General features: G+C 51.9%; 2 protein-coding genes across 3 annotated transcripts; one reads left to right on the top strand and one right to left on the bottom strand.

Annotated features, from left to right (window-relative positions):
• Window positions 1-30610: 30610 nt before the first annotated feature.
• RALY (RALY heterogeneous nuclear ribonucleoprotein) lies at window positions 30611-116860 on the top strand. 2 transcript variants are annotated; one of them, XM_038158688.1, is made up of 9 exons: window positions 30611-30753; window positions 93225-93489; window positions 101395-101467; window positions 108534-108581; window positions 109083-109240; window positions 109987-110100; window positions 111123-111271; window positions 114932-114980; window positions 115205-116860. In XM_038158688.1, exons 2-8 carry the CDS (start codon window positions 93234-93236, stop codon window positions 114974-114976), a joined length of 843 nt encoding a protein of 280 aa, XP_038014616.1. In that variant the 5' UTR covers window positions 30611-30753; window positions 93225-93233; the 3' UTR covers window positions 114977-114980; window positions 115205-116860. The 2 variants fall into 2 exon arrangements, with proteins under 2 accessions (XP_038014616.1, XP_038014615.1); XM_038158687.1 differs by lacking the exons at window positions 30611-30753; window positions 111123-111271; window positions 114932-114980; window positions 115205-116860 and adding an exon at window positions 78743-78872 and having other exon boundaries at window positions 109987-110246.
• Window positions 116861-122866: 6006 nt separating this feature from the next.
• On the bottom strand, window positions 122867-134473 carry EIF2S2 (eukaryotic translation initiation factor 2 subunit beta). The gene is made up of 9 exons (XM_038159257.1): window positions 134319-134473; window positions 130001-130184; window positions 128994-129097; window positions 127876-128011; window positions 127490-127590; window positions 126942-127090; window positions 126049-126105; window positions 125547-125632; window positions 122867-124435 (listed from the first exon to the last, which is right to left on the bottom strand). Exons 1-9 carry the CDS (start codon window positions 134331-134333, stop codon window positions 124260-124262), a joined length of 1008 nt encoding a protein of 335 aa, XP_038015185.1. The 5' UTR covers window positions 134334-134473; the 3' UTR covers window positions 122867-124259.
• Between the last annotated feature and the right edge of the window lie 5807 nt (window positions 134474-140280).

The following is a 140280-nucleotide window of genomic DNA, read 5'->3' as shown; positions in this document are numbered from 1 at the left end:
GTAGGGAGGACTTTGCATTCACCAGGACCTCCATCCATGGAGAAGTGGCCTTGTGAAGGACTGGCTCTTCAGCTGTTGGGGCTGCCTTTCTCCTGGCAAAGAGCGTGAAGGTCTCAGTAGCCAAATAGAGCAAAGCTCAGGTGTTTGGAAGGCACAGACACTTTGGGGCCATCTCTCCTTGGCTCTGGAGTCTCCTGGGCCCTTCTCTGGCTCCAGTGCTCCAGAGGAGCACATGCAGCCAGTTCCATACTGGTCCCAGTGCTGTGGTGATGGTGGTCACCATCCTGCCCTGAGGATCCCAAGAGCCAGGGAGCCTGTGTGCCAGGGGGCACAGCTGCTCCCGTGGTGACAGGGAAGTGATGTTCGCGTGGCAGCTGGAGGCAGCAGCTCTGCATTCTTGGAATTTTGGGATGGGTTTGCTTCCAGAACCAGGCTGCTTCTCCCAGCAGCCTGCTTGCTCTGCCCCTCCTCACAACTGGAATGAAATCAGTCCTCTGCCTGAGCTGCTGGAAGGATTTTTGTGACAGCCAAGTGCGACAACTCAGGAGGAACAACGAGGGCCACAGAGGTCCTGAGATTGTCAAAAGTCTGCCAAGCTCTGACCCTGCCACCACCCTGTGTACCTCCAGTCCTTTTCTAAAAGGAGTTTATTAACCTTCTGCAGTGATTTTCAGTCTGGCTGCTCCTTGCCTGAGGCTGGGGGGGAATTGAGGTGGAAGTGCCCCCTTTGGGCTGGGTTCCACACCTGCCTGCCTAGAGAGCTGTTCTGTAGGGAGCCTCTCCACATGGAGCCTTGGCCATCCCTGTTGCTGATTATGCAGCAAACCACCCTGGTCAGAGTCCAGGAGGCACTTCAGGGTCTCCAGCACTCCACTGAGGCTGTCTCCATTAACCTGGAGTGTTAAAAAGGAGTTGGAATCTCTGGTGCTCAGCTGGGAAGTGCTGCGTGTCCCTCTGCTGCCACCCCAGGGTGCCACCAAGGCTGTGCTTTGATTTGCCTCCATGGATTATTCTGATCATAAATCACCTGGGAATGCCACAGGAGCTGGGAATCCTGTGTGCCCTGCTGGCTCCAGTTTATTAAAATCCCCCATCCATAAACAATAACTCTTCAAAGCTGTGTGCTGCAGAAGCTGCAGTGCTGGGTCATGTATAAAACATGACCCTGCCAGAAACCAGCCTGCTCCTCTGGGGGCAGCTCAGATCTGGCCATCCTTGAAATAATGCTCAAAACAAGGTGTCTCCTGCTTGTTCAGCAGAGCCTGAGACTCCTTTAAATAAAAATGTGACACTGGATTTTGTCAATAGGATCTAGTTTGTCCCTTGGAATGGGAATTATTCCTGACTGATGTCAGCAGTGCCTCTGGGATGGTGGGATTTAGCTGCAGATTAGCATGAGTTACTTGGTTTAAAGGAAGGCAGAAAACATGCCAGCCCAAGCAATTTGACCAAACTTTACATTTATGTGGGTTGCAGGGACACTGGGGAGCTCCTGCAGCCCTGGAGCTGTCAGTCAGTGCTGGTGGCCATCTCTGGCACCGTCTCCCCCTTGGAAAGGGGCTCAGGAGATGGGAGAAGTCACTTTTTGTGCCCCTTTTGGGGAAGAAATGTGCTGGTTTCACGGTGACTGAGTGGTGGGAGCTGGGGAGGGCTCAGGAGTCAGGTGTGAGTCACTGTCTGTCTTGGTTTGCAAAGACAGGTGTGTGCTAAGGAAGGCAGGAGCCTCCCCTGAAATGGAAAATGCAAACCCCTTCCCTCTGAATTGTTATAATTTTGAAATTAAAAAGCTCTCAGGCAAAGATATAGGAGCAGGAATAACAGTTCTTCACTAGGAAAACTAAAAATACAAATGCAATAGTACAAACAAAAAACCCAAACCACTGCCAGAGTCAGAGCAGGAGCTGGCCCCCTGTGGGTCAGGGTGGTGGCAGCAGTGCCATTCCATGGTGGCTCAGCCCTCCTGCAGGGCCAGCTGTGCTTCTGCTGGAGCAGGGATCCTGCACAAGGCTGGAGTTTTCCTCTGCAGCTCCAGGGCTGCTGGAGATGGGCCTGCTCTCCCTCTGGCAATGCAGGGCAGAAGAAAGCTGCTCCTCTGGCAATGCAGGGGGCAAAGGCTGCTGTGCTGCTGCCAGGCTCAGATTGGATCCAGGTAGGAATGCTTGGCTCCTGCCCTGGGCGCAGCATCTCCCCATGGGATGATGGAATTGGATCAGCCATGCAGGGACACTCAGTAGCCATGGACAGCAGAGATCTCCTGGAGGGAGGATTGGCTGTGGCAGAGAGAAAGAAACCTGCCCCATGAACAGCAGAGAACTGCCCCAGCTCTGACAGATGGGGACAGAACACACACATCTCCTGCAACCCAGGACACTGCCCCTGGATGTGTTTAAAGAAACTGCACGTGGCACTCAATGCCGTGGTTCACTGGATGAGGAGCTGTTGGGTTGGAGGTTGGACTTGATGATCTCAAAGGTCTTTTCCAGCCTGGCTCATTGTGTGATTCTGTGAGACTCAAGCAGGAGCCCTGCACATCTGGACTGTCCCATCACTCCTGCATATTTCCCTTGGGTGGAATTGTTGCTATTTTGAGATAATAATCTGGCACAAGCAGCTAAAGTGTTGAACCAAACCCCACTTCTATTTGTGATATTTACTGAGTAAAATATCTTTCAGTAAATTTTTGCTGTCCATATATACATCTTCCATTTTTGGTGGGGTTTTGTTACCCTTTTCTGTCCCAAGATAAATATCCTGGAATGAGTGGTCTCATGATTTCAGATTCTGTATTATTTTTTGAGTGTTGCACTTTTCTTTCCTCTCTACCTTTTGGTGTTTGGCCTCCTCCTGGCATGTTGTTTTCAAGATTTATTCTTGCAGCTGTTTCAGCAGGGTGGCCAGCAGCAGGCATAGGGAAAAAAAAATAAAAACCCTCAGGATTTTCATGTTGCTTGACCTCAGGAGCCCCAAGTGTCAGGAAGCCAATAATAAACACTGCCAAACCTTGGAAGATGGTGGGAGCAGGTGACCTTGTAGTGCATGTTTGGAGAGTCTTGTGCTGCAGTTTCAGTTCCTGATGGTCTCTTTCAAATGCTGTACTGGATCCTTGCATCTGATGAAGGTATGGGAGTTTTTAATTTTTTTTTCAATTATATTCTGATTTAGGCCCCAAAAGCCAATGAAATCCTTGAGGTTCCTTAAGGCTCCCCTGTTGTGAGTGGTTTTAATTTCTGTGTGCACATCCACCATTGCAACAATGAACTTGGAAAGGCAGCACAGGGAAGTACTTATGGTAGATACTAAAGAAAATCATAATACATAAAAAAATCATGGAGTTTGAGGAGCTTTATGGTGTTGTGGGGGATACATCCTCAGCCTTGGTCTCTGTAGGAGCAGCCTGTGTCTGTGCTTCCATGTGAAGTCTTTTCACACTTTATGGGCACTCTCATATCCCTGCTTCCAGTTTAATTCTACTGTGTGCTGTCAGTGAGAGAATCCCAGGATGATTTGGGCCCTAAAGCCCATCCTGTCCCACCAGTGGAAGGCAGGGACACCTTCCACTCTCCCAGGCTGCTCCCAGCCACGTCCAGCCTGGCCTTGGGCACTGCCAGGGATCCAGGGGCAGCCACAGCTGCTCTGGGCACCCTGTGCCAGGGCCTGCCCACCCTCACAGGGAACAATTCCCTCCCAGTATCCCATCTAACCCTGCCCTCTGGCAGTGGGAAGCCATTCCCTGTGTCCTGTCCCTCCACCCTTTGTCCAAAGTCCCACCTGAGCTCTCTTGGAGCCCCTTTAGGCCCTGGCAAGGGCTCTGAGGTGCTCATTTTTGAAGATGTGCTGAGTTACCACCTCTGTCTCTCTGTGGTTGCAGTTTATCTTCAGCTTGCCAGGTTCTTATCTTTATGGTGACATCTCTTGGGAGATGCCGGGGTGTTCCACAGAGTGGGGTATTTCCTGGTACCAGGAAGATTTTCTTCACTGTGCAGCTTTTCCATGCCAGAACACTTTTGCAGCTGATGAGCTGAGCTTGGCTTGTTGATATTCTGGTCTGAGCTGGGAGTAATTCTGGTTTCACTGCAGCTGTTTTGATGCACAATAATAGAAGAATGGAGCTCTGTGATAAATGGGGCTGTGACAGGGCAGGAGTCCTGGCAGATGGCACACCTGGACCACATGGCTCAAAAGAAACCTTACTGACCTCATGAAGTAATTGTAGACTTTAGTATTCCTTAAAAAAAAAAAACAGGTTTCTCCTATTCTTTGTGTTCTGCAGGCTTGTCCAAAAGTTTCCCTGCAGGGATTTATTCAGGCTGTGTGTTTCAGGGATTGGCACACAGACCTTGGAGTGTTCTCTGTGCCCTCAGCCTGGGGGTGTCGTCACTGCAGTGGGCTGTGGGAGGCTGACCCAGCTCAGTGGTGGCACAGGGGGGATGTGCCCAGGGGATGCCCAGGCTGTGGGTTAGTTCCTCCCAGGGCAGTGTGCAGGCAGGCTTAGTCCTGCTGCTCCAGGAGCTCTGTCTGTCACTCTGGTGCTCCCTGGTCTCTGCTCTGACAGGCTCATCCCACTGGTGTTGGGGCAGCAGAGCCAAAGGCACTTCCTGTTTATTTATTAATAATGATACATTATTATTTATTTCCAGGATTATGCAATTCCTTGTTTTGTGTGCACTGCCAGTGTGTGTGAGTCCCTCTGCTCCAAAGCTAAGGAAGCTTTTGCAGAGCCTCTCCCTAGTTTATAAGTTCTTGGATGGGATTCCAGCTGCTCATGGAATGTCTGAGCATCTTCTGCCAAGCCAGGGCATACAGGGCACAGGCACGGGCACGTTCTGCATTCCCCCTGGGAAGCCTCATCCCTAGAATTCCTGGGATAGGCAGCACAAACTCAAGCTGCACCAAGGGAAACACAGGTTGGATATCAGGAAAAAGTTTCTCACAGGAAGGGTGATAAAGTTCTGGCATGGCTGCCCGGGGAGGTGGTGGAGTCACCATCCCTGGGTGTGTTTAACAAAGCCTGGATGTGGCACTGGGTGCCAGGGTTTAGCTGAGGGGTTGGGGCTGGGTTGGACTCCATGACCTTGAAGGTCTCTTCCAACCCAGTGATTCTGTGAATTCTATGAAACCAAACTGGTTGGCTTTGACATAATCTGTGTTTTCCAGGAGCTTCCTCTTCCCTTGGGCATCTTTTGGATGTTTTCCATAGTGAAGAGGTCCCACCCCCAGAGCCAGCAGCTCTCTGACCAGCAGAGTCCCTGGAATGTGAAATCCAAGAATGAAATCCCCCCACACTCAGACACTTCTGCTGCCCATGCAGGGCAGCTCTGCTCACAGCCCTGTCCCTTCTGCTCCTGCTCATATGTAATGCTGAAGATCCAGAGCTATTTTTGCATCTTCAATTAATTAAGGAAGGAGGGTTGATTATTTTCTAAATGCCATCTTTAGGAAGAAGAGACTTGAGTGAAACTTCATTCCCCTGGCTGCCTTTGTCCTCTGGTTGATAATTATTTTTAAACTGCCTGTCATGTGAGCAGGGTTGTTGTAGAGTTTCTTTGCAGTTGTCAAAATGTCAATTCTAATGAAAATCTCCACAGACACGCCATACCTAAGTGATTTAAGCCTTTAGGCTAAACAGGCTGCTGGTAAAATGCTGCTCATTTTCAGATGAGTCAGAAAGGTTTGTGTGTGTATTTTTTTTAAAAAAATATAATTTTGTTTGGTTGGAATGTCTTCATCAGAATTGGTTGTTGAAGGGGTTTTTTTTCCCCTTTTTAAAGGCTAAGCAGCTGCCTGTCAGCTCACGCCAGAGCTGCTTGGAATTCAGCATCTTACATAGCAGTCACATTTGGGAAAAGGGAAGTTCCTGTGTAATAACAATAATTGAAAATTAATAGTAGATTAAATTAATACATAATTAGAAAACACTAATGCTCCCTGTGAACAAAGGCTGATTCCTACAGGAGCCTTATGAACTGAAGAGGGAAAGTGGATGATGCTTTCCCTGGGCCCTGTCTATTCCAGCCTGCAGATCATTAAAGCAATTATAATTTCACAGAGGTTTGATCTGGAATTGATTTCTTTGTGATAATTCAATTTGGAGCCTTGCTTCCTCCGGGGGAGCAAATGACAGAAGATGAAGTGTGAAATTCCTGAGCTGTGTTCTCAGGCCTGGGGAGGCTGGAACCCACCCAGGGAGGGACCTGGCTGGAGCCTGGCACCTCCCAGAGCTCCATTGGGAGGTCATCAGTGGCAGCTGCTTGGGCTGGGAGGTGGGGCTTGGGTCCCTACATCCTTTACCTGTGTCAGGGGGTTTAGGTTGGGTGTCAGGGAAAGGTTCTTGCCCAGAGGGTGCTGGCACTGCCCAGGCTCCCCAGGGAATGGGCACGGCCCTGAGGCTGCCAGAGCTCCAGGAGCGTTGGGACAGCGCTGCCAGGGATGCCCAGGGTGGGGCTGCTGGGGGGTCTGGGCAGGGCTGGGGCTGGGCTGGGTGATCCTGTGGGTCCCTCCCTTCTTGGGGACATTCCCTGGTTCTCTGATCCTTGCTGAGAGTGTGTCCTTGCAATCTTTGCCTGTGGTGAAAGCTTCTTGAGGCTGTTCCACCACAGGATCCTGACCTGCTCTTTCCAGCCTGTGAGCTGCTTTGGATTCATCCTGATCTCCACAGAGCCTCCACAGCCCTGGCTGTAGCTGCTATAGGCAGGGCCTTGGTCCTGATGATCACAGAATCCTGGAATGGTTTGGGTTGGAAGGGACCCTAAAGCCCATCCAGTGCCACCCCTGCCATGGCAGGGACACCTTCCACTGTCCCAGGCTGTTCCCAGCCCTGTCCAGCCTGGCCTTGGGCACTGCCAGGGATCCAGGGGCAGCCACAGCTGCTCTGGGCACCCTGTGCCAGGGAAGAATTCCCTGCTAATATCCCATCTACCCCTGCCCTGGGCCACCTGCTGGCCCTGGGGATGCAGCAGTGTGCTGTCCTGCAGGCTCGGGGGGCTCGTGAAGGCTCTCTCAGTAGCCAGCCCTGGGGGTTATGATCCAGCAGAGAGAGATGAGGAGGAGGAGGAAGACAGGAAAGAAAACGAAGCAGAGGACAGGAAAATATGCAGAGGCAAAGCAAATCCAAGGCAGCAGGGAAAATTGGGACCTCATGAAAAATAATGATAAAGTTTGCTAAGCAGCTGCTGAGCTCCATCCCTCCCCTCCCAATTAGGCTGCATTAGTGGCTTGTGGGAAGCACCACAGCCTGCTGAAACTAATAGAGGCAGAAAGAGCTATTCCTTGGTGAATTTGCTTTCTTCTTGGCCCAACACAGCATTTAACTTTTATTTTCATTGCTTTGTGCACAAACCCCTCTTTTCCCCTAATCTCTGAGGCTGTGTGTTTGGGAATCCTGGAGGAACAGCTACTCAGGCTGGGGTTTTGTTCCTAATTCTGTTTGTGTGAGTTGTGACTTTAGCTGCTCCTCTGTTCCAGGGCTTCAGAAAAAACCAATAAATGGAACCTGTTCAGAAAGGAATGGAATGGAGAGACTTCTAGCTTTAATTGCATTCATTAGGCTTGGTTATGATAATAAGGGGATATTAGGGAAAGATGAATTTTATAAATCCATTATTTCAATCAAAGGTAGGCAGGAAGGGTTCATGGCTGATTCCATAACACTTCTCAGGAGTGGGTGCTTATTCAATGAGTGCATTTATTTTGATCTATCTTATCTCTGTATTTAGTGAGGGGGGCAAAAAAAACCATCTTAGCCCTGCAGTTGTACCTTGGGCTGGTTTGGGTTAGAGGGAGCTTAGAGCTCATCCCATTCCACTCCTGCCATGGGCAGGGACACCCATCAGTAGCCCAGGCTGTCCAAGCCCTGTCCAGCCTGGCCTGGGTGCTGCCAGAGCTCTCTCCTCGCTGCAGTGGGCACACAGAGGGCTGACCCCAATGATTTTTCATGGGGTTCCTGCTGTTGGTGTGAGGAGCTGGAGTTTCCCCACTGCAGCTGCTGGGGGGACACAAGAAGTTTCCATGGTGGAAACTTGTGGGAAGTTTCCTAAGAGGGGATGTGGGAAGCCCTAGGAGGGGATCTGAAGCCCCAAGCCCTGGGATTAGGGGTTCTCTCTGCTCCCAGGTGCCTGAGGAGGGGCTGTGCCACCTCCTGGGGCTCTGTGGCTCTCACAGCTCCCTAAGGGTGCAGCCAGGCTGGGATCAGGCTCGGCTCCCAGGGGATGAGTGACAGGACAAGAGGAGACACCCTCAGGCTGTACCAGGGAAGATTTAGATTGGATATGAGGGAAAATGTCTTCCCTGAGAGGATTGTCAAGCAGTGGAACGGCTGCCCAGGGCAGTGGTGGGGTCACCATCCTTGGGGGGATTTAAAATCCACATGGATGTGGCACTGGGGGACACGGGTTAGTGTGGCCTTGGCAGTGCTGGGGAGTGGTTGAAGCTGCTGAGCTTGGAGGGGTTTTCCAACCTGAATCACTCCGTGATCCTTCGGCTGTGACACCTCCTCACTGTGATCCTGCTTGCGGTGTCCCAGTCATGATCAGCCCAAACTGGCTGGACCTGCAGCCAGGAATTTGGGGCTGAGGGGCCCCTAATACACAGGGGAACCTTTTAATTCTCCTCTCCTGGATTCCTCTGAAGGCCTCTCCCACAGAGCAGTGCCCTGAGCTGCTGCTGTGCCAGGTGTGATGAGCAGCCCCCAGTGCTGCCTGTGGAGAGCTTCTGGAGCTGGGGATTTGTCTGTAAGAAATTCTGAATGCTTCAGTGTGTGACATCTTGACAAGAACATCTGACAGACTCTAAGTAGTGCTCACAGAATAAAAACAAATTTGGAGAATTTGGTGGTTTCCGCTTCACTGAGGGGGTTTGCAGTGCCATTCACATAGCTGGGGATGTCAGTAAAGTGACACATAAAATGGGCTTATTTTGCTGCTTATTTTGTTGCTTTGAAATATTGATTCAATAATTTTTTTTTTTTTGCTTTCTCATTAGAAAAGAGTCCCTCAAACTGTACATTTTCTTTCAGGAAAAGGGAAAGTTTTGTTGAGGTTTCTGTCATTTTTGTAAAACCCCAGGTGCTGAGTTTGCTGCTCATGTGGGTGCTGTGGCTTGGGCTTTCTCTGATCTGCATTTTTCATTCTTAAAGTGAAAAGGGACAGAGCAGGATTATTTCTTTCACAGAATCTCAGACTGGTTTGAGTTGGAAGGGACTTAAAGCTCCTGCAGTGCCACCCCTGCCATGGCAGGGACACCTTCCACTATCCCAGCTTGCTCCAAGCCCCGTCCAGCCTGGCCTTTCTCTCTGCAGATTCAAAGTGTCCAGAACAGGAATTTTGGTTGACTGCAGGTCCTCTGCTGGAGTTCATGTGGTACCTGGGCAGTGGTGGCTCTGTGGCTGCCCCTGCTTGGGCACAAAGTCATTAAACATTAAGTTTAATAAGTTACTAATAACACAACGTTACTGAACTTTGTGTCCTGGGCAGGTTCCATGTGGAGCAGGTGGGTTGGCAGGGGGAAAGGGGTGTCTGGACATCTTTTTCCTCAACCAGAGGTGGACACACAGAGGCTGTTCCTGGCCAGAGCAGCTCTCAGTGCTGGGCTGTAGCACCAGGCTGCTCTCTCCTGTTGTCACCCCCAGAAAGGATGAAAATGCATCCCAAAGGGTCACACCTGCTCTGACAGCTCATTTTTCACCTGGCACCAAATTGAATCTGTGTGATAACAAGCTCCAATGCACTAGAAAAATGTTGCTTAAAGCAGCTGGGTCAAATTGAGCTAATTGGCTCTGACCTCACTAATTCAAGACCCCAATTTGGTGTGTTTTGAGGGCTGGGCTTTGCTGTTCTCCAGGGCACAGTCCAGCTCTGGGTTGTGTAAAAGCAGCTGGATGCTGGGCAAGGACTTTGGGACCAGAATGAGTGATGGTTTTGTACCTAGAGCTGCCTGTGGCTGAGGAGTGACTCCATCAAACCTGCTCCTTCATCAAAAGCAAAGTGTTGGTGATACCTGAAATGAAAATTTTGGGAGGCTGCTTGCTGTTTGGGATCCTGGCACTCTCAGCAGACATTAACTGGGACTGGACCCTCCCCAGCTTGGCAGTGGGATGAGCACAAGGCTGCCCCAAACACTGCCTTGAGCTGTTCCACGAAGAGAAGCCATTGTTGATTTGAGGTTCTGATTCTGCAGAGGGCTTCCCATCTGCAAGGAGCAGTCCTTGTGGGTGGAATCCCCAGGCTCCTCGTGGAATTTCATGCTTGGAGGCGCCACAGCTGTAATATTCCAGCAGCTGCAGCTGATTCTCACCTGAGCCATGTGCACACAGGTTCCTTCCACTGCTTCCTTCAAGCCCTCTTGGCGCATGGCTCCAAACCCTTCCCTCCAGTGCTGCCCCCAGCACACACAGTCAGCTGTTAGGAGTTTGTCCTTCGCTGCTGGAGCCACAGGCTTTGTTCCTTGCCTGCTTTGGGTGCAGGGGTGGATTGAAACAAGACATTGTGCTGCTGGAGGTAAGGCTTGAATTGGATTCCTTCACCATGTGGTGAAATGAGAGGTCAGTGTGTCTTGGGAGAGATCCCCAGGTGATGCCCCGTGCCAGCATCCTGGGGAGGAGGGGTGAAGCTCCTGCCTGTGTGTGCCTGTGCCCCACCCTTGCCTTGCTCTGACCCCCTGATAAGGCACAGTGTGGTTGCATTTAGGGGATCCAAAGTGCTGAGCTGCTTTTAAAACTGTTTAAAGATGAAGAGAATTGGGAGATTTTAGGTTTAGTAGCTGGATCCTGGCTGACTGGGGGGAGGCACCTGAGCTTATGGAATTTGTGGCAGGTAAGGGCAGCAGCTCCAGGATGTCCCAGGAACACTCTGCTTGGCACCAGCAGTGAGCTGGGAGAGGTTGAAGGAGCCTGCAGTTTTGGGAGCTGGGATCTCAGCCTGTGCTGCAATAATCACAGAATTATGGAGCATCCTGAGCTGGGAGGGACCCCCAGGATCATCCAGTCCAACCCCAGCCCTGCCCAGACCCCCCAACAGCCCCACCCTGGGCATCCCTGGCAGCGCTGTCCCAACGCTCCTGGAGCTCTGGCAGCCTCGGGGCCGTGCCCATTCCCTGGGGAGCCTGGGCAGTGCCAGCACCCTCTGGGGGAGAACCTTTCCCTGCTCTCCAGCCTGAGCCTCCCTGGCACAGCTCCAGCCATTCCCTGGCTCCTGTCCCAGAGCAGAGAAGAAATGGGTGCCTGCCCCTCCCCTGCCCTTAGGGAGGATGGTGAAGAAGGAGAAAGGGAAAGTCTCTCTCACTTCCCTTCTGCCCACAGAGCTGCCCTCTTGGACCAGTCTGGATCAGTGGGACCAAACCTCTCAGCACAGCCCTGTGTCCTTGGGAAGGGGTTGCTTTAGAGGCTGCTCAGAGCAGCAGTGGCCCTGTGGGATGCTGCAGTGAGCCAGTGCCTCTGCTTCTGCTGCCCCTACATGCTCAGCTCCCTCCTTTCCCCCTGCCAGGCTCCTCTGTCCCCCAGACCTGTTTATATCCTTGCTTCCCAGTGGGCAGCTCCATCTGCAGCCAGGGAGGTGGCATTGCCCATCCCAGGATCTCTGACTCGGTGGGTACCGGTCCCTCCGTGGTCCAGCGTTGCCTTGGTACCTGGGGGTGATCAGCCCGAGTCCTACTGGAGCCTTTTCCTGGTGTCCCAGGGGACCTGCAGGCTCCTGGTGGGAGGGAATTGCTCATCTGCACAGCCTGAGCCCTGGCCTGGTGGAGAAATGCCCGCTGGAGCCTGCTGAGCTGGAGTGAGGAGGGCACAGATGCCCTGGGCACCGCTGCAGCCTCCCTGCATCTCTGATGAGACAGGCCAGGATCACAGGGAGTTTGAGCTGCACTGGGAAAAAATCCCCAGGAATCCTCTGCTCTGCTGCAGATCTTAAGGAGACATTACAGCCCCAGTCTGGGTGAGAAGGAAGTGGAATATGGGATGATCTCTAGGGCTCAGGGCAAATTGAGCAGCATTTTCCTATGAGAGGAGTGAGGTGGCAAGCATCATTCCTACAAATGGGAAGAAATAAGGGGAATTTCCAGGTTTTGGGAAGCTGGGGGGGCAATCTCTGTGAACCTCTCTGTGAGGAGAGGAGATGTGGTGCAGCAGGCAGAGAAGATGTGAAGCCTCTGTCTGCTCTTCCCTGCTCCTGTGAGCTCTGCGCTCCAGGACTCTCTGGCTGCTTTTCCAGGCACAGCAGTGCCACCAATTCATTGTCCCTGCTCTCTGAGCTGGTTAATTTATGGAGCAGCCCAGCATGGAAGAAGGGCTGATGCATTTTGATTGTCGTCCAGTTTTGAACTGGTGCTGTATTTTATAAAAACAAAAGTTTATTTTGTAGAATGAGAAAGAAATCTTCCATGTCCACATGCCAGGGTGGGTACTGGTACCAAACAGCTCCAAACCACATTTGGAATCCTATGACTTAAACGTGGCCAGGAACAGGAATCTAAACGAGAAAACAGGGGAGCAGTTGTGTGGATTGTAGTATTTTTATTGTCCCGGTGCTTCCTCTTTAAACTCAATGAAATATACCCCCATAAAAGCACTGTGGGGTTTGGATTTCATTTTGTTTGGGGTTTGTAAGAGTAGGGAATCGCTGTATGTCCGTGATTGTTACTCCTCCTTGCCCATACATCCCAGGAAGGCAGCCAGGCTTGAACTGCAGGGTTGGGTTTCTGCAGAAGGGTCCTCGTGCCCCATGGCACAGCTCGGCTGGGCATAAAATACCTCATGGAAACTTGTTCTTGTTGAAAGATGATGATGGCTTTATTTGAGAGCAGAGACCACAGAGACAGCAGGACACAGGTGGGTGAGGGATTCTGTCCTGGTGCCACCTCCTCTGGGATTCTGGGGAGGTTGTTGAGTGGGATGTGACGTTCTCAGTGCAGATGTGGCTCTGCAGGTGGAGCCAGGGCAGCTGGAACAGTGGTTTGGGCTCCCTGGAAGTGAGAGGTGCAGTAATGGAGGTAAGACTGTACTTACTAAACCATGTTTAACATGGTTTCAGTGTTAACATTTAAATGTTGAACAGGCAGACTTTGAGTGGAGCCCAAGTCTCTTCCTGACTTGTGTCCCATTTGCAATCCTAATGATTTCCAGGGGTGCTGGATCACCAACATTCCCCAGGTGGTTTTGAAAAGCCAGGTCCAACAGCAGGGAGGGATCAGGGAATCACAGGCTGGTTTGGGTTGGAAGGGACCTCAACACTCATCCTGTTCTACCCCCTGCCATGGGCAGGGACACCTTCCACTGTCCCAGGCTGCTCCCAGCCCCATCCAGCCTGGCCTTGGACACTGCCATTGACCCAGGGGCAGCCACAGCTGCTCTGGGCACCCTGTGCCAGGGCCTGCCCACCCTCCCAGGGAACAATTCCTGCCTAATATCCCATCTAACTCTGCCCTCTGGCAGTGGGAGCCATTCCCTGTGTCCTGTCCCTCCATCCCTTGTCCCCAGCTCCTCTCCAGCTCTCCTGGAGCCCCTTTACCCCTGGCAGGGGCTCTCAGCTCTACCCAGGCCTTCTCTCCTCTCAGCTGAACAACCCCAGCTCTCTCAGCCTTTCCTCGGAGCAGAGGGGTTCCAGCCCCTGCAGCACCTCCAGGGGATCCAGGGGGAATCTCCTCCTCTGCATCCCTCCCACAGTTCCAGGTTCTGCCAGTGCCCAGGGAAGAGCTTCCCAGAGCTGGGGCAGCACTGGAGAGGAAAGTCTCCTCTCCACACACAGAGCCAGGAATCCCAAGCTGATATTCCTGCCCCAATAAGACCTTTACATTTTCTAACCAGCACCGATGTGCTCTGCTGCAGGAATCAGAAATACTCTTCCAAGCTGTTTTGCTCTTCCCTTAAGCCAATGGGAATGGGAAATCAATTTAGGACAAATTGGGCTAAATAAGTCCAGGGAGGATGCTCTTTGAAATCAGGGAATGTTTTGGTTTGAACAGACAGGTGTCTGCTAAGGAAGGCAGGAGGCTCCCTTGGAATGGAAAATGCAAACCCCCTCCCTCTGAATTGTTATAATTTTTTAAATTAAGGGGCTCTCAGGCAAAGATATGGGAGTAGGAATAACAGCTCTTTACTAGGAAAATTAAAAATACAAATGCAATAATACAAACCAACCCTGCCAGAGTCAGAACAGGCCCTGGCCCCCTGTGGGTCAGGGTGGTGGCAGCAGTGCCATTCCATGGTGGCTCAGCCCTCCTGCAGGGCCAGCTGTGCTTCTGCTGGAGCAGGGATCCTGCACAAGGCTGGAGTTTTCCTCTGCAGCTCCAGGGCTGCTGGAGATGGGCCTGCTCTTCCTCTGGCAATGCAGGGCAGGAGAAAGCTGCTCCTCTGGCAATGCAGGGGGCAAAGGCTGCTGTGCTGCTGCCAGGCTCAGATTGGATCCAGGTAGGAATGCTTGGCTCCTGCCCTGGGCGCAGCATCTCCCCATGGGATGATGGAATTGGATCAGCCCTGCAGGGACACTCAGTGGCCATGGACAGCAGAGATCTCCTGGAGGGAGGATTGGCTGTGGCAGAGAGAAAGAAACCTGCCCCATGAACAGCAGAGAACTGCCCCAGCTCTGACAGATGGGGACAGAACACACACATCTCCTGCAACCCAGGACAGGGCAGTTCTTGTATCTCCCCCTCGGGCACCTTGGCACTGAGCTGCTCATGAGGATGGTGGCTGGGGACTGGTCAGGATGTGCTGAGCCCTTTGTGGAGGTATCACAAACCCCACGGGTGTGTGGGGAGGTGAAGGCATTGCTGCTGCTCTGGGAGGGTGGCACAGTCCTTTGGAGGAGCTGTGGCAGGTGTCCCTCCTGGGCCAGCCCTGCCAGGAGCAGCTGTGGCTGTGTGCGAGGGGCACAGGTGTTTCACCTTCACTGTCAGGGTAATGCCAGAGGGGGTTTCAGCTGGCAGTGTCCATGACCAGAGGCAGACATGGCTGCAGCCCTGTAAGGCACCTCTGCCCTGTAATTACTTTGAAGGCAATTACCTTTCTCCTGTAATTACCACCTTAGCCCATCTCCCTCTGGCTCTTCCCTCCCACCACTCTGACACAGGCTTAGCATCCCTTTCACTGCCAGGAGACCAAACAGTGATGGATGGACAGTCATTCTCCTTGGGAGGGCTGGGCAGCAGGAGGGATTTGTGTCAGGACCCCCTTGGATCAGGGTTCCATATCTGCTGGCTGCAGGAGCAGAGCCCTGCAGGTTCCTGTTCGTCCACAGCAGCTGCACCTCTGCCAGGGCACAGCTGGGGTGTCACTGCAGGGGTGGCAGAGGGGAGGGGGGACTGGGCTGTCCCTTCTCACTCCCAGATCCTGCTTCCAGGACCCAAGCTCTCTGTGCATGGCTCACACAGCCCTGTGCGAAGCACCACGCTGAGCAGAGATGCCCTGCTCTGTGCTGAGGAGGAGTCTGCAAAGCAGGAGTGCCCAGAAAGGGGGTTTGGGGGGAACTGGGGTGTGGGCAGAGCCAGGAGAGGGTGCTGGGGCTGGTCCAAGCTGCTTTGGCAAAGGAAGATGCTCAGGAGCTTAGAGCTCCAACACTGGTGGTGGGTACTGGGAGCAGGGGTGAAGCCCATGTTGGGGTGCTGCCTGGGGGCACCCTCTCCAAATCCTCTGGGGGTGTGCTCAGGCCATCCCCTCCGTGTCCCCACCTGCCTCCATCTGTCTGGGCCAGCAGCAGCCACGTGTGTCCAGCAGTAACTGAGCCAGGAGGGCCCTGCAGAGCTGCTGAGCCAGCAGGGGACAGCTCCAGCTGCCTCGTGGCTTTGCTGACCCTGGCTGACCTGTCAGGTCCCCCTGTGCTGGGGACATGGGGTAAGAAGGGACCTCCAAAGAGCTGCTCCTTTGTGGAGGTCAGGACTGAGTTGGGAGGCAGGTGCAGAGCTGGATTTGGAGCCACTCTGTGAGCAAGGGTTCACATCCCATCCCTGAATCCCAGCCATCCGCATGATCAGCCACGGAGCTGAGGGGCTGGGTGAGCAGCTCCTGGGGTTTTTGTGCAAGGTTTGAGTTGCAGAAGCTGGTGGGGAGCTGCAGGGGGGCCCACAGTAGATGTTACAGTTAGCACACCTGCTATTCTGGTTTAGTGAGTAGCTTTGGACTAAAACTGGAGGATTTCTGCTTTTAAGTGAAGTGAAAATGAACTTCTGCCCTAAGTCCATCTGTTCTACCCCTGTTCTTGGAGCATTACAGGACCATCATCCTCAGAAACTTCCTGTGCATAAAGGGGCTCCAAGAGAGCTGGAGGGGGACTTTGGACAAGGGATGGAGGGACAGGACAGGACAGGACACAGAGAATGGCTTCTCACTGAGAGAGGAGGTTTAAATTGGGTGTTAGAAAAAAGTTCCTCACTCTGAGGGTGGGCAGGCCCTGGCACAGGGTGCCCAGAGCAGCTGGGGCTGCCCCTGGATCCCTGGCAGTGCCCAAGGCCAGGCTGGACAGGGCTAGGAACACCCTGGGACAGTGGAAAGTGTCCCTGCCCATGGCAGGGCGTGGAATGGGATGGGCTTTAGGTCCCTCCAACCCAAACCATGCTGGGATGATGCACTGGGAGCAGCTCTCTGGGATCTCAGAGGTTCTTGTGGGACACAGGTTTCTCTGCACCAGCCTCTGCTCCAGACAGGAGGTTTCTCCCAAGCTTGTTCATCAAGTGGTTTTGGTGAAGAGCTCTCAGAGCTGCTCAGCTTCAAGCAATGTTTGAAATTCCAGCTTTGCTGTTTGTTTGTGATTGGCCTGAGAAGCTGGAGGTCCCTGAGAGTCACTCAGGGCTGTGATTGCAGTCACTGAGCACTGGGAGCCTGACAGCTGGAAGGGGAGCAGGAAAAGTGTTACTCCCACAAACAGGACTGGGAGAAATTTGAGTAGCAGGGACCATGAACCTAAGGGAAAGCTGTGGAAGAAAACCAGATTTTCCTATATAATTTAACTCCTACCTGGTTGTGCAATTAAACATTTTGTTTAAATTAGCTCCAAACATGACTGCAAACATGTATTAGAGTCCTTCAGATGTTTGTAAAGAACCTCCTTTGAAGTGCCCCTTAATCAAATGCTCTTATCCTGACGAGTTACTTGTTTGTGTAACTGCTTCCCCTTTTCCCCACCTGCCAGATGATGCAGTTTCATGGAAAATGCAGTTTCATGGAAAAAAACCCTCCAGGAGAAGCCAGGACGTTTGGTGCATTGGTAGTTCCACTTTTAGACCTGCTGTTTTCTGTCTCTCCAGGTTTTTCAAATCCTGCCATGACTTTTCCCATCTGGATGTGAGCCAGTGGAGGTGTCACAGAGCCAGTGTGGGTGTTACAGGTGTTCCCTTCTCAGAGGCTCTTTGGTGGCCCTTTGGCCACCCCTGACACAGCCAGGGGAAGGTGTGGAGCATGCCTTTGGTCATCCCTGAGCACAGCCCTGCCTGGCTGGGAGGAGTTCTTGAGGTGCAGCTGCTGCTCAGGGTAGCAGTGCAGCCCTGTGTACATCTGATAGCAGAGCTGGCTGTTCACTTACCAGTAAATAACTCTGTGGCTGGGGGCCATTTCTGCCTTCTTGCTTCATTTCCCCATCTGTAAAAATAGTCTAATGGAAAAAAAACCAGGCTCAGGTCTCTCAGGAGAGCATTTTCTTGCTGCTTCCCTGAATGTTTTGTGCTGTTGCTGTTTTCCTGTGGGTGCAGGGAGCTCTGAGCCCATCACAGGTGCCTGGTGCAGAGCTGTGCCAACAGCCATCCCAGGAGGAAATGCTCAGGAGCTTTTCAAAGCTGCAGGGCCACAGGGTGAGTCCAGATCAGCTCCTCACTGTGCCACAAGATGTTCTTCTGCCCTGGGGTGAATTAAAATGACTTGGGCTTCAGTGTTCCCCCCAGCTGGAGTGTAAAAGCATCTGGTTGCAACCTGGTCAGGCCAGGTTGGAGGGGGCTCAAAGCAACCTGCTGGGGTGGGTGCAGTCCCTGCCCAGGCAGGGGAGCTGGAATGCCATGGTCTTTAAATTCCCTTCCACTCCAAAGCATTCTCTGATTTCTCTGTGTAGCAGTTTCTCTTGTAGCCCAGGTGATTTTCTGTCTGACCTGACTCTTGCCTCTGTGGAAAGCAGCCTGGATCACCTCTCAGCTGGTGAATTTTCTAGGATAAGCAACCCAAGAAGGGCAAGCAACTTGCATGGTCCTGGTGCTCCCCAGCTGCTGCAGCAGTGGGCTGGATCTGAGTCCTGTGGTCAGCTCTCCCATCTGCCTGCCTGGCCTGCTGCAGAAGCCTTTTGATCCATCAGCATTTCCCCCAGTGACTCTCTGTGTTCTGTACATGAATATCTCATTCCTGTGTCCAAGCCACAGTGGTGGCTTGGGGACATCCCAACTCCTGGTCCCAGCTGGGTGTCTGGGACTCCAGTGCAGCACCAGGGGCCGCAGCATCAGCCTCCTGACTGTGCTGCTTGAATATCTCTGCAGGAGAAGGAAATACTGGTAGGAACTGTCATGGTGTTTTCCATGTGCTTTTGCCTGATTTCTGCCTTTCAGCCATGCAAAATCAGCCTGATGTTGAGCATTATGCACACCTTGTGGAGGTCCCAGAACTGGAGATGTCATTTGTTCCAGGTTATCAGTCAGCTCTGGAAGCTCCAGAGGAATCTGTGGCTGTCTCATGTAACCCCACCCAGGCAGGACTTTTTCCACTGTGTGCAATAACTCAGTGAATTTCTAATTAGACAAATCTAATTAAGGGCTGGATGTGAGGACTGTGCCTAATCGTGGTGATACACCCACCCATTCCATTACAGAAAAGAATTGCTGGTGTACAACAAACCACCCAGCTGGATGCATGATGAACATCCCCCTCTCCAGCTGGAGCTGTGTGGATGGTGGGGACATCCCTGGAGGTCCCCTGGCCATGGGGAGTCTCCTGTGGCTGCCCTGAGATCCCTGGCTCCTTTGGGAGAAGGCTCTCAAGAGGTGCTTATGATGATGAGGGTGAGAAACTGGTCAGAGCTCTGAGGCACCATGGACTGTGCACCATGGCCAAGGGTGCAGGGGCTGCTGGGCTGGGATTTACTGCGTTTTGTGTCAAAGCTCAGCCATGGCAGAGCAGCAGTAGCACCTTCCCTTCAGTTTCAAACCAGCTGTGCCTCATCTGATGTGCTCTCAGAGGCCAAAGTAGCACAAAAAATTAATTCTCCCACACTGGAGAGCTTCTGTTCTGTGGCCCTCAGGGCTGCACCAGCACGTGGAGCCAGCAGCGTCTGCTGGTGGGTAAAATTTCTTGGGTGCTCTTTTCCCATGAGGTACCTCTGCCATCAGCCTGGAAAATCAAGTGTCTGCTTATCCCAGAGCTCCAGCAGCATTCCCATCATTGGGATGTGGTTCCTTAGAGCAGGACGCAGACCTCAGTCCATGCCCTGGAGTGCAAGGTGCAGAGGGATCAGCAGCACTTACAAGTCTGGCGTGTTCTGTTCATATTTCTGCAGTAGTTAGTGCTGAAGTCACTCTTGCAGAAGAAACTGGGATGTTATCCTTTCTTTACCTTGGAAGTTTGTCCTGCAGTGTGAAGAGCATGCCAAACTTCTGTCAGCCCTGCAAGAATTTGGATATCAGAGGGGAGCCAAACATGGGACAGAGGGAATGATAACGTGGCAGTGAGGTTTAATAGAGAGATAATTGATTGTTTTCAGCTCTGGTTGGGATGTGAATCCATTGTGGTTAATGAAGGAAGGCAAATTGAATTGAAGAGCCCTGTGTGGGAAGCTCAGCCTGGCACACAGCCAGTGCCAGAGGCTCCTTGTGGTGTTCCAAGGGCTCCACCCTGGTGTCACGGGGGTTTTTTATGCCAGGTGAGGGGAGCTGAGCTCTGGCAGCTCCAATCGTGGCACAGGGTGCCCAGAGCAGCTGGGGCTGCCCCTGGATCCCTGAAGTGTCCAAGGCCAGGTTGGATGGGGCTGGGAGCAGCCTGGGATAGGGGAAGATGTCCCTGCCCATGGCAGGGGGTGGACAGAGATTGTCTTAAATGTCCCTCCCAACCCAGAGCATTCTGGGGTTCTCTGATGTTTCTGTTTGGAGCGGGATCAGGGGACATCCCTGTCCTTGGGGCTGCCACTGCCAGCCCAGTGGAGCTGCATCCCACTGCTTGTGGTGGGGGAAGCTTTCCATGGAGCTCTGGCCCTGGGGCTGAGGGGGGGCCAGGCCCCACCTGTGGCAGGTGTGTCCAGGTGTGGTGGGGGCACTGTGGGCAGCAGGGGCAGCCCAGTCCTGCTCAGGGTGTGGGACATCTCCCACTGCCAAAGCCTGGTACAGGGGTTTCCATCTTGGATCCCACTCTGGATGAGTTCGTTCGCAAACCTTGATGAACCTGGACCCCTGTGGTGGTGGCAAGGCAAGATCCTTCACCAGGGTGGTGCTTTCCATGCTTTATCCTGTCCTCTGCTCCTGCACAGCACCCTGCTTTGTGCAGCAGCTAAAAATAAAGGCAGGCAAGGTGTGAGAGGGGACAGGGGACAGGGACAGCCCTGTGTGTGCAGGAAACCTGAGCCCTCCAGCTGCAGCAGCCTGTCCGTCAGGCGGGCAGCAAGTGCCCAGGCTCTCTCTGGATGCTCCCTGGCTACAGGAATAAACAGCCTCTGCTAATGCCTCTTGCTAGCCTTGACTTTTTGGTTTGTCTCTGTATTTTTAGCCTCAGGACACTGTGTCCCCAGGGCTGGAGAGGACCTGTGTTGCCTCATACCTTTCCCAACCCAGCTCTCTCCCTCCCCTGCTCCCAGTTTAGCAGAGGGGAGCGGGCAGTGCTGCTGCTTCCCACTGGCTCTGCTGCAGGGGGGACCTGGGGTGGCACTATCCCTCTGTCCAGGACTTTATTGGTGGTTCTGGTGAATGAGGTGTTGTTTAGTGCGGAGAAAAGGAGGCTCAGGGGGGACCTTCTGGCTCTCTCCAGCTCCCTGACGGGAGGGTGCAGCCAGGCTGGGCTCTGCTGCCAGGTGAAAAGGGACAGGGTGAGAGGAGACAGCCTCAGGTTGTGCAAGGGGAGCTTTAGGTTGGAGATTAGGAAGATGTTTTCCCAGAAAGAGTGGTGAAGCCCTGGAACACGCTGCCCAGGGCAGTGGTGGAGTCAGCATTCCTGAAGTGTTTAAGAAACATGTGGCCATGGGGCTTAGGGACATGGGCTTGGCATTGTTGGACTCAGTTGCCTTAGAGGTCCTTTTCAGCTTCAATGGTTCTGTGATTCCAAGTGAAGGGAAAAAACCCCACAGTTGATAACATTCAGCACATTGCACTATTTCTTTGTGTCGCACTGAGTAAGGGAAAAGTTTGGGAGTTTATTCTCTTTTATTTAGAAATACAGAATTATTTAGCACAATGCAAAATTAAATGCCCCTTTGAATAAAGGTTCAAATGTTCTTCCGTTTGCCAAGTGCTGGGCTGAGCACATGATTCATCATGTGCTGCTTCAGTCATGCCAAATCCACCTTTGCAGAACCCACCTTTCCAGGCAGCTGAGCCCTTGGATCGTCCTGTTCTTGGGTTTGGAGCCTCCTGAGCATCTTCACCCTGGCCCTTGTCACTGAATTGGTTGGCCTGAGGGCTTAGCTCCTCTCCATGTCCTGTGCTCCCCGTGTGTGCTCTGCAGGGCTCTCTCAGCCTCCCTTAGCCTGGACTCTGGGGTGTGACCAGGCTGGCTCTGGGTTATGGCTGTGCTGGAGGTGAAGAAGGACCAGCCTCTGTCCTAAAACTTCCATCTTGCTTTATATATGTTACTGTATTCTAAACCCTCAAACTCTGAGTTTCCACCCTGTGATATCACACACTTCTATTCAAACTCCACACCCACATTCCCAGTTCTGTCATTCAATTTTGGAAGTCTTCTCCACAGCCTCAGGTCAATGCAGTGTTCTCTTGGGGGTCAGTGCCTTTCAACACAGAAAGTCTGAAATTCTCTGCACCCAGGGTTCCAGCAGCTTTGGATGGAGCACAGGAGCCCACGAGGTGCAGCTGGGCAGAGTACAGGTCAGCTCAGCACTGGGCTCCAGCCCTGCTCCCTGCAGTGGGAGCTGAGCTGGGGCTGTCCCTGCTGCCAGCTGTGCCAGCCTGGCTGTGCCCTGCTGCCATGTGTCCCTGCAGGACTGGGGAACCTGGCCCCAGGGACAGCCATGTGAGGGCTGCTGGAAGCTCTCAGCGCTGTGGAGACCCAATTTTGGGCTCTTCCAGGGGTCCCAAGGCATGCAGGGACCAGGGGTGCTGGAGTGAGTCCTGGCAGGGCTGTCCCTGCACTGCAGTCACCACCTTGCAGGTGACGTGGTGGGGAGTGACACCTCAGGGTGGCAGAGGGGAATTACTTGGGCAGAAGGATCAAAAGCAAGAAAAGGAGAGGCTGGTGCATGTTTCAGTGGCCATGAGCAGGCCCAGGTGTTCCTCAGGTCTCTGGGAGAGGGGTCACTGCTGGTGGTGCTTCTGTTCTGGGACATTGTGGCAGCTTGAGCTTGCCCTTGTCCTCTGATAAGAGAGGGTGGTGTGGGCATAGCAGAGAATCATAAACCCCAGGATGGCTTGGGTTGGAAAGGGCCTTAAAGCCCATCCAGTGCCACCCAGTCCGTGGGCAGGGACACCTTCCACTGTCTCAGGCTGCTCCAAGCCCCATCTGACCTGACCTTGGGCATTTCCAGGGATCCAGGGGCAGCCACAGCTGCTCTGGGCACTCTGTGCCAGGGCCTCTGGATTGTGCTGTTATCCCATCTCACCAGGCTGGGAGATGGCACCACATGCTGCACAAGGCTTAGCTGGTCTTAAAGCAGAACTGTGCACAGGTTTTTGGGGGGCAGCCATACAGTTCCTTAAAAGAGGCTGCTGCTGGATTTTCCTGGGCATTATTCCCTGCCCTGCCTGTGCAACTGGTGCTCCTCAGCCTCATAATTCCCTGTCCAAGTTCTGAGCTGAACAGCTGAGAGATTTTGCATTTTTTAATGGCTCTCTACTGTGCCTGAATTAATGGAAAAATGAACTGAGACCAAGATGAAGGTATTGAAGGGAGAGGATGACAAATTGGCTTTGGAGCATGGCAGCAACGAGCACTGTCAGGGGTTCACGCACTGACCTTTATCTAAACAGAACTGTGTGTAACAGATAAGAATATTTAACAATAATTAATGTCACATCAGTGCCGAGAACAAAATGACTACATCAAACGGGCAAGAAATCCACTGCAAATTACTCAAAAGAGAAATGTCAGCTCCTCCATATCTGCAACCTGCCTCGTGCTGATGGGGCTGGAAGGAGCTGGGAGGGCAGGCGAGGAGAGGAGCTATTAGAAATGATTTAGGGACTGGGTGATGTGTGCAGGAATGGAAACAGCAGCAGCTCTGCTGGACCACAGTGGTGTGCAGTCAACCACCAAACCGAGCTGGTAATTGGGTGGGGAGAAATGTGTACAAACCAATTATCCCCACTACTGTCATTGTGACAGGCTGCTCAGGGCTTCTCTTTCCTCTCTCCTGTCTCCGGGGTGTCCCGGGGTGCTGGGATTCAGCAGACACTGCCCTGCTCCCTGAGCCCCCCTTCGTGTTATATAGGCAGGAAAAACCATCTGCCTGGGGATGTTGAGATGTTTTTCATTCCCTTTCTGAGCTGGGGTTATCCCAACTCCCCAGGAGCTGGGGGTGTCTGGAGGCTGGCATGGTGCCCCACAGGCAGGGGCAGTGCTGGGGAGGGATGCAGGGAAAGCAGCTGGAGCACATCCAGAGGGGGCAACGAGGCTGGAGAGGGGCTGGGAACACAAACCCTGAGAGGAGCCACTGAGGGAGCTGGGGGTGCTCAGCCTGGAGAAAAGGAGACTCAGGGCTGCCCTCATCACTCTCCCAGCTCCTGAAAGGTGCCTGTGCTCAGTGGGGCTGGGCTCTGTCTCCAGGCAGCACTGACAGAAGCAGAGCACACAGCCTCCAGCTGCACCAAGGGAAACACAGGCTGGATAGCAGGAAAAGTTTTTCACAGGAAGGGTGATAAAGTTCTGGCATGGCTGTCCGGGGAGGTGGTGGAGTCACCATCCCTGGGTGTGTTTAACAAAGCCTGGATGTGGCACTGGGTGCCAGGGTTTAGCTGAGGGGTTGGGGCTGGGTTGGACTCCGTGACCTTGAAGGTCTCTTCCAACCCTGTGATTCTGTGATTCAGCTGGGCTCCAGGGGATGCCTGTGCTGTGCCTGGGACAGAGAGGGCACTCTGCCAGCCCTGATCTGATTGCAGAATGGGTGGTGGTCCATGGACCATTCTGCAGTGGTAGATTTCATCAGTGTCATGACACCACCAGCTGAGTGAGGAGGAATTAACCCCTCCTGACCTGCCTCCTGCTGCAGAGCATCCCCTGGCCCTGGATGTTTCAGAGAGTCAGTGTGACAGATGAGTTAAGCCATGGTTGACTCACAATTAACAGGCCAATATCCTGTATATATGTTATGAGGAGTTTTATAGATTTCTAGCAATGTTCTACCCCCTTGTGTTGCTGTCGGGGGGGGCTGGGTTTGGGACATTTGGGAGGGTCAGTTTGTCACTGTGGCAGCAGTGACACAGTCAGGATTTAAGCTCCAGTCAGGATTTAAGGCAGTGATCACCACTGGACAGCGAAGGAGTCGATGGACAGAACTTTGGGAGGGGTTAAAGGGTTAAAAGGTGAAACCTCCATGGTGTGGGTGAGCACATGGTGGGGAAAATCCTCTGCTCCCGGTGCTGTAATGTTTGCTCTATTCAGTCTTCTGTTGTATTTTTGATAAGGTTTTAATGAACCTTTTAAATTTTGGAAGTGAGTATCATTTCTCACAGTCAGGGAGTGGTTTGGGTTGGAAGAGACCTCAAAGCACTTCCCATCCCACCCCTGCCATGGGCAGGGACACTTTCCACTCACCCAGGGTGCTCCAAGCCCCATCCAACCTGGCCTTGGACATTTCCAAGAATGGGGCAGCCACAGCTGCTCTGGGCAACCTGTTCCACTCAGTCTGCTCAGGCAGACATTGTGAGAATATTGGGAATATTCAGCTAATGCACAAATCTGGTGAAAAGCTTAACCAAATTACAGTTTTATTCTGAACAGACCTTTGTGCCCATCTCAATGAATTATTTCCTTACCATAAATTAATTTACCTGCATGGCCAGGTCTGGGAAGTGTTACCAGCCTCAGTGGGTGGAGCACAGCGCTGGAGCCCAGGGTCACAAAAGGAGGCTGGGGAAGAGCCAGGAGCTGCTCCTGAATCCCTTGAATTTTTGGCTGGTAGTAAAGGCCAGTGCTGTCACCCAGCCATGGTCCTGCTGCCCACTAATTAGTTTTGTTGTCAGCATTTTGCCAGTGGAAGGGGGCAGCCAGGTGCCTCTGGATTAGCCAGGGTGTGAAAAATGGCTTTCCAGCTGGCCTGGTGACCTTCTGACAGCAGGAGGGAATTCACAGGCAGAAGATGGAGATGTCAAGATACAAAATTAGGGACGATGGGGAGCTGTGTCTGCCCCTTGAAGAGAAACAGGAAAACCTCTCCTGGTCTGGGACCTGGTTTAGGGTTTCCTGTCTCTGATACAGGAGATTCCCCTGTTTGCCTCCTGCAAGGCACATCCTGCTCCCAGGAGAGAGGTGGGAGCAGAGGCAGCTCCCAGCACACCCCTGAGCAGCATCCTGGCCCAGAAGCTGGGTCAGGAAAAGTGGCTGATGTGCTCATCAAAAAGTGGCTAAAGAAACCCAGCCCAGGGTGGGATGAGCAGAGTGATAATTGAAGGATCTGAGCAGCCTGCCCAGGGCAGGGAATTGGAACAAGATGATCTTCAAGGTCCCTTCCAACCCAAACCACACTGGGATTCTGTCCAGGAAAACAGGACATTCAAAGATCAGTTAAGACTGAAGCCAAACTGAGGTATTGTTTACAATGAAAAGCTGGGAATTTGCATCAGAATACAGGAGCAGGGCTTTGACAAAACAGGCAGTTAATTAAAGTGCATCAATTAAACCGGGTTCCTCCCTATTATGTCTCCTGTGAGAGGAGGTACAAAAGAGGTACTTGTTAGGAAAACAGATTTAAATAAATCCAGGGTGTTACAGGTAACATCTGGAGAAGCGCAGAGGGCAGAGACCTCTGCTCTGGTGCTTCAGGCTCTCTTTTCCAGGAGGAGCACTCACACTTCCAGCTGAGCCTTGACTCTGCCTGTGACATGAAGTCAAATGATTTGGTTATTCCAGGATTCCTGCCAGTCTCTCCCAGTGTCTCCCAGTGCCCAGGGGTCTCTCTCATCCTCTGGTTTTATGCCCAGGAGAGGCTGGGGCACAGTCAGCTCCAAGCTCTCAGTTCCCATGGAAAGCGGGAGAAGTTCTCAGTGTGGGGGCACACGTGAGGATTCTGATGTGGGGCTGCTTCACAAGGAAAAGCCACGGCTGTGGGAGCTGTTCTGGGCAGGCTTGAGCCAACTGAGCTGCCTTGAATGGCGTGGAGACTCCCCAGCAGCTCAAAAGAGGAAACTCCAGGATTCCCTTTCCTTAGGACAAGGAGCATAACACATCCATAAGCTCTCCTTGCTCTTGGACTCTGCTCCCTGCAGGTCCTCTGAAACCCTGAGCATGAAAGGGATTTATCACATCTCTCTTCTAGGGATGGGGCATGGAGAGAGGGGCTGGGAGACCTGGGGGAAAGCAGAACCCCCCTCCCACCTGCCTCAGCTCCCAAGGCACACATCAGCACCCTGATGGCACTTGGTCAGGGACAGGCCCCCACGGAATGGCTGGAGCTGTGTCAGGGGAGGCTTAGGCTGGATATCAGGACAGCTCTGGTCTCCTTAACCTTGGCTGTGCTGATGATTTTCCCCTCTCCATCCCCAACACCTTCACCAGCCCTGCCCCACAGTTTCAGGGACCGTTGCTGGGACCATTCCCTTCCTTTCAAACCCCTTGGCTTCCCTGAGATGCCATTTCTTTTCACCCATTTCAAAAGTCAGTTTTGCAGAGAAGTTTGAGGGGAGAGAGCAAGAGAGAACCCAAATGGAGCAGGAGTTTTGAAGTTGCACCACCTGATTCTCTCTGAGACATGCTGCTCTGTCAACCCTTTTTATGCACATCCAGAGCGGGTGCCATCTCACACCTGCTCCACACTTGTTTTTAAATGACACATCATTATGATAGGCACTGCAAAGATGGATCTTTATGCCCAATTAAATGGCATTTTCTGTCCTTTCGTTTCCTGCCCCAGTTGAGGAGCAAATCCCTGGAGAACAAGCTCTTTAACCCAGTAGGAGGTGCCTGTGAAATTAAAGGTGATCTTCTTTGCTAGAAGAAAATCAGTGCTGATTCCTGGTGTTTCCAGAGCACTGGGGTTGTGTGTGATGCCCGGGGAGGGTTCCAGGTGAGTGGAAGTGCTGCTGTCAGGATCCCAGTCAGATGTGGGAGCATTCCATGTGGGACAGCTCCTGCTCAGAGCTGTTGGGATCCCGCTCCAGCACTGGGCTCCACTGTGACTTTTCCCTTTTCCTAGAGCCCCCAGTTGATCCCAGTGTCAGCCCGGGGAAGGCAGAGGCCCTGGCCCCATGTGTCCATCCCACAGGGCCTTTTGGCTGAGCAGGAAGGGCACTTTTTGGAAATGCCCACAAACTCCATCTGTTTGCAGGTCCCCTGCCCTCAGCAGCCAGCAGTGGGGACAGAAATTTGGCTTTTGAGAAGTGAGGAGGTGTTTTGGTCAGGGGCTCATCCCCAGGTGAGGAGGGGTGGCCACAGCTCTCTTCACAGAGAGCACAACTTTGCAGGGATTTCTCCTCGGGAAAGGCAGTGAGAACCTCAGAGAAGAAAAAACAATTCTCATCTCCATTTGCTGTGCCTGTTGTTTGGTGCATGTGGAATGTGTTACGGAGATTGTTTACCCAAAGTGATTTGTTAATTGGACACCAGTGATGGTTGTTTGGATTAATTGGCCTGTTAGGTCAAAGCTGTGTCCTGGCTGTCTCAGGCAGTCACAGGTTTTTCTTTAGTATCTCATAAGTATTGTCTCTCTTTAACATAGTACAGTATTAGTGTAATATATAGTTTGGCTTAATAAAGCAATTGTTCAGCCTTCTGGAATCATGGAGTCAGAGCACATTGTTCCCTGCTTGGTTTGGTCTTGGTTTGGAAAGCCAGGTGTCTGCTGAGGAAGGCTGGAGCCTCCCCTGAAATGGAAAATGCAAACCCCCTCCCTCTGAGTTGCTATACATTTTAAATTAGGGGCTCGCAGGCAAAAATATGGGAGCAGGAATAACAATTCTTTATTAGGGAAGAGAATAAACATATAAAATAAACAATGCAGTAAACTAAAACAGCACTGACAGAGCCAGAACACAGCCTGACACCCTGTGGGTCAGGGTGCTGGCAGCAGTGCCACTGGAATTGTGGCTGCAGCCCTCCTGCAGTGTCAGGGGTGGTTCTGCTGGAGCAGGGATCCTGGAGAAAGGTGCCGTCTTCCTCTGAAGATCCAGTGGAAGAGGCAGCTGCTGTTCCTCTGGGAAATCCAGTGGAGAAGCTGTGCTGGTGTTCCAGAATTTCCAGATTATATCCAGGTAGGAATGCTTGGCTCCTCCCTCTGGGCTCACATCTCCCAGTGGGATGCTGCAGTTCCAATCAGCCCTGCAGTGACATTCAATGGCCTGTTATCAGCAGGTGTCTCCCCTGAGGGAGGATTGGGTGAGGAAGAGATAAGGAAAACTGCCCACTGAACAGAAGAGAACTGCACACAGATGGCAAACAGAATACAAGTTGCTTGGCAATCCAGGACACCTACGTTGGGGTTGGCCTGCATTGATCAGGAGGGGTGCAGGTGTGCTGCTGGGGTGGCACTGGCTGGGTCTGAGCCTGCTGGAACCATGGACACCACATTCCAGCCATGGTGGGACCATGGACACCACATTCCAGCCCCACAGCTGGGCTGGGCACACTCCCTTTGCTGCTCCATCCTCATTTAGCCCGGTGTGTGGAGTCCCTGCCCCAGGACTAGTCCTGGCTTTTGAAGGATTATAGACAAAAGATGAGAGATTAGGAAGGAATTGTTCCCTGTGAGGGTGGGCAGGCCCTGGCACAGGGTACCCAGCTGTGGCTGCCCCTGGATCCCTGGCAGTGCCCAAGGCCAGGCTGGATGGGGCTGGAGCAGCCCCTGGGACAGGGGAAGGTGGCCTTTTTTCAGCTCCATCCATTTTTCTCTTGGTGAGGTTTCTTGGTCAGAATGAGATGTATCTTGGTCAGAATCTGCAGTGTTCCATCCCTCTCCCCTCCCCCTGCTCCCTCAGGATGCCATCAGCCCTGTGATTTATTGCCCTTCTGTGCATTTCCTTGGCTCTTGGAGAGCTTCTGGTTAATTTTTATGCCCCTTATCATTCAGTGAGAGAAGGGAAAGGCTTGGGGAGCCCAGAGTGGAAATAAACCAGCACATTTTAGTGCAGTTTCTTTGTTCAAAAGATGTTGTGTTTTGGCAGAGCACTTGCTTCCATTCTCCTTCACTTCTGTGTTGTGGGTTGAAGTGATTCTACAAAAATCCTGGGGTGGGGCCATCGACGGATCAGCTCCAGCCTTGCAAGGGCTGGGCTCAGCTGCTTTTGCTGCCTGAATCCCATAGGACTCACTAAAGGGGAACCCAGTGACAGAGCAGGGAACGGCCTTAAACTGAAGGAGGGTAGATTTAGATTAGAGATTAGGATGGAATTGTTCCCTGGGAGGGTGGGCAGGCCCTGGCACAGGGTGCCCAGAGCAGCTGGGGCTGCCCCTGGGTCCCTGGCAGTGCCCAAGGCCAGGCTGGATGGGGCTGGAGCAGCCTGGGACAGTGCAAGGTGGCCTTTTTTCAGCTCTCTTCATTTTGCTCTTGGTGAGGATTTTCTAGCACCTCTTTTCTGCTTCCACTCCAGGTTATCAATCAACTTCTGAGACCTCACCCAGGTCTAATTTAACATCCGTTGGGGCACAAAGAGCTGAGCATCCATGCTCTGCACCCTTCCCTGTGAGGAGCATCCCTGGACACCCTGTCTGGACCAACCCCACTGCACCAGGAGATTCTGCCAGTGGGTGCTGAGGGTGACAGCCAAAAAATACCTGTAAAAGTCCTGCAGTTTCCACTTCTGAATCCTGGTTATGTCCCCAGCTGGCACATCTCTCATGCTGGGCAGGTCAGACAGGTATCTCAGCCGTGGCAGGGAAAGGAAAGCACCTCAATATAAAGTTTCAGGAAGATCTCGGGACACAGAGGAACTGACTTAACAGCAGAATGTTATAATTGCATCAAGGAATAGTTTCAATTTGGCATAACCCAAAGTAAAATCTTCAGTTTCAAAAGCACATTTTCCAAATATTAAATAAATAAATGAACAAAACTATGAAAAAGTTTTACTGTGGGATATTTCACTTTGAAGAAACTCTGTTTTTTCCCTGAGCCATCATGACCAAAAATTCCTGCCTGCCGCTATCCTTGTCCTCTGCTAGCATAAACCTGATGGAGCAGTTTTTGTGGGATTTTTGGTGCATGAGCCAGCCTGAAACAACCCCCCCAGTGCTCAGCCCTGGGAACACAACCACCTCTGTCTGCTCTGCTTCCAGCTCCCTGCTAAGCAGCTCAGAGTCTTAGCTCAGAAAGTCCCGGCTCTGATCCTTGCAGACAGCAGCAGCTTTGCTTCCAGCCCTGCACAGCCTCCCAGAAAGTCGTGGATTATCTGCTCACCCTCCTCCCTGTGCTGCTTCCTGCAGGGTGAAGAGCCACAGAGGAGCTGCGCCTGCTCCCGCTGCGGGCACGGGGACAGTGACAGAGCCCAAGTGCCCAGCCTGCCCTGGTGAGTGACTCTGGGTGTGCTCCTGGGTGTGCGGGGTGGGACACAGCCTGGGATTGCCAGCTGAGGGACACTGCACTGGGATTTGGGGCAGCACCCACCTGGCAGGAGAGGAGCTGTACAGAGCCTTGGTTCTGGGGCACTCTGAGGATTCCTCCCTTGGAGCCTGCTGGGAGAGGCTGATTTCCCTCTCCCTGGCCTCAGTGAGTGTTCAGGGAGTCAGAGGTTGGTGGGTTTGCTGAGAACCTGCCCCTGTCCCCAGTGCTGCTGGGGGTGGAGTTGGGTCACTTGAACCCCAGGCAGGTGGTGCAGTCACCATCCCTGGAGGGGCTCAGGGCAGGTGTGGATGTGGCACTCAGTGCTGTGGTGTGGGGTCAGAGGTTGGACTCCAGAATCTCAAAGGTCTTTCCCAGCCTAATTCTGTGGTCCTTTGAGTCTGTGACTACACCCTGTGAGGTGTCCTGGACACAGGTTTGGGTGTGTCTGCATGTCAGATTCATTGCTGTGTTGCTGCTGGAAGTTCTGTTTGCAGTTTGTCATGGGGAGGTGAAAACGAGTGTGGCTTGGGATAACCTGGAGGTGAACCCTGCTCCTGGCTCTGCTGGGCTCATCCCAGAGCAAGGGCATGCAGGGAGAGGCAGGTGGAGATGCCTTGAGAGGCTGATCTGGAGCAGAGACTAGACAGAGCTAAATGGACAAAGTAGGTATTTATTGCAAGGCCTTGAAAGGACACACCTTGGGCAGCACAAGAGCCCGGCCAGGGCTGCACCCAGGCTGAATTTAAGATGCATCCTGGTCAGGAGTTTTTACACTTTTATCCGTTTTGGATCATCTACATGTTGGGTTCACTTGTCCAATTGCAGTTCCAGGTCATGCAGTCTCAGCCCTTCCTTGCCCCCTTCTCTTTGCATTGTTTGTGCTTTTTGGGTAAAGGTTGTCCTCGATTCTCCAGCTGGGGAGGGATTGCTTTGTCTGACTACCCTGTGAAGAGAACCTGCAAACACCTAATGGGAGGTTTCAGAGTTACATACCAGGCAGCAGAGAATCTGAAAAACATCAGAGCTAAAACCATCATTGGAAGTGCTGTGCTTGGGGCAGGCAAGGTGCAGAGCTGCCGTGTGGGGCTGGGGCCAGGGCTGGGTCAGAGCTCTGCTGCTGGCTCTGGCAGGGGCAGCAGAGCAGCCTCTGGCACTTGGGCTGGGAGGAAACATTCCCATGGTATTTCCTTGCTGGGGCTGTGTTTGTCAGTGCTTAGGGCAGGACAGAGGAGTTCCCATCCCCAAAGGGTGCAGGGGTGTCCTCAGGCCACAATTTAGGAAGTTCAACATCCCCCACACCTAGCTTGGCCAGGGTGCTGAGCTGAAATCACCTCTGTGAAGCAGAGGCTTTATGGAGGGATGGGAAAGGATTTAGGGATCAGGTGCAGTGGTGGCGTGACCTAAGGGTTGGGAAATGCTGCCTGGGAATGGCTGTGCCTGTTGGAAACTTGCTGTGCTTCCTGAGCCACGAGGTCAGGGAGGGCTCTGCCTGCTCTGCTGGGAGTTTCCTTGTGGTAGGGATGGCTTAGCAGGACTTCAGGGGAGTAAAAGCTGGAGTTTGCTTCTGCAGAGGATGAACATTTCAGGGTGTCCTCGTTCTGTGCTCAACCTGTGGCAGGAAGATGCAGCAGTGTGGTTTTCAGCAGTGGATTTCTCTTCCAGCTCCTGGGCAGATAAAAGCAGAAATTACAGATTAACAGAGTGAGTTGGAAAGGGACCTTAAAAACCATCCAGTGCCATGGGCAGGGACACCTTCCACCTTCCCAGGCTGCTCCAGCCTGGCTGTGGGCTCTTCCAGGGGTGGGGTCCTCCGTTTGCAGTTCAGCAGCGTTTGCAGAACTTGGGTTTTAATTGGTATCACAGCTGGAGTGTTCCTTTGGATATTGCATAGAAGAGAGGAAAAACAAATGTGATCAGATAAAACTTCTTATCACAGAGGCAGGAGCTGTGCTGCTGTGGGATGGACCCCTGGAGATACCACACCAGTAAATAAGGATCTTATCTGGAAATCTAATCCGGGAAACTCCAAGTAACAGCGGGGAAAGATTTACCTGAACTTCTTCAAATCAAAATGAGGCAGATGAGGTAGAAAAGGAACTTGGGTTTGATCAGGTTTGTCTATAACCATTTTCCGTTCCAGCTTAGTGTACCCGTCTGTGGTGGTAGTGAGGATATTTTGACACAAAATATTCTGGCACACAGGTTGAACAAAGGACCAGACAAAAAACCCTGTTCTGCATGGCAAAGACAGCTACTGTACCCTAATTCCACAGACCAGGATTTAACTCAGCAAATGAAATTGTGGGATTCAGCAGCATTGAAGAAATCCATGGATTTTTACTGTTGAAGACATTTTTACAAAGAACACTGCCAGAAATTTTTCCTAGTTTGGTTTTGGCTGTTGGCATATTCAGTAGAGTTTTGAAGTGTGGACCCTTCTTTTTGTACAAGGTATTTACTGTAAGTGGAGGGAATTGTCTTTTGTCCAGCAAGTTCCTCCCTTCCTCAGGACTCCTGAGCCCCTGAACACTGCTGGCTGATGATTTGCTCTTTCATTTTTCACTTCTCCCTGCACCTAACTGGTGGCACACAGAATAAAGGTAGATTCCAGAAGGAGCTGCAGAGCTCCCTGTTCCTTGGGAGATATTTCAGCGGGGAAATATCTGTCATGAGGCAGTTAGAGAAGAACATAGAGAGTGACTGGAGAACAAGGAAGGCTGATGAAAATGCCCATTATTGGAGGACTGCAGGGAAAGTGTTGGAAATGGCTGTTACTGAGTCCATCCTTACAGGGCTGGGAGTGCCCTAAATGAGAGGACACAGAGGAGCATCCTTAGGTGCCTCAGCAAAGAAGGGATGGCTGAAATGTTCTGTGTGGGTGGAGGGGCCATCGGGGCTCTGAGCACAGATATTCCAGGCTCTAATCACCTGCTCAGGTCCTTACCAGGGCAGTTCTGCCTGGCCAGGATTAGGGGGGCCCTGGCAGCCCTTTAAGCCACCATCTGTGGTGACTTTCTTAGCACCCCGTGGGCCAAGGAAGGAAGGGATCTAACAGCTTCTTAATTTAGAGAACGAACACCAGGTCAGGAGGAGGTTGCAGGTCCTGGAACCTGGTGGGGGCAGGAGCTGGGAAAGGCTGCAGTGTCCAGGGCAGAGGAGCCTGTGGGATGGGACCCTCACAGGGCTCGTGGTTAAGCCTAAAAAATCCAAACTTTAGGACTGAGTTCCCCTCTGTGCCGAAGGTGCCTCTGTCAGGGAATGGGGTGGTTGGATCACTCAGGTGGGAACTCGCTCCAGAGGCTCCACAGGAGCTGTGACCCATCAGGCTGAGGAAGGCACAAGCAGAAATTCCCCCCAAAATGCTCTCTCCCCAGTCTTTATCTGCTGTAAAAAAAAATTCAGAGACACAAAATTTTGAAGTTAAAACTCATGTTCTGAGTAGGCTCCCAGGAAGGATTGCCCTTGTCCGTGCTGGGAATGGTCTCATGGCACGTGCAGTTCTTGGGAGTGGCTGGCTGGAGCATGGGGGATTTCTGGGATGGTGGAGGGTGGCCCAGTTCCCCAGGGTCTGGAGGAGGTTTTGGCTGGAGCAGGCTCACTCCTGTCCCATGGCAGTGGGTTGTGGAGCCACCTGGAAAGGCAGGCTGGGAGGAGAGCTCTCCTCACACAGAGACCCCAGTCCCTGACCACTGCAGGGAAACAGCAGTTTTGGGATGCTCTTGGCACACAGTCTGTACTGAAAGCAAAGCACAGAATCCCAGAAAGCCTTGCTTTGGAAAGGACCTTAAAGGCCATCCAGTGCCACCCCTGCCATGGGCAGGGACACCTTCCACCATCCCAGGCTGCTCCAAGCCCCATCCAGCCTGGCCTGGGACACTTGCAGCATGAGGGGTTGTTTTGGTTGAGGATGATCAAGGGTCATTTCGTGTTTGCACACAGCAGGAGTGGGGTCTGCAGGCTCAGCCCCTGGGGGTGTCCAGCTCTGAAGTTCTCAGGGATGGAGCCATCCCCTCCCTGAGCCCCCAGTGCCTGTGGGAGCTGGGCTGGCTGGAAGTGGGGACCCAGGCAGGCCCAGCAAGGATCAGGTTTTCCAGGACACACTGGGCTCCCCGTCTTGATGCTGGAGCCTTCAGAGAGGGACACTGGGTGACTGAGGGAAGAGGAGCTGCTAATTAACCCTTGATAAACACCCTCATGGCTCTGTCCCTAGGCTTACCTGGGCTTTTAAATAACCAAATTAACTGCCTGAAGCTCTCAGCTCTGCCCGGGCACTGGAGGGGTGCCAGGTGATGCAGGACAGGACCCTCTGCTCAGGACCTCTGGTGCAGTCCAAGGGTGGAAGGTTGTGTGGCTGGAATCTGGAAAGAGCAGAGTATTGGATGTTATTTAAGGGCTTTTGAACAGAAAATGAGCAGAATCATGTTTGATCCCCGAAACACGAGTTCCCACACAAACAGGACCCAGTGCATTGCACCATTCCTGCTTTGGGATGTAAAACCTGGAGAAGGCACAGAAACTGGAGCACATGGGGAATTGTTAACCTGTACATTCAGGCAAAACTCCCACGCCCCAAGAAAGCCATGGGTTAAAAAGCACCTTCTTAAGCCAGTGATTCATCTCTAGAGCTGAGCTGGTGTTCTGTGATCAACCCAAATGTTTGATTCTTTCAAGAGCTGAGCAAGTGATTCTTAATGAATACTCAGTTTTCTGCAAATCTTGATCTTACTGAAATACAATGTCAATTTAAATTATCTGACTGGGGGATTTTTGTTTTTTCATTCCTGGATTTCCTTTTGGAAATAATCTGTTTCTCAGAACCTCTCAAGACTTGGAGGTTAATTCAGATTAAGGTAGTGCGTGAGTGGAAAATGTAAAATCTTTTCCCAAGTAACTGCTTGTGCAAACACCAGACAGATCATGGCACGAGTCCCTCCTGCTGTGGCTGTGCTCAAACTTTGGGTGAAAATATTGGCAGAACGTCCTCTCCTGACTGGTGCAGCTTTGTGGCTGCATTCCTCAGTTCTGGAGCTGGAATGTGAGTCAGAAAGGAGGGAGTCAAGGGGGTGCCTTAAAATGAAAGTACAGAAATAGATCTCCCTGCACATCGTTTCTCAGCTTCCCCTCCCAAGGCTGCACTGACGTGTGCTGGATGGGATATGATGGCTCTGGCCTTGGCAGATGCATCAAATGTGACATGTGAGCATGGGTTTTAGGGGTTTTTTAAGGAGACAAATAAGGGTTAGCAAGAAATGCAGAAAAGCAGTGAGGTGGCCACAGTCCTTCATCTATAGGAATTCAGGCCTGAGATTTGCTTCCAGCTCGGCCTGAACTGGAGATTTCAGCAAACAAAAAGTTGCTTATTTTGCCATTTCATCATCAAATGTGCTGCTTCCCTGAGGCACTGACCTTTCCCAAAGATGTGGTGAAACATCAGGGAGCCTGTGCTGCCTGAGAGGCTGGGCTGGGCTGTGCCATCCAGAGCGTGGGAGACGGTGCCAGACCCCCTGTGCTTGGATGAGCCTCTGACATAGGGTGTTGGGGTTTTCTTCTGCTAAAATCCTTTCAGTTTGGTTTCTTCCTGAGGGTGAGTATCACCGTAGTGGTATCAGGGACAGCCCAAGGTGATACAGAGACTCCCATCATCAGAAGGCATGAAAAGACACTTCATTATTAGAAATCTACAGTTCTTATAGAAACAGTGGTGGACCTAAGACCTGATTGGCCTTTAGGAATCTTCTCTCACCTCTTGGTGAACTGTAAATAGCACTCTGGAGCACCATAGCTAAAAACAATGGTTACAGAAAGAGACAGAATAATTGTTTGAATTATTTTCTCTAAGTTTCCCACAGCTTCTACACAGCTTCCCAGGATTTTCCTGGGAGAACCATGTCTCTCTGTTCAGAAGATACTTAATTACTACAGGCAGAGGTTCCACTGGAAAGACAGGGTCAGTGGGTCAGTGAGGCTGACCTTGGGATGTGCTGGGCAGGCTTGGAGGGCTGATGTGAGTCCTCAGCTTTCCTCTGGTGGGTGAACTCTGTAGAGATTCCCCAGGGAATGGGCATGGCCCTGAGGGGACAGCGCTGCCAGGGATGCTCAGAGTGGGGTTGTTGGGGGGTCTGGGCAGGGCTTGGGATGGGCTGGATGATCCTCTGGGTCCCTCCAGCTCAGGACATTCCCTGATTGTGTGGGACAAACACTTGATTGTGGGCTGTTCCTACCCCCTTCCCAGGAGAGAGACACAAAGGGACCATGGCACCCTTGGTCTCCTGCCTGTTTTTGCTGTGGTAGTGGGGAAAAACCTTGTAATCAAACCCTGTTTCATCCCCCCACACCTTTCCCTGGGTTTGCTGTGCTGTGGGGAACCAGGACACCCTGTTCACCTCCCATGGGGCATCTCCTCAGAGAATCCTGGAGCCATTACAGTTGGAAAGGACCTCCAAGATCATGAAGTCCAACCCTTAACCCACGATTGTATTTGCTGGGATGCCCCAATGAAGGCAGGAATGATGAATCTGACTCCATGTTCTCAGAAGGCTAATTTATTACTTTATGATACTATATTATATTAAAGAATACTATACTAAACTATACTAAAGAATGCAGAAAGGATACTTACTGAATGCTATAAAGACAATAATGAAAACTCGTGACTCTCTCCAGAGCCCTGACACAGCTTGGCCCTGAGTGGCCAAAGAGTGAAAACAACTCCCAGCAGAATGCAATGAAACAATCACCTGTGGGTAACAATCCCCAAACACATTGCACATGAGCACAGCACAGGAGAAGCAAATGAGATGAGAATTGTTTTCCTTTTCTCTGAGGCTTCTCAGCTTCCCAGGAGAAAAATCCTGGGCAAAGGGATTTTTCCAGAGAATGTGAATGCCACAACCCAGCACTGCCAAGATCATCACTAACCATGTCCCAAGTGCCACATCTGCATGGTTTTTGGATACTTCCCATGGATGGTGACTCCACCACTGCCCTGAGCATCTTCTTCCAATGCCTGACTATTGAATCAGGACAACCCCATAACAGGGAATGATGTGCTCTGGCTCCATGATTGAGAAGGCTGAACAAATGCTTTATTAAGCTGTGTTATATTACAGTAATACTATATTAAAACTATACTAAAAAGATACTATACTAAAAAGGTACTACAGAAAAACCCATGACTGTCTGGAGACAGGACACAGCTTTGAGCCAATGGTCCAAGGAATCAAAACAACCTTCATTGGTGTCCAGTTAACAAATCACTTTGGGTAAACAGTCTCCATAACACATTCCCCATGTGCCAAACAACAGGAGCAGCAAGTAGATTTTTCCCAGGAAAAATCCTGGGAAGGGAATTGTGTCTCTCTCTGTTCAGAGAATGTGAATACCACACCTGACCACCCTTTTAATGAAGACATTTCCCCAATATGCAGTCTGAATCCCCCCTGACACAACTTGAGGTTGTTTCCTCTTGTCCTTGTTCCCTGGGAGCAGAGCCCAGAGTTGTGGAGAGCCAGAGGAAATCCCCTTTCCCCCTCTCTTCAAATCTCAGCTTCCCTGAGCCTGTAGGGTGGGGTGCAGTGGACCATCCCTTGGCTTCCCACAGCTCTGGTCCCAAGCCAAGGAGAAGGTTGTCAGGGCAGGGCGAGGTCTGTGGGCCACTGAGCTTTCTCTGGTGTTGTTAATTATCCATCATTTCTTGCCCTACTTTCCCTGCAAGCCTTCTCTGCCTGCTCAGTGTCTGCTGGGACTCGGGGAAGTCCTTGTGCTTCTGGGCTGGGTGGCTCAGCCCCACAGAGATATTCTGAATCTGTTCCTTGTCCAACTTTGCCTGTCACTGTCTGTGCCTTGATCTTCCTTGTACCCCTCCTGCTAGATCCAAACAGTCTGCTGCATTCTTTTTTTTTCCCATTTTCTTGTCATAGCTTTGAATGCCTTTATTATTCCTTCTTCCCTCCTCTGGCAGAGGTGTCTCTGCTTATAATCTCCTTAGCAGTGAGGCAGCCTGTTCATTTCAAAGAAAGCTGCTTTAAAGGCAGGTGTGAGCCAGACTTGGCCGATTCTCTCTTTTCCCCTGTGGCTTGAAGGGCCTGAAAATATTCCTGTAATCATTTCACAGAGTCCCAGAATGGTTTAGCTTGGAAGGGAGCTTAAAGCTCCTCTCATGGGCAGGGACACCTTCCACTGTCCCAGGTGATGCAGGGAATGACTGCAGGGCTTTGGGCTGGCCCCATGCAGCCCTTGGGTGATGGGCATGGCACACAAATGGGACTTGAGGCAAGTTCTGCTCCCCCCAAGCTCCAGTGAGGTGCCTGAGCTGTTCTCTCCCCACCCAGCCCGTCTCCAGCTCATGGCACCGCTGCGTTCAGAGCAGAGCAGCTCGTGTCCAGGGGCTCAGGCCTGGGGGAAGCAGGGTGTCCCCCTGTGCCCCAGCCCTGCCCCAGCAGGATGTGCTGTGAGGCTGTGCCTGTGCTGCAGCCTCACCCACACCCCGCCTGCAGAAGGGATGCATCCACCCCAGGATGGGCTGAACTGGGCTGCAGCAGCCAGGGCTGCTCAGGAGCTGGGGGATGCCTGCAGGGAGCCTGGGGGTGCATTTGGGGGAGTCCTGGGGGCAGCCTGCTCCAGCCTGGCCTGCTCACTTCTTCCCTGTGTCTGTGCAGACAGCCCTGGGACACACCCAGGGCAGTGTCCCCTGCCAGTGCCTCGCCCTGTCCCTCCGTGAGGCAGAGGGACAGGGGACAGCAGCAGGCAGGGGGAGGACTCACCACCCTGCTGTACTTTGGCTACAAAAGCCAAGGAGTGAAGTTTGCTATACCAGCACCTCCTTCTGCAGGAGACTTTTTTTTTTCCCTGATGCTGTCCTGCTTCTCCGAGTCTGGAAATGTGTCTGTGTTGTTTACCTGAGCCTCCCGTGTGGTCACAGCCTCTGCCTTGGCTCCTCTTACACTTCCCAAAGCCTCTTCATTGCCTGGCTCCTCTAATCCTTCCAGGAGCACCCATGTTTTATGCCTTGGTTATGCCTCCCTACCTTTTAATTAATTTTTCACAGTGCCTTGCTCGTCCCTGTTGCCCTTTTTGATTTAATTTATTGCTCACTAGCCATCACAACACCTGGGCAAGCCTTTAATTTATCTTTTCCTGTGTCCCTTTCACCCCCTCTGCCCTCTCCCATTATTGATTACTCCAGTTTGATTTCACCCTGTGCTTGTCAGCATCATCTCCCACCCTTCCCTCCCACTCAGAATTGCTTGGATGAGTTTTCCCCCCATTCTTGACCTTGCTGCTTTGTAATTCCTGGCCCAACAAGGCTGGGATTGCTGCTTGCTGGATCCCCTCCCTTGCTTGGGCTTGGCTTCCACCCTGAACGTCTCAAAAATCCCTCTGGGCAATTCCCATCCCGTTGCTGTGATAAGGAAACAGCTCCTTTCCCGGGGAGTCTCATCCAGGTGGGAGGGGTTGCTGGTCATCCCCTGGTGCAGCCTCTGTGCTGAGCTTCCTGCAGGCAGGGAGGTGTTCCAGGGACAGGGCTGGGCTGGGTTTGCTTGGTTCCAGCTCTGAGCAGGGAGGGAGGTGTGTCCCCAGCAGCTCTGCATCCCTGCCCTTGTCCTGGAGGTGAGGATGTGCAGCTGAAGCTGCCCTGGGAGCCCTGGCTGCTCTGAAGCTTTCTCCTGGTCTGCATTTAAACACTGGGGAAATTGTGGAAGGAAAGAGGAAATAAATGACTTTTCTTCTGTCTTTTAGCTGCCCTGTGGCTGCCACAGCCCAGCTCCCAGAACTCAGACAAAGAGGGAACCCCTGCTTTGCTCCATGGCTGTGAGGAATTGAGGGCTTTTATTTGCCACCATAAATGGTCCATTTACTTACAGAGCAGTCCCTGCCATTACCACAATGGCTTTGGAAAGCACATTACTGCAGATATTCAGGTTATTTTGTCATCTGTGGCCATGTGATTTGCAAGCTGAGCCCAAAAGTGGGAAAGGGGTCAGAGGGATGGGAACCATATGTTTGTTAAAAACACACAGCAAGGCAAGATCATGAGCTATTACCTGCTCCCCTGTAGAACAGGCACAAAACACAGCAGGCTGAGGCTCAACAGCATGGCTGTCTACATAGTTCCCTGTTCCTGCTAAAAATTACTTTGTTTAGAGCTGGGCTCATAGGTGGGATTTCCATTTTCATGGGATCTTGTGCAGCTGAGCAGGTTCTGTCTGATGGAGGAGCAGGCTGTCTGAAGAGTGGGGCTGAAACTGGCTCTGGCAGTGGATGTCGTTGGATATATCATGTCCTTTGGAGAGCAGGGAAAGGTTCTTGCCCAGAGGGTGCTGGCACTGCCCAGGCTCCCCAGGGAATGGGCACGGCCCCGAGGCTGCCAGAGCTCCAGGAGCGTTGGGACAGCGCTGCCAGGGATGCCCAGGGTGGGGCTGTTGGGGGGTCTGGGCAGGGCTGGGGCTGGGCTGGGTGATCCTGGGGGTCCCTCCCAGCTCAGGATATTCCATGATTCTGTCATTCATTCCACCTGCTGACTCTCAGGGCATCAAACTGGTAATCCCTTAGTGTAACAGCCCTGGGATGTTGTCACCATACGGAAAATGAGGTGGTACAATGGGCACTGCATGGGTCATGTGGAGCTTAAAGATCTCAGGGGAACCAAAGCAGCATCGCTGGTTTAATTGGTGGTTGGTAATAAATACCTGTAGTTCCACAGTGAGATGTTGGCATGGCTAGAATTGATTAGGGAATGAAATGTGGGAACTTTAGGATTGTAGTTGCCCATGGTGGGGAGGAGGTGGCTGCTGCCCTCAGCAGAGGTGGGTGGGGATCATGGGAACTTGTTCATTCCATTGGTTTTATTCTGTTCTCTCTCTCTTATTATTTTCTCTTCCTCATTCTCCCCATTTCCCATTCTTCCCTCTTTAGCTGAGTTAGGCACTGCAGGTAGGATCACCCTGTAACTCCTGAAGGTAGGTCAGTTCCCTGATGCTGTCAGGGAAATCTGTGGGTGTCTGTGAGGTGCTGACCCTTTTTCCAAATTAAGAAGCTCTCCTTGTCCATCTTTGACAATTTTTATCAATGCACGAGCAAAGGAGACTGGCTCTCTTGTCCCTCTGTCTCCAGGTACAGAAATATCCTTTTTTTATGTGGGAACAGCCCCCTATTCTACCCATCCTTACTTTACCCTGCTTTTTACCAAGGTGTGGGGTGACAGGAGAGTAGGGAAAGGCTTTAAGCCTAAGGAGGGCAGAGTTGGATGGGATATTGGGAAGGTACTGTTCCTGTGAGGGTGCTGAGGCCCTGGCACAGGGTGCCCAGAGCAGCTGGGGCTGCCCCTGGATCCCTGGCAGTGCCCAAGGCCAGGCTGGACATTGGGGCTGGGAGCAGCCTGGGACAGTGGAGCGTGTCCCTGCCCATGGCAGGGGTGGACAGGATGAGTTTGAAGGCCCTTCCAATGCAAACCCTTCAAGCAGTCCATGGCAGAGCAGTGTGCAGCACTTCGGGAGGATTGGTTTCCCAGCTGTCAAAGAAACCTTTAAAGAAGCTGGAGACCATTTGGGGGTGAGCTAGGGACACAGTTTGTGATTCAAAGTGAGAATCCAACTTGAGCAAACTCAAGATGTGGAGAGGAAAGCTGTACTTTACTGATGGACTGCAGGGAGGGGATCCTGCTCTGTAAGACTGCATGGAGACAGTAACTGGCAGAGCAGGATGTGTTTGGATCTGTTTGGATAATTTCTCCTCTGTTGTGAGTTGTGGTTCTTTTGTGAAACACCCCAGGCCTCTCTGTGTGCTGATGGATTCAATCCATCTGCCTTCCCCTGGGAATGACACCTCTTCCCTGCTCCATGGGCTCTCTGCAAACAAGGGGCTATAAATAAACACCAATATCTCTCTTTGCAGGGGGTTAAAGCTGCACTGGAGCTTTGCCTTTGTACTTGCAAATAAAAACGGGCAGGTAAGGGGTGCTCCAAGCCAAAGGCAGGCAGAAATTGGGAACACACATAGGTGCTGCTTTGTGGCACGTGAAATCTGCAGAGCTGTAAAATCAGGTGATATTATTTTGTATTTTGAGGAAAAAGTAGGAAATGGATGGAAACTTTTTGATCTGGACCTATCCAAGTCTTCCAGCGAACTTTTTCTTTCTCATGCTCACAAGCAGAGGATAAATGCTGGAGTTGATAGTGCTGGAGGGTTTGATGGACTGGGAGGGGTGGAGGAAGCTGCACTTGCCTTTCCTGGCTGTGCAAAGCCTGCCGAGACCCATCTGCAAGGGGATTTGGGGAAAAACCTCCTCCTTGTGGGGCCCTGGTGCCTGGGTGGTGCCTCCTGTGTGATGCAGGGAGGAGTTCAGGGCAGGACAGGGGGTAGCAGGGTTCGTGGGAGCAGCTGCAGGGTTGATGGGCAGTGTGAAACCTGGCTGAACTTTGGCTCCAGGAGCCTGGGGTGAAGGAATTCCCATAGGTACAGGTACAGCTCAGGGGCACACTCAGCCTGGGAGGCGTGTCCAGGGAAGTATTTGTAGGGATGCCTGGGTGTCTGGAGGGTGATTTGGGCTGCTAACTACACCACTGGTGTTTTACTACCAAAACCCAGTACTTTAGTATTGGTATTATACTATTCTGTAGCATAATAGTGTAATATATAATACTACTACACATATAATATAATATAATATAATATAATATAACATAACATAACATAACATAATATAATATAATATAAAATTATTATAATATTTAATGTCAATTCGTTATTGATATGCTAAAATATTAATATACTGTGATGTTATATGATATATTAATAATATTGATATAATGCTAAATTTATAATATATAATACTATTGTACTAGTATTGTAGTATACTGTTTTAGTACACTAGTATACTATAGCTATACTGGTATTTTAGTACCAAACTACTAGTCTTTTAATACTATTGGTACCAAAGTACTACTGGTATGGAGCTGGGGAAGGGCTGGAGAGTTTCTTGGGGAGCTCAGCCTGGAGCAAAGGAGGCTCAGGGGAGACCTTGTGGCTCTGCACAGCTCCTGACAGGAGGGGACAGCCAGGGGGGTTGGACTCTGCTCCCAGGGCAAGAGGAAATGGCCTCAGTTGCATCAGAGGAGGTTTGGATCGGATATTGGGAAAACTTCTTCCCTGAAAGGGTGGTCTGGCATTGGAACAGGGCAGTGGTGGAGTCCCCTTCCCTGGAGGTGTTCAAGAAGTGTCCTTGGGGACTTGGGTTGGTGCTGGGTTAATGGTCAGGCTCAGGGATCTTACAGGGCTTTTCCAGTGGTTCTGTGGTTCCACGAGCCTGGAGGATGGGTCCATCATCCTGCTCAGAGCCAGCTGCAGAGCTCCTGGTGCTCAGTTAGGAGCTGCTCTGTCCCTCTCAGGGCAGTTTCTCTAGGAGCTCTGACCCCAAGAATGGTTCCCTGAGCTTTTCTCTACAGCACTGCCATTTCTTCCTCCTGAGCACTTTTCCTCAGAGCTGTCTCCTTGGTGAGCTGTGATCCATGGAGCAGGAGCTCCATCCCAGAGCCACATGTGGCAGGAAAATCCTTCACCATCTCTTAGCAGCACCCATGGAATCGCAGAGCAAACCCAGCTCAGGAGGGCTCTGCCAGCTGCTCACTGCTGCCCTTCCCATCTCCAGACTCGCAGTGGTGCAGCCAGGGAGGGATGTCCCAGCTCTGACAGGGACCCAGCTGGCCTCAGCTGCTCCTGCACACTGAAGTGTCCCTGCACAGCCCTGCCCTGGGGCCAGCACAGCCCTCACATGCCAGGAGAAGTGTCCTGAGTCAGGATGTCTGCACTGGAAACCATTCCTGAAGGGACATGAAGCTCCTGCCTCTGGCCCTTCCTGGGAGCCCCTCCAGAGCCTGGGGGGAGCAGGGAGTGTCCTGAGGGCTGATCCCAAAGTCCCTCCTGAAAGTCTCTGCTGGGACTGGTGCTGCAGCAGCTCCAGGGGTTTGGAAGGGACCTTAAAGCTCATCCTGTCCCACCCCTGCCATGGCAGGGACACCTTCCACTGTCCCAGGCTGCTCCAAGCCCTGTCCAGCCTGGCCTTGGGCACTGCCAGGGACCCAGGGGCAGCCCCAGCTTCTCTGGGCACCCTGTGCCAGGGCCTCACCTCCCTCACAGTCAGGAATTCCCTCCCAATATCCCATCCATCCCTGCCCTCTGGCAGTGGGAGCCATTCCCTGTGTCCTGTCCCTCCATCCCTTGTCCCCAGTCCTTCTCCAGTTCTCCTGGAGCCCCTTTGGGCCCTGGAAGGGGCTCTAAGGTCTCTCTGGAACCTTCTCCTCTCCAGGTGAGCACCCCCAGCATTCCCAGCCTGTCCCAGAGGAGAGGGGCTCCAGCTCTTGGAGCATCTCCGTGGCTTCCTTGCCACTTGTTCTATCAAGTCTCAATCGTTTTTGCTCGATCAAAAACCAATTTTGTACAATCAAAATCAAATTTTTCATTCAATCATTGTTTCTTTCAAGTTTCAATCACTGCCTTCTTGCCCCCGGGGCTGGGGCAGCTCTGCAGGTGGGGTCTCACCTGAGCGGAGCAGAGGAGAATCCCCTCCCTTGAGGTGATGCTGAGCTGCCATTGCCTATGCTGCAGGAGCAGGGCACTGCTGCACCTCAGACCACTTCTGGTGGGCTCGGTGAGACCTCCTCACGTGTGAACTTCCCCTGTCCCTCACTCTGCCTCACTTCACTTGCAGCACTATTTCCAGTGCCTGCAATAGTCCTGCAGTCCCTTGGGATGTTTGTGCCTCTGTGCCTTCATCCCCTGCATCCTCTGTGTGCACTCAGTGCCAGGGCGCCGTGCTGGTGCAGAGGAGCTGTTCCCAAACGGGGATAACATCCCCCTGCATTCAGCTGACTTGCATTTCCTCCTTATCCTTGGTATTAGTCCCAAACTTGCAGAATCACCAGGTATTAGGATTTGATAGGGACGCTGCTCTTTGTGTGCCGAGCCAGCTGATGGAAGTCTTAATACTGCAGGTGGTGAGCTGCCAATCCACCCAAAGCCAGGCTGCATTAGCACTCTGATACCAGAAATATCCTCCTGATAGGGGAAGATCCCTGCAGGGGGGAGCTGCGGAAGGCAGAGTGCATCTCCTGTGTGCCTGGGCTCGTGTGGCAGCGCTGGCTGGGGCTGGGCTGCCCAGTCTGGCACATCCAGAGTGCCTCCTGTGGCCTGGATATTGCTGGGAAAGGGAAAGAGGGAACAGCAGCCTGCTTCCAAAAACATCAGGCTGCGAGGGAGGAGGGACAGGGCTGGGGGAGCTGTGGCTGCAGGACTGGGGACACTCAGGAGATGCTCACCTGGAGAGGAGGAACCTCCAGAGAGACTTTAGAGCCCCTTGCAGGGCCTGAAGGGGCTCCAGGAGAGCTGAAGAGGGACTGGGGACAAGGGATTGAGGGACAGGACAAGGGGAATGGCTTCCCACTGACCCCCAGCCAGCAGAGCTGCTCACTGCCTGTTCCTCCTTCATCTTCCAGAGCCATCCTCTCCCTCCCCTGGTGGGAGACAAGGCCACAGCCCCGTGGTCACTGTGGGGTCCTGAGCCTGCCCTGAGTTTGGGGACCCAAACTGGATCCTGAGCCTGCCTCAGGGATCCCATCTCCACTCTCCCAGGGCAGGGAAAGGGATGCCTGGGTGTCTGAAATGTGATTTTAGTATTGGTATTCCACTATTCTATAGTATAATATAATACTACTATACTAATAGTATAATACATATAATCTAATACATCTAATATAATACAATATATACAATATTTATTAATATCGACACAATAATTTATATTAATTAATAATTGGTGTTATAATATTAATACACTATAATGTATTGTGAATATAATATTAATAATATTGATATAATACCGATCATATAACATATAATGCTATTATACTAGTATTACAGTATACTAGGATAGTATTTTAGTACACTAGTATACTAGATGAATACTGGTATTTTGGTACTAAAACCACTAGTACTTTAATTCTAGTAGTACTAAAGTACTTCTGGTACTGGTATTTTAGTACCAAAAACCTGCTTTCTGTTGGGCCACTTCTATTTTCCAGTTGTAGGAATAACCTACAGTCAGCAGGAAACAAAATGTGTCATTTATAAAATGGAACTGTTGTGGTCATGGTGGACAATAACGTTCTCAGAAAATCCTTTTCCTCTTTCCTCACTGTAATTCTCCACAGTGACCAGGCTGGTTTTCCCCACCTGCTCCCAAAACGCAGGCAGAGCTCAGTTCAAGGTAAATCCTGCTCATCCCTCCAGGATTCATCATTCCCTTGCCCTGTAGCAGATCCATCACTTGTCTGGTGTTTCCAGCCAGGAGCCCAGCTGGGAGGAAGGGCTGGGAGGAGGGATGGGCTGCTCTGAGAGCCCCAGCTGTGGGGATGGAGCAGCATTCCTTGAGGTAGGAGCAGTCTGGGCAGAGCAGGCAGCTCTGGAACAAACAAATAAATAAATAAATACGGAATATATTCTATGAAGTAATTTGGTGATTCCCAATTAATACCCTAATTGCCCCCTTTTTTTAATTATTGATTCCAAAATTACCAAGCTGAGTTGCAAATGCTGTGGAATATAAAACAGAAGGAAGGGCTTTTTAGGGACATTTTGGAATTACAAATTACGTTTGTTGTGAAAAAATGAGAGACCGTCTGTTTAATTGGTCGTAGGATGCAATTTGTGAGCACTTAGGTAAGAAAAATACAGCTATCTAGGGGATCATTAAAGACCCCTTTCCTCTGAGTCAGCAAAGCTCAGAGCTGGGGAGAAAGCAGATCTATATTCCATAAAATTCAGAGTACCAAGGAGCTCTGTCCCAGGGATTGCTCTTGGCAGGGAGAGAGGTGCTGGCTCAGGTGGGATGGACAGAGAGAAACAGAAGGTTTGGGGGCTCACAGAGAAAAAGCAGAGGGTCTGCTGGCCAGAGGGGCTTGATCCTCTTTCACATTCCCTTCTGGAAGGTGGGGCGAGCCCCCTGGGTCACAGGAAGTTTCTGGCTGCAAACAGAAAATAAAATTTGGGCTTCTTCTAATGGTTTTTGGCTTACTGAGGGTAGATTTAGATGGGATATTGGGAGAGAATTCTTCCCTGTGAGGGTGGGCAGGCCCTGGCACAGGGTTCCCAGAGCAGCTGGGGCTGCCCCTGGATCCCTGGCAGTGCCCAAGGCCAGGCTGGACGGGGCTGGGAGGGAATGGGATGCCAGTGTCATTCTCACACAGCCCTTGGAAAAACACCCTGGGAGCTTGCTACTGCAGGCAGATTAGTTAGCAGCAGAAGTTAATTAGAAGTGAAGCCTGTTCTCTAGGTGGCAGAAGCCCCTGGAGATTCAAGATCACTGTTTGGACTGAGAAGGGCTCTGCTCTTACTCGCTGCATGAATCAGGATTTGGCACAGATCTTTAGTGGAGAAGGAAATTGGGGCTGCCTGGTGCCATTATTTCCATCAGAGAGAGGGAGGAGGGGGGTGCTGAAGGGAGGGATGGCAGGGCAGGACAGGGGAGGGATGGCACTGAGCTGAGGGCATGTGTGGAAGCAGGCAGGGACAGCTGTGGGGTGCATGGACGGAGATCTGGATCTCGTGGCTGCTGTCCCCTCTGCAGGCTCTCCCCCCACTGAGAGCCTCCTGTGTGCCCTGTGGGTCTGGCAGCTCCTGCCTGCACCTCCTGCCTGCAGTGCTTCCCACCCTAAAGCATCCCTGGGGCTGGCAGATGTGGTGGGAGCTCAGGTGTGTGCCACCCCTGTCCCCAGCTCATCACTGTCTGCTGTCCTGGTGGCCGTGAGCTGATGCTGGCTTGGGCACCCTCATGCTCACCTGGTGTAGGTCTTGCAGCACCAGGACAGACCCACCCCACCCCCAGCTCTGTGGTGGCCCCTGGGCTCTGAGCCTGCTGTGCTTTTAAGGGCTTGGGGCTGCAGAAGGAGCTGTAGTGTTGGAGAAACCACCTGCAAAATGACAGAATCTGGAATGGGTTGGGTTGGAAGGGATCTGAATGATCACCCAGTGCCACCCCTGCCATGGGCAGGGACACCTTCCACTGTCCCAGGCTATCCAAGCCCTGTCCAGCCTGGCCTGGGACACTGCCAGGGATCCAGGGGCAGCCCCAGGTGCCGTGGGCACCCTGTAGGTTGCTCAGCCTGGAGGAAAGGTCCAAGTTCCAGTCCTCCCTGTGTTCCTGCACCATGGCCAGTGTGGGAGAGGCCACCAGGCACTCTGCAAAGTGTGATGGAAGGAGAGGTTGCTCCTGGTCTGCACCAGGATGCTGCTCTTGCAGTGCTTTTCCTCTCTGGAAAAGCTTTTGCAGCTCGTGGACCCATTTCCCTCAGTGGATTCCCCATTTTCCTGCTCCTTCAGGTTGTTCCTGCCTCTGGCTGGGGGCAGAGCAGCTCAGGAGCTCTGCCCCCCGAGCCTGCAGCCCCCCTCAGCCAGGGCTGTGCCATCCCCTCCAGTTTGCTTTGGACCCACAGCTGGGTTCACTCTTCACCCACTGCAGCACAATTATCAGCAGCTCCTCCCCAGGGCTGAGATGGAGTTGAGGAGCAACTGTAAATCCCTCCTGTGATTATATTTTTTCCTTTTCTGTTTGTTTTACCCAGATGTAATCAATGCTCTAAAGGGCAAAGCAGCAGTTTTATTTATTTATCACGGGGAGCAGCACAGCAAATAGTCCAGCACTTGGCAGTTTGCTGACCAGTGCTCTCGATAATCAGAATTTTTCAGGTTCTTTGCAGGGAAGCCCTGTGGAGTGGGGATACATCAATAATGCCACGATCACAGGATTTGATGGGAAGGCCACCTTTTATAGATTTCATAGCTCTCCATAGCAATAACACTGGTGATTTTGTTCTACAGATGAAAAATTAAAAGGATGAGTTTTAATTCAAGATTTTTAGGTTAAAAATTATTTTTTTCAATGCAAATTGACATAGAATCATAGAATCACAGCGTGGTTTGGGTTGTGAGAGGCCTCAAAGATCATGGAATATTTGGGTTGGAAGGGACCTTAAATCCCATCCAGTGCCACCCTCTGCCATGGGCAGGGACACCTTCCACTGTCCCAGGGTGCTCCAAGCTGGCTTGGGACACTTGCAGGGATTGGGCAATGGTCATAGAAAGTTTTTCATTTTGCAGTTGTCATGCTTCTAATAGGAAGAATGAAAGCTGTAAGCTTTACTGAGAAACAGTACATTTTAACTTGGAGTTTTAATCTAAGAAAAGGGGGCCACAGTTGATACATTTTCCTTTAAGCTTTGTGATTTCATGGCAAACCCCTTTCCTTCCCTTTCCAGCTGCTCTCCAGCACTGTCAGGGGGTATTTTCTGACAGGAGAGAGAGGATTCCTCAGCAGAGCCCCACTCCCTCCTCTGTCCCTCTCCCAGAGACCTGAGAATTCCATTCCTGAGAATTCCATTCCAGGGAAGCCTCGTGCATCTCATTTGCCTGGGTCTCTTTTCCCAGCACTTCCTCAAGGGCAGCATTTGCTTCCAAGCCCTGCCAGACCAGTATGGGCTACTGGAGATAAGGGTGACAAATTGGCACACAAGGAATAAAATAAACTTGGATCCCTAAATACATCTGGGTCCTTGAATGCCACATCCAGCCTCTCCTGGGATGAATGACAACCAGGGCTCAGCACCTGGGCAGGTCACAGCTGACCAATGTCCTCCTGGGGATGCTGAAAACGTTTGCCTTGGTTCCTTCACAAGGATGCTTCACCCTGTCCCCTCCATCCTCAGTGCCAGTCCCTGTCCCAAAAGCCTTTCTGCTCAGCCATTCCCGATTTTCACCTCCTAATTAGCAGTAATTGCTTGATCTCTGGGGTGGCTGAGCTGGAGTTTTCCCTGGACACCAAAAATAAGTTTTCATGCCTCTGTGACAGGGCAGGAGCCTGATGTGGCCCTGTCATGCTCAAATCCAGCAGCTGTGGCAGCTCCAACCCCAGGCAGGGATCAGCAGGAGTGGGCAGGAGCATTCCCAGGCACAGGAAAAATTGTGGACCCATTTCCCTCTTTGGACTCCCCATTTTCCTGCTCCTTCAGGCTATTCCTGCCTCTGGTGGGTGCTGGGGAACAGAGCAGCTCAGGAGCTCTGCCCCCCTGACCCTGCTGCCCATTGCAGTGCCCTCTGGAAAGGCTGGACCTCCCCAAAACCTGCTGTCTCCTGGGTCAAGGAGCCAAACAAAGCCTTGCCCGGGAGGTTTCATGGATCATATCCATAGAAAGATTTCTTAAGCCTCTCACTTTGAGCTGGGCTTTTCCAGCAGGGAGTTATGGATGTTAGCTGTGTCCTCTCCGCTCAGGGCTGGATTTGGGGTTATCCCAGCAGGATTCAGGACCAGCCCTGTGGCAGAAGAGAGCAGGGGAAATTATGCCTCAGGTTTTAGCTTTTATATCTTTCAGATTCTGAGCTGCTTTAGTGTGTGGGTCTGAGCTTCATATGAGGGGATGGTGAGCTCTCTGCACAGAGCAGGGAGACAAAACAATTCCCTCTCCAGCTGGGCACCAAGGACAAATGATCCAAATCTCAGCCCAGGAGCACAAACACCGTGGGCTGGAGAGAGAAAAACAAGCAGGATGGGACTGCATGGGCTAAAGCTGGAATGGGACAATGAACTGCAAGGTGCAAATGGAGCAGAACTGATCCAAGGGAGAGACCCCGGGAGCGCTCGTGCATTTTGGGACCATTTTGGTTCATCTTGGGTGCAGCCCTGGCTGGGCTCCTGTGCTGCCCAAGGTGGATCCATGGAAGCCTTCTAATAAATCCCTGCTTTATTCTTTAGCTCTGTCCAGCCTCTGTTCTAGGGCAGCCTGCACAAGGCATCATCTCAGTCTCCCCCAGGCAGGCCTGAGGTGTCCCTGGGCACGTCCCCTTGTCACACCCGTGGCAGAGGAGCTGCTGGCCTTTGCTGGGGCTGGGGCTGTGGAGGAGCAGCCTCAGCCATGCAGCTCCCCATTGATCCATGTCCCAAGGATGCTGTTCCCAGCCAGGGGGGCTGTCAGGGTGCAGCACACAAATATTTGCTCAGCTGAGAAGCACTTGGCAGCTTGCAGGTAAATATTGCCAGAGCAGTGACTCTGTTAAGGCATTCCCAGGGATGGGGACACATCTGCCACCAGCACAGAGTCCTGGGCTGGAGGAGCAGCTTGTGTCCCACCAGCTCAGGGCTGGGCTCCCAGTTCCACCCAGAGCCACGTGCAGTCACTTAGGGGGTCTCGGTGTCCTTGGGGATCAGGGAAAATGCATCCTGGGAAAATACATCCTGCTCCTCCTTCAGCCTCTGAGAAATGACCTGCATGTCACCCCTGGAATGGTCTGCAGAGGGGAGAACCCCAGGATACCAAATTGTTTTATCTGGGGCTCCCTGGGAGTGCAGAGCCACTCACTGTGCCAGTCCCTGGTGCTGCCAGGACACCGCTGGGTGCAGGGTGGCACCCACGTGCAGTGTCCCAGCCAGGGCTGCTGCTTGGATTGGATAGCAAGGAAAATTCCTTCTTGGAAAGGCTTGCCAAGCTCTGGGAGGCTGCCCAGAGCAGTGATGGAGTCCCCAGTCTGTGCCAAGGGAAATATATTCCCCTTGGAAATAGGGAACCTAGAGGTTGGATATTAGGAAAAAGTTTTTCACAGGAAGGGTGATAAAGTTCTGGAATGGCTGCCCGGGGAGGTGGTGGAGTCACCATCCCTGGGTGTGTTTGACAAAGCCTGGATGTGGCACTGGGTGCCAGGGTTTAGCTGAGGGGTTGGGGCTGGGTTGATCCATGATCTTGAAGGATTCCTCCAGCCCGGTGATTCTGTGGATTCTGTGAATTCCTGGAGGGATTAAAGAGGGAGTGAGTGGCTGTGGCGCTTGGGAGCATGAATTATGTCGCGGTGGTGGTGCTGGGGGATGGTTGGAGCTGATGGTCTCAGGTTCCTTTTCCACAACAATTCCACGGTTCAGTGCCGGACAGGGAGAGCCCAGAGCCGGTGGTGGCCGTGCCCTGACCTCAGTGGAAGGTGGTGCCTGCTCAGAGCTCCAGCTGGGCACCCCCAGGAGCTGCTGGGGAGAGGAGAAGCCCCGGGCAGGGCTCCCACCCAGGGAGGACCCTGATTCCAGGGGAGAGTTGCAGCCTGCAGCTCCTGGATCCGTGCAGGGGTTTGTGCAGCAGCTGCTGGCAGTGAAGTGTGTGGATGAGCCTCATTAACGCTGCCTTACCAGTGCAGTTGAGTGTAATTGTTCACTGTGCTTAAAGCCAGAGCCAGGGAATTGCCAGGATATATTCTCCGGGTGTGAAATGCAGGGAATAATGGAGCTGGGGGCTGGAGCTGGTGTTTGGAACAGTGTAAAAAAAAGCAGAGCTGTGATTTAAGGGAGCAAATAAAACATTTCACCTGGTGCTGCTGTTTTACACAGACAGGCAGGGTCTGAGCAGCTGCTTCTGCAGAATGTGAGGTAGAGCCCAGGGGCAGAGGGAGTGGGCTGGGCATGGATTCCCAAATCTGTGCTCCCCAGCAGCACCCCATGGCAGGCTGGCATCTCCCACGAGGGCACTGTTGACCTGCTCTGAGCAGTGGGAGGGATCCCTGGGGATGGATTTCCATAAGGACAAGGCTGGAGGCTCTGGGAGGTGTTGGGATCAGCCCATCACTGTTGTTCCACCATTGTTTGTGTTCACTCCCAGTCCAGCCCAGCACTGAGCCTGGAACCTGAGTGTGATTAAAGTGTTTCTTTCAGACAGAAATGCAGTTAAGATGTCAACAGTCAGACTCCCCTGCCCCCTTGTCACTCGTGCCAGTGGTTAATCATTTCCCTGCTATAATTTGTGCCCTTTATCTCATTTGAATTGGTTGAGCTTCAGCTTGCAGCCATTTATTCCTGTTCTGTCCTTACCCTTTTGATTAAAGAGCCCTTTGGTATCTGGTATTGTCTGCAGATGAAGGTTCTTACACACAGTAATCACATCACCTTCCCATATCCCTTTTGATAAGCTAAACAGAACAAAGCCTTTCATTTCCTTTTGTCAAGCATTTTCTCCAGCCCTGAATCACCTTTGGGGCCATTTGCTGTAATTTATAATTTTTTTTTTTTTAATCTGTAGAATGTTGATCTTGAATTGAGCATCTCAGGTTTCAAATTGGAAGTGCCCAATCCTGCCAAGCCCTGAGTTTAGAGTCTGACCCATGCCCTGGACCCCACCCTCCACAGAGCCCCCTGTGGTGCTTGTCCTGCAGGAAGCCCCAAAGCCTGGATTTAGGATCCCTGCTCTGGAGCCAGCCTGGGAGAGCTGGGGGTGCTCACCTGGAGAGGAGAAGGCTCCAGGGAGAGCTCAGAGCTCCTGCCAGGGCCCAAAGGGGCTCCAGGAGAGCTGGAGAGGGACTGGGGACAAGGGATGGAGGGACAGGACACAGGGAATGGCTCCCACTGCCAGAGGGCAGGGATGGGTGGGATACTGGGAATTAGGAATTGTTCCCTGTGAGGGTGGGCAGGCCCTGGCACAGGGTGCCCAGAGCAGCTGGGGCTGCCCCTGGATCCCTGGCAGTGCCCAAGGCCAGGCTGGACAGGGCTTGGAGCAGCCTGGGACAGTGGAAGGTGTCCCTGCCATGGCAGGGGGGAGGGACAGGATGAGCTTTAAGGTTCCTCCAACTCAAGCCACTCTGGGATTTCTTCTGTGGTTCACCACAGCCATCAGAGCAGGACTGTGGCACTGCCCAGAGGCATTCTCAGCAAGGTGTCGGATCTGGTGCCTCCCCAGACTCTCCAGATGTGTCCCTTTGACCCCTTCTGGCCAGGCCAGCTCAGGGTCAGGGCAAAGGCACGTGCACACAGGGTCCACGTGGATCTGAAGTTCTTTTCTCCAAGCCTTGTCCTGGTGCCTTCCTGACAGGACTCCCTTCACTGAGGGCACCTCCAGCTCAGCTTGGGCATTTTGCTTTCTGATCCTCCTGTCAGAACATGCAGAGGAGAAAAAGAGGCACCTAAAGGGGCTCAGTTTTGTGAAACTTTGCTGGAATTCCAACCACAGCTGTTGGCCACTTCCAGGCTCTCCCAGGTTGGTCCATACAGGTGAATAACCCAGGGGAGGGAGCTGCACGAGTGTCTTGGTTTGAAAAGACAGGTGTCTGCTAAGGAGCCTCTCTTGAAATGGAAAATGTAAACCCCCTGTCTCCAAATTATTATAATTTTGAAATTAAGGGGCTCTCAGGAAAAGATATAGGAATAGGAATAACAGTTCTTTATTAGAGAAGAAAATAAAAATAAAATAAAAATGCAGTAATACAAAACAACCCTGCCAGAGTCAGAACAGGCCCTGGCCCCTGTGGGTCAGGGTGGTGGCAGCAGTGCCATTCCATGGTGGCTCAGCCCTCCTGCAGGGCCAGCTGTGCTTCTGCTGGAGCAGGGATCCTGCACAAGGCTGGAGTTTTCCTCTGCAGCTCCAGGGCTGCTGGAGATGGGCCTGCTCTCCCTCTGGCAATGCAGGGCAGAAGAAAGCTGCTCCTCTGGCAATGCAGGGGCCAAAGGCTGCTGTGCTGCTGCCAGGCTCAGATTGGATCCAGGTAGGAATGCTTGGCTCCTGCCCTGGGCGCAGCATCTCCCCATGGGATGATGGAATTGGATCAGCCATGCAGGGACACTCAGTGGCCATGGACAGCAGAGATCTCCTGGAGGGAGGATTGGCTGTGGCAGAGAGAAAGAAACCTGCCCCATGAACAGCAGAGAACTGCCCCAGCTCTGACAGATGGGGACAGAATGCACAGCCCCAGCCACATTTGCATTTCCAACCCAAGACAAGGAGGCAGCTCTCCCTGTCTCAGATGGAAATCTGGGATATCCTCTTGAACTCAGAGGAGCTGAAGCCAGTGAGGATCAAGCCCCTTAATCAAGATTCCTGTCACCGTCTCAGAGCCATTCCAGTGTTGGTGCATCCTCATTCCTTTGCAGCAACCCTTGCAGTCGACCCAAAGAGGGGTTATATTTGCATAGTCTTCACTTTCTTTTATCTCTCTCTCATGTTTTTTGAAAGCTTGGATATCTGAAGCACTTAGCTCTGCGTTGAGTGTCTCATTAAATTGCAGAACCCTGCTTTTCTGGGCTCTGTTAATTAAGCACTTGATTGAAAGTCTAAATCTGAAGGCTTGGGTATTGACTCCAGCTTTGCTAACCTGAGGTGATCTGCTCGGTGTAGTTACAGCTTGCCCAGCCAATTTCTGCATGTCCTTCCCCCTGCTCTCCCCAGGCATCTCAGATTGCTGCAAACCCTGGTGTTTCCACTGCCTCGGCTGGCAACTCTCTGAGATTTATTTCAGCTCCTGAGCTCTGCTGTCACTGGAGTTTGCTGCTGTTTGTTGGTTAATAAAGACTGCCTGGCCATTTAGCAGGCAGCAGTTAATGAGCAGCACGGATTTTGTCTTGGGTGCTCGAGTGGCCTGTTGGTTTTGTTCTTTTATTTTTTAATTTTATAGATATTTCATGTATTTGCGTAACAAGGAGCCTCCCTCCAGAGGCCAACATGTTTTTCATGCCAGCAATTTAAACTTCATTATTTTCATCTGTCTGGCACGGAGGCGTTCAGGGCCAGTCTCCCCAGGGACACCCAGGTTTCCAGGTGGGAGTCTCCTGGTGAACCTGAACCTGTGGGTCCCACATGGGCAGTTCTGGGGTGTGGAGAAGGACACTGCAGCCAAAATGCAGCAGCCTGGCTGTCCCCCACCCCATGCTGCTTTTCCATCAGCTCCTGAGGGAAACCAGCAGGGCAGGAGAGCAAAGGACAGGAGGTCTGAGGGGTCCCTGAGCCTGCCCTGTGGGATGGAGGCAAAGCAGTGTTCCCAAAATGAGCTGTCCCAGGAGCTGGATTAGCAGAGGATGGCACAGAGCTCCCAGTCTGGGCAGTGGGAGCCTCCAAGGCAGGGAGTCAGGGAGGTCTTTGCAGCTGGGTCACTCCCTTGGGTTTGTGGCCCATTTCTTTCAGGGCCAGGCCAGCAGCACACGAGGTGGCCCCAGTGCCACTGCATTGGCTCTGCAGCCCTCTGCTCCCCAGTGCTGCTCACATCCAGGGGCATTTGTGGCTCGCCCTGCTGGACACCGCTTGCTGCTGACTCTGCCTCCCTCTCTCTTTGGAAAGGAATCCATTTCTGGGGTTTGTTTTTCTAGGTTCACCGTGCCTGTCTCATAATTCCTTACTTTAAATTGCCTCCCACACTGGTTTGTTCCAGCTGCTCCAGTATCTGCCCTGGGTCCTGCATCTCCTGCCTCCCATCCCTGGACCCTTTTCCTTGCTGCTCTTCTTCCCTCCCCAGGTCATAGCAGAGTGGCCCCTCCTTGGTGTGCCCACTGCATCCTGCAAAGGGGCACTCAGGGTAGCTGTCATTTAATTGAATTTTCTTCTGAAGCTGTAAGTGGAATAATCCTAAAGCTTAGCTTTGCCTTGGAGTCACAGCCTCTGTGATCTGGGAAAGGTTTTCTTTATTAGTTTCTTCATCTAATCAGTGTCTGTGGTTGCTGTCTTTGCTCCTGAGGAATGTTTCTGACTTGTCTGGAGGTGGAGGATTGCTGAGACCACACAGCTGCTCTCAGAGCTCCCTGTCCGTGGGCGTGCATTGGCAGGGAGGCTCAAGAGTTGATTTGGGGGGAACAAAGTTCCTGCTCTGTACAAAAGTGGCCTTTTTATTTTGTGAAGGAAGCACACTCTCTGTCCTTCTCCACCCAGTCCCAGAATTTAGAACTCATTTAAAGGCCAAGTGTGTTACAAGGTACAAATCTGCCCAGGAGTGTGGCCAGAATAAAACAGGAAGCCCTGAGCAGCCCCTGCTGTGGGTTTGCTGTTCACTTGCTGACCTGTGTACAAACCTTTCCTGCCCAGGCTGTGCTCTCCCTGCTCAGGGTGGCAGTGCCCTGCATCACAGGCAGTTCATGGACTAGCAGGGGCTGGGGCACGGCCTGGGCTCCATTTATGGCCCTGCAGGGGTTAAAAACCTGCCTGGGCCACCTGGAGCTGGGTGCAGATCCCACTGGGGTTGGTTTGGGATGGCACTGGCTTGATTTTCCTCCCAGGAGCTGGTTTGGATTTGTGCTGGGAGCAGAGCAGCTATCCCAGGGATGCTGTAGCCACACCTGAGCAGGGCTGGCACAGGGGTGAGATCTGTGCTGCTCCTGGCATGAGGAGTTGGAAGGGGACAGGTGAGCCCAGCTGTCCCCAGGGATGTTCCAGGCCGTGTGGGCTCGTGCTGAGCACGGAGAGCTGGGGAAGAAGGAAGGAGGTGATGTTTGGAGTGATGGTGTTTGTCTGCCTGAGTCACTGCTGGGGTGAAGGAGCCCTGAGATGTTCTGGAAGTGTCCAAGGCCAGGTTGGACAGGGCTTGGAGAATCCTGGTCTGGTGGAGGTGTCCCTGCCTATGGCAGGGGTGGAACAAGATGAGCTCGAAGGTCCTTTTCAACCCAAAACATTCATTCCATGAACCTGTAATGATTCTGAAACCTGCCTGCCCATGGGAGGTGGGGGGATGGATTCCTTGTTTTGCTTTGCTTGCATGCACAGCTTTGGCTTTCCCTGTTAAACTGCCTTTATCCCAACCTGCTTTCCTCGTTTTTACCCTTCCAGTTCCAACATCCCACCCAGGGGAAGCAAGGGGGCAGCTCTGTGGGGCTGAGCTGCCAGCTGGGGTTAAACCACAACGAGGTGAAATTCTGAAGAAAGCGGCTTGGGATGAGCAGAGAGGTGGGACAGAGGTGAATTCAGAGCAGCCAGCTCTGGAGAACCTTGGTTTTACTGATGTGCAGAGCTTGGTCAGTGCTGACCTCCCACAGCCAGTGTGTTCAGACTGGCAGCAGCCAAACCCCCTCCAAACCAGCTGCTGGTAAAAAACCCTCTGGAAATCCTGCTGGAAACATGCAGGGGGAAGTTGCCATCTTGTGGAAGCTGGGACTTTCAGTGCTGCTGGTTTGGGATTTTTTTGCTTTTCCATGGTTTGATTTCCAAGACCATGTTGGACAAGGCTTGGAGCTACCTGGTCTGGTGGAAGCTGGCTCTGCCCATGACAGCAAGGTTAAAACAAAATGGTCTTCAAGGTCCCTCCCAACCCGAGCTATTCAATGATTTTTTGGGGAAATCTGGGGATTTTTTGGCACGTGTTAGTAGAAGCTCTCAGCAAAGCCTGTGTTTTTGGGGCAGTCCTGGCAGGGCTGGCAGCAGTGCTGATGGTGGGTCATTAGCAGGTCACCACCACAGCTGGAATCTCTGAAGCTCTGCGGGCGGAGGGAGAAATGAATCGTCATTCTGGCCATTACAGGCACCTAGCTGTGCAGCCAGGCCTGGCTGAGGAGGATTTCAGGGGCTTGATTCAGGGAGGAAGAGATCTGGGGGTTGTTGATAGATTGGGATAATCCCCGTTTGCCATCCTGACTGCTGAGCGAGTTCAGCACCTCCAAACTGGGGGGAGGGGGGAACCCCATTGTTCCAGAGGCAGAGTCTTCCCTTTGTCCTTTGCATGGCTCCAGGTGAGCTTTGCTTGGATCTGGAGGTGCTTCTGCCCAGCTGCACCTGCTCCTGGGAGGCAGCAGCTCAGCTCTCTCTCTGCAGGTGTGTGCTGATCCTTTGGGGGCATCCAAAATTAGTAGGAAAGCCTGAGTCACACAGCCTTGTCCCTCCTTCGAGGAAGCACTATCATTCCATTTTTCTCTTTGTGACTGAAAAGATAAGATAAGGTTGGTTCCTCTTTAGGTTCCATGTCAGCACAGCGTGCTGGGCTCTCTGCAGGCCATGCTGATCTCCTCCTCCCTGCCTTAAGACCACAGCACTCGGCTTTTCAGAATATAAATTGTAAACTGAGGAGGGCATTCAATAAAGGCTGTGTTTCTCCCTCCTGCCTTCCCCATCATAAGAATTTAATCAAAATCCCTCTGTATTCTGCACAGAGCCCCTGGCTTTATATTTTATACCACGGAGCTGGTCCAGCAAAACACTTAAGCTGGAGGGGTGTCCTGTTGCATCTAATTAGGCTGCTCTTGGGCTCAGGTTTCAACAAATAATTAACTGAGTGCCTGGACCAGCACCAGGGTACTGAGCACTTCCACAAGTGCCCCTTCTTCTTGTGGAGCAGAGGATTTCACATGGATGGACCCTGGTGACCAGGGACAGAACCCAGGGAACAGCTGTGCCAGGGAGGGTCAGGCTGGATTTCAGGGAAAGGTTCTTGCCCAGAGGGTGCTGGCACTGCCCAGGCTCCCCAGGGAATGGGCACGGCCCCGAGGCTGCCAGAGCTCCAGGAGCGTTGGGACAGCGCTGCCAGGGATGCCCAGGGTGGGGCTGTTGGGGGGTCTGGGCAGGGCTGGGGCTGCCCTGGGTGATCCTGGGGGTCCCTGCCAGCCCAGGACATTCCATGGTTTTTCCTGTGATTCCCTTCTGCAGCTATGTTGGCTCACAGAGAATTCCTTGAGACCCCTTGTACTTCATGGCCTTCAAGCTTCACCTGAGGGCAAACCTGTCCTGTTGGGTGCAAAGATAAAGCTGCCTTGAGTGGAAAATCAAGAAAATCAGAAATCTGGGAATTCACTTTGCCAAGGAGAGGTTTGAACCAAGCATCATTGAGCCCATGTCCTATTTTCCTGTTGAGTCCAGGGCTATGTTTTATTGTGGAAGTTGCAGGAGCTGACATGCTGGGAAGTTCTGAAGAATGGATTTCCCATTTTTAGTGCATCCTGCTGGGCAAGGAATGAATTTAGCAGAGCTGATGCTGTGGTGCTTTGGATCAGATGTGTTGTGTGCCAGGGCAGCACCTGGACTTGTAGATGGTTAAATCAAAGACCACATCTGTGGTCTAGAAACTGCAGTCTGGAGCCCAAGACCCTCCAAAGGCTTGGTGCCAGCAGTTCCCAGGCTTTTCAGGCCTCTCTGGATGCCAGTCCAGGGAGGAGCAACAGGAAGGAGAGGGCAGGGTGTGGCTGAGGGCAGCGTGAGGAGGGCAGCAGGCACCTCTGCCAGCATCCCTGCCGTGTTCCATGGAATCCCAGGATGGTCTGGGTTGGAAGGACATTAAAGCCCATCTCACTCCACCCCCCTGCCATGGACAGGGACACGTTTCACTCTTCCAGGTTGCTCCGAGCCCTATCAAGCCTGTCCTTAAGCACTTCCAGGGATGGGAATGTTTCTCCACTATGTTTCTTCACTTCTGCTATGGAATTACTGGATGTATTCAGTATTGCCCTGCACACACTGTCCCCTATCCACAGAGACAGGGATGGGTCTTTGGTTTGCCCTGGGCCAGCAGTTGCGATGTTCCTGTGCTTGGTGGTGCCAGCATCACTTGTCACATTTCTCTAAGAGGTTTGGGAGATGACTTCCACCTGGAATTTTGGGGAGCTGGCAGCTGTGTCACAGCAGCCACCTAAGAGCAGCTTGGATCCTGCCCATGGTCACCTTCTCCAAATGTTCTTAATGGGATTATTTGGCTTACACAGGGTCTGAAATCATGGGCACATTCTCTGTGCTTTGGTCCAGTGCTGTCCCATGACCCACTGCAAAATGCATTTGGTGACCTGTGTGGGTGTTCCAGGCAGGATCCCATATAAAGAGGAATCCTTTATCCAGGTTATACTGAACATCTCTGCCTGCAAAAACCCCCCATAGTTCGATGAGTCGTGGGGAAGTGTTGTCTTGGTTTGGACAGGTGTCTGCTAAGGGAGGCAGGAGCCTCCCCTGAAGTGGAAAATGCAAACACCCTCCCTCTGAGTTATTGTAATTTTGAAATTAAGGGGCTCTCAGGAAAAGGTATGGGAGCAGGAATAACAGCTCTTTACTAGGAAAATTAAAAATACAAATGCAATAGTACAAACAAAAAACCCAAACCACTGCCAGAGTCAGAGCAGGAGCTGAGCCCCTGTGGGTCAGGCTGGTGGCAGCAGTGCCATTCCATGGTGGCTCAGCCCTCCTGCAGGGCCAGCTGTGCTTCTGCTGGAGCAGGGATCCTGCACAAGGCTGGAGTTTTCCTCTGCAGCTCCAGGGCTGCTGGAGATGGGCCTGCTCTCCCTCTGGCAATGCAGGGCAGAAGAAAGCTGCTCCTCTGGCAATGCAGGGGGCAAAGGCTGCTGTGCTGTTCCAGGCTCAGATTGGATCCAGGCAGGAATGCTTGGCTCCTGCCCTGGGCGCAGCATCTCCCCATGGGATGATGGAATTGGATCAGCCCTGCAGGGACACTCAGTGGCCATGGACAGCAGAGATCTCCTGGAGGGAGGATTGGCTGTGGCAGAGAGAAAGAAACCTGCCCCATGAACAGCAGAGAACTGCCCCAGCTCTGACAGATGGGGTCAGAACACACAGCCCCATTTCCAACCTCAGACAGTGTTCACTGTGTAGGACATTTCTCTTTTTTTCTTTAGTCAGTAACAGCACCAAAATCTGTGTTATCAGGCAGAAAGGAAAAGCTGCTCCCCAGAGCTCTCAGCTGGGACATTCAGCTCCTTATCTGAGTAAGCAAAATCTCAGATATCCAAACACAAGGCAGCCTATGGAGTGTCTGGGAAATGCAGAACAAAAGCCTCTTTGCACTCCCAATAAATTGGTCCCATAGGAATTTTGCTTTGAAATTCTAATTGACCCAGGGAAGAAAATTATTTCATGGACTTTGAACTCATTAAAAAACCCCATCATTCATCCACAGTTTATTCCTGACACTTAATCAAAAGCAATGTAATGATCTTTCTAACGAACATAATGTGATGTTGTTGGGAATGTGTCTACTCCCCAGTACACAGCACATTGTAGGAGTGCAAGGTGTTTATTAGCTTTTTTATTACAGTTACCAAGTGCCTCTCAGGAGTTTCAGAAGTTTCCAGAATTCGGAGCGATTGTTTTGTCATCTTTGAATCACAGATGTTTGTGGATTTGGGGAATTCCATCTCTTGTGGAATTTCATGTCTTTAAAACCTTCTTTTATACAAATGAAAAATAAAATGTCAAACCCCTGATTAAGAAGATCTAGAAAATATTTTTAAAACTCAAACTGTTGAGTGACCATTTGAAATCAAATTTGAGCGCACAGATGTTAAATTACAGGACATTCACAGCACACCAGAGGTGTCAGAAAGCACCTGCAAGTTCAAGGAAGCGTTTTCTCTTGTAGCACTCTGAACCCTCACCGTCTTCAGAGAAAGAAAAGATGTTTTCACTCAGGAGCATTCTCAGTGGGATAGAAATTGGGGGGGAAATATCACATTTCCTACTCAAACTTGGCAGACTTACCTTGTTTTTAGGGGCCTTCTAAGTGGGAGGTTCTCTTCTGGAACAAGTAATGTCAGACTTGTCATGGCTGTGCAGTTGTGCAGTACCTTGGGTTTTGGAGAACCCTAGTTCCTCCAGTCAAACTCCCAGGACATGTTTCACCCCAAATCATGATAATCTGCTAACCCTGAGAGCACAGGGTGTTCTGGAGAAGGTGCTTAAAATACAGACCTGTGGCTTTCACTCATCCTGAAAATCAAAGGCTCTATAAATCATTTGGAAGTTTGTAAATCCCACCATTTCCATAGAAATTTCTTACTGAGCATTGTCACCTGGCAGTGTTCCCCACGGGGTGAATAAAACCCAGTAAAGTCATCTTGGTGTTTCCTTAGGGACCAATCCTGCTGTGCTGAAGTTAATTATTAATTATAGTTAATTATCTTCTGTAAAAGCAGGGCAGAACCTGGAGCTCCACGAGCAGCTGGTGCTGCTGGAGCTCACTTAGGGCAGCTGCTGGTCTGAGCTCCTGAGCTTCCTCACAGAATTGTGCCCATGTTCAGCCCAAGCTGAGCTCTTTCTGGCTGTGGGTGGATGTACATGAGTGTGGAACATGGTGGGGAGAGGCTGAGACCTGGATTTTCTCATGTGCTGGGCTGGAAGGTTTCCTGCAGCTGCATTGTTCAGGAGCTCCCACTCCTTGTCCCTTCTCTGATGTCTAAAAAGGGTCGTGTTCCTGGTAGAGTCTTACCCAAGAGGCTCTTTGAGGCCTTCCTAGAGGTGTTCTCAGCCACTCATTTTTATGGAACTTGGTGTCATTTACACCTGAGGTGCAGTAGCATGAGCAGCTCTGGTTTGCCCGGAGCAGGTTTGGAATTCACACTCTGTCCCAGTCTCATCCTTCTGTCCTGGGATGATGTCCTTGGCCAGGGATGCCAAGGACAACAAGAAGGGCTTTTTCAAATATGTTACAAACAGAAGGAAGAGTAGAGATGGGAAAAAAATAGGTGGTTCCTGGAAACCCACCCAGACCCCAGAGAGACTCGCAGCACCTGGTGACAGCCCAGTGCTGGTGTGGGGTCACGGCCACACCTTCCTGGGCATGGCAGAAGGTCTCCTCTCCATTCCCTCAGCTATGCCAGGACTCACCCAGCAGCATCTGGCACAGCAGTGAGAGACAGCCCCAGTCCCCCCCCCAGCCTGGGTCATCGTGGCTGTGGAGGTGGAGGAGAATCCCAGAGGGTCGCAGTGTCCAAAGGAGGGACACGAGGATGGGGAAGGGCCTGGAGGGAGAGCCCTGTGAGGAGGGCACTTGGTCTGTTCAGCTGGAGGAGACTGAGGGGAGACGTGTCACAATCTGCAGCTTCCATGTGAGGAAGAGGAGGGGAAGACTGATCTCTGCTCTCTGTGACAGGAGCCAGGGAACAGCTGGAGCTGTGCCAGGGAGGGTCAGGCTGGAGATCAGGGAAAGGTTCTTCCCCAGAGGGTGCTGGCACTGCCCAGGCTCCCCAGGGAATGGGCACGGCCCCGAGGCTGCCAGAGCTCCAGGAGCATTGGGACAGCGCTGCCAGGGATGCCCAGGCTGGGGCTGTTGGGGGGTCTGGGCAGAGCCACTCCATGATCCTTGTGTGTCCCTCCCAGCTGAGGACATTCTGGGGTTCTGTCATTCCGTGTGTTTGCTTTGCCCATCTGTTGGATTCCCCCCGCGTGCCAGCTCTGGACCTCCACTGGCACTGCCCTGGCGTGGAGGAGCTCTCAGGTGATGTGCCTGTCCCTGGGGGCTGTGGGGTCCCTGATGGACAGATTCCACTGGGGAGCTCAGGAGAGACATCTGGCTTTATTCCTGACACCTTTAAAATCAAATAAAGGCATTAAAGGCAGTGCTTGCCTCTAATCCTCAAGCCGGGTTCCTGCGAGAGCACGTGCAGATGTGAGCCTGGAAACCAGGTCAGGAAATAAAAAATAGCACTTTTTAAAGAAAAGAAAGTGTGTAAATCTCCTAAAGTTTCCTTCCCCTACCCCTGCCTGTAAATCCTGCCAGTGCTGGGAAGCAGCAGGGCTCCCTTCCAGGGTCTAAGCTTCTCAAAATGATGAAAATCCCTCAGTGGCAAATCCTAAAATGACTGGGGCAGGGGGAGTGCAGATCCCCGCTGTCATGTGTGGGGTCTGGAGGCACCAGGGGCTTATCCTGCCTGGCAAGGGGGTGTTGGACAGATGGATGTGCCCTGAGCACCCCTGAGGGGAGGACAAACCCACCATTGGCCCTGGGCTATAAATGCAGAGCTGCCCCTTGCCACCCCAGCCTTGGGAAGGTATTTCCTGCTGGGCGTGGACACAAAGAGCAGGCTGACCTGGGAATGTGGTTTGCTGTCCCTTGGAACACTGCTGCTTGGCTCTGTGCTGTATTTCTTGTCTGGATGTCTTTACCCAGACAAATAAATTCATTTTGGGCTTTGTGAGAGTGTGGCTGTTGAGCAGTGGAGCTGTGGAAGGTAACGGGGCACAGATGAGCACTGGATCAGACTCAGGCTGGTGTTGGCTGTTCCCAGCAGCAGATCCCCATCTGAGCCCTGCCAGCTTTCACCCAGAGGAAGATTGTCCCCACAAAACCAGCTGGGTCCCTTTCAAAACTCCCTTTTGTCTGATCACATTCATCCTGGATAAAACCCCATACCAGTTACATTTCCTCTAAATGGAGGCATTTCTCATACACACTCATCCCACTGCAAAGCAGCATCATTATCCATGTGTAGCTGGGCACAAAACCCTCAGATATATTTTGAACATCTGACATTTTTCCAAGAATAAACAGTAGGAGAGTTGGAAAATGTTTGCAAACTTTTCCTTCCCACTTCCTAACCTCCAGGGAGCAAGCAGAAGATATTCGGTCCTTTCAGATGTTAATTAAATTTTGTATTTTGAATGAAAAAACTAACAAACAGAAACATTTCGCTCCCCAGCTGATGCTGTGGCTTTGTCCCTTCATTTTGCCATAGCAGTCACTTTGTTCCTTTCATCTTGTTGAGGAGTTTGTCCTTTTGTCACACTGGGTGGGTGGAGTGGCTGAACTGCTTTCAACAGAAGGTGATAAAGTTTATTCTGATCGTTCCAGGACCAAGTGAGTCCATAGTGGAAGTGCCCAAGAGAGAAGTGGTGTGAGAAGCACAGCTCTGGGGACACTGACACAGGACTTGTCCTCTCTTTATGCCTCATTTGCATCTTGGCCTCATGTCCCTTATTCTGGCTCCCAAAATCACCGTAATCAATGACAAACAATAAACTGGAGTGTGAAAATTTTTAATTCAAACTGTGAAGAGGAGGCATTGCTGGACATGTTCATCTGCCTCCTCAGTGGTGGGCAGAAAGGAAATGGGATTTATCATCATTTTATCATCATTTCCATGTGGGTGTGGCTCTTGGGGACACAGTGGGCTCGGCAGTGCCAGGGAAGCATTTGGACTCAATGACCTTGATGCCTTGAGCAGCTGGAACAGAGGCTAGACAGAGCTAAGGGGACTAAAAAGGATATTAACTGAAGAGCCTTCACAGGCCACACCCTGGCAGTACCAGAGCCACAGCTTTGGCTCTGCCCAGATGGCTCCAAATGGAAGCAAAAGAGGGCTTGGTCACAAGATCTCACATTTTTGTAAGTGCTCCTTCATTTGCACCTTGCAGTTCATTGTCCAATTACAGCTTCAGCCCATGCAGCCCCATCCTGCTTGTTTGTCTCTCTCAGCCCACGCTGTTTGTGCTCCTGGGCTGAGATTTGGATCATTTGTCCTTGGTGCCCAGCTGGAGCAGGAATTGTTTTGTCTCCCTGCTCTGTGCAGAGAGCTCACCATCCCCTCAGATGAAGCTCAGACCCACACACTAAAGCAGCACAAAATTAAAAAAATGAAAAAAAAAAAACCAAAAAAACAAAACTAAAACCCAAGCTATCAGTCTTAGAGGGTTTTCCAAGCCAAATGATTCCACAGTGAGGTTGGATCCAGGCAGGTGCAGCTGCTGGTGGCTGTGCATTCCCAAGTGGAGCAGCTGGGCTGTCCCATGGTGTCACCACTTTGGGATCAGGTTGCAGGAGTCAAAGCAAACCCTTGGAGAAATAAATCAGGGCTTCTTTGGGAAGGGATTATTAAGCATTATTTTGTTATTATTGCTGCTGCTTGTCTGGTTCCTGTAGCTGCTGCAGGGTGGGAATGAGCAGCAGCCCAGGGCAGGTTGGGTGTGCTCCCCCTGGAACCACCCATGAAAAGAGCCACAGGCTCTGTGCCAAAATCCCAGCCATGATCCCACTCCTTTTCCAGCCCCTAAAGGATGTCTGTGTGCAGGTGTCACCCCACTGGAGGACAATGACCTCAGCCTGTGGTACTGGAGGGAAAACCAGAGCACAGAGCTCCTCAGGGACAACCCCAGACCCCCAGGGGGGCAGAGGCAGAAGCTGAGTCAAGGTTGTGTCTCACGGGTCTCAAGTTAGTCCTTTATTCATTTCATTCCACCGGGCATGGAATCATACCATGGAATCCCAGAGTGGGTTGGGTTGGAAGGGACCTTTAAGCCCATCCCAAACCCCCCCCTGCCATGGCAGGGACACCTTCCACTGTCCCAGGCTGCTCTCAGCCCTGTCCAGCCTGGCCTTGGACACTGCCAGGGATCCAGGAGCAGCCCCAGCTGCTTTGGGCACCCTGTGCCAGGGCCTGCCCACCCTCACAGGGACATCAAACACTTCACCTAAACCTGTGCTTTCAGTTCAGAGCTGTTCCCCTGTGCCCTGTCACTCTCTGCCTGGGTAAAAAGTTGTTGCTCACTGGAAGGGCTCTGAGGTCTCCCTGGATCCTTCTCTTCTCCAGGTGAGCACCCCCAGCTCTCCCAGCCTGGCTCAGAGCAGAGGGGCTCCAGCCCCTGGAGCATCTCTGTGGCCTCCTCTGGACTCTCTCCAGCAGCTCCATGTCCTTGTCCCTGGAGCTGCACACGGTGGGGTCTCAAAAAGGGCAGAGGAGGCTCAGCCACAGCCCTTGGGTGTAACTCAAGGCTTTAGGCTGTTTTGGCCTTGGAAGAGTTTTGTCCAAGATTCTGGCTGGGATCTTGGGGAGATCTGAGCCAGTTTTTGGAAGCAGGATTCTTTAATCCAGCAGTGAACAGTGCATGCCTGCTGCAGGTGGTGTCTAACCCATTAGAGAGAGATCCCCTCACTGCTTATTTACCTCTGTCAGAGCTTATGAAAGAAAAATAAATGCTGTGGGATTAGTCCCCTAATGAATAGACCCGTGTGTGCATGCATGTAGTGCAGCATCTTACAAGTCCATCTCAGTAGTTTTTAGGCCTGAGAATGAAAGTTGTAATGAGGAAAATATTGATTTCCCATAAAAGGGCTTTAATCAAATGCCCTGACACCCCAAGGGGGACAGAGCTCTGCTACAACACCAAATTGCACTTCATACACCATCTATTTCTCAAACCCTGTATAAATGAGCCTGCCCAGTGGATATATGAGAGTTCCCAGGTGTCGTACATCACAGAGCAGGGAGAGCTGTGAGGAGAGCCAGTGCTGCCTGCCTTGGGAGGGAATGTCTGCCAAACCTGCTGGGCAGCTGTGGGCACAGCAGAGGCTTCCTGTTCCCCTGGGCAGGACCTGCAGCCAGATGAGGTCTAATAGAGGGGTGCTTGCTCAGGATTTCAGGGTCCTGATGGCCCTGTTTGTCCCTAAGTGAGGGTATTTGTTTTTTCCTTGGGGCTCTGTGGTCTCCCTGGAGCCTTCTCCCCTCTGGGTGAACACCCCCAGCTCTCCCAGCTGAGGGGCTCCAGCCCTCAGAGCATGTCTGTGGTCTCCTCTGGACTCTCTCCAGCAACTCCACATCCCTCTGATGGTGAGGACCCCAGAAGTTAGAATTAAAAAACCTCTCAGGGTCTGGGCTTTGCTCTGTGCCAGCCCAGGGGCAAAAGGAAGTTCATTACTGCTCAGATCAGCAAACTTGCAAGGAGCTTCAAGGTGTTGACCCTGAGGTTCACACTTCTCTTGAGGAAAATAACAGAGCAGTGGAGACCCAGATGAAAGCTCTGCCTTCAGGAGCGAGTTCAGACATTTCTGGGAGCCAGTCAGTCTCAGCAACTTGCATGATTAGCTTTAGCTTTCATTGCTTCCATATTTCCTCCTCACCATCCTCCTCTGCCTCACCTCACCCTGCAGTTGGGAAGTTCTTTATTTATGTTTTGGCTTAAATCAAATCGCCTTGGCTGTGTAGCAGGGAGCTAGGAAATATTAGCACCAGGGAATCTGTATTCTGGAGGTGCATTGCATTGCTTCCTGAGTGCTTATTTATCCATCCTGGAGGAGGGGAGGCTGTGCAGTGTCTGTGCCTCGTCGTCCTGCCAGGAGCATCCTCCCGGCCCAGTATCTCCCTCCAAATGGAGCTGGGTGCCAGGGTTCTTCCAGGAGTTATCTGAGCCACTGTTGATTTGATTAGAGCAGTTTGTCCTTCCCTGCCACACATAATTCCTGTGCTGATGGCTCATTTTTCTTGGCTGTAAGTGGAATTGCAGCAAACAGATCAGTTGTCTGCCTCTCCCCCGCTAATGGATCGCGCTGCTCGCTCGCGGTGCCCGCGTCCGCCGCCTTCACTGCTCTGCTCCTCGAGCAATCCCCCCTGCACCCCGGGCTCTGGAAATCCCCCCGAGCCCGGCAAGTTTGGGAAGAGCTCTGTCAAGTCTCAGTGTCCTGGTTGCTGGAGCCTCCTCTCTGAATCACCAGCTTTTGTGTCTCAGGCTGGGGGAGGCTGAGCCCTGCAGGCTGCAGGCAGGATCCGTGGGCACACAGAGGGCAGAGAGGCACAAAAGCCACCAAAGCCACCCCCATGGGCCCCAGGGCCACCAGCAGCTCCTCTGAGGCAGCCAGAGGCTGCTTGGAAAGCCAGAGAATCACAGAACTGTTTAGTTAGGAAAAGCCCTCAGAGAGCAGGGAGTCCAGCCATGCCCCAGCACTGCCAAGGCCTCCACGGACCCACGTCCCCAAGTGCCACATCCACAGGGCTTCTGAGCACCTCCAGCGATGGGGACTCCACCACAGCCCCGGGCAGCCTGTCCAGTGCTTGACCACCCCTTCAGTGATGAAATTTTCCCTGATCTCAAACCAAAATTTTCCCTGGCCCAGCCTGAGGCCATTCCCTCTCCTCCTGTCCCTGGAGTCCCCCCAGCTGTCCCCTCCTGTCAGGAGTTGTGCAGAGCCACAAGGTCCCCCCTGAGCCTCCTTTTCTCCAGGCTGAGCCCCTTTCCAGCTCCCTCAGCCCCTCCTGGTGCTCCAGCCCTTTCCCCAGCTCCATTCCCTGCCCTGGATGTGCTCCAGCCCCTCAGTGTCTTTGTCATGAGGGGCCCAAAACTGACCCCAGGATTGAGCAAAGAGAGGTGACCAGTGCCCTGGTCCTGCTGGCCACACTGTGGCTGATGAATTGGTGACAGCCCCAGAAATAAATCAGGAGCAAATTATAGAAAGCAGCAAGGTCCACCTCCAAAATTAGGGAATGAAGGAGAACCGTATCAGGAGCACTCTGGGCTGTGCTTACAGTGATCATTGATTTTTCTGCAGGAGTGAACCACGGAGCAGATCAGGAAATACAGCCCCTGTCTGGAAGGCACAGAGCAGGTGATCTGAGGGACAAACTGGCTCCACAGACCTTGTGATCATTATCAGACCATTGAGACTTGGAAACCCCAGTGGGGCATCCTTGCTCCCCCCCTGCTCAACTTTATGGGTGGGATTTTGGGATTTAATTGAGGCACCGGAAATTACTGAATTCCATTAGGAGTCCTGATCTGCCTTAATTTGACTTTGCACAGGGGTTTTGAAGTATAAGTAGGTTAACAGATTTAATACTACAGTTCATACCCTCTGGCATGGCCCTGGTTTTGTTACGGTTTATGCATGGCAGGGGAGGCTGAACTACATAAAAATGTGTGTCAGAATTTACACTCTCAGACTGTCAGCCAGTCACAAGTGTCACAGGGTTAATTATAGAGACCCAAACCCTTCTCACTTTCTCCTTCCCTTCAGATGTCATGTTCACTCCCTGCTCTGCACTCAAGTGTCTGGACTTGGGGTGGATTTTATGAGCAGAAATAATGTGTGACTCCAGAATAATGTGTGCCTCCTGCTCTGCTCTGTTCTCTGAGAGATAAGATACATCAAAAATCATCCAAAATGGCTTTTTGTGTGGCCATTACACACCATCCCTCCTCCTACTTGACCTTTGAGATCCTGGGCAGAGGAGCCCCAGGCATACGTGACCACCTGTGAGGGTGGGCAGGCCCTGGCACAGGGTGCCCAGAGCAGCTGGGGCTGCCCCTGGATCCCCGGCAGTGCCCAAGGCCAGGCTGGACAGGGCTTGGAGCACCCTGCCATAGTGAAGGTGTCCCTGCCCATGGCAGGGGGTGGCACTGGGTGAGCTCTAGGGTCCCTTCCAGCCCAAACCACTCTGGAATGCTGTGGTAAGGGAAGTGCAAGCAGAGCAGAAGCCTCCAGAGGCAGGGGCCTCTCCAAACTGTCCCAGCAGAGATGCACGCAGAGGTGGGTCTCACTGCGAGTCCTTTCCATGCTGGCCTCTCAGAGGGTTTCTGGATGTGGTGCAGCTGTGCACAGTCATGGTGGGCATGTGGAGATGGTCTCTACAAAGCCACAAAGATTGTCAAAGGCCTGGAAGGGCAAAGGAGGAGTGGCTGAGGGCACTCGGTTTGTGCAGCCTGGAGCAGCAGAGGCTGAGGGGCTGCAGCTCCTCCCGAGGGGCAGCTCCAACCTCTGATCTCTGTGATGGTGACAGTGACAGGCAACAGCTGGAGCTGTGTCAGGGGGGTTCAGGTTGGGTGTCAGGGAAAGGTTCTTGCCCAGAGGGTGCTGGCACTGCCCAGGCTCCCCAGGGAATGGGCACGGCCCCGAGGCTGCCAGAGCTCCAGGAGCGTTGGGACAGCGCTGCCAGGGATGCCCAGGGTGGGGCTGTTGGGGGGTCTGGGCAGGGCTGGGGCTGGGCTGGGTGATCCTGGGGGTCCCTCCCAGCCCTGGATATTCTGTATTCTGTGAGAATGAGGCTTTCACTGCAGGCACACACTGCCTGCATTCCTGGTGTTACAGAATTACCTGGGATACACAAGTGAGCACAGACTGAGGATGGAGGAAACCACTCTTGAAAGGGCCAGCACAGAAAGGAACCTGTCCTGGGAATTACTTCTGCAGGAATTGCATTCATGGCCAAGGAGAAACCTGCAGAAACAGGCCTGGGGAGCTTTTAGCCAAGTATCTGGGAGCTGTTAGCCCAAGCCAGGACCCTGCAGCCTCTGCAGCACACCCACCCTGCCCTGCTCTTCTCTGCCTCAGGCTAATGGAGAGGGAAGAACATACTCTGCAAACCCCTCTTTGGAAAGCCTCCAAAGAGCTTTTTCCACCCCTTCCTTCTTACAGGCTCAGTCAAGTTTTGGTTAAACCAGGGCTGCCCAAGCTGCCAGTCAGTGTGGGAATAGCACAGCCCTCCCAGGGCAGGGATGGAGGTGAAAACAGTGAGGGAGCCCAGCAGGTGCTGCCAGTGCTGAACTAAAACACTGCCCACATGTCTGTGAAAATAAAATACAAAATACCTGCACTTAACTGCTCCTTCAAGTGCTCCACCAGGACATTTTGGGAGTAGTGCTCAGCCTCCCCCAAAATACAGCTTTTAGTCAATGAACTACTCATGTGGAAAAGTGCTTCCCAACTCTGCTCTAGCAGTGCTTTATTCAGTGTGTTCATGAGCCCATGTCCTCTGCCCTCCTGCCACCCCTTCACTCTGCTCACCTCACTTGTAAAGAAGAGATGCTTTTTGTCTGTACTGTATAAAATATACATTGGGACTTCCACGTGGGATGGGCCAACCATTTTACTGGTCAAATAACCTTCCCTCACAATAAAATCTCCCTGTGGGAGAAAATCCTCCCTCCATTCATTTTTAAACATTCCTTGTAAATTAAGATCTTGGTATTTCCTAAAGCCCCTCACTTCCCTGCCTCATCATTTATAAGCTTCTAATCCCTTTAATCTCTCTAGTCAGGAGGCGTCCAGGCAGCAGGGAGCTTTGTAAAGGTGTGGAAATCTCCCCAAATTCCAGTGTAATGCCCTCCTGCTCTGCCTGGCACCTTCCCGACTGGGGGGGGGGGGGGCAGGGAAGGGCACTGCCCAAAGGGGGGGTGATGATTTCATAAGCTGAAGGCTGATTAAGAAGAAAGGGGTCTCTTTCTAAACCCTTTCTTCTCCCACCTTCTGGAAGTTTTACCCCTCTCTACCACGGTCTGGATGGACCATGTCCCTCTTCGGCTGTCTGGCACCAGCCCAGGGCCAGGACACTGCTACTGAGCTGTCCTTGGCACAGCACAAACTCCTCGTGAGGAGCTCGGGGCACAACCTGTGCAGAGCTTCAAGGTGGCCACATTTGGGCTTGGCTGAGGTTTTTCCACCTGTACTTATTCAATGCTTGTATTTTCCCATCTCCTCCTCACTGAGCTCCACTGCATTTCCCAGAGGCTGTAGCTGATGATTTAAATAGAGTGAATGGTGCAATTTCCAGAGAAGTACTTTTTCTGAAGAGTGGAAATGAAATGTGATGATGGCATGAATTGTGTCATCCGTGGCTCATCCATGGAGCTTCTGCAGAAGTCAACTCAGTCCTTTGCTTTGACAGCATTAGACTCATAGAATCATGGAATGGTTTGGGTTGGAAGGGACCTTCAAGCCCATCTCATTCCACCCCCTGCCATGGGCAGGGACACCTTGCACTGTCCCAGAGTGCACCATGCCCTGTCCAGCCTGGCCTTGGACACTTCCAGGGGTCCAGGGAGTTTCTCTGGGCACCCTTTCAAAGAGAATGAAAGTAGGTCCTGAACATCCTTTAGAGAGGGAACCTTTAACAGCCAAAGGCTCATTCTTAGATATTTTTGATGAAGAGTTCGAACTACCTCAAGCTTCAGCAAAACAGCTGGAGCCCCTGCTTCTGCCAGGATGGCCTGGTGCTCACAAAGGGAGAACTCCTCTGGATGTGAAACTGGAGAGAGACAGCACCATGTGCATGAGCTGACATGTGTATGATAAATTGCTGAATAAATTTATTAACTCACATTATCTCTTAATCTGACCACCTGTCCAGTCAGGCCCCGGGACTGCCCTGAATTGCATATTAAAGGAGCACCTAAGAGGTAGCAGGTTTTTTAGGAAGATTATCTGCCTTGCTTTAAAAGCAACAGAGGATCTGTGAGAGCAAGGAGCCTCTCAGGCTGATTGTCCCCAGCGTTAAGTGTTTGTACCTGGTTTATAATCTGACTTTGGGCTCATCCAGCTGCTGGGTGTCACCATGGCTCCATTACAGCACCTGCAGCCCTCAGCCAGGTCTCAGAGTAAATATTGAGATCTCTGAGTGAAAACGCATGTCCCAAGTCAAACATCTTAAAGAAGTCTCAGTTTATCAATACCTCTTTATCTCTATAAACCCAGCTTGGGATCTTGCAGTAAACTGTTCCTCTGCACTGGCCAAGATGTGTATTGGATGTGTGGGGGGTGATTGGCACTAATGACCCTACAGACCTTATCTGTAGCAGATATCAGTGCCATCACTGGCATTTCCAGGCTGCTTTTCAGGTGATTCACAGCTGTGAACAAACCTTCAGGGCGTCCTCTTGAACCCAAAAAGCAGTTCAGTGACTATGGCATGGGGGCGTTAAAGATCGAAGTGAAAGGAAGAGAATTTTTCCCATGTAAGGTGTTGCCATGGGTGCTCCAAAGAGGGAGGTTTTCATCTTCTTGGATGAATGCTCTTCCTGCAGAGCCCTCCCAGTTTGAAATGTCCTCCTGAACTGGCAGCCAGGCTCTGTGTGAGCAAAAACACAAGGAATTAAATAATTCTGGAGGAGGTGACTGCAGGGATATTTCCTCCTCTTTGCTCAGGAGTGAGGGGTCCTCTGGGCAGGGAGACAAACACAGCATTTAGGAGTTCTTCTCTCGCCCTCTTAAGTAGTTTTGGTTTTTAACAACAACAACAAAGAGCATTTTTAAAATAAAACTCTTTTCTCTTTATTCCTGCCGTGTCTGAGGGACATGGCTTAGGGGTGAGTTTGGTAGTGCTGGGATAACAGCTGGACTCTATGATCTTAGGGGATATTCCAACCCAAATAACGCTGAGATTCTGTAGTGTTTGGGGTACATTTGCTGTTCTCCACTGCAGAGGCATCGTGGGAGTTGTGGCTGACAAAATCAAAGTGAGTTTCACAAAACCCCCTGGTACCAGGAGAAAGTGCTGGTCACCCATGGGTTCCCAGTGCAGCCATGAAATGGGTGCCAGGTGCTGCCATTACAGACCCCACCTGCCAAGAGCCACACAGCTGTCACTGATTTAACAAAACTAAAGCTATGTGGATGGAGGGGGGGGTTAGGAAAACCCTTCAAAATGGAATTTTCTTCCTTTTTTTGTTTCTAGTGCTGGCAGTGTGCAGTAGTGGGATCCTAAGCATGTGTGGCACAGAGGTGTTGGCATGGCTCAGACTCTTGTATAAAATAGAAATTCATAAATTATAAATTTTAAAACCTCCTGCCTTTGCCAGGACCAGAGCATGACCAGGAGTGTCACAGGATTCGTGGCTGTCCTGGCTGTGGGTGCACCAGGGGGTGACTCCATGCACAGCAGCACCCTGGCTAAGTGGGGGATGAGGGAAAGGCTGAAATCCCACTGCAGTGAACCACAAAATTCCATGAACCAGTTTGAATTCCCCATTCAACTTCATCAGCTCCAGCTCATCGGGGCTGGGCCCTGGTGTTTGTGTGCAGAACAGGGGCACAGTTCACAGCAGCTCATTTAGCACTTGCAGATGAGCACTCAGCAGAGCAGATGAGTTTGGGTTGGCTGCTCAGGGTTTATCCAGGAGGGTCAATCACACATTCCCTGGGGGTTCATCATCCATCACACAGGAACAAGCCCTGGGTGTCTGAGAGCTGAGGCTGAGCCTTCAGCACAGGAGGAAAACGCTCTGGAGCAGGAGCAGTGTGGGGTCTGCGTCCCTGGGGGATGGAAATAACACAGGCAGACTCATCCAAGCAGGGCAGGGGGCACTCAAGGTTATGAAAATGAAATCATTCTTCTGCTGCTGCTTTCCCAGCGACTGCTACTGTTAAAATGAGTAATTGTGGAGCAGCCGTGTCCAGACAAATCTGTTTCTGCTCACAGCTCTTGGTGACAGCCAAAGATCCCTGCACAGCCAGGAAAGCAAACAGAGCTGGGAGTCAGGCTGGCTTGGGTGAGCCCCAAGGGCTCTGGGCATCAGGGGTGGAAGGCACAGCCCCAGGCAGCCAGGTTTGCTGATAAAAGGTCAGTTTTGCCTGGGTTAAATAGGAGAACATAGGCTAACAGGATGAATTCCTGCCTGCTTCCCTGTGAGGGTGAAGGAAGGGTGATGAGCTTTTGGGCATGAGGATGTCAGGCACACACAGGGCAGTCAAGGGCTGTTCTTTGTCATCTCTGCTCTGCCACAGCCAGGGCTGGGTGCTGGCCACTGCCAGATGCAAGCCAGAGCTCCTGGCACTGGTGTGGTGCAGCCCCACAACTGCAGTGCCACATCCCTGCTCTGCTGTGGCTTCCCCGGGACACCTCAGAGGCCTCAGGCAGAGGAGATTCTGGAGAGAAGCTTGTCTCAGAGGTTTTAGTGGCAGGTTTTTGTGCCTGGAAAAGCAAGGCTTGCCATAGTGAGCACTCCCTCCTCCAGGCCTAACACATGAAAGCCAAACAGGAGATGTCCAGGGGCCTTACCCCAGAGGATGATGAGAGGATCTGAGTGTGATGAGGACCAAGTTGCCATTTAATGCGATCTAATTGATTTAATAAGCTGTTATGTTAACAAGAAGCTCTCCAGTGTCCCCTGGCATCACCCAGGCAGTTTGAGATGTGATGTGTGCCCTGCCCCAGTGGCACTGGGAGAGGCTGGGAGGCTCCAGCTTCGTGTGGAACTGGGGCTGGTTAGAGAAAGGATCTGCAGAGACCTGGAGAACTTTTGCCTTCCTGCCAGGACTCAGGGGCCAGCAGCCCCTGCTGTTGGGGGCCTGGTGTGAGCGGGAGCAGGAGGGGGGCCTGCCTGGTGTGGGGAAGGTTTGAGCATCCCGTGTGGGTGAGGGGTGTCAGGCTCCCCACAGAGCCTGCCCTGCCCTGCCATGGGATTCTGCTTCACAGGCTGATCATGGGGAGCCAGCAGGGTCCTGCAGCCCCAGCAGTGTTGCAGCACCAGCTGCTCTCCCAGCCAGCTCTCCACACTCCTCCTCAGCATCGTCACCATCGGGAGCACTTCCCTGCAGGGGGGATGTTCCAGTGCCCCAGCCCTGAGCTCCTGCAGCCCTCCAGCCACATCTCCTGCCTGGGACAGGCTCCATCGCCTCCCCAGGCTGGGCCCGGGGCTTGGCTAGCCCTGATAAAGCCACATGGGCCTGGTCCCCGAGCCTGGGGCTGTGGCAGGGCCCTGCCAGCTTTGAGGAATGGTCCCAGCAGCTGTGAGGACATTTCTGTAACTCTTTGTTTATGGATTCCAGGGGTCCCTGGTAATTGGAACGTGGCAACTCCTCACACATAACAGATGAGGTGCTGGTGGAGGGGATTTGTCACTGCTTCACTCCCCTACAGCAGGGAGGGCTCATAAGTCACAGCTGACAAATCTGTTGATGACTTTTAAACTTCATTTACAGAAAAGAATGGCCATAATCGACACACAATGATGGGCTACTAATCTTGTTGTTTTATTAAAAGGGGGTCTGTGTGTTCAGCCCCTTCCATGGGAGCTGAATGCTGTCCCCAGGAAGGGCTGGCAGGGAGTGAAGGGGTGAAAGCAGCATCAGCAGAGAGTCCCAAGAGCCCTCCCAGCCTGACCCATCACCCTGGCATGCATGGCTGGCACTGATGGGGCAGGAGAGCAGCAGATGATGGGCTTTGATCTCAGCTTTGGCCCAGAGCCCGCTGAGTAGGAGGGAAACCCCCCAGGGGAGCACAGCACCCTCTGCAAAGCCAGGCCTGGCTTTAGTCCTGGCATCCATGGACAGCTGGAGAGGCCAAGGCCAGTGGATGGGGAGCAGGATTTGTTATTTTTCACAAGGAGACCACAGGCCTTGCTACAGTTGGCCCCCTGAGCAGCCCAGCTCTCCCTGTCCCACCTGAGATGCTTTCCCTGGAGAGAAGGTGCCTCCCCAATCTCTGTGGAGCCGCAGAGGTGGCATTTAGACTACCTAACCTCACCAAATCCAACCAGAAATGAAGTGGGAGCCACATCCCAGCCACTCCACAGAGGTTTGTGTCTTAATTGTTCATGTCATTCTGCATATTGGAAGTGTCTGAAATAATTGTGAAAGGCAATCAGCTAGTAATTAACTCAGAAGAAAGGAGCGTGGCAAAACCCTCAGCTGGTAAAGGTTCTCAGGGAGGCTCCCTGAGGCTCTTCATCCCCTGTCCTGTGTTTGTGTGCAGAACAGGGGCACAGTTCACAGCAGCTCATTTAGCACTTGCAGATGAGCACTCAGCAGAGCAGATGAGTTAGGGTTGGCTGCTCAGGGTTTATCCAGGAGGGTCAATCACACATTCCCTGGGGGTTCATCATCCATCACACAGGAACAAGCCCTGGGCATTTTGTCTTTACCAGGATGGCCTGTGGCGAGCCACCTCCATCCCAGAGCAGAGCCAACAGGGTCCTGCAGCCCCAGCACTGCGTGCAGCACCAGCTGCTCTCCCAGCAAGCTCTCCACACTCCTCCTCATCATCATCATCAGCAGGAGCAGTTCCCTGCATGGGGGACACCACAAGCCCTATCTCTGGGAGCAGCTGTGTGACTTTGGTGGTGCCTGGGACAGGAGGTCCTTCAGCAGGTGGGAGGAAAACCTTTTTTTTAATGGCTTTCCCTGCAGAAGAACATGGACAGGCATTTTGAAGGCTCAGTCTGCTCTGGGTCTCTGGGACCCCTTTGATCTGGCTGGGGACTGTCCTGCTATGCTCAGCTCAGGATTTTGCCAGGTCTGCTGATGGGTGGGGCTCTGCTGAAATCCCCAGGGGCAGGAAATCCCTGATTTCTGCTCAGTCAGTCAGAAGGAGCAGCCCTAGCCCTCCTGGCTTGGCAGAGGTGACCTGGAGGATGAGCAGGACCAGTTTGGCTGGGGTGCTGAAGCAGCTCTGGCAGCACAGTGCAGCACCTCTGCTTAAGAGATGAGGTTAATGGTTGGACTTGGATCATCTTGGAGGTCTTTTTCAACCATAATGATTTCAGACACCAGTGGAGCTCAAAAAGGGGATTCCATCAGTGAAGCTCCACCTCCAGCAGCTCCTTTTGGCAGCTGGGTGGCCCTGGAGGGGGTTAAATTTAATTAATTGGCAGCACGAAATGGGGGCTTTCCTGGAGCCCAGATTTTCCCTGTAGTTGAGCATTTCCCTGTGGTGAGAGATCCACGTGTCCTTCCCACAGGAACATGGGACATGTTCCTGTCATGGCCTGGGAATAGGGAATGTGGCCCAGCCCTGGAGCCTGGTAGAGCTCCTGGCCATGGCCAGAGGGGTTTGTGTGAGGAGGAGAGCCCTGGGCTCATGGATGGGGGCAGGGGATGCTGAAAGCAGCAGCAGCAATGCCAGTTCATTACCAGTTAAGAAACTTCCCAAAAACTTGGTTTTCCATATGAATAAATCAATAATTTGCTGTTGAAACAACAATTGGGCTGGTGGGGGGTGTTCATTAAGGAACATTATCAGAACCCGTGTGAGTGGGGGGGGGGATGGAAACATTGTGTTTTTCTGTTAGGCTGGGAATGATAAAGAATTAAAGAATAATTCTCAAGAAATTAGTCATGGCCAGCCATTAATGAGCATCTCAGTAACACACTAATGAGCTGGCTGCAGCTGCCTGTAAAAAAGGCCTTTAATTAGATTAGTGCATGTAGCATTGTCCAGTGCCTGGTAGGTAATCATCAGGTTTTGCACTGGTGGGATTATGGATGACATTCTATTTAATTGCTGTTTCCTTTTCATTTTCTTCCTCTTTTTGGTTTGTTTTTTTTTTTTTTTTTCTTTTGAAGATTCTTTCCTCCAAAGAATTTTGTTTCTGTTCTTGAACAGAACCTAAACATTGTCCATGGAATTCTGCATCTGAAAGGGCTGCCAGACTGGGCTTATCTGATTCAATTGACCTTTAAAATTTATTTTGCTGCTGTCAAAAAGAATGTTGGTCTGTTCACAAGAGATTTCTGAGATGACTGGAAGCAGAGACTCCTGAAAACTCCACTTGTTGCATATTCTGCAATCAACGGATGCTCCTATTTGGGATGGGAGGGCTTCCAGGAGAAAAGTGCCTTAATTTAAAATGTATTTTCATGGAGAAAATGCTTTCAAAGACAAAATTTTAACCTTCTCAAGCAGATGGAGATGGTGGCTGCCCCATCCCTGGGAATATTCAAAGCTGGGTTGGACAGGGCTTGGAGCAGCCTGGGACAGTGGAAGGTGTCCCTGCCATAGCTTGGGGTGGAACAGCTCCATCTTTGAAGGTCCCTTCCAACCCAAACTATTCCATGATTCTTTGGGGTAAAACTGTCTCCAAAAGGGGTGCAGAGGAGCAGCTCAAGGGTGACCCCAGCCCCGGGAGGTGAGGCTGCACCTCCAGTGCTGTGCCCAGCTCTGGCCCCTCAGTTTGGGAAGGACGCTGAGGGGCTGGAGCACATCCAGAGGGGGCAGCGAGGCTGGAGAGGGGCTGGGAACACAAACCCTGAGAGGAGCCACTGAGGGAGCTGGGGGTGCTCAGCCTGGAGAAAAGGAGACTCAGGGCTGCCCTCATCACTCTCCCAGCTCCTGGAAGGTGCCTGTGCTCAGTGGGGCTGGGCTCTGTCTCCAGGCAGCACTGACAGAAGCAGAGCACACAGCCTCCAGCTGCACCAAGGGAAACACAGGCTGGAGATCAGGAAAAAGTTTTTCACAGGAAGGGTGATAAAGTTGTGGCATGGCTGCCCGGGGAGGTGGTGCAGTCACCATCCCTGGGTGTGTTTAACAAAGCCTGGATGTGGCACTGGGTGCCAGGGTTTAGCTGAGGGGTTGGGGCTGGGTTGGACTCCGTGACCTTGAAGGTCTCTTCCAACCTGGTCATTCTGGGAATTCTGTGAGTTCTGTGCAACATTTGGGGGAGCCCCAGATGTGTGGAGACAAGGCAGGGTGAGGAGCAGGGGCTGCTTGGACAACTCCCACTGTCCAGCTCTAGGTCATCCTTTATCACACTTATTAGGAAGGATGTAATGCCCTAATGAATAGATTTTTAAGCTTCTATAGGCATAAATAATATATAGGACAGGTGGTAATAAGCCACAGCTATAAAGTGAGTGCTGACCTGATAGACTTTGTTACTGTTGTACCTTTAACAGCTGATTAAATACTTATTTAAACAGCTATTGATTATTTATGGCTCTGTTACAGAGGATTTCAGAAATTTAAACCAGAGCCAGCTTTTCAAAGGATTGGCAGGATTTCTGCAGTTTGAAAGGACTTGTTTTAATTAAAAATTAAAAAAGAAGGCTCTTTGCACAGCGGGATGGAGAGCTGAAGGAGAACTGGGAGAGTCACTTCTGTCCCCAGTGTTTGGGCAGAGCTCTGCATCAGCCAGGGCTGACCGGCTTCTTTCTTTAATTTTTATTTTTAATTTTAATTTTTATGGGGTTATAATTATTTCAATATTTTTATTTTAGTATAGAGGTTTTTGTTTAATATTAATTTGAATTTTATTATTTGTTTCTAGTTTTACGTGTTATACGGAAATAGAGGGTTTTTTTAATAGTTTATAAGAGGATTTTAGTTTTAAAATTAAGGGCCTGTTTGTTTGGGATTTAATTTTCTTTTTTGTTGATTATGATGTTTTTATGGGTTTTTTTGTTTGTGGGGTTTATTTTTGGTTGGTTTTTGTTTTTGGAAAGGGTTTGGTTTTATGGTATTTTTTTTTGTATGGTAGTTGATGGGGGGCCAGCAAGGACTTTAGAAAGGGAGTTTGGGGTTTTTTTGTAGGGTTGTTTGGTTTGGTTGAGATAGGAGTTGCGTTTGGTTGTGTTATTTGTTTTGTTAGTTGGAAGAGAGAGGGTTTTTTGGGGATTTTTGTGTTAATATGTGTTTTTTATAGAGGTATGTTTAGTCTTTTAGTGGTTTTATAGCTTGTTAGTTACATAAAAAGCTTTTGTATTATTTATTTTAATTTTTTTATGTTAAATTATGCTATTTTATTTTTTGGTTTTGTGAAATATATATATATATTTGGTTTTGTGAAATAGAAGTATTTCTTTGTTTTGTGAAACATATATATTGGTTTTGTGGAATACATTTATTTTTTGGTTTTGTGAAATGTATTTTTTTGTTTTATGGAACATATATATATTGGTTCTGTGAAAAATATATTTTTTTTGGTTTGTGATTTTTTTTGTGGAATATGTATATATTTTGGTTTTGTGAAATACATTTTTTTTTGGTTTTGTGAAATATATACTTATATATATACTTTATACTTATATATATATACTTATAATATATAATATATTATAATATAATATATAATATACTTATATACATATATAAGTATTATATATCATAATATAATATATAATATACTTATATATACATATATAAGTATATATATCTTTATATATATATATATATATATACACTTTTATATATGTGTGTGTAATATATATATATATATATAATATATCTGCGGACTGGTGACATCCCTGCAGAGAAGAGGGGTAAAGGGAGCAGCTCCTGCGGTTGGCACAGCGGCAGCAGCACAGGTGGCACAGCCCAGGTGCCAGCCCAGGCTGCTCGCGGTGCAGTCCCCGTGCGTCAGCATCAGGGGCCGGAGCCACCCCCCTGCAGAGCCACATCTGCCAGGGCGGGCTGGATTAGTGCTGCCACCCTGCAGGACACGTGCCCTGCTGAGCCAGAGCTGCCTCTGCTCTGCCCTGGTGCTGTCAGAGCCAGGGGGGCTGGGGAGGGGCAGCAGGGTGGCAGCAGCTCCCCCGCTGAAGCACAGACAGAGGACTCGCCACTTAATTCAAGGTGAAAAGAGAGTTTGTTTATTTATTACAGCTCTGGACACATGGGGAGTAACCTGCCAAAGCCACCTGTGAAAGGTCACAAACTTCTGCTCTCTGTTTATCCCAAAGGGTTTACATACTCACATGGTTTCCAGGATGGTTTCTGTGACACCTCTTATATAAACATTAGTCTTCACCTCATGTTATAATTAGCTGAATGTCCATTATGGCTGTGCAATTGTCCCCTGTAATTGGGTCGGTGGGCTTCTGGGGAGGAAGTAAGACCTCTTCCTCATGGTAAAGCCCCTTCCAGGGGCTCCTTGGCCTGCTGGCCACAGTCCAAACCTCTTCTCACTCTTAGGATCCAGTGGTATTTATGGTTTCTGCACTCCTAAAATACTTTGTGTATCACGTGTCATTCCCAGCCTTGTTTCAGTTATCCCCACCTGATAGCAATTTGTTTCCTTGTTAAGCTCTAATCACAGTCTGTGACCTTTGCTGAGGACATTTCTAACCTAAGCCCCCGACCCACCATCACCCAGCCCATGAAGTGAGAGGAGCAGGCAGCAGGGTCAGCTTGGACACAGGGATGGGAGCCCCCGTTCCCTGGGGTACCCAGGTGCCTGCAGAGGCAGCAATGTCTGGGGGCTCTGCCATCGCTGGGGTGCAGAGTCGTCACAGCCATTGTCCCCGAGGCTGTCCCCAGCCTGAGGAGTGACAGCTGACCCTGCAGGTCAGGCGGGAGCAGCATTTCATTCTCCAGGGTGGCAGCTGGGCTGAACCTGAGCCTGGCGTGTCCTCGGGCGGGACATGGGCCCTGCATATCCGGGAGGTACCTGGGTGGTCAGTGGGCAGGCACAGGGGCTGCAGGGCTGCATTGGTGCCTTCTGCACCTCTGCTCTGGCCACACAGCCCTGGTGGGGTGGGCTGGCCATGGGGAGAGGGTAGGGGACAGCCAGGGGTCCCCAGGAGGGGCTTGGTGCCACCTCCACAGGACCAGGAGGTCAGGGACTGCCACTGGCAGAGTCTGAGCCTGGAGGGGTGGGATGCTGATGGCCTCAAGTAGTGCCACAGGAGGTTTAGATTGGATGTTAGGAAAAATTTCCTCATGGAAAGGGTTGTTGAGCATTGGCACAGGCTGCCCAGGGCAGGCATAGGATCACCATCCCTGGAAGGGATCAAAAAACCTGGAGCTGTGGCACTTGGGGATAGGATTTAGGTGGTGCTGAGTGGATGCTTGGACCTGATGACCTCAGAGGTATTTTCCAACCTTAATGATACCATGATGTGCAAGGTGGAGCCCTGGGAAGTGCTGGGAGAAATTCACAGGCCCTGTAGAAGGAGCCCCTTGTTGGACAGGAGAGGGGACAGCCCAGAATGGCACTCGAGGCACCCCAGGACCTGCTCTGCCTGCAGTGAAAGGATCCTCCCCGACTGGGATGTGCTTGGTTGCACTTACAGGGGAAACAGGGTTTGCAAAGGGACCCCACAGCTTCAGTCTGGCTCCTGCTGAGCTCATCTCCAGCTTTCCAGCTCTCCCAGCTCTTAGCACAGCAAACATTCCCCTAAAGTACAGCCCCAGGCCTGCAGAACCAGTCTAATAATTGTGCCATCTTTGTCTACCCCTTTTTTAATAACTTCCCAGTCCTTTAACTCTCATGTTTGGGAGGATTGAAGCTGTTTTCCCCAGAAAAGCCAAGCACTGGTTTTCTCCCAGTTGATTCTGTTTATTGGAGCACACAGCAGTGAGCAGGATCTTCCTGCTCTCTGTGGGAAGGGCTGAGCCCTCCAGGTTTGTGTGCAGGACTTGCTGGGGACTCAGGAGTTATTGAAAAGAGTGCAGGGTTTGTGTTGGTTATTAAACCAGCACTTCTGAGTTGGGCTCTCATGTTTGGGGACTCGCTAGGAAATGGCTCCAGGCTCCCCAGGGAGGAGTGGCTGGCACTGGGGGTGGCAGGGGAGCTGGGCAGGGCAATCCCCGCTCTCAAAACTGCCTTTTTTCAGCTTAAAGGAAAAAACCCCAACAGGAGCAGGGTGCCCAGAGCAGCTGGGGCTGCCCCTGGATCCCTGGCAGTGCCCAAGGCCAGGCTGGGCAGGGCTGGGAGCAGCCTGGGACAGTGGAAGGTGTCCCTGCCCACGGCAGGGGGTGGAACAGGGTAATTTTTCAGGTCCCTTCCAACCCAAACATTCTGTGATTCAGTGATTCTCCTAAAGCCCTCAGAGCCAAGGGGAAGCCTGAAGGCTGCTCAAAGTGAGATCCTGTCTGTGGGACAGCCAGGACAATCTCTCTGTGCTGGGCAATGTTAACTGCCCAGGCCTTCCCTAGAACTCGTCCTTCTGGCTGCTTGCAAGAAAGTGCAGATCACTTCTGTGGTGGGTTTTTGTCTTCCCATGTAATGCTGCTGATTCAGCCTTCAAGTTCATAGAAACAGAATGGTTTGGGTTGGAAGGGACCTGGAAAATCATCGCATTCCCACCCCCTGCTGTGGGCAGGGACCCCTTCCACTGTCCCAGGCTGCTCCAGCCCCATCCAGCCTGGCCTTGGGCACTGCCAGGGATCCAGGGGCAGCCACAGCTGCTCTGGGCACCCTGTGCCAGGGCCTGCCCACCCTCACAGGGAACAATTTCTTCCCAATATCTAACCAAAATTGGCCCTTTTTCAGTTCAAAACCATTCCCCTCTGTCCTTTCAGAACAGACTCTAGTCAGAGTTTTGTCCCCATCAGCTTCCAAAACTTTTTGTGCTGCTCCCTTGCAAGTGGCAATAAAGATGTTTGGGCATGAAAGGTTTGGGATGAAAGCAGCAAGGGCAACCTCCAAAAAGCAGTGATGCCAGGGCTGGGGTTTGCCCTACACAGGAGTATCTGAGATGGTTAAAAACACCAAGGTGCACCCCACTCACACTGGAGCTCCACATGCTGGACCATCCATCCATGCTGGCATCCATCCAGGTTGCTGGTGCTTTTTCCAATTCCCCAAATGCCAAATTTGCCCCAAACCTGGCAGGGACCAGGTTTGTCCCTGTGCCCTGTGCTGGAGGTCCCTGCAGGATGTCTGCATGTGTCAAACCTCCAAGCTGGAAGCACGTGTGATGGTGTTCCTGGGTGGAGATGTGGGCAGGGTAGAAAACCCCAGGATAGAAATCCCCATCTCCCCTCCTGTGAGCAAACGTGATGAGAGGGACGGAGGAGCCAGGCTGCTGCTGTCACAGTGACACGAAGAGCCTCTGCGGGACCCTGGAGGGCTGGGTTTGCTTTTTGCTCTCCCTTCTCCTGCCGTGACAGTTCCTCTCTCCCCCGGGGCTCCTGGGGTTTGCAGCCACCTGGCTCTCAATGACCGGCTAATCTGGGAAACAAGGCACTGAGAGCAGGGAGGGGACAGCTGAGCAGCACTCCAGTGCCAGCCTCGGGCTGTCCCTGCGTGGATAGCAGGATTTTTAAGGGATTCCTGCACGTTGGCAGCAGAGGGACAGTGTGTGACATTGCTGTCATGGGAAGAGAGGAGAAGCAGAGGCAGGGAGAGGAGTTTGCTGGTATCCATCCCTCTCCCAGCATGGAACAGGGGCGTGTGCAGGTGGGCATGGCCTGTCCTGGGATGTGGGAGCTCACTGGGACCCTGGAGCGGTCCTCACCACCCCTAGAAATGGCACAGGGAATCCTTTAATTTCTGGGGTGCAAAGCTCAGTTAATCCCTGCTGTGTTTTCTTCTCACCTGGCAGGGGCACGCTGGTGCCCTTGTGCCCAGGGGGATGAACTCCTGGAGAATCTTGGGCAGATCCCAGGCTCCAGGGCTGTGTGGAGGCTCGGGTTGCAGGGCTGGTGATCAGAGGGTGCTGGAGAGGCCAGCCTGGGTGCAGGTGGATGTCCCCAGCTGCTCCTGGGGTCACCGTGGTGTGGCCTCAGTGCTGTCCCCTGGGGACTCACAGGGTCTCTCACTGTGCAGAGGGGATGGCACAGGCGGGAGGGAGGGAAGGCAGCAAGCAAGGGAAGGGGGAAGGGAGTAGGTTTAGACTGGATATTTGGAAGAAATTCTGCCTTGTGAGGGTGGGCAGGCCCTGGCTCAGGTTACCCAGAGCAGCTGGGGCTGCCCCTGATCCCTGGCAGTGTCCAAGGCCAGGTTGGACAGGGCTGGGAGTAACCTGGGACAGTGGAAGGTGTCCCTGCCCATGGCAGGGGGTGGCACTGGATGGGCTTTAAGGTCCCTTCCACCTCAAGTGATTCTGTGATTTTAGGAACGGGAGGAAGGAGAGGAGAGAGAGAGAGAGAGAGATCTTACTCCTCCTGGCAATCTCATCCTTAAGTCTCCTTGTGTCTTTGGGGGCATTTGGGACTGGAGTGCCACTGCAATATCTCTGGAGGCTTTGGTGAGGCTGGGGGCACATCTCCCTCCACCCTAGACCTCTCCTGTCTGGAGCTCAAGTTTCCCTTGCAGAAAACAGGGATCATCCTAATACTCTGTCCTTGATGTTCTCTGGGTGCTGGAGGTGAAGAACCCCTTTACACTCTTGTTTATTTATGTCCAAGTATTATTCCTTGTTGCCTTTTCTCTCTTCCAGTTCTAGTTCACCTTGTGGCAGTTGTGGGATGGGGGATGAAAGGTGAAATCAGAGCCGTGGAAATGCCCCTGCTGATGCCAGCAGCGGTTACTGGAATGTCCTGGAGTTACCAGGAATATGTGTGTGTGCTGTGTGGGTGTTTCTGAGCAGACACATCTGCTCTGATTCAGCCCTGCTGGATGTTCCAGGGTGGCTGGAGAGGCCACTCTGCCCCCCAGCTGATGGCTCTGCTGGATCTCACCTGGACACCCATTCCCTGCTGGAATGCAGGGATAGAGTATGAAATATTAACAGCCATGGTTAAAATGCCCTTTTCCAGCTGTTACAGTAAGGAGGCCAGTAAGTGGTGCTCAGTGACTGCTGTGTTTAAGAAGAAATCCCAGCTGAGTGGGACAGAGGAGAAAGGGAGGCTGATTTCTCCAGGGAATGGCTGGCTCCTGTGTGGCATGGCAGAGCACCGTGTACAGGCTGCAGGGCCCAGGGGGTTGTGAGACACCAGTGATGGGGCCCAAACCTTCTCTGAGCATTCCCCAGCCTTGGCCTTGCCTTTTCCCTGCTGCCAAATCCCTGCTGCCTGCCCGGGCAGGGCCAGCAGAGCGTGGGCAGATGGCCCTGGAGAGCTCCCACCTGCAGAGATGGCAGGGTCCCACTGCCCAGCCCTGCCAGCAGCGTAACCATCACCCTGCCTGACCTTGGCTTGGCCATCTGGTGGCCCTGTCCCATCTCCCATCAGCCCAGGCACGTCCCTGCACAGAGCTGCTGTGTCCTGAGGTGGCCCCGGGGCCACTGGGAATTCCAAGGGATGAGCTCCTGCTCTGTCACTGCTCCCTGCCATGCAGGGTGTGCTACCCTTAGGCAAGGCTTTATAAAGTGAGTGAATTCCTAAGTGAATGACCTGAGTGGGAGTTGCTCATCCCATGTCCAGCTTTATGGGATTGCTGGGATCCAGCCTCCCAGCTGGGCAGGAGAGGACGTGGCACGGGGAACAAGCACAGCACAGCTGCAGGCAGCGTGGGGAAGGTCACAGCAGCCAGACAAGGAGGGTGTGAGGTGGGGATGGGCAGCAGGGACCCAGGAGAGGCACAGATTCCTCTTTTCCAACCCTCCCACCAACTCCATGGCAGCCAAAGTCTTCATCTTGGGAGATGCCCTAGGAGATTTTCTTCTCCAAGTGAAGATCCATCTGGTACCTTCCTGCCCACACCTCACCTTCATCCAGGTCTTTTTTTAATAGCAAACCCACATGGGGAAGGGTCCATTGACAGCTGCAGAGCTGGCTCACGTGGCACCTGCTGAGAGCCCTGGAAATTTGGGGGAAAACAAGTTTTATACCCCCACCCTCCCTACATCCCACCTGAATCCTGCAGCCACCCTGTTCCAGCCCAGGCACAGAGGCAGCTTAACCCAGATCCCTCCTACACAGGCTTAAGGAGCTCAGCCCCTGATGGAATTGGGGTTTGCAGCTGCAAACAGCTGGGCAGAGCTTCAGGCTCATGCAAATAATAACTGCCTGGGCTGATTAGTCCCTGGGGAGGCTTTGGGCTTTGCCCGCTTTGGGGCTGGGGGGAGCAGCAGTGGAGCTCTGCAGTGCTGGGGTGTAAAAGCAGAGCCAGGGTGTATTTGATGTGAGTGCTGTGTCTGATTCTGAGGGAGGGAACATTCCTCACCTGGAAATGGTGTGGCCAAATTTGACCAAGCTACTTTTCTCCTGTGCCAACGTGACTGGTTGGTGTCTGGCCTAACTTCAGGAAGGCTTTGGACACAGTCCTGCAGTATCCTGGCATCCAGGTGGGCACTGCAGGCTGGATGGTGGGTTCCAAGGATGGGGAGAGGGGCTCAGACTCTGCCCAGGGGAATTTCTTGGAGGTCTGCAGGAAAGGAGGCCCATGAGTGGGTAGAAAATGGGTTGGAGACTTGCCCAGACTCCAGCAGATTAGGATGGAAAAGTGGGAGGGCATCCTGCAGAGGGGAAGCAGCTTAGAGGGACCAAGGGTGTCCCTGTGGCATGGCATGGGGTGGGGGAAAGAGGCGCCAGGGCAGGCTGGCTCTGAAACAAGGAAATACAGGCTTCAGGAGCTGGAGACTCCAGGAGTCACCACATGTGGAGTCACTGCTGTGACAGTGCTGAATCCCCAGGGAAAGGAGGGCTCACAGCAGGTCTGGTGTGTCCTCAGGGCAGCAAGGCCACCCAGGGCCACCTGGCTGCAGATAGCCCACAGTGTGCAGGCTCTCTGAAGGTCCTGCACAGCCTCAGCCACTGCCAGCATGTTCAGGATGGAGATTCCCTGGGCACTGGCCACGTTCAGGATGGAGATTCCAGAGGGCACAGGCCATGTTCAGGATGGAGATTCCAGAGGGCACTGGCCACGTTCAGGATGGAGATCCCCTGGGCACTGGCCACGTTCAGGATGGAGATTCCAGAGGGCACAGGCCATGTTCAGGATGGAGATTCCCTGGGCACTGGCCACGTTCAGGATGGAGATTCCCTGGGCACTGGCCTCCCTGGAGCAGCCTCCAGCTGGGCTTAGTGCAGATACTCAGGATTTCTGTGAAATGAGTCGTTGAGGTTTAAACTGGGTACCCAGAGTGACCAAAGAGCTGGGAAAAGCCTCCATTTCTCCCCATCTGCACCAGTTTCCTTTGGGAACCTCTTGCAGGTGGCACTGCAAAAATGAGTTCAAATAGGGAGCATTAAACAAGGGCTGATACAGGGGTGGAAGATGGAGCACCTCTTGCAAAGGTTTAGAGTTGAATTCACCTAGGTTCCTTTGAAAGTCCTGTCCTTTGGCTATTTTTCCCAGTGGTTTTAGGAAAGCTCTGCCTGCCAGGAATTGGTTTTAAAGCAATAAAACAAAAGTATCTGGCTCTTTTAATCTATAAGTGTGAAAGGGAAAATACAACGAGCCAGACTCAGACCAAGTCTAACTTTTTGATTGGATTTAGCAGGCAGATTATTTCCAGCCTCAGTGGCAGGTTAATGGAGTGGCAGGGGTTGGAGCCAGAGGAGATTTATTGTGGAGCCACATCCTCACAGAGAGGCTCAGACTTGCCAGTGTCTGCAGTGCTCTGTGTGGCCTGGCTTTCAGTGGTGACAGGGATGGAGTGTCCAGCTCGTTGTGCTCCCCTGGGAAGGTGGAGCTGTGCCCTGGCAGCTGGGCACAGAGCCCATGGCTGGGGGCTTGCTCCAGCAGCCTGTGGCTCCTGCTCAGGCTGCAACCCCCCTCTGCCTGTGGCCATGGGGCAGTCTGCTCCCATGTCCCTGCCCTGGGCTGGAATTTCAGCTGCTGGCATTTGGAGTGGTGCTGGGGAGCCCTGACACTGATGCTTGTCTGTGTGGGCACCCTGGGGCAGGGTGGCACTGTGGCAGGAGCAGACCCCGAGGGGCTGGGAGCTCAGAAGGGAGAACATTTGTTGGATTATGCCCTTTTCTGACCTAGAGATGGAGCAACTGAGAGGCATTTTTAAAACTTTGATTTTATTTTTGGTCCCATGAGAAGAGTGATATAATTTATGTCATTACAATCAGAAGTTAACTATTTTTAATTACAATACACTATAAGGGTTTCTTGGCCTATCACTTTAGCTACTTCTGTCAAGTGTTAAGAATTTTCTACAAATCCATTTCCCACAAACATCCAGACATCCCTGAGGAGCCAAAACGGGGCTGCCCTGTTGAAGGGTGAGGTGGGTGTGATGGTGTTCTCCCCTCTAACAGAGGAGAGGGAAGCAACCAGAGATTTTGTGTCCTGTGGGGAATTTCTGTGCAGGAGAGCACAAGGAAGAAGCAGGACTGGGGTTTTGGAAAATCTTGGAGGCAACCCCAAATATTGTGGCTTTTTGGCAGGCTCAGCCTGCCAGAGCAGGAGTGGAAGAAAGGGAACTCCATGGCTTAGGGCTCAGCAAAGCTGGAACATCCCACCCTGCCCTGTCAGTGCCTGGGGCAGGCTGGGCTGGGGACAGCAGAGCCTGCCAGGGCTTGGGGACCAGGGGGACAGGGTCCACAGGGGCGGCAGCCGTGCTGGCAGGCACTCATGATTAGCAGTACCAGGCAGTAATTAAAGCACAGATGCTCAAATGCACATTTGCTCTTCAGGTCCAGGCTCAGAAGTGGCCCCACAAATGTGTGGAGAGGCAGCACATGCAAACAGTCACCCCTCACGTATGAACAGTTGCATTTTGAACCTGAGGCAGTAGAAATGTTGGATTGCTGAAGGCCAGCAAAGCAGAGGCAATGCATCAGGAGGTGGAAGCAGGGTGTTCCTTGAAGCCTTCCTGCTCTCCAGCCTTTCACTCTGGTTGTCCCTGCTTTCTTCTGAAAGGGTGCCATGTCACCAGCTGTCCCCACCTCGGACCAGGCTGCTCAGACTTGGAGCCCAGAGAGCCAAAACCCCAAAGCCAGGCAGTACCAGGGCAGGTGCTGGGGACCACCAGGCAGGGGACACCAGGCCCTGCGGTAGCAGCACAACCCCTGCGCCAGCCTTGGAGACCTCCAGAAGTTGTGGACACCCTGGTGGTGTTGCCCTTGGGAGTGGGGACACCTGTGCTTGCTGCTGGAAGTGGCTGGGGAAGAGCAGCACCTCTGTGTGCATCACAGAACACCTTGCACAGCTCCCGGGTCAGTCCCACAGCCTGTGTGTGCAGCACAGCAGGATCCCAAACGTCCCTGTGCCTCTGGAAGGTGGGAACCAAGCTGATCTCTCTGCACAGCTGGGGGTTGTGCTGGAGTTGGAGCAGACAGGCCACACTGCCTTGGGTTTCACACGACTTCCAGCCCTGTCCCTCGTGCTCAGAGAGCAAACCTGTTCCAGTGCTGCCCAGGGAGGATCCTGTCCTGCCTGGCAGCCACGGGAAGGGGTTGGAGTGGCTCCCAGCTGATGTGAGGGTGATTTCCAGGCTAACAGTGACACCTCCTGTTTGCACAAAGTCCAGCCCAAATCCCGGCATGCAGGCAGTGCAGCGCAGGTGCCAGCAGGAGCACGTGGGCTGATCACTGCTTACATCTCTTCTTTTATACCCAGAAATCCCAAGTCCCCTTCCAGGTGCGAGTGTGGCCTCACAGGGACAAACCCATCCCTGTGGCATGGTGAGGGCTTGGCTGGGAAGTGTTGGCAAGGGAAAGCCTGGAAAAGTGGGCATGAGCCAAGGTGCTGGATGCAGACTGCTTCAAAAAGAGTTCTTTGAATTGTGGTTTAGCATATGGAGGTAAAAGCTTTGGTATGACAGCATTAAAGCTTTCACTTAGATGTGCAATGGAGTTAAATCTTGCTTTCTCCCCTAAAAGCAACCTTAGAATCACAGAATACCTTCAGTTGGAAGGGACCCACAAGCATCAATAAAGTTCAACTCCTGGCCATGTACAGAACCAACCAGGTGTCAGCCTGATCAATTTATTTCCAGAATCAAGAATTTAGATTGACTTTAGATTGAATTGAAAATAGATTGAATTTTGGATTGACTGTGCCAGGGGTCTCCGAACACCCAGGAGCTCCTGGAGATGGGATCTGCCCCACTGTGGCCAGTTGAAATTGAGGAGCTGCTTCCTCCCCTGAGAGCTTTGCTCCCCACCATTTTTTCTGTGAATTCTTTCTCGCACCCCTCCTGACTCCTCACCTGTCCTTGCAGGCATCCAAGATGTCCTTGAAGGTGCAGACCAGCAACATCACCAACAAGAATGACCCCAAGTCCATCAACTCGCGGGTGTTCATCGGCAACCTCAACACGGCGGTGGTGAAGAAGTCGGATGTGGAGACCATCTTCTCCAAGTACGGGCGCGTGGTCGGCTGCTCCGTGCACAAGGGCTACGCCTTCGTGCAGTACTCCAACGAGCGGCACGCGCGCGCCGCCGTGCTGGGCGAGAACGGCCGCGTGCTGGCCGGCCAGAGCCTGGGTGAGTGCCCCCGGCCCCGCCGCCCGCTGGGAGGGCTGTGCTGGGCCTGTGTGTGGCCTTTGTCCCCAATAGCCCGCTGGGTGGGTGTAGCGCTCACATTCTCTGCAAAAAGCCCTCTGCCCAGGATTTTTCTCCTGGGAAGCTGAGGAGCCTCAGAGAAAAGGAAAACAATTCTCATCTCATTTGCTTCTCCTGTGCTGTGCTCATGTGCAATGTGTTTGGGGATTGTTACCCACAGGTGATTGTTTCATTGCATTCTGCTGGGAGTTGTTTTCACTCTTTGGCCACTCAGGGCCAAGCTGTGTCAGGGCTCTGGAGAGAGTCACGAGTTTTCATTATTGTCTTTATAGCATTCAGTAAGTATCCTTTCTGCATTCTTTAGTATAGTTTAGTATAGTATTCTTTAATATAATATAGTATCATAAAGTAATAAATTAGCCTTCTGAGAACATGGAGTCAGATTCATCGTTCCTCCCTACCACAAGAATCCCTACAAATACAATAGGTGGGCTGTGCTGTGGCCTTTCCCCCTAGCAGCCTGCTGGGTGGGCTGTGCTGTGGCCTTTTTCCCCAGTAGCTGTCACCGTTGTCATTGTCAGAGTTGTCACTGTTGTCATTGTCAGAGATGACACAGACTCAGATCAGAGGGCAAAGGGCTAGAAAGTGGCCTGTTTATAAAAAGCTCTGTAGGAATGTGCCCCCTGTTGATGGAGTGACTAAATTATTCTTTGTCTGCTGAAAAAGGCAAAAAGCCCAGAAGTTTCTCTCCTCAATTTGGTACAAAAGACACCTCACAGGACCTTTTGGACTTCACCTCAGACCTGGGGCTGTCTGACTGGACAGAGGCCAAGAGGTCCCACCTAGGTAATTCACTAGAAAAAGAAGAGAACAAAGGAAACAATGCCTTTTGTGGGACGTTTTACCAGGAGCAAGAACTTCTTGCCCCAGCTTGGTTTTTTTCTGTAAGATCTTTGTTATTTGTCTATTATTAAACTTTCTTCTGTTTCCAACACTACCTGCTAACTTTCTGCTATTCGGGGTAGCTGGGCTGTCTCAGGGGTGAAAGGTTCTCTGAGCTCATAAGACCTGGCTCAAGGGGAAACCCATCAATCCTCTTCTTTTGTACCTTGGTTTGCTACAAGTATAGCAACATTGGTCATTTAATCAACACATTTCACATGATTGGCTAATTAAGAAGACACCCCCATCAGTAAACAGCTTTAGGAGAAAATCAGCTTGTTAAAAAACACCACCTGTGGATTGTTTACAGTTCTTTCTCTCCAGCTCCCTAATATTTCCCAGACCAATTCCTGGGAAAGCTTATCTAGCTTTCTCTGACCAGACTGTCACATCTGCAAGTAGCCTGCTGAGCAGGCTGTGCTGTGGCCTTTTTCCCCAGTAGCCTGCTGGGTGGGCTGTGCTGTGGAATTTTCCCCCATTTCTGTAAATGAAACTCGAGATAATTTTAGGAAGGAGGTAATATTTTGGGGGTTGGTCTCTTTCTCCAAGCAGCAGCTGACAGGATGAGAGGATTGAATTCCGTTAGTAGGTTTGCAGATGAAACCAAGCTGGGAGCATGTGTCCATCTGTTGGAAGGTAGGGGGCTCTGCAGAGAGACTTGGAAAGGTTGGATGGATGGGCAGAGTCTGACAGGATGAAGTTTAGTAAGTCCAAGTGCCCAGTCCTGCATTTGGCCTGCACAATAACCCCTGCACTGCTATGGGCTGGGGATGTGTGGCTGGACAGTGACCAGGCAGAAAGGGACCTGGGGGTGCTGGTCACAGCGACTGAAGAGGAGCCAGCAGCGTGCCCTGGTGGCCAAGAAGGCCAATGGCTCCTGGCTGGGATCAGGAATGGTGTGGGCAGCAGGAGCAGGGAGGGCATTCTGCCCCTGCACTGGGCACTGCTGAGGGCACACCTCGAGTGCTGTGCCCAGCTCTGGCCCCTCAGTTTGGGAAGGACGCTGAGGGGCTGGAGCACATCCAGAGGGGGCAGCGAGGCTGGAGAGGGGCTGGGAACACAAACCCCCAGAGGAGCCACTGAGGGAGCTGGGGGTGCTCAGCCTGGAGAAAAGGAGACTCAGGGCTGCCCTCATCACTCTCCCAGCTCCTGAAAGGTGCCTGTGCTCAGTGGGGCTGGGCTCTGTCTCCAGGCAGCACTGACAGAAGCAGAGCACACAGCCTCCAGCTGCACCAAGGGAAACACAGGTTGGATATCGGGAAAAAGTTTTTCACAGGAAGGGTGATAAAGTTGTGGCATGGCTGCCCGGGGAGGTGGTGGAGTCACCATCCCTGGGTGTGTTTAACAAAGCCTGGATGTGGCACTGGGTGCCAGGGTTTAGCTGAGGGGTTGGGGCTGGGTTTGACTCGATGATCTTGAAGGTCTCCTCCAACCTGGTCATTCTGTGAATATAGAAGTGGATTTCTATTTGAAGGCTTTCAGGGGCAGTTATAGAAAGATGTCCAAAAAAGCCCACCCTCACAGGGGTGAGTACGTTTTTTTAGGTTTTAGGAAATTAGCATAATTAGCATATTTAGCACCAATTAGGAGCACAAGTGGTGAGGCAATTCCCCCCAGGTCAAGCCCCTTCTCTGGAGTCCCCCCTTGGCTCTGGCTGTGCTCTGTCCATGAAATGGATCTCCAAGAGTTGTTCTCAGCCTTGGCTCCCAGGAAGAACGAAGACAGCGCTGGGGTCCTGTGCCCCTCGGGGCTTGGAGCTCTGGAACTTGTTCTGGTTTTCTGTCTAGGGAAAGGCCTTGGAAAATTAGTGGGGAAATTAGTCACTAATACAATAGGTGACAGAGTTACAAATACTTGTGTGGAGAATACAGAGAAAATATCAAACAAAAAAGTTGAAACCCAAACAGCATCAGTCCCATGGGGGATGGTGCAGGCATGGCCAGTGCCCAGTCAGACTGGGATGCTGGATCTGCAGAGAGGGTCAGAGCTGACCCAGTGATGACCCAGCAGGGTCAGCAGGATCCATGGCCAGGCACAGAGCTGGAGACCAGCATTCCAACAGCACCCCCAGGCAGGGGCTGAAGGCTGCCAGCTCCTGTGTGGGATGGGATCAAAGGCACATGTGGCATTGTAGCCCAAAACCACAGCTCTGGGCTGTGACTGTAGGAGCCAAACAGCAAAAGCACAGTTCTGGATGATCCCAGGGCCTTGTCATGGAACTGCTAGGGAAGAACAAGGGTGGGGAAAGGCATTGCCTGGTATCAAAGAGATGGATAGGACAAGGGGAATGGCTTCCCACTGCCAGAGGGCAGGGTTAGATGGGAATTCCTCCCTGTGAGGGTGCTGAGGCCCTGACAAAGGTGCCCAGAGCAGCTGGGGCTGCCCCTGGATCCCTGGCAGTGCCCAAGGCCAGGCTGGATGGGGCTTAGAGCAGCCTGGGACAGTGGAAGGTGTCCCTGTCCATGGCAGGGGGTGGGAATGCGGTGATTTTCCAGGTCCCTTCCAACCCAAACCATTCTGTGATTCAGTGATTCCCTTCCAGGACCAGGCCTTACCCTCAGCCTGTCAGGAGAGCTGATCTCCAGACCAGCTCAGCCTGACTTGAGCCAGCAGATGTTAAATGAGAGAACTTCCCCCAGTCTGCACTGCTGTGGCATGAGAACCAACAAGCAATTTCCCCCAGCTTCATCTTTGCTTTTTCAGATTGCTCTGAGGTGTCACCAGCTCCAAGCTGAGAATTGGAACTGGGGAGAGAGGATTTTTAATGAAAAATGGTGATTTTTAATGGAAAATGGTGATTTCCGAGCCTGCTGCAGCAATGGGCACCCAGGAAAGCAATTTGCAGCCCATTCCCACCCTGCTGCTGGCACAGCCTGACATAGGAAGTTGTGCTGAGGCCATGCTGCTTCCTCTGAGATTTATGCAGATACCAGAAACTTCTGCTCAGTTCTCTCGAGCTCCAGAGAGCGGAGCTGCAGACCTGGCAGAGCTCAGCGTGCCAGGAATGCTTCCAGCCCAGATGTTGCCCACATGTGCAGCCTGAGATAGGATGGAGAGGGCCTGGGGGAGCCCAGGAGCTCCTTGTGGTGCTCCAGACAGAGGAGATGTGGCCAAGAGACAGGGAGCACCTGCTCACTTAGCTGAAGAGAGAGATGAAGGATTTGCTGTGAGGAAAACCTCCTCTCAGAAAACCTCTGATCTCTGCTGGTCCCAAAGGCCTGGAGTTCCAGAAGGAGGCAAAAGGACTGTGAGATAGCTGGTGTCCTGTTCATATCCTGGACCAGGTGCAAACTCAGCTGCCTTTGATCTGCCTGCCCCTCATGGGCCAGGCTGAGCACAGGAGAGCTCCCCAGGCTGCTCCTGGGAGGAGTGAGCTCTGGGATGCTCCCCTTGCAGGAGAACCCAGCAGAGAAGAGCTGTGGTGAGACAATCAAGGTTGGAGGCTTTTCTCTAAATAGAGGAGGGATGGCTGTGTAGGAATGTGGTGAGGGAGGACAGGCTGGGACTGCCAGGGGACATTGCAGACACTCTGCTGAGGTCCCTGCAGGTCCTGGCAGCCTCTGGGGTGCCTTCTGCAGACACCCCAGCCACTGCAGGAGGCAGCTGCCCTAGGGAGGCACTGGCAGCTGGATCCACACCATCCCTTGCCCCTGCCACGTTGACTGGAAAAGCACAAGCTCCCCACTGAGCGTGGGATCAGGTGCCTGGGTATGAGCAGGAGGGATCAGGGCTGCCTTGGGGTGGGCAGATGGAGTCAGTGATGCAGAGGAGGGAGCCAGAATGGGAATGAGATGCAAAATCTGTCCAGGCTCATGTCCCTGCTGAGCTCTTCTCTCTCCTTTTTCACTCTCAAGGGAATCCTGTGGGATCTGACTGCCCATCACCACCATAGCTGAGTATGAATTCCCTGCTGTTGTCAGGTGGGCTCCACTGCTTTGTAGCAGTGGGGACCAGCAAATGAAGTGTTTTGGTTTGAAAAGACAGGTGTCTGCTAAGGAAGGCAGGAACCTCCCTTGAAATGGAGAATGTAAACCCCTGTCTCCAAATTATTATAATTTTGAAATTAAAAAGCTCTCAGGCAAAGATATGGGAGTAAGAATAACAGCTCTTTACTAGGGAAGAAAATTAAAATAAAATAAACAATGCAGTAATACAAAACAACCCTGCCAGAGCCAGAACAGGAGCTGATCCCCTGTGGGTCAGGGTGGTGGCAGCAGTGCCATTCCATGGTGGCTCAGCCCTCCTGCAGGGCCAGCTGTGCTTCTGCTGGAGCAGGGATCCTGCACAAGGCTGGAGTTTTCCTCTGCAGCTCCAGGGCTGCTGGAGATGGGCCTGCTCTTGCTCTGGCAATGCAGGGCAGAAGAAAGCTGCTCCTCTGGCAATGCAGGGGGCAAAGGCTGCTGTGCTGCTGCCAGGCTCAGATTGGATCCAGGCAGGAATGCTTGGCTCCTGCCCTGGGCACAGCATCTCCCCATGGGATGATGGAATTGGATCAGCCATGCAGGGACACTCAGTGGCCATGGACAGCAGAGATCTCCTGGAGGGAGGATTGGCTGTGGCAGAGAGAAAGAAACCTGCCCCATGAACAGCAGAGAACTGCCCCAGCTCTGACAGATGGAAACAGAATACACACCCTCAAACCACATCTTACAACCCAGGACATGGAGCTGATTGTTGTCCTTCTCCTCTCCTGGACTTCCAGTGCCTCTCCCTTGGAAAGTCTTCCCAGCCTGGTGCTGTCAGGGGCTCTCCAGTCCATGGGAGCAGTGACTGCACCCTGGCAGCAGAAAGGGTTCAGAGCCAGGGAGCTGTAGCTGGGCAGGGGTGAGGCTGCAGCGAGGCAGGGCTGGTCCCTTTGTTCCCTGGCAGTGCCAGCAGCCTTGGTGGCTTAGCAGGCTGTGTGTGAAATGTTCCTGCTGGCAGCAGCTGGGCCTGCACCTGCCCTGTGCCCTCTCTCCATCAGGCTCTCCTCCTGGGCAGGGTGGAGGGAGGAGGGCAGCAAGGCAGACCCAGGCTCTGATGGGAATGTGCCCCCAGAGCAGCGCTCGGTGCCATGGCTGAGCCAGCCACACCACATTTGTTGTTCAAGCTCAGGAAGAGGCCAAGCTCCAGCTGCAGCAGGTATGAGGTCTCTCGACAGCCCCTAAAAGGCAGCCAGGGAGTTGCACAGCAAGGCCCTGGGCAGTGGGAGCGTGTCCATGCTCCTGCAGAGCCGTGTCCTGCGTGTGCAGCCTGTGCTCCTCCTGCTCAGCTCATCCAGCACTGCTGCAGCCTCCGTGTGCTCCTGGAGATGATTTGCCAGGTCAATACCTAAGTCAGCAGGATGTTCCTTTGGATCACTTTGTAGGCTCTTGATTTTGATGGGGTGTGGAGCAACCTGTCCACATTTCCTCATGAAGTTCCTTCATAAACCATGAAAAACTCAAAAGCTTTGAATGGCCTGGTGTGCTCAAAGTTGGTTGGGTGCAGGTGCAGGTAGCAGAAAGCAAGGCATCATTGAAGAAATTGCTCCCTGTGAGGGTGGGCAGGCCCTGGCACAGGGTGCCCAGAGCAGCTGGGGCTGCCCGTGGATCCCTGGCAGTGCCCAAGGCCAGGCTGGACAGGGCTTGGAGCAGCCTGGGACAGTGGAAGCTGTCCCTGCCATGGCAGGGGGTGGAATGGGATGGGCTTTCAGGGAAGATTTCTTCCAACCCAAACCATTCTGGGACCTTTTTCTCCCACCACCTCTCTGGTCCATCCCAAAGCTGCCGTGGGGCACTGGTCTCATGGAGCTGCAGGATGTGCCCATGGGTGGGACACTCTCAGCTCCTGGTTCTCTGTGGAGGGCCAGGTCCCTCAAGGCAGGTCAGGGCACACCCCTGAGGACCAACACTTTCAGTAGGTGACCCAGCTGTGATGAAGAGTCTCCTGAACCCAGCCAGCCCTTTCCAGAAGCACAGGTGTGGCTCCTCCAAGCTCCTGGAGATCACTGGCCTCACACCAGCTGATGAAGAGGCTTCTTACCAACCCCATGGACTCAGCAGCTGCTCTTTCACTCCCTCACCTTCCACTACTTGAATTTTTGAAATGTGAGGGGTTTTTTACATAAATTTTCCTTTCTCGTTATTCCTGCTGTGTCTGAGGGCCATGGTTTCATGGTGGGCTTGGCAGTGCTGGTCCACATGAGGAAACTGTCTTGCTCAGCTCAGATCTGACATGTCCAGAGGTCTGAAACCTCTTGATACACACAGGACCTGAAGAACCAGCAGGGTTTAGGGCTGACTGGGAAGGCAGTGGGGCATTTGTCACCACTCACCTGAGTGCTGGCTCCACACCTGATGTTGGGTTGCCAGGCTCTCAACAGCTCCATGAAATTGGCTGTGTCACTTTATTCTCACATCAAAAGCACGTTTGGCACCATGGCCATGGAGTGAGATTCCCTCAGGGGATTAGAGGAGCTTGTTCTCCCCTCCCCTGGAAGAAGATGCTGCCCCAAGAGCAGCTCAGGCACGGGCACCATGCAGAGTTTAACACAGCCAGACCTGCAGCAGTGCCCACCTGGCAGTGCCCAACATTCCTGGTTATTCCCAGAGGGTCCAGGGGTGGATGCTCAGCAGTCAGCACCCTGCAGCAGGTCTAGATTTTGCCTTACCACACTGAATTCTCCCAAGCAAGCTGTCCTGGGTTTGTCTGTGTGGAGTGGACCACGTGCAGGGTGCCGGCTGCTCAGGGAATGGTGTGTGGCTCTGGAAAGGAAAGGGAAGAGGTTTGCCAAGTGCAGCATTTATTCACCTTCCTGTGGAGCCCCAGCAGGCCCAAGCCCTGCCAGAGGCAGGCGGCCCTGGGTGGGGGGTAGGGGGCTCATTTCTCCCTGGCAGGGCTGTGTGCACCCACCCCAGCTCCGTGGGTGCAGGTGAAGGTGGGCAGGGACGTGCCATGTCACAGCTGCCTGTCCCTTCCTTGCAGACATCAACATGGCCGGGGAGCCCAAACCCAACAGACCCAAAGGGCTGAAGAGAGCAGCCTCTGCCTTGTACAGGTAGGTGTTCACCACAGTGGGTGAGGTCTCTGGGCTGGTATTTGCCCTCCAGCATCCCCCAACCCCTGCCCTGAGCTCCCTGCTGCCTGCCCCCAGCAGCCTGGGCACTGCTGCACACCCAGGGCTTCTCCAAGGGCTCCTTCCCTTGGCAGTGCCCCTCGGGGTTGGCCAATGCCTGTGGTGTTGAGGGAGATCTCCTGGGCATGGTCCCACCTCTGCAGGTGGAGAGGGTTGGAGGAGGGTGGGCAGAGGAGGGGTAGCAAGAGGAGCACCCCCCTGCAGGCAGGGAGCAGGAGTGGGCACCGAGGTGCTGGGTGTGGGGGAAAAACAGGGAATAGGGATCACTGAGGGAAAGAAGAGAATGATTGTCGAAGGGAGAGGAGAAGGGAAGAAAGTGGGAAGCCCTTGGGGTGACAGATGGAGGTGAACCAAGGAGGTGGCTGGAGGAAGTCCCAAGGGAGCCTGTTCTGAGGAGCACAGCCCAGGGGCCATGGGAACAGGAGGGGCAGGTGGGACATGGAGAGGTCTGTGGTGCATGGAGAGTGATACAGATGCCAGTGAACCCTCAGCTTGAGAGAATTTATCATCATTTCCACAAGAAGTGAAGATTTTCAGTAAGCCCCAGACTCTGAAGTCAGGAGAATGCAGGAGAAACTCATTAAGTTCTTGCTTCTGGTTGCAGAAGGGAAACTTGAAAAGGTGTATCAGGAGTGCCCTGCAGATTTAGGATCCCAAAACCAAATAACAAGGTTCCCAAATGTGCTTTATTTATAAATTGTCATGATTTTGATGCCAGTCTCATGGTGAGGAGACCGAGGGACTGAGTAAGGAGGTGGAAGGTGTGAGGTTGGGAGGGAGACTAAAATCAGTATTGGGGTTATAGGTGGGTGTAGCAAAAGGGAAAATCATGAGAGAACTGGAGATTTTTCCAGAAAAAGAAGAAAAAAGTGTGAGGGGTGAAGAGAACCTTGTAATTCAGACTCAGCCACGTGGTCCTGCCCTGGTGTGGTGTGGAATAGCAAGTCCTGGTTAGAAAATGCAGCTCTGGCACAGCCAGACCCCCCAGAGCCCCAGCAGCCTCCCACCACACACAGGGCATCCCCAGGTTCCTTCCAGGAGCCTCTCAGCCAAGCTCCCCCAGAGCAGCTTTCAGGCACATTTCTCCTCCCACCCTGGGACCCTTTGGGCCTTCACAGGACGTGGCTCTCTGGGCTCCCAGGGGATGCCACCGGAGGGGAAGGAGGTGGGAGCAGAGATGACACAAATCCTGCAGTTCAGCTGCACGTGGACTGCTCACGTGGGGCTGGGGCCATAACACACACCGGCTCCTTCCATACATCTTGCACTAACGAGCTTTTCATTTACTGCTCAGCCGTGCCTGGAGCACTAATCCCTTCCTCTGGAATGACCAATATTTCAGACTTCAGACTGCTGAGAGAGATGTTTGCTCCCTCCCACAAATATGGATATGCTAAAATATGGGCCATAGAACTGCACTGCTCCGAGCTCCAGCAGTATTTCATCCCAGACTGGCTGTCAGATTAAAACTTTGCCATCTGGACTGACAGAACTTAGGATATCTTCTGGAAAACAGGGATCCCAGGTTTGCAGCGAGCTGTGGTTACAGCTTCCCAAACCACCATCAATTTTTCTAAATGTTAGACTTCAAAAATCACAGCACTGTAATTTATAGAAGCGCTCTGTTAAACACAGCAGAGGATTTTTCCAAAGGCTGGCTTTTGCTTTGCCTCGCTCCAAGTCTGCATGGGAGGGTCGAGGGGAAGGCAAGGCAAGGGAAATTCCATTTTCAACATACAGGAAGCAACAGTTGTGACATTTTTACCTATCCACCAGCCTAGGTGGGTGTCCAGGTGTTAAACAGAAATCTTTGGGGATGTAGGCTCCCATCCACCTCCACCCAGGCTCATGCCACCATCAGTTTCCTCAGGTGTCTCCACACAAGGCACCTTCACGTCCTACAAAGCCTTGCTGCCATCACTGCTCTCCTCCACGCTTGGATCTCTGGGCCTCTCTCCCTCCCTCCCTCCTTCCCTCCCATCCCTCTGGCACTTCCCAGAGCATCCCTTTGCACAGGGCAGGTCCCTGGATGCTCCTGCCTGGCACCCTGGCCACCACCACAGATGTGGCCATGCTGCCCATGGGGATGGCTGGGCAGTGAGCCGCTCTGACCATGGCCCCAGGGAGTCACTCACTGCCTCTCCAAACTCTCCAAATCTGCTTTCTGCCAACACTTCTTTTTTGCCTGCACAGCAAATGTCTGGACAGGATTTCCTGGGGCATTTGGGGCCACGTTCAGGTCAGTACCAGAGGTTCACCCAGATGCTGTCAGCTGGCTGGGAAGGGAAGGTGGCTCTGCCAGTGCCACTCTGGGCTTTTGGAGGCATAAATCTCTGTCCTGCCCTGCAGAGCTGGGGCTAAAGCTGCTCCATGGCCACAAGGACAGAAAGGACAACCTGAGCAAGAGCTGCTGGGTGTCTGCAGCTCAGTGGCCCCAGGAGGGGTCTCTGAAGTGGTGGAAGGGACAAAGCACTGCTGAGTGATGGTCACAGCCAGAGAACACTGGCATCCATCCCCTGCTACACCCAAAGCTGGTGTCAGCCCATCCCCAAACACCCCTCCCAGGCCCTGGTGCTGCAGCAGTGACATCCCAGTGCCAAAAGCACTTGGACAGGGCTGAGAGCAGCCCCGGGGCAGAGGGGCGGTGAGCAGTGATGTCCCAGCCTACAGCAGCCCCAGCACTTTGGGAATGCCAGGCTTCATCCCACATTCCTGTATTTCCCACTGCCTTGGCAGTGTGCAGGAGGAAGGAGTCTCACACAGCTCCACAGGATCTGTTTGATCAGTGCCACATTTTCCAAGCAACTTTCCAGCAGCTTTCCTTTGCCCACTGCAGTAATGCCATGACAGAAGGGTGGGAGCTGAGCTCACCATGGCACTCATGATGAGCAGTACCAGGCAGTAATTAAAGCACAGATGCTCAAATGCACATTTGCTCTTCAGGTCCAGGCTCAGAAGTGGCCCCACAAATGTGTGGAGAGGCAGCACATGCAAACAATCACCCCTCACGTATGAACAGTTGCATTTTGAACCTGAGGCAGTAGAAATGTTGGATTGCTGAAGGCCAGCAAAGCAGAGGCAATGCATCAGGAGGTGGAAGCAGGGTGTTCCTTGAAGCCTTCCTGCTCTCCAGCCTTTCACTCTGGTTGTCCCTGCTTTCTTCTGAAAGGGTGCCATGTCACCAGCTGATTGAAAACCAGCAAAAACTATTCCTGTACACAAAGACAGAGCTGCCAGGTCACTGAGGAATGATCCCTCAGTCTCAGGATGGTTTATCCTACGTGCAGTGGAATTTTCAGGATAAATCACCTGTGCTAAAGCACTCCCTTTCTCCAGCTTTTTCCCAGGATTCATCCTGGCAGAGCTGCCCTGTGCTCAAAGCCTGATTCCAGGGGTGGTGCTAAAACTATCCAGCCCCTGCCTCCCTGGCATCATCTGTTAAGCCGTGAGTGACTGGTGTGTTAGTGTAGGGTCACACAGCCACACGCTGCCCAAATCCCTCATTCCAGCCCTCTGCCTTCCTTGAGGGCTGCCCCACAGTCAGCAGGAATCCAAGCAGCCCTGCAGTGGCTGGGTTTGTGTTTTGGGAGGTCAGGACCAGCTGCCTAGGATAATTATGCCCCTAATTCTTTTTGAAAGGGTGGAAGTGTCTCCTAGTGCCATAAAGATCCAGGGGCAGGGCAGGAGAAGCCCTCACCCTTGGGCTTTGCACCCACAGATGTTCTGAGGCCCCGGCCCTGCAGTGCAGGCATGGTGTGACCCCCTCAGTGCCTCTGGGAATGTCCTACAGATGTGCCAGGAATGATTCCCACCAGGAGAACACAGGCATGCCCAGCTTTGCTCCCACATCCCTAGGGAAATAGGGAATAACACAGTGCAGTAACATCAACAGGGTTCATTGGCCATTTCATCCAGCAGATTGACTGGTCTGGGAAGAGGCTTCACCTGGGCTCTTGGGCGTCTCTGTCCTTCTCCAGCTCTTCTCCAACCTTCTCCAGGTGGGATCTACAGATATTTGAGGCTGAGCTTCATCCCATTGGTGCTGGAGCCAAGCCCAGGAGCAGGGCAGAGGTGCCTGAACGCCTCAGGGCAGGGTCAGTGCTGGAGAGGGAGGTGCCCACCCCATCCAGGGCTCCATTCCTTGTTCCCAGGTGCCAGGCTGTGCCCAGGACAGTGCTGGCAGCAGCAGGGCAGTGCTGTGTGCTGGGGATGGAGCTGCAGCTCCTCTCCATCCCCACAGCTCCATGGAGCTGCCCATGTGCTGATCCCACAGCTCTGCCAGGGAGCAAAGGCTTGGAGAAGCTGGCTCAAACCAGGAGTGTGAATTGGGATAAGGAGAAAGGAATTTGGGTGTCTCAGAATTTTGCCCAGCACCCCCAGGCTTTGTGTTGTTTATGAATAAATGCTCCAAAGCTGCCTCGTGGTCTCCAAGCCACAGAGAGCTTCCCAGCAGGAGCAGCTCCTCCTGGTGATGCCTTGAGCAGCCGGAACAGAGGCTGGATGGAGTTCAGAGGAACAAAGTGGAGATTTATTGAAGGGCCTTCAAAGGCCACACCCTGGCAGTGCCTGGATGGCTCCAAGATGGCAGCAAAAGAGGGCTTGGCCACGAAATCTCACATTTCTGTAAATTTTAGGCCATTTGCATACAGGAGTGACCTGCCCAATTAGCAGCTTCAAATGATGAGGTTTCATCCTCCTTGATGCTTGCCCCCCCCTCTTCTCACGTTGTTGATGCTTTGGGCCTGAAGTTTGAAGAGATTGTCCTTGAGTCTCCAGCTAGAATAGGATTGTTTTGTTAAAACATCCTAGTAACATTAATATAAAGCTAAAAGCTGCACACCAAAACAGAACAGAAAAACTTAAAACCAAAGGTATCAGTTTATCCCCATCCCATTCCTATAGGATTATTTTGTCTCCACCACCCTGTGAAAAGATTCTAGTAGCACTTAACATGAAGCAAAAAACTGCACACCAAAACAGAACAGAAAAACTTTAAAAACTCGAGTTATCAGAGGGAGTTTGTGCTGTGGATGAAGGCTCTGCTTCATCCCACTGGGAGCCCTGGAGCCATGGGGAGATTCCACTGGCTCCTCTTGCCTGGGACTGGGGACAACGCTGGCTCTACTGGAGAGAGCCGGAAACACTTCACCAGAGCCTGCCAGGATTGAAAATATTACAAAATTGCAGCAATTTTATTTGAGTTGCATCTAAGGAGAGGGAAAAATTGAAGAGGGGGAGTGTAACAGCATAGAAGCATCCTACTTCAATTTTCCCTTTCAAATGGTTTCCTATTTTGATGGTATTTTATATTTATTGGATTCAAACAGACCTGGAGTCAAACATTCTCAGTGATCAAAGTGAATTGGCAGGCTGAGAGGAGCTTGGAGGGTTTTTGCATCTCCAGGTTTCACTGTGGGTTAGAACAAAAATCCAATTACCCATCATGAAAAGCTCCATGGAAGTGCCTCGTTCTGTGATCTCCATCCCCTCAGCCCCACCAACAGCTGGGTTCATTCCAGCATCATCTGCCCTGGCAGGAATTGCCTTTCCCTTTCAGTCCAGAGAGGGAATAAATAAACACAGATGAGGCAGAGGTTGGGACAGAGGCTGTGGGATGTTCCTGTCTCCTCTGAGCCCAGCAGGAGTATTGGCTACAACTCGGGTCAGAAGGGGAGGGCCTGAAAAGAATCTGGAGTTCATCTGTCAAAAAAGGCTCTTTTCCACCGTGCAGTGGTGCAAATCTGAGAGGACTGTGGTGATCACACCTCCACAGTCACATCTCCCCACCAGTCTCCTTGCTCAGCAGTGAGACCCTGCACTGCCTCATCCCATCCCCAGCCAGCTGGGAATGCCACTGGCAGCAGCTGCTCAGGAAAAAGGCCCAGCTTTATGGAATAGTTCCTCACTGAAGTCCCCAGGGCAGGGCATGACTGGGGCAGGAGGTGCACGAGCTCCTTAACCCTGGCACCATCTCCTTGGCCCCAGAGCAGCTCTGGTGTCCCCAGCCATGCACAGGTGCTCAGGTTCCCCCTGGGCACAGGCTGGGTCTCCAGATGCTGCCCTAGGCACCCGGGGAGCCCAAGGAGGGTAGAAAAATCATCTTTCAGAAGCCAGCCAGTTACTGAAACTGAGCACTGGCTGGGAAGCTCAGTGCCACAATAGGCAGGACAGACCTCATGGAATTCCTGGTCCAAACCACACTTCCCACCAGCCATCCCAGTCAGCCACACGTTGTTCTTACCACTTCTGTCAAAGATGCAGGAGCCCAGATTAACCCTCAGCTACGCTCTTGGGTGGTCATCCTTCCCTGTCCCCAGTCCCTCATAGCTCAGCCCTTCCCTTTTCCCCATTAATCTCATTATTTTCAGCCACTTCCAGGAGGCAGGACAGGCTTCGCTCTCTGGCGCTGCACTAATTCTGTTTGTCCAGAGCAGAGAGGAGACCACCAGCATCACGTCTGACTTAGCCGTTAATTGAGTGCTAATTGAGTGTTAATTGAGCTCAGCACACCAGGGAAGGGTGCTGTGTTCAGCTGGGGCAGCTGTTCCCAGTATGTGGGGTCAAACCACCTGGTTTGTGCTGCCTTGTGAAAAACCAGCTGCAGCAAGGTGAAAAGTGTTACTGGGTGTCCCGAGAGTGGGGAATGCTCCTACTTTGGGTTAAAATGCAGCTCAAGCCTAAGAAAATAGGAAGTGGTCATTGTCTGCCTGGGGGGAAGAGAGGTTTAAATCAATAAATATCCCCTTTGTCCCTACTTTTCTCTGCACACATCTTCTTGCTCCTCCTTGAGATGAACAGGTTAACACCCTCTGCCAGCACCACCCTCCTCTGCCTTCAGCCCCCCAAGTCTTCCTCCTGGGCCACCTCCCTGCAGCAGGATGGTCCCTCACGACCGGATCCATTTATTTATCCTTGATGGCCCAGCAGGCAGTGAGGGAGCAACAATAATGAGTTACCAGCACTAATTAACCTCTGACTGTCTCTGCAGCGGCTACGACTTTGACTATGACTATTACAGAGACGACTTCTACGACAGGTGAGACCCCAGCCCGAGGGGCTCTGTGGGGTGGGGACGGGAGGGGTTTGGGTTCAGGGGGGGTTTGGGTTTTCAGGAGGGGATTTTGGGTTCAGGAGGGGACTTTGGGTTCAGGAGGGGTTTGGATTCGGGGGGATTTGGTTGCAGGAGGTTTTGGGTTCAGGGGGGTTTTAGGGGCAGGAGGCATTTGGGTTTGGGGGGGATTTGGGGGCAGGAGGCATTTGGGTTCAGGGGGATTTGGTTGCAGGAGGTTTTGGGTGCAGGGGGGATTTGGTTGCAGGAGGGGTTTGGGTTTTCAGGAGGGGATTTTGGGTTCAGGAGGGGTTTGGATTCAGGGGGATTTGGTTGCAGGAGGGATTTGGGTTCAGGGGGTCCCAGCCAGCCTGCGGGGTGCCATCCCCTGGCCGCAGTCACCGGGATCGCCGCGGGGCTGGGGCTGGGCACTGCTCGGTAGGGCTTGCCCCAGCCCCAGCTGCCTCCCCTCCCCTGCCTTGCCCTCAGGATCTTCGAGTACCGGGGCCGGGTGTCGCCGGTGCCGCGGGTGGTGCCGGTGAAGCGGCCGCGCGTCACCATCCCGCTGGTGCGGCGCGTCAAGGCCTCGCTGCCCGTCAAGCTGTTCGCCAGGTCGGCCATCGCCAACAGCTCGGCCAAGATCAAGTGTGAGTGCGCGCCGGGGCCGGGGCGGCGCGGGAGCTCCCGGAGCGCCTCAGAACAGCTGGAAACAGCTGGAAACAAACAGCAGCCCGGCTGCGGGGGCACCTAGGGAAGGGGACGAGACGGGGATTCGGTGTGTTGGTCAAAGAGTCCGAATTTATTATATATACTTGTTCTACTCCAGCCACTAAAAGGCTCAGGCTTGATCTTTATAAACTAAAAACATTCCTGATGGCAGCTGCATTACTGGATTTAGAAAGGCTGGCGGAAATGTAACCCTACCAAAAAAAAATTGGTTCTTGTACACGGGGTGATGGGGAGAAACATTTTTAAAGTTTTAGACTGATTTCTTCCAGTGTATTTGAAATGACATAAAAATCCAATTTCACAGAACCTAGGAGCTCTACTCCTTGGGGTTCCAAGGGTGTTTCAGGAAGGTAAAGAATCCAATTTGAAATTATTTGATTTGCTTTCAGAAATTCTTAGTGTAAATATTAGTGTAAAGTTCTGGGGGAGCTGTAGTGCAGGTACAGCCCCAGCGTGCCAAAGCCTGGGGTCAGCCTCCACAGCCTGCCTGGACACAGCACCCCCAGGCTCTTTTGGGAGCAGCCCCCAGCTTCCCTGCCCGTTCCCAGCCTGGGATTCCTCCCTGGTTTTTGTGCCTGCTCAGGGAGCTGCCGTGGGCTGTGTTCGGGCTGGGGCTGCTCTGCAGGGTGCTGAGTGCCTTCCTTTCCTTCCTTCCTCCCCCAAGTGAAGAGCAGTGAGCTGCAGACAATCAAAACCGAGCTGACACAGATCAAATCCAACATTGATGCTCTCCTGGGCCGGCTGGAGCAGATTGCTGAGGAACAGAAGCTGTCTGCAGGTCAGTGGGGGTGGGGATGCCTCGGGGCTGGCCTTGGGCATCACAAATTCCTCCAGGCTCTGACAGGGAAGTGTCAACCCCCAGGTTCCAGGGCAGAATCACAGGCCAAAATTACTCACCAAAATTCCTGAAACTGCAGAGTTGGGGTTTAAAATTATGAGATGTTTTTTGTATTTTTCTTAGCTTGTGTTTTTTTAGTTTGCATTTTTTGTTCTACTATTCTATTTTACTCTGTCATATGCTATTATTATTGTATCCTGTCATCTTCTATCCTGTCCTATCCCGTTCCATTCCATTCTGTTTCTTTTCTATCCTGTCTATATTTTATCCTATCCTATCCCTATCTTATCTTATCTCACCCCTGTCCTACCCATATCCTATCTTAGCCCACACTACACCTTTCCTATCCCTTTCCCTCTCCTGTCCTATTTCTATCCCTATCCCTGTCCCATCCTATCCCTATCCCCATCCCTATTCCTATCCCTATTCCTTTCCTGTCCTATCCCTATCCTATCCTGCTTGGCTCCCACCATCCTGCTGGGGGATGTAGAACCTTCTCTGACCTTTCCACGCTGTCCCAGGCTGCCTGCTCAAAATCAGCAGAGCTCCCCATGGCAGGAAGCATTCTCACCCTTATTATTTCCCCCCCAGTGGATGTGGGGCTTTCTGGCTCCATGGTTCAGGCTGTGGCCCCAGTTGCCAGCCCTGGCTCCGTGGTTCAGGCTGTGGCCCCAGTTGCCAGCCCTGGCTCCATGGCCCAGGCTGTGGCCCCGGTTGCCATCGCTGGCCCAGGCTGTGGCCCCGGTTGCCATCGCTGGCCCAGGCTGTGGCCCTGGTTGCCGTCGCTGGCCCAGGCTGTGGCCCGTTGCCATCGCCCTGGCCCAGGCTGTGGCCCCGGTTGCCGTCGCTGGCTCCGTGGCCCATTGCCAACCCCCGGTTGACGTGGCCCCGTTGCCGTCCTGGCCCAGCAGATCGGGCCCAGGCTGTGGCCCCGGTTGCCGTCGCTGGCTCCGTGGCCCAAGAAACGTGGCCGTTGCCCCTGCAGAGCAGCAAGAGCGAGGTGTCCCAGGAGGACACGGCCTCCGAGGCCGAGGCCACCGCAGAGGAGCCGCTCAACGGGGACGAGGGCGAGGAGGAGGGGCTGGCACGGGAGGAGTGTGAAGATGAACTGGTAAGAGAGCTCGGGTAATGCATCCCTGCAGCAAAGGAGTGGGCCACAGTTTTACTGCAACTTGCCAAATCCCCAGGAAAAGTAGTTTTTCCATCCTCCAAAGAAATTGCGGTATTTCAATCTGATTGTTGCTCACAACTTGTTCTTCCAAGCCTGCAGAAGCACTGCCCATGCAAATACGTGTGCAGGTGCTGAAGAAACATGGTTGGCTCTTGAAATTCAGACATCTGTCCTTGATTTCACAGCTAGGAGTGGTTTAAACCAATCCACTCTGCTCCCAAGTGATTCTTAGGTGGATTTAAACACACAGCAAGGACAGGCTGGTTTAGATGAGCTGCATTTGCAGTGCCCTTGCAGCTGACCAGGCATTCACAGAGTCACAGGAGGGTTTGGATTGGAAGGAACCTTAGAGAACTTCTCATTCCACCCCCTGCCATGGCAGGGACACCTTCCACCGTCCCAGGTTGCTCCAAGCCCTGTCCAGCCTGGCCTTGGACACTCCCAGGGATCCAGGGGCAGCCACAGCTACTCTGGGCACCCTGTGCCAGGGCCTGCCCACCCTCACAGGGAGGAATTGCTTCCCAATATCCCATCTATCCCTGCCCTCTGGCAATATGAAGCCATTCCACTTGGCCTGTCACTCCAGGCCCTTGTCCAAAGTCCCTCTCCAGAGGCACTTGTCCCATGGCACAAGCCAAGGTCTGACCCCAGCCATGTGTGGGGCACACAGCAGCCCCACTGCTCCTAGTCCTGCCCCAAACAGGGGTGTTCTGAACCCAGAGACCAGTCTGTGCATTTGGGTGGGAGCCCAGTGTTTGGGTACCAGGCAATGTGGTAACACTGGCAGCACCGTCATTTATCAAACCAAAACCCTGCTGAGAACAGGATCAGCTCCAGATCCTGGCTGAGGGCAGCAGGACATCAGGGTAGAAGGACATGACCTGCCCTGAGTGGCCCCAGGAACAGCTCCAGTGCCTCCCCACCCCAGCACTGGTGGCAGCAGAAGTGAGGATGAAGCTCAGCATCCCTCTCCTCTTCCTCGCCTCCCATCCCCAGGGTGGCCACCCCGCACATCCACAGCCTTCCCCAAGGCCTTACGCTGCTCCAGCCCCAAACACTCCCAGCTGGGTTGTGCTCTCCTGCTCTGTCCTGCTGGAGCCATGCTGGCTGAGGGCTCTGAGCAGGGTCCTGGAGCTGCTTCAGGTCTGGGGCCTCATGGCTGCAGTCCCTCAGCCCTGCTAGAGGGGAGAGGTCACTTCTGGGAAGAAGAAAGGCACAAGCTGTGTCAGGGAAAGGAAGGCCAGGTTTGAATTACATCAGGGCAAACAGATGGTAGACATTAGGGGGAAACTTGCTGATGTTAATGATGATAAAGCAGCACAGCCTGTCAACAGAAAATGTGCAGTTCTCTGCCTTTGCTGGGATAAGAAAACACTGGAGAGACATCTGCTGGCAGTGGTTTGGGAAGAGCTGGTCCTCATTAAGAGGAGAAGAAAAAGATTAATGTTTCAGCTCACATCTCAATTTTCTGGAGCTCCCTGGTCCTGATGTGGCATCAAGACCAGAAATATTCCAGTGCCAGCCTCAGACAGGCTCCCAGGTGCTCTGGATGGTCAGGGCAGTGTGTACAGGGAGCTCACCAGAGCTCACAGCACTGAGCAGTCCTGAGGTCCCCCCAGTTCCTGGGAGTGACTCCTTTATCACACACCCCAGTGTGGCTGTCACCATGGACATGGCACCCACATGGGGTCCCTAAAATCCCTTTGGCCCTGAGGGGCAGAGGAGTGGTAAGAGAAGAGCCAGAGGTCACTCAGTTAATTGAGTTCTGAGCCATAAATTTGGATATGGAAAACTCAAGAGTAAGTGCAGCTAGATTGGTGGTCAGTACTATTTACTACACTTAGGAGGGGATACAAAGATTATTGTGTATTAAATGTCACATGTGTGCAAAAAATGTCACCTGTCAGCCCATCAGTGCCTGGTGTCAGCTGAGGGGTGTCTTGAGGGATGGCCCTGCTCAAGGGGAGATCCCTGCACACAGAGGGAGGGATTTCTGGAGGGAAAGCTAAAGGACTCCAGATGTGTTCAGGTATTTACAGCACACTGGCACACTGGTTGATTTTCAGTCAGATTTTCTTCTGTTTTCATGCAGTTTTGGTCATTTATCTGCCCAGTCTGCACCTAAACAATTTCTGGGGTTGGTGCTGGTGCCCGCTGGAAGTCTCACACTATAGGAGTCTGGATGTCCCAGCCTCCTTGGCCTCCAGAGACATCTCACATGGGATTTTATTAAGCAGATGCCTGAACAGCCCCAAATCTGCTCTCTTAAGTTCAGGGATCTGATCCTGCTCTGTTGGTCATTTCTCTGGGGCACTCGGGTTCTCAGTCCCGTGGCTCTGCAGCCAAGGCTTCTCTCCCCCTTCACAGCCCTGACCAGGTGTTCTTGGCCATCAGGAGCCAGAACAATGCCTCTCCTGCTCAGCTGGATCAGAACTTAATCTTGATGCTGTCCCAAAGTCTTCTGTTTCTTGCTCCAGCCCTGCTCCTCCCCCCAGATGTCAGGGGGGTCCCCCCAGAGGTCTCTGCACCAGTGGTGTGCAGGGGATGTCTGCCAGGGTGTCACCAGCTGGGCTGGCCCTGATCCTCTCCCACAGGCTCCCAGCTGGCTCCCAGCCCTTCCAAGGCACATCCCAGTGCAGCTGGGCTCTGCCTTGCCCTGAGCATGGCCACCTCCCCTGGATTTCAGGCAGAGCCTGTTCCCTTCCCTTTCCTTTCCTTTTGGAGCTCCTCATATCCCCTGCAGAGAACTCCTGGACCCATTTCTACCCCTGAAATCCTCACCCTGTGCAGGAGGTTAAACACCCCTGCTGAGCACCCCATTCCCCAGTGATGCTGCTCTGCACAGGAGCTCCAGGAGCAAATTCCACTGAGAACCATAACGGCTGGAAAAGACTTCCCAGACCATCAAGGCAGTCCAGACACATGCTGTGCTTTCCAAAGCCCTGCTTGGGGAGCAGTTCAGCCCCTTTGTTACTATAAAGGCCATTATTATGGCCTTTGGAGTGCTGGATGGGTGTTCCCATTCTGGATAATGAGTTCTGCTGCAGACTGAGACCGGTTCCTGTGCTCAGCAGCAGAATCAGGACACTCATTTGCCTTCATGGGCTGAGGCACCTTGGCAGCACTGGGCAGTTCCAGGGAACAAGAAACAGGGTGGGAGGAAATGCCCTCAAACTGTGCCAGGGAAGGTTTAGATTGGAGATCAAGGAAATTTCTTCACCGAAAGGGTGGTCAGGCATTGGAACAGCTGGGAAGTGAACATGGACACACTGGGTTAATGGTTGGACTTGATGATCTTGGAAGCCTTTTCCAATCTAAATGATTCTGTGATTCTGTTACTTCCAAGCCCTGGAGGGAATTGCACACCCCAGGTCTGTTTGGCAGAGCCATTTCAGAATCAGGAGCCAGAGGAAATTGGTGGTTTTGCCAAGCGTCCATACCAGGTGTGTTTTGTAGCTCGTCCATCACGCTGAGCACCCTGGCACTGCTCTGCCACAGCAGAGGAGCAGCTGGTGACCACATGGGAGGTGTCCCAGTGTCCCAGGCAGGGCAGGAGGGACACAGGGTGATTCACTGTTTGTGGTTCCCTTTTCCCTGCAGGAGAACAGCCATTACACAGACGTGGAGGATGCCAGGCTACAGTAACCAGGTACAGCTTCCCCTGCTGCTGATGGAGCCAAAGCTCTCCTTCTGTGCCTCTTGGGCCCGGGGGTTGCTGCTTCACGAGAGGCTCTTTTCCACTGATCCTCTGTGTTTTCCTAGAATGGAGCTTGGCTGCTCAGCTGGGTCACTGGCCAGCCCCACCCTCTTTCCTGAGTGACAAATCTCTGGGGTTCAAGGACAGTGCTGTAGCTCCCCCTTCTCTCCTTGCAGCTGTGAGCAAGTGTGAGGAAAGCACGAGGCTAAACCCTGTCCTGGCACGTTGAGCAAGGCAAACTGAATGGAAGTGCTGCTGTCATCTCTACCTGGCATTCAAAGGAGAAACACGGCCCGACATCTTCCATCCATCTGTAAAGCAAAGGCAAAGAAAACTCATCCTCCCAGCAGATCCCCACCACCCCTGCTATGGATTTGGAGCTCTGCAGTCAGCAGAGGAGGCAGGAGCCAGACCTGCACAACCCAGAGCCACCACAGCGAGCAGGAGAGCAGGTGTGTCCCCTGGGCAGCCAGAGGTGGCTAGAGCTGCTTGCAGGAGAGCAGAGAGAGCTCAGCCCAGCCCAATAAAGACTTTTTTCCTGTGTGAGGTGAGAGTCAGAGCATTTCCTGACTGAGGGAAAAAGCAGTGTCTCAGTCTGGACAGTTTGTGTTCTTGTGCCGAAGATGCTGTTGATCAGAGGCTGTGGGGTGAGCTGTCCTCCAGCACAGCCACCTCCTGCCACCTCTCTTGTGCCCCATGAGCTGCTGTGTGTCCACAGTCTCTTCCAGGTGGAAAGGAGTCGGTGCTGGAGCAGCTGCTGTGCTCTGGGAAGCTGCTTGAGGAGGGAAAGGGAGAGGAAGCTGCAGGAAAGCAAGTGATCCCAAGCAGGAGAGAGCAAGCAAACATCACCCTAATTGGTTTGGTGTCCTCATTCTCCACCGTGTCAGGGCTGAGCAAGCCTCTGCAGAGTGAGGGGCGTGGATGAGACCCTTTCCTTGGACCAGCTGCTCCTGAAAGGCATGTGGAGCACCCAGCTCCTACAGCCTGGAGCCAGAGACCTTCCCTGGCTGCCCACACCTCCTCCTGCCCCAGTCAGGGCACGTCAGGAGCGTGGTGTAACCTCTCTGCTCCTGCCTGAGCTGCGTGGCCAGGGTGACAGCGTGCCCGAGGCTGGGCTCAGGGACTGCCCTGGGCACGGTGCATGTGGGTGTGCAGCACCTCCCCTGCTCCCCAGCTCCCAGCTGCTGTGCCCCTGCCCTGTGCTGTGAGCAGAGGGCTCGTCGTGGGACCCCCACAGCCTAGAGGCCTCAGCCTTTCTCTCCTGTTCTCTCCTCGTTTCTCCTTCCTGGGCTCCTCCTGTTTCCCCAGGGACTGAAACTCACACAGCACTTTACTCACACCGGGTGTGCCCTGCCCGCCCCTTCCCCTCCAGAGCACACACACACACACACACACACACACACACAGAGCAGTGCTTGGAACCCAGAGCAGAGTCCACACTTCCCCCTGGCTGCTCCCTCCCACACAACACCTGGGTGGTCCTGAGTGCTCCAACCTCATCCACAGCATCTCTTGGAAGGGTGAAGGAAAAACAGCTCCAGGGGTGACACTTCCTTGCCCCTGGTGCCATCCTGGAGCATGCATGGCTCTTGAAGCACAAAGTTTTCTTTGCATTTCTTAGTTTGGGCTGCTTGAGGAGGGGTTGGAGGGAGCCCCGTGCTTGCCCTGCCCTTGCCCGGTTCCTGTGCAAGGTCTGCACCGAGTTGTCCCGAGCTGTTCTCCAGGCCTGGAGAGATGAGCTGCAGGTTTGGCTGTGAACTGACTGTGCTGCTGCTGTTTGGGAGAGGTGACCTTGTACATATGATCCTGTATAATAAAAGAAAGAAATCTAATTTGCTTCCCCTCTCTTCTCTCTGCCATACACACACGCTTGTTTCTTCTATTTGAGACAAGTCTTTTTTTCCCTTTCCAAGCCTCAGCTCTGCCTGCAGGATTTACTTTCCCTTGCCCAAAGTACATCCCACTGGGCTGAGCAAAACATCTGTGTTCACAGGAGTTCTGGGATTTTCCCCTGGGAATTTTTTCAGGGAAATTCCCCTGGGATTTTCAACTTCTTTGATGCAGGAGAGCACGGGCCAAATCCAGGCCTTTAATCTCTGCACTTTTTCACTGGTCCAGCTCATAACAGACTGGAAAAATCTGGCTGCTTTGCCAGGTTGCACACGCCAGCAGTGCTGAAAACTGCTCCTTCAGCAAGTGTTGCACTGGGTGACACCAGAGCATGGCAGGAGGGACCAGTGACCCCGACTGCTTGGGGTTGGAAAGGACCTTAAAGAGGAGCTCCTGGGGGGACCTTCCACTGGTCCCGGTTTCTCGAAGGCCCATCCAGCCTGGAGGGGTTCTTTGTAGCTGAGCCACCATCCAGCCCTGGAGAGCAGAACTGCCTGAGTTTCTGGTGAGTCGGAGATGACTGAACTCCCACCTGTCCGTCTGTCCTGCCACCAGCTCCCTCCAAGCTGAGACAGCGGCAGCGGCACACTGATGGCTGGGTGTCTTTGTGGCTGGAAGGAGGAACAACAGCAGGGGGGAAAAAAGCCCCCAAACCAAACCAAGTCAAACTGGCTGTCAAGAAGATGGGAATCAGCCCAACCTTCAGTCTGCTGAGCCATGTGCCCAGCTGTGAGAGCTGCAGGGCCTCAGGGGCTGAGGCTGGCTCAATCCAGCCCAGCCTTGGAGCACAGATGAGGCCTCCCAGCAAAGAGTTGCTTTGATTTTGCTCATTACTTGGAGGACAGGGACTTGGGGAGCTCCCAGCAGGCCCCTGCAGGGCAGTTCACTCTGCTCTTGGCTGTAGGTGGGGCTCCAGGGAAAGGAGTTCCGGGGTTTTGGTGCTCAGCAAGGTCTGTCCGTGAGGTGAGGGGGCAGTGGCGGGGGGCAAAGGGACACCCCTACCCTCCATTCACCCTTTGGGCCATAAAGCACCTGCAGAGCTCCTGCTGGCTCCGCTGGTCTGTCAGGAGAGGAATGGGGGCCCAGGAGGGGTCACCCCTGCTCTGAGCATGGTTTTCCCTCAGACCCATTTAGGCTGGAAAAGCCCTCTAAGGCCATCCAGTCCAACTTCCCCCAGCTCTGCCAAGGCCATCAGTGACCCATGTCCCCAAGTGCACATCCCCTCTTTTAAACCCCTCCGGGGATGGGGACTCCACCACTGCCCTGGGCAGCTGTTCCAATGCCTGACCAGCACAAAATGACAACATTTTCCATAATACCCAACCAAAACCTCCCCTGGCACGACCTGAGGCTGTTTTCTCTTGTCCTATCCCTTGATAGCTGGGGAAAGAGACCAGCCCCCAGCCACATCCCACAAAGGAGGGAGATTCTTCTTAGCCCTACTCTTGTTGCTGATGTATTTACAACCACATTTTTTGTTGTCTTCTATGGCAGTAGCCAGATAAGTTCAAGTTGAGCTTTGACCCTTCTTATCCTCTCCCTGCATAACCCCATGACCCCATCCTTGTAGTTGTTCTAAATTGCCTCCTTGTTCTTTCAAAAATTCTTCCTTTCTCCTTAGTTCCAAGCAGAAGTTCAGCCAAGCCAGTTTTCTTCCCAATTTCATCTTTTGGCTCACAGGCACAGCCAGCTCCTGGCCCTTTAGGGTTGTCCTGGCCTAACCGAGGTGTGGTCCTCCCCAAGGCCCTTTAAAGATCCGCGACATAAAAAGATGTGTCAGATCCCATTAGCTCTTGAAGGAATGTAAAGGCTCCCACCCTATTTGCACTCAGCTTCCTTTTCCATGGTCCTGTGTCCCCACGGAGTCGCTCCCTGTATATTGTCCCTGCTCTGCTGGGATGTGGGAAGACAAGGGTTGGGCCAGTCCATTCTCTCCAGAACGCCACAGGCAACAATGAATTCCACAGCTGCATATTCTGAAGAAAAGTGACCAACATAAACTGAACAGCTCAACTGAACATACACAGCTGCCATGGAGTGAGCTTGAAAAAAAAATAAATAAAACTTGTGTGAAAAAGTTTCCCACTCACAGAGGGACGATCCCAGTCCCAGGTGTCCTGGACCTCACCTGGCTTCTCACTTGTGCTGCTGTTTGCTCCCATCCCATCAGAGGCAAAAGCAGTGTGGTCTTGCTTAGAAACACCCTCAAAGTCTGTCCCTGCTGCCTTGCCTGCACCTCTGCAAAGGGAATGGGAGCATCTGAGGCTGCTGACACACTTTGGGTTTAATGGCACGGCACGGCAGGGCACGGCATCCGCAGATGTGCAGGAAGCTTTGGTTTCCCCACGCTGGCCTGGACAGGCATTAGAGCAGCAGAGCAGGGTTCCTCCAGTCCCAAATGCTCCTTCCAGTGCTTCTGGACATGGACAAACAATCACTGGGGCTAAAATGCCTGCAATCATTCATTCAGTCTGAGTCAGGAGATGCAACAAAAACCCCCACTGACTTTATTAACTCCCACTGACTTTGATGAGCATCACAGTTCCAGGCTGTGCAGCACGTGGGGAACATTTCAGTTACTGCAGCTGTAACAGGACTGTCCTTTGGGATTTTGTGAGAGCCACTTGCTGTGTCTGTCACAGTGGTTGTGTCCCTCCTGTATTGTCTTCTTATTAACTGCAGGAGGTTCAGTTCCCTCTTCTTGATGCCTCATGTTTTAGCTTTTACATCTTTCAGATCCTTGCTGCTTTGGTGTGCAGGTCTGGGCTTCATATGAGGGGATGGTGAGCTCTCTGCACAGAGCAGGGAGACAAAACAATTCCTGCTCCAGCTGGGCACCAAGGACAAATGATCCAAATCTCAGCCCAGGAGCACAAACAGCGTGGGCTGGAGAGAGAAAAACAAGCAGGGATGGGAGTGCCTGGGCTAAAGCTGGAATGGGACAATGAACTGCAAGGTGCAAATGGAGCAGAACTGATCCAAGGGAGAGACCCCGGGAGCGCTCGTGCATTTTGGGACCATTTTGGTTCATCTTGGGGGCAGCCCTGGCTGGGCTCTTGGGCTGCCCAAGGTGGATCCATGGAGGCCTTTTAATAAATCCCTGCTTTTTTCTTTAGCTCTGTCCAGTCTCTGTTCTAGGGTAGCCTTCACAATCATCGTTCTCAATAAAGTTTTGCATGTGGAGAGGTGGCCAAGAGCCCCACAGTCCATCCTCTGGCAGGAAAACACCCCCAGGCCTTGGATGGAGACAGTGGTGCCAAAAGGACTCAGCCACACTGGGAATGCCCTGCACGGAGGGCATGTGGCAGGATGGACACCCTGCACTGGTCCAGCAAGAAAACACGGAGCTCAGCACCTTTCCTTGCCCAAACTTCCTCCCTGGCAGGGGGATTGTTGCCTCTGCCAGGCTGGCCCAGGCACAAGGGTGCAGAGCCCCAGCACTCCATGTTTTGCTCAGAGCTTCCTCGTGCTGGGCGAGCCTGGGCCAGGTGGGCTGAGGAGAGCAGGTCTGGCAGCTCAGCTGGGACAGCCCGTCCTGGGCTGCACCCTGTGCTCCAGCTCAGCCCCTCCCTGCTGTCCCCGCAGGCCAGAGCAGCCCGGGTGCTCTTTGGGCCACCCCAGGAGTGGCCTCTGTGCCCACAGCACCTCCAGCGGGACAGAGGGGCTCCAGCCCCAGCACACTCCACCTTCTTCAAGTCCAGGAATGCTCTTGGCAGGATTTAAATAAAGGCCACCTCCCTCATCCAGAACAAAGAGTAGAGGGAAACAATGTGCTTCAGCACATTGTTTAAATGAATTTTGGGAAAGTGGAGAAGGTCTGGAATTAAAACCAAACTGCCATGTGTGCAATATTTGAGACTCCACAGGCAGCCCCAAGCAAGGGCTTTCCCACCACCAGGGAAACCTCAACAGCCACACCTCGAGCCCAAATCACCACATGAGGAGAGCCCCAGACAGCTCCTTCAGAAGAATAAAGAAAACAACCACTCCTCCCTCTCTTTTATGAGGGTATAAGGGAGGGTGGGGACAAGGCAGCAAAGAAAAATGTTTTAAGCTTCATTTCAGATGAGCTCACATTTCTCAGAACTTATTTTTTCACAGCCTTGGTGGGAAAACGGCAATTTTGGTGCTGAACAAAAACATAGCACAAGGCCTGCAGCAGGTTCTGAGAGCCATGAGCAGCATAGAGACATTTCAGTCTACAAAACAAAAAATGTAACTGAAAATTTATTTTTTATTGGCCTTCTGTGCTGATACTCAGCTGTCAGCATCACACTCAACTTCCCATTTTCTTGATTTTCAACAACTTACTGCTGTTTGTATTCCTGTGCCTCCCCACCAGCCACCACCACAGGTCCTTTCACCTGATTAAAGCTCAACACCCCCTGCAGTTCGTGACAAACCCTGTCCTGGTAGCAGCAGCTTTGAAAATCTGCTTTTTTCCTCCCCTTGCTGACAACCCCAGGTGCTCCAGTCTTCCTGAGAAGCTGCCCCAGATCTCAGGGTATGGTGGCCATACCTGGAGGACACACTGCCCAACGTCACAGTCTGAGACCACCCAGGAACTCCTAGTTCTCTGTGCAGCCATCTCATAAATGCTCCTCCTTTACAGCAGCTGTGATTACAAAAATGATCACATTCTTGCTCTGGCCAGAAGCTCCCAGCAATGGAGTTTATTCTCACTGATTTTCATAGCAGCCACCAGTGATTTCAGCAGAACAGATGCACAGGAGCCCCAGGGCAGCTGATCGCCCTGGATTTGTGCTCAATTAGGGGATGAGATGTTCCCATTTCCCTGGTTACTTCAGGGACATGAGCAAGGTCCTCAACCCCTTGAGCTGCAACCACCTGCCAGTGGAGATAAAAGCACATCCTGGCAGAAGTGGGGATAAAGAGATTGCTCTTCCAGGGCATCAGTAAAGCTCAGGCTGAGTGACCACAAAAGCAATTCTGTTCTCCCAGCACCTCCAGGGACAAGTCTCAGATGAGTTTCTCTTGAATGGTCTGGGCTGGAAGATGCTTCACCTTCACTGCTGGGAAGGAACAGCCCTGCATTGCTCAGATTACTCGGATCAGGTGGAGAACCGGGCATGGCAAAAGCCATGGAGAGGAGCAGCCCAGCTGCTGTTCACTCAAGGGACTTTCAGTACCTAAAATCTGGCTCCCACATCTCCACACAGCCAATTTTCAGCTCAGAGAGAAAAAAACATGGACAAAACCAGCTCTGCTTCCAAAAAGGTATCTGCACACAGACACAGGGAACCACAGCTCCTCTGTTAAGAGCTCCATCTCTAAGCTGCTTTATCTCAGCCAGCTCAAGTAAAAACTTTTTTGCCTCTGAACACAACTGCACTTCAAACTCACATCAGCCTCACAAGCAGCATGAGGCATTTGTGTTCATACAACATTATTTGAATGTACTGTGAAGTTTTTCCTAAAAAAATAAGCCCCAACTGATATCTGCTCCTAGACAGGCTTTTCCTGCATTAGTGAGGTTATTCTTATTCCACAGCAGGATGTGAGCCTACAGCTCAAGATGCTGCACTCAAATATCAGTCATTAAAAGCTTTCAGGGTTTCATGCACAGACTCAAAGCACACCTATGAACTCTCCTCCAAGCCAGAGCTCACAGCTGAGAGGCTGGAACAATGATTTAGTCTTTCATTAACTTGGATCTTTTTGATCCTATTTCACTAAACCAAACTTTTCACTTAAAGCACGGAAATACAGCACCAGCTGAAGGCCACACTGTATTTTTAAAGTATATTAAAGGTCTTTGACCCAGGGAAAAACAAGCATTTAAAAACAAAGTATCACTGCTCTTCAGCTATTTTAGGGTGCCCCACCAGGAAGTCACCAAAACAAAAAGGCAACTCTCACTTCTCCAAGGTTTAACTCCCAACAGGAGACTCTTAGCTAGAGGAAGAAACAAGAATACAACAATAATGTTACAAGAGGCACTGATCCTGGCTTTATTCACTTTAAGATACATCCAACATTGTTATAGCTCACTTGAAATTCAAAATGCTTTTAAGAAACCAACCATAAAACCTTGATTTTTCACCTTACAGCGCTGTCAAAGTTTTCAAATAGCAAGTGAGTGACTCCCCAGCAATACTGTGCTCTGTGTTAACATACAAAGGTTAAAACTTAGTAGAAACCCTTCAAGTTGTGGTGTTTGCTGTATTGCCTTCAGAAGGACCAGCTCCCCTGGGGAGGAGGCTGCTCCCCTGACCCGCAGGGGTGGGTGCCCGGGGCCCTGAGCTGCTGCACCTTTCCCTCCCCCTGGGACATTTTGGCAACCAAGTGACAACTGTCCCCACTTCAGCAACCCAGGGGGGACCCTCACTCCCCATCTGCATTCCCAGCTGGAAGAGCTTCTACACTAAATCCAGCAAGGACAGCACCTGGTGTCCTCTCGAGGTCACTGACACTGCCAGCAGAGGAAGGGCATGGGAAGATCCTGAAGCAAAAAGTGTTAATTTGGAACCCAAATTACTTGGCAGTGTCTGCTGCAAATTCGGGGTTTATAGAAGACTGTGTTGCAGCCACCATACAATGACATTTAGACCTATTACTTTTTTTGTTTTTTGCTGCATTTAGATTCTTTTTAAAGTGATGAAGAGTGCAGGACTTCAGAAATATAAACATTTCTCTATTAGAAATTGCAAAATTTAGTACTATGACACTATGAAAACTTACAGTACAGTTTATTGATTCTGTGTTAAGATTCAGCACCAATCTGGTGCCTGAACTGTCTCAGAGCTATTTTTGCCTAATTAAGCCTGTGCACAAGGCACCCGTGGCTGTACAAGCAGGAGCAGGGCTCATGTTGGCCTGTCAGCCCTGGGACTCTGTGACTGGTTTCTCTGTTTCATGACAGCATAACTAAAATAAGCCTGTTATGTAAAAGCAAAATAACCTTTCTCTTAAAACTTCATTCTGGGTCTTGGACATAGCTCAGTGACATGATCTGCAGAACAACACACCAACCATTCCCACCAGTGTTTGAAGAGGAAACTGAAGGAAAAATCCAAGACACTCACTGTTATAGTATCTTTAATTTATCTCGTCTTTTACAGAAGTCTGAACGGATTAAAAAGCACCTCCTTTCCCACCACGCTCCTTACAGTTGGTAAAATATATTCAATGAGCAAATGTATGTGAACAGCTTGAGGATCTGCATCTTGCAAGGATTTCACAGACCAATCAATCAAAAGCCAAATTTCTTGTTGTTTTTACAATCTCGCTTTAATACAACGGTAAATCCACTCCGATCGCAAACCTGTCCAGTCCCATCTCCCCAGAACACTTTGCCAACTCCAGTGGTGGTTAGCAAAGCTAGTTAGCTTTGGCACGGAGCTGGGCTCTCTTGCCTGTGACAGCCTGGAAGCCTGTTTTGATGCTGGCCACGGAGCAGCGGGAGTGGCAGGTCTCGCACTGCAGGAAGTATAACCGCGTGTCCTTCTGCAGGATGGTGTCGGGCGAGCGGCACGTGTGGCAGGTGACATACTCCTCTGCAGGGAACAAAGGGCATTTCACTGTTCACCCACAATAACCCAAACTGCAGCCACTCGAGTTTTCCCAAGGTGGACAAACCCCTGGCAGCAGAGCAAGCTGTGAACTGCCAGCTGTGCTCCAAATGCAGAGAGCAGAATGCCGGGCAGAGCCAGCCAGGTGCAGCCTAACCCTGGCTGCTCCCATGGACACGGAGGGAATGCAACCCTCTGCAGACTCCAGCTGGGGGCCTGCTGGCACTGCAGCAAAAACCAGGAAAGGTTTTCAGCAGGACAGGCTTGCCCTGATCCCCCTGTGACCTGGGTCCCTGCTGCTGCTGCACAGCTGCCTGTCAACGCTGGTCAAACACACGCACCAGCTCCCAGGGGCTGACAGGGAACACTAAAAATGGCCCCTGGTTAACCAAGAGGAGGTTCTGTGTGCTGCACTAGGCACTGACACTGATTTAACTTAAGAACCAGTACAGATTTCCCACTGGTGTTCCCTGAGTTCCTCTGCTGAGGTGTCAGCAGCTCTGGTACTAACACAGCACTAAAGCAGGAGCTTTGTGACACATAATCTGAGTCCTCTGACCAGCTGTGGCACAAAAAGTTTTTGGGGATTCATTAAGAAACATTCTTTAACCTCATGCTTACATGATTTCTAAAAGGTACCCAGGAGAAAATTCCACTAAGATGTGGACTCAAATCTTCTCTGTTTGTCAGCAAGGGGCAGCAGCACTCATGGGAAATTCAGACAGTGCTTTTATAGAACATTTTTCTGATACATTTTGGAACAAAAAAGGCATTTGAACAGAACTTATCTTAACACTGCATCTGTCAATTCAGGGGTACAACAGACTGCAAAATCAACAATTACTGTTGTTTTCCACAGTCCTCATCAAAGCCAAGATATGAGGCTCAAATGAAAACAAGCAGTTCTCAAATGCTGTTGTCTTTGGCATGCCTTATTGCAGGGCAGAGTACAGCCCATGGGCTAACCATGGCAGAACCACTTGTATTTGCATTATTCCATGATAAAAGAGCTCCTCCATGGTGGGCACACAGCTGGGCCATGGGCATCACAAGGGGCCCGAGAGAAATCTACAGTGGGAAAGGGAGCTCTACTTACTGATATATCTTCTCAAGACATTTTCTATCTGTTTTTGCTGGAATCTTCCTTTGATTACCAGTTGGTTGTTACCATCTATTGAACCACTAATTGAAAAGAGAAAATTAATTATTTGATTTGCAGGTGTGAAGCATTAAAACAAATCAGGAAGATGAAGCGAGACAAGGATATATTCTTCAAGAAGAGCACAGACAGAATTATGTCGTAGGGACAAAAAAATGCAAATTCCTGAGGTACTTAAGAGCTGCCTCCTAGAGAAAGTTTTGCCCAGGCACAACCCTCACCTGTCTGTCTCAGGGGAGTGAACAAGACCATTCCCTTGGACTTGGAGTTTCCCTCTGTACCTCCTCACTAAAATGTTCTCTCCTAAATCACCCAGCACAGCCCAGAAGTGCAGGGAACAAAAGCCTCATGTTCCAGCACATCTATACAGACCTAACCCCAAAAATGTTATATTTGACCAATATCAATCCTGAGCACACACACAGCCCGGCAGCCTTACCTTGTACCCAATTCTGCCAACAAAAATGCCAGGAGATGTTTTGGCTGACGATGTAATCTGAAAATAAAGGAAGGAAATGTTTAACCTTCCCCCTGCAGAGAAATGTGGCAGGCATTCAGGACTGCAGGGTAAATCCAACGTAAGTCAGAAAGTTTTAAAGGGAGCAGTGCCAGAGGTCTTCACCAAAGAGCACACACACAATTGCTGAGGACACAAGAAACCTGAAGAGTCCACACAAAAAGACCTCCCACTGTCCCCAACTCAAAATTACAGCAACTAGGGAAAAGAAATTTTCCATTAAAGATTTTTCAGTCTTACTGTCCCATCCCCTGAAAAAACATTAGAAGCTACCATTAAAAACTCCCCTTAGTGCACAACCCAGATCCTCAGCCGGGTTTCACCAGGCCTGTTTTCTGGCACACTTCTGATACCCATCAGATCTGTATTTCCAGAAGCGCTCACAAAGAACAGAGCTGCCTTCACAAGACACAATTAAGACAGATATCACTGCAGAAAACAGTGGGAAAACACTACTGGAATCCATATCATTTACCAAGAGAACAGTATTTGTAGTCAGCTCAAATTAGAGGAAACATTTCCCACCCTTCTCCTCAAGGCTTGCAGATAAATGTCACTGGTGACCCAACTTGCTAGAACCCAATGAACTCACCAAGTTCCAGCCCATGTACCATTTTTGTCATTTAAGTATAAAATTAGAAATTATCTCAATAAATCAAGTTCAGAAGTATCTCCTCACAGAGAAATGTAATGAGCTCTCTGACTGAAATAGCTTCCACTCCTGGTTTGCCACAGTCACTTGCCAGAAAACTCTACAGGAGCACAGAGCAGTGCATCCATCTGCTATTCCTGGGAAATCCAAAGGGGAAACTTACAATTTGCAGATATCTGTGAAGTTGACAAAAGATGTTTTCTTGGTCCCTACTCTCACAACCTGCGGGGGCTTCATGACAAATTTCCGCTTCTCTCCAGCCACCATGTCCGGGTTCTTTTCCCGCATGATGTTAAAAACTCTATTGAGCAACTGCAAAAGAAGGGATGCACAGCCACGTCAGCATTGGCCACTGCTCAAAGTACCTCACCTCTAACAGCCAAACAGCATTCACAGTGAATATCAGACTGCCTTTGCCTAAGAGCGTTTCCCCACCTGTTCAGAACACATTTTAAGTGCTCTGATAAATGCAAAATCCCAACACTGCTTCCCCAAGGGTTTGCTGTGCCCCTGGCAGAGGCGTTTGAACTATGACCAACACTGCCCCATGTGAAAGTCACTGTGATAGAAAACACTTCCTGTGAGCTTCTGCTCATGAGCTACTGACTGCAAGTCCTTCACTCTGAAGTTAGAAATAGGAAATCCGAGCATAAGGCTCTACTGATGCAGATGAGCACGGAAAATATGTTTAAAAAGTCTCTGGAACATTACCTCATCATATGTGTAGTCCCTTTCTGAGCCTGCCCACGCAGGTCCTGACTGAAGGCTAAAAGAAATTCCATCATCTTTTTTGCTATCTTCATCCTCAAATGCTGTAAAGAAAGTTTTTGGGGATTCATTAAGAAACATTCTTTAACCTCATGCTTACATGATTTCTAAAAGGTACCCAGGAGAAAATTCCACTAAGATGTGGACTCAAGTCTTCTCTGTTTGTCCTCAAGGGGCAGCAGCACTCATGGGAAATTCAGACAGTGCTTTTATAGAACATTTTTCTGATACATTTTGGAACAAAAAAGGCATTTGAACAGAACTTATTCACATACAAGGTGGACTACGTTTCATTTCCAACATCTCACTGAACTAGGTTATACTTGTACCTTCATCCTTCTCCATTATCTCATCTTCATCTGGAAACTTCACATTCTTCTTTTTCTTCTTTTTATTGCCCAGCATGATATCAAGGTCATCTTCAGGTTCTACTGTCTCTGGCACATCTCCTTCAATTTTCAATTCCTGCAAAGAAGTAAGACTGTAGTTTATCCAGTGTTAACCACAGCCCTGCATGGCACCAGAAATAACACCACTCTAGAGGTGAGTACTGGTGACACCCACCACAGCCCTGAAACCCAACAGGTAAGAATGGAATTCCAGCATGTTGAACAGAGCTCTATGCCCTGCACTACTGCCAGAAGCAGGGCCAGATTTGCACCTTCTGGCTTAACTTCTGGCTAGCCAGGAACAAGGTCAGACTGCACTTAAAGGCAGCAGCCATCTGAGGACAGGAGGGAACAAAACACCCCTCACGGCAGCAGTAAGGGAAAACAAAGCTGTGCTACTCTCATTTGTTAACACAATTCTGCACACTGAAAGAACACAGAACAAGTATTTTGTCCCCCTGAGGCAGATCAGAGGAACATTTTCTTCCCCAAAAGGCAGAATGTGAAAAGGAGGTTTGTGCATAACATAACATTACTCTGTCCTCTTGCTCTCTGGGCTTTGCCAGTTACACTGACATGTGATACAAAAACACTACTTGGAATAAAACTTGAGAAGAGTAAAAATATCTTGTACACCTTCTGGAACACAGCACAGTAGCCAATCCTTTCTAAAGAAAACACCAGAGTGAAAACAGATTTCTTGGAAGATATGTGCACTTTATTTGAAGTGCTGGCCTTCAGAGGACTGTTCTGTGGGGGGCTTCTGACAGCCAGTTATCTCTCTAACCCCAAAAGACAATCAGCCTTGAGGTTAATCAGCCCTTCCTACAGACTGGTGAATTACTTGCTCTTTGTGCAGAGCAGGCAGGGTTTTCCACTTCTGGACAAAAAGCCCAAGCAGGAGCAACAAGTTAATCAAAAAAACCAAAAGACAAGTAAAGTTTAGTTATAAACTGCACCAAGACACAATGACAGACATGAGACAACTTCTGCCCTGCCAATCTCAAGAAAATGGAAGCAAGAGAATTTTCAGCCATAGTGAAGTTATGTAAACAAACCTTGACACCTTCTTCTGCTTCATCTATATCAAATATTTTTTTTGTTTTTTTCTTCTTTTTCTTTTGATTGAAGAAGTTTAAATCATCCAAATCATCTGTTGTATCTAAAAAACAAAACCAAAGGGTTACCTAAAGAAGTGTAACTGTAGAAACCGTTCAGACATTAAGGCTTCTAATTGACATCCAAATCTTTAAAACGTCACAGTAAGACATGAGCAATGATCTGTAATCCTTGTGGATATCCTTCAGGTTTGAAGAGATCATTCCCTCTGCCCCCAAATACTGTTTTAGTTCCTGCACCTTCCAACTGCGTCTTTTAATTCTTTAAAAGTTTAATCTTTCTTTCTGCGGCACAAGATAAATTAGTCACTTTTGTCATTAGAGATGTTTGGACAAAAAAAATGAGAAGTGCAGGAGGAAAATACAGTTTCTTTGGTCTGCAGCAGGAGCCAATTTAGCAACAAACTGGATTTAAGTTAATGGCACTCTGAATTAGGTAATCCTGAAATTACATTGGCCTCAATTTAAAAAGCAAGGTTTTATACACAATCACACACTTCCTGAAAGATTCCAAAGAACACTCTGGTTATCACATTCAGAACTGTCCAAAAACTAGGAACTCCTTTAACCATGTTTCTGTTATTCACACTATTGCTTAACTGTTCAAATGAGAAAGTGCCATAATTGTGGAATTATTGCAACAGTTGCATGTGGAAGATTTAAAACTTCACACTATTTTAGACAGTATCTTTTCAGTGCCTTACACAAAAGACTGTTTGAGTTAAAAAACTGGAAATTACATAAGCCCCTGGGAGCTTGGTGGTGCCTGTGAACGTGATTCCAAGCAAAAGGGCAAGCTGCCCTCCTGACAGGCAGCAGAGATCATTCACAAATCTCTGAACACACCAAGGCTCTGGCATTATACTCTGGGATGCCAAATTCTTGAAACTGGGCTTGTAGTCTCCAAACAGCACCTTAGAGAGTTTGTCTACATGGATTCACTTTACCTTTCTTCCTGCTGTCTTCTTCATCTGCTTCAACATCTTTGTCTTCTGTTGGCTCTGGTTCAACTTCCTTTGTTTCTGATTGCTGAGTCTCTTCTGTTTGTGGGTCTCCTCCTCCTTCCTCATCCAGCATGAAGGGCTTCTTCTTTTTCTTCTTTTTCTTGCTCATAGTAGGATCGAAAATCATCTGTAAAAGCCAAGAGCTCCTTAGCAGCTCAATAATCATCCTCTATCTATTATTTGTAACTTTTCCCAAACTGCTCAGTAGCTTCGACCTCAACCATGTCAACTGCAAGGGAAAACTGACAGAGTTCACAGCATCTGCTACCTTTCCTGTAGTCCAAGTTTCCTGCCACCTATTTATTGGTGCAGCTGAAAATATGTTAAAGCTGTGGCTCTCTGACAGACTGGCTACTGTCTCTCTTTTATGACCATTATGGACTCCAGTTTTGCAGTAATACAGCACCACTCAACACCAAAGACAATTTAACCCCCCAAAGCACACAGTCTGATCACATATCACTTCCACTTGTGAGACACATTGATTCCCAGATTTATTCAAGGCAAGATTTGCCAGCACTCTCTTGACGAGAACGCTCAGGATGAGGAGGAAACCTAGAAGGGGCTGGGGATACAGCAAGACCTGCATCAGCTCGGAACACTGTGAAATGGCAAAGGTCTCATCCTTCTCCCTCCCAGACTGAGAAACTGAACCTCAGACACCAAGTGTTTAAAAGCTGATAATGAGCTCTTCAGCCAGCAAAGCAGCTTAACTCACCCCGTCTGGCTTCGAAGAAGGCACTAACCCCAGACTCACTTTTAACCTATTCATCATCGGCAGACCTGAAGGATTTACTCCAACTCATTAAAGCTTTCTGTTTCACTTCAGACACAAGCTGACATCCCAGCTGTTGGTCACTTTGTTACACACATCTGCCTGGACTGTCACACCATAGTTTATATCAAATACAACCATTTTAGACATTTTCTCCAATGTCCCTTGTCCAGTAATGGAAGAAGGTTCTTGCAGAGCTGTACTTCACCATCATGAACACCCTCACTCAGGAAAGAACCAGCATTTCACCAAGCAGCAGCTCTCCAACTTGTTGCCCAGCTACCCCCTGAAGTCTGGTGGTTTCCCTCTCCCCACAACACAACTCTTCCTTGCACTTCTCCTTCTCCTACACATGCTGTTCTTGTGATATTCTTCCCATGTTCTGAAACATACATGTTTCATACAGGCTCTACTAAAGGCATCAAACTGCTCTGGGTGTCTGAAGCACAACATCCCTGAAGCCTGCACGTGCATGGGGGCCACTGAGGCTTTCAAGCTGCTGAAGTAGGTCTTCATTTGCCCACACTGTGCTGGAATGATCTTCAGAAGAAAGCCAGAGGGCTTCTCTGCTGCTTCCACAGACAGTGGTGTGAATCACGCTGCTGCAATGCACAGAAGTCACACCATGTCCAACTAGTTCCACGTCTGCTTCCTCCTGGACCTCCCCAGCCTGCTGGGACAGCAGGAGAGCTGCCTGCAGGGGCCCAGTGCACAGCCTTGGGATCCAGCACGAGTGGCTGACTCATTTCCATGAAGATGCTCTGCAAGACTCTGAAGAGGTTTTTATTTTGTCTCATGTGAAACAAACCTAAGATCATGCCTCAATCAGATGTAACAGCTTCTAAGAAGGAACCAGCCCACCCACCCCAAATCACTCTTTTTGTGAGGGAAAAGACATCTGAACCACCATAAAGCATCTCTTGTGTCTGCAGCCTGACCACACCAAGACAACTCCTGGTTACAGGAGATTGGTTTTCAGCATCAAACCCAGGTGGCCTTGAGCAGGGCCACCCCAGCCGGGCAGGGCAAGCCAGGCTTCTGCACACCCAGCACCCACTCGGAACATGGCACACTCCACATCCTGAGGAGGAGAAGACCTAAGCCTGAAATGTTTTATTCACCAAGGCTTCAACAAGCACTCAGCACGAGCCTTAGGTCACATTTGCTTTAACCAATGGTGTCATAAATGAACCAGCCTGATAAGCCAGCTGTTCATGTTCTGCCTCTCTGAGGCAGATGTTTCCAAACTTTCTTTATTCCTTTTCTCTGCTCAGCACATTGGCTTAATCTGAACTTTATGATACCATTTAGTGCTGACAAACTACAAAGTTGCAGGTTTTCTACTGAAGGAACCACAGCCCTCAGCACAAACACAACAAACTTGGATGCTTTTCCTGTTTGAAAAAAATTGTAAATCCCTGTCCTGTTCCTGCTCTCAGAGCCAAATTCCCACACGGGGTTCTCTCCTCTGTATACCACATGGCTCCTTCTCACATCCACCTCCATACCTGCTCCTTACTTCAAGTGCCTACACAGTCCAAATCCCAACTTACAGAAAATTAGCAAGTGAACAGAGAGGGGGAACAGAATCAAAGTTTCACAGACCAAATGTGAAGACTGAAGCCAATGAACCTCTGAACTGCTGCGACAGTGGCAAACGGCAGGGACTCCAGCAGAAGCCACAAATAAATCCCATTTCCTTAGTGTGAATAAACACAGGCATGTCGAAGAGGCAGACATCACCCCTGCCCTGATCAAGTCAGTTCAGGTGTCCTTACACTGCACTGCCTCATGTCCAGGGTGAGGGGCAAAATTACTAAGACCAAGCAGCACTTCAATTTGTCAAAACACAGCACTCTCCAATGTTATTGCCAGAAGCTGCTCAAAACTGCAGGGTTTAAAGAACTCTTTCATCTTCAGCAGGATTACGTACTTTGTAGGATTTTAACAAACTGAACAGATATTAACAGACCACTTCTCCTCACAGTTGGGCCCATGCTGCCCCTGCTGTGCCCCAGCTCTGGGCAGCACTTGGGATGCTCCCAGCACATTCACACACAACTCTGAAAACTTTAAGCTACAGCTCAACACAATGAACTTCTTACCATCCATCCCAGTTTCCAGTGTTAATCTGGCTTCACCCTCCTCGACTTCACAGGCTATAGAAAGTTTCACCAACTTAACACCAGTATCAAAGTATTTGGCTGCCAGCAACAGAGACCCAGAAGTTCTGGAAGGTCTTCTGCAGGGAAGACCCTGCACTCACCGCATGTGAGCCTGAAGAACAGGGCCAGCTCCACTGTGTTATCTGCCATCATCTTTATTCTCTGTCACATAAAGCAGCCCAGAGGTGCAACTTCACTACGGATGCCAGGAATCACCTCAATGTCAAATTAATCCACTATACAAGAAAACCAGTTTTACTGATACAAACTAAATTCAAAGCAGGACACTCCATGAACTGCTCCATGGCCCTGTGATCACCTGAGTAAGACAGCACCTGATGCAAGCATTCCTGAGTGCAGAGCACAGCCCAGACATGAGAACTGCAGCTCCCATGACACATCTAGGCACAAAAATGCAACGTATTCGTTCTGGATGTTAAAGCAGCTGAGTAAGTCAGTCACAGCTACCACTAAAATAAGTCGTAATTACACCAGTTCTCCTTTATGACGCAGGACAAGCCTCTCTGCAAGGCTTGAGTGATCACTTTGCTCTGAGGGAAACTTGCCACACAGGAATTTTAAACATCACCAGAGAGAAGATACAAAGCCAGAAGCAGCCATCTCCTAGATCCGGCAGGAGCAGCTTCCCACGGGTTACACCAGGCTGATGAGCACCTCACACACGGAAAACTTTCCTTTTCCCCACGAGAGCAATGGAAATGAGGCCACTAAAGCTGCCAACACAGGGCATTTATAACAACTGAAAAATTTCTCAGACACGGATGTATAAACTTCCCCGGTACCGTGCCTACAGAAACACCTCCAGATCCGGAAAACGCTTAGCTATTATTTGTTCAAATGTTGCTATTCGGCTCTCAAGGTTAAAACCCGAGATATTAAAGCTTCAGAAAGCGAGTGCTAACTGCCTAAAGGCTGCGTGTCGCTGAAGAGCGCAGAACGCCACGGAGAAGCGGTGGCGGTGCCATCTGCCTCCCTCTCGGGCTTCGCCGCGCCACGGGCGGCCGCCGGCAGCACACCGGGAGCTCCAGGCCTTGCCGGGGCTCGCGGCCCCAGCACACACCCGCGGGCCCGCCAGGGCTCCAGGCAAAGCGCGTCCGGCTCGGCCCGGCCCGCGCCCCCCGCGCTGCCCCAGCCCCGGCCCGGCGGGACCCCCGCCCGCCCCGGCCCCGGCCCCACGCAGGGCGGAGGCCGCGCTCGCCGCAGGCCTCAGGCCCGGCGCCCACATGGCGGCGGCCCCGGCGCGGCGCAGTCCCCGGGCGAGGCCTTCCCGCGGGCGGTGGCGGCGGCCGGCGGGTCTCACCTCGTCGCCGGACATGTCTGCGGCCGGGGCCGCGGGCCGGACGGGCCGGGGTCGCTCGGTGCCGCGGGGTCACTCCGTGCTCGGCTCTTGCATCAGCGCCGCGCGCCCGCCCCGCCCCGCGCCTGCGCGCGCCCGCCGCGCCGCCTCGCGCGACTTGCGGCGTTCCCGCGCTGCGCACGCGCCGGGCGGCGGCGGGAGCGCTGAGGGGCGGGGAAGGGCGGGGAAGGGAAGGGAAGGGAAGGGAAGGGAACGGAACGGAACGGAACGGAACGGAATTCAATTCAGTTCAATTCAATTCAATTCAATTCAACTCCTGCTGTGTTAGCACAGCCCCGGGGTCCCAGCACGGAGCGGGCTGGAGGGATCACGGAGAGGCATCTGGTCCCACCTCCCAGCTCCAGCAAGGCCATCCCAGAGCACATGGAACAGGATTGCATCCAGTTCATTCTGGAATGTCTCCAGTGAGGGAGACTCCACACCCTCCCTGGGCAGCCTGTTCACGGTCCCTGCACAGGAAAGAATTTCTTCCTCCCGTCCAGGTGGAACTTCCTGGGCATCAGTCCCCGCCCGTGGCTCTGGGGCCATTGCTGGGCCCCAGGGAGCAGAGCCTGGGCCCTGCTCTGCCCCTCCCTGCACCCAGGGACACCCAGGGCTGAGGCCCCTCTCAGCTGGGGCTCCTCTCCAGGCGGAGCAGCCCCAGCTCCCTCAGCCTTTCCTGGGCACGGAGATGCTCCAGGCCCTTCCTCAGCTCCGCAGCCTCCGCTGGCCCTGCTCAGGAGCTCCTGTCCCTGCTGTGCTGAGGAGCCAGAGCTGGACACAGCACTGCAGATGTGCCTCACAGGGCTGAGCAGAGGGGCTGGATCCCCTCCCTGACCTGCTGGCAATGCTGTTCCCGGTGCTTTCCAGGAACCCAGTGGCCCCTTTGGCCACAAGGACCCACTGCTGGCTCGTGGAGTTTTTTCTTTTTTCCACCAGGACCCCCAGGTCCTTCTCCACAAAGCTGTTTCCCAGCAGGTTGGCCCCAGCCTGTGCAGGTGCCTGGGGCCGTTCCTGCCCCGGTGCAGGGCCCTGCCTTGGCCCTTGCTGGATTTCAGAAGGTTCCTCTCTGCCCATCCCCAGCCTGCTGAGATCCCTCTGAGGGGATGCCAGCCCTGGTGGGGAGGCATCGCCTGCCTCATCCAAGTCCTTGATGAGCAAGTTGAACGACAGTGGGCCCAGGAGTGAGGCTGGGGGATACCACTAATGACAGGCCTCCAGCTGTGCCACTGTTCTCTCTTGGTGTTGGCATGTTGGTATTCCCATGCAAGTCTCCTTTGCTTGCTGATCTTTTCCTGACCTGGCTCTGAACAAAGATTTCCACCATATCCTAAAAGTGAGCCCTTGATGTCTGTAATGGGACATGCTGTTGTAAATACCCTGTTGTCAGAACATCAAAGGGGCATTTTTGTATGTAAGAATGTGCATTCTTCTGCTTTTTATTAGTGTGAAAAAACCTTTGGAGATTGTGGCTCCTGGGACACAATCAGCTCCTATGGAAAGGAGCCTCTCCTCACTCTTGAATACAGAATCACAGGATCACAGGATCAATTAGGCTGGAAAAGACCTCTGAGATCATCAAGCCCAAGCTATAAGCCATCACCACAGTGTTAACTAGATCATGGTGCTGAGTGCCACATCCAGTCTTTCCTTATGCACTTCCAGGTGACTCCACCACCTCCCTGAGCAGCCCATTCCTATGTCTAATCACCCTTTCTGTGAAGAAATTCCTCCTAAATAGTTTAAAATAATTTAAACTATTTAAATAAATAAATAGCTTAAAGCTCCCAGGCAGGTGTCATGTACCAGCTGGAAAAGAGAGCTGAACTTGGTGAGCTTGTGTGGGTACAGGTTGGTTGGTCAGCCTGTGTGATCCCCGGAACTGTGAGACTTGTGGGTGTAGGAAAATACTCCCAGAGTATCTGGTCCAAGTTGCTTGCTCCATACAGGGGCACCAGGAACAGGCTCCTTGGGGCCACCACAACTTCTTTGAGCAATCTGTTCCATCTCCACAATAAAATGTCATTTTTCTAGGTTTAAGCAGCATTTCCTGTACTTCATCCTGTATCTTCTGCCCCTTCTGTCACCCAGAAGAGTCTGGCTCTGTCTTCTATTCACCTCTGTGCACACTGATATGATCCCCCTGAGCCTTGTCTCTATAGGTTGAGTGACCAGGCTCTCTCAGCTTCTCCTCATATCTCAGATCCTCCAATCCCATTGTCATAAAATCACAGAATGTTTTTGGTAGGCAGGGACCTTAGAAATCATCTAGTTTGAACCCCCTGCCATGGGCAGGAACACCTTCCTCATTCCATTCCCCTAATACTACCTGATAAAAGAGCGTGGCACCAATAAAAACAGCTATTTAGCATGAGGTGTTAAAACTTGCCTCCCAACCAACGCTGACATTTAAAGGTCATCTGTCTCATGCAAGACATAGTGTCAGAGCAGGCAGAGGCATCATTGGCTCAAACATTGTTACAGGGTTTGTTTTACATTTTAATATTTCCAGACCATTTGGATTCTTGAAGGCCCATAACTTCCCATTAGGGGATATAAACTTATGCACGCTCTATCATTTAACTTTGTCATCACCTACAAGAAACATTTTGTCTATCCTTGGTCTTCCTTTGCTCTGCCTTTACCGACTTGCCTCAGTGGGCCCCTCCAACCTTTTTGTTCTCGATTCCATTGCTGTCTTCTGCACCTCATAATGTCCATATTCCTAAAGCTCAGTGCCCAGTTCTGAGCATAGCACTTCCATCACATTCCTGGGCAGTACCAGACCAATTCGGATAATTCCCTAATGCCTCATCCATAACATATCTGTTAGCACATTCAAGAATAAGATTCTCTGTTTTCTTTATCAGTAATACTTGGGCAATGTGTTTTATTGATGACAAATACCCTGAGGTAATCGATGATCAAAACTCCTGAGATTCCCTCCCTTCAGTTGGGCTGCCTAGTGAATAACAGGTAACATAATGTTTTGCCTCAGGAGAAAAGCAGCTGCCAGGAGTGCTGGGCTGGGGTTTCTCCACACAGACAACAAAACACTGTCTTTGAAGCTCCAGGCTGTAGCCCCACAACATCAAAGCACACCTGGAAGATCACCTTACATTGATTTTTCCCCTTTCCGTGCCAACAGACTCTTCAGGATGCAGGACTGCCCTGTTCTTTATTTTACTTTGTGAATTAATTAGGCTCCAGAAATGGAAGAGTGCTGGTGCATTAGTTGCTAATTAGTTGTTATCAATTACATTTTGCCAAGACCTGGTGGAACTTGTATCTTTGATCTGATATTTTGGGGGGAAAAAAATCCTACATAAGTTTTGATAAGAAAAGCACAGTCTGGGTTAAAGAGCTTGTAGAAACACAGAGAATGACAGATTTACTCTACGTTTTTTTCTTCTTTTATTGAAGAGCAACAGTTGTGACAATAAGGAAGAGGCCTATGAGCCAGCAGTTCAAGTAGAATTTTAACTTTAGTGACTAAAGCTCAGATCCTTACAGCTCAGAATCTGAGTGCAATACAAGTACTGTGCAGTTACCCAAGTTACAGGGACGAGCAGTCACAGTCTGGGAGGAATAAACTCCAAATGCAACCTTGAATTTGGGGGGATGGCACAGTGGAAATCCCAATCATGGGAAACACCCTTGTGGAGGTTGTGAGTGTGTTTTTGATTATTACTCAGCTGTCCAAACAGAGTTCTCATGGGTTTGCCTGGCTGGATTCCGAGCCCTGCTCTTGGGCTGGCTGTGATGCTGAAGCCAGGCTGTGCCACGGTGCTAAAACCTGAAGACAGATCTGTTTGAAGCAGCCTAAACTTCAGACTACACACCTAAACTGAGGTTATGGAATCATGTTCAGCCTGAGGAAGAAAAGAGTCCAGGGAGACCTTAGAGCCCCTTCCAGTACCTAAAAGGGGCTCCAGGAGAGCGGGAGAGGCACTTGGGACCAGGACCTGGAGTGACAGGACAAGGAGCAATGGTTTCCCACTGCCAGAGGGCAGAGTTAGACGGGATATTGGGAAGGAACAAGTGGTGAGGCCCTGGCACGGATTGTCCACAGAAGCTGTGGCTGCTGCATCCCTAAAAGTGTCCCAAGGCCAGATTGGATGAGCTTGGAGCAGCCTGGGATGGTGGAAGGTGTCCCTGGCAGGGAATGGAACGAGATGGACTTTAAAGTTCGTTCCCACTTAAACCGTTCTGGAATTCTGCCATCCCTGTGGGTCGTGAGTGGGAAGAGCAGGCATCCCAGAGGCCCGGGCGCCGCGGCTCGGAGTTCTCCCTGCCGGGGGTCCGCGCGGGCCCCGATCGCTGAGGGGATCCCGAGGGAAGGCCGAGCCCGCCGCCGCCAGAGGGCGCCCGCGCTCAGCAGCCCGCGCCGGTGGTGGCGGGAGCGGGGCCGGCCCTGCCCGGGCGGGACACCGGGATTCGGGATTCGGGATTCCCTCCGGCATCCCGGGGACTGCCCGCGGCAGCGCCCCGCCCTGCCCGAGCACGGACACCGGCATTCGGGATTCCCTGCTCCATTCCCGGGGAATGCCCGGAGCAGCGCCCCGCCCTGCCCGAGCACGGACACCGGCATTCGGGATTCCCTGCTCCATTCCCGGGGAATGCCCGGAGCAGCGCCCCGCCCTGCCCGAGCACGGACACCGGCATTCGGGATTCCCTGAGCCATTCCCGGGGAATGCCCGGAGCAGCGCCCCGCCCTGCCCGAGCGTGTACACCGGCATTCGGGATTCCCTGAGGCGTTCCCGGGGAATGCCAGCGGCAGCGCCGCGGAGTCCCGCAGAGCCCGGACGCGGCAGCCTGGCCCCATCCACCCAGGGGTTTTCCACTTTCTCCTGCACCTCGTTTGGAAAGCGGCTGAGTGGGGGCACAGTGGCTCGTGGTACAGCTCAGAGCACTATTTTTTCCAGAATATTGGAAGATCGGTCACCTCTCAGTTCAAATTGGCCAGAAACAGTGAATCCAGAGGTTTGTGGTTGATACTGCTTGTGCATTCCTTGCAAAGGGAAGTTTACACACACCACTCGCTATTTCAAAAGAGGGGAAGGCAAGACTTTGTTCTTCTCCTGACTGTCTCCAGCTCTTTGCTATAATTTGAACATGGTGTTTGCAGACATTTTCAACAGTTACTGAACAAATCAAGTATTCAAAATTCAAAAAAAACCTATAGGTGTAGGGAGCCCAACTGTGAGATACAAAGCTGTGTTTCGTGTCAGGTACATACAGGAAGCGTGTGTGCTTGTGATTGTAATATGTGTGGAAACTGATCATGGGACAATTAAAGGATGAATTCCAAAAAAATAACTGAGGGAGTAAAGCATGGAAGAAGGCCTTTGAACTTATCCTTTGTTTGCAATTAACCTTTATAGCATCTGAATTAAAGCTTTAAGGATGTTGCTGCTGGACAGGAACTTTCTGCATGTAGCTAAGCATTGAACAGCTTTGCAATAATAACCTTTTGAAGTATAATTTTAGAATATTGCTTGTAGTAAGGAGCTTTGAAAATGTAAGTTTAGAATATATGTAAAGGAAACATGCTTATCTCAGCACTTTAGCACAACAGTAAAAAGCAGCTTGAGAAAGGAAGATGAACATCAACCCAAGGATTGATGGCTTTGACCAAGGGAAGCTGGACATCACTGTTATGAGATTTATAGTCTTTGCAATTTAAAGGTGGGCCCACATCTGGAGTCTGGACCACACCAGCTGGAAGACCTCTTTCTTCTTTCGGAAGTCGGACCCCACCATCTGGGGATACTCCTTTCTGGGGTACATCCTGAGAAAAACTAACTCACAATAGTGTATAGAATTGTGACGTAAAAATTGGGAATAGAAACTGCTGAAAAAAGCTTATGTGTGCCCCTATAAATATCTGTACGCCCCAACCATCGTTGTGCAGTTGGAGGGAAAA

This window comes from Motacilla alba, chromosome 20 (assembly GCF_015832195.1).
Source record: "Motacilla alba alba isolate MOTALB_02 chromosome 20, Motacilla_alba_V1.0_pri, whole genome shotgun sequence".
In the NCBI taxonomy this organism is placed as follows: domain Eukaryota; kingdom Metazoa; phylum Chordata; class Aves; order Passeriformes; family Motacillidae; genus Motacilla; species Motacilla alba.
This window is presented reverse-complemented; position numbering and strand designations above follow the sequence as displayed.

What these genes read in the sequence shown, in the direction of transcription:
- RALY (XM_038158688.1), top strand. Translation starts at nt 93,234, where the DNA reads ATGTCCTTGAAGGTGCAGACCAGCAACATCACCAACAAGAATGACCCC. An exon ending in CAGCTCGGCCAAGATCAAGT is followed by an intron (nt 109,241 to 109,986) that starts GTGAGTGCGCGC and finishes TCCTCCCCCAAG; the next exon opens with TGAAGAGCAGTGAGCTGCAG. An exon ending in GGAACAGAAGCTGTCTGCAG is followed by an intron (nt 110,101 to 111,122) that starts GTCAGTGGGGGT and finishes CCGTGGCCCAAG; the next exon opens with AAACGTGGCCGTTGCCCCTG.
- EIF2S2 (XM_038159257.1), bottom strand. An exon ending in AAGCAGAAGAAGGTGTCAAG is followed by an intron (nt 128,012 to 128,993) that starts GTTTGTTTACAT and finishes ACTTCTTTGCAG; the next exon opens with GAATTGAAAATTGAAGGAGA. An exon ending in TTCACAGATATCTGCAAATT is followed by an intron (nt 126,106 to 126,941) that starts GTAAGTTTCCCC and finishes CTTTATTTTCAG; the next exon opens with ATTACATCGTCAGCCAAAAC.